This window comes from Ictalurus punctatus, chromosome 3 (genome assembly GCF_001660625.3).
Source record: "Ictalurus punctatus breed USDA103 chromosome 3, Coco_2.0, whole genome shotgun sequence".
Classification (NCBI taxonomy): Eukaryota; Metazoa; Chordata; class Actinopteri; order Siluriformes; family Ictaluridae; genus Ictalurus; species Ictalurus punctatus.
Window position 1 is genome coordinate 1,752,954 of NC_030418.2, and position 144,179 is coordinate 1,897,132.

The following is a 144,179-nucleotide window of genomic DNA, read 5'->3' on the forward strand; positions in this document are numbered from 1 at the left end:
TTCACAGTTTTTATTTGAAAAGAATTGACCAATTTATCTTTTTTATATAGTGAACCTGTAGTACATTTGATCAATATTAAACCTTTTATAAAACAGAGAGGCACATTGTTTCACACCGTTTACGATTCAGAAATAAACACGAGTCTGTTCAGAAAATTCTTCATCGAGTGCGCTCAAAATATTCAAACAATATTAAATCGACGAAGCCATTATCGTAAACAGAATCGAAACATACCCTCTTACTACAGCGACAACGTTTTCGTCTACTCTACAGGTCCCTGTGTACATAGTTACTACATCACTGTGGTTTGCATTGGTTTAATCTTTGGCCTACATTTCTAGTAAACTTTAGTCGAACCCTGTTAACGATTGGACCACACTGAAACGCGTTACGTCTGGAAAGCAGCCGAATGTCTTAATTTTATGCACAAATCAGCTTTTTTTTTTTTTTTTTTTAAATGACTTCTATATTTCTGATTTTTTTTTTTTTTTGGGCATAAAACCGTATCAATAAACTTCAGTTATTGTTGTGTCTTTTTCTCCCTCTAAACCCTAACCTCATGGATACACAAACTAGCCAAAATGAGCGTGGAACAAGTAAACTGATATTTATTAGTAGTGCACATTTGGACACTGAATTTTCAAGAAATACTGAATACCATCACAGGTTTACTTTGCGATCGTGATTTTAAAAATAAAAAAAAGACAGTCTACTAGTGATACCACTTCTCTCTTTTCCAATAGATAGCGATTTTGATGCTCAGTCGATATTGATGCACATTTCTTTAAAAATTACTAAGCTCCAGAATGATGAAGTGAAGTCTGTGGGAAGGAAAAAACTAAACAAATCAAAAATAATTATAAAGCACGAACAATTTTAAACTGATCCTGGGGATCGGCTCAGTGCAAGCTCTAGAAAATATATTTATACCATTTCTAATTTTTCAAATTAGAATTTCAAAACATACAGCCTTCTTTAAGAATTAAAATCAAAATCAATCAGCCCAAAGTGATTTCTTCCTTAACCAATTTTTACACTACCACTATAAACACAAGTTTATTGTTTAAAATCATCGGTTTATTTGAACACACAGACTTTAAGGCAGACTTGAATGAACTTATACATTGGTTTGCGTGCTTAACGAGTAGACACTTGGAGATGGAAACCCTGGAGATGTTTAGTTTATTTTTGCAGTTAAAATTCAACAGTACAGTAGGTTCCATAAGTCCGAGTCCACTACCAAGAACGGTTTATATTTCACTAATCGCGTCCAAACGTGGGATAAAAAAATAACCAGAAATAACTACATTTACATAAAAGTTGGGGTCTCAAAAACAAGTTAAAGTGTCCATGCTTACATGACTAACAGTGGTAGTTTAAAAAAAAAAAAAAAAAAAAGTAATTATTTTCTAACATGGTCTTGTGTAAAAATTTACAAAAACTTAGGGTTAGGATTAGCCGTGGAATTTTCTACCCCTTACAACTACATTCGTATGAAATCCAACTGCATCGCGGTTCCTTGTTCAAATTTATACGACGTTTGCAAGAGTCCTTTTCCGTGAAAGTAGCTTCAGTATAAATTTGGACTAAATTAGTAGAACTTACATCAAGATGGATAGTGGATACTTCATTGGATGTTTTAAGAAGGAAAATCAATCATGATGGGGAGCACCGATATAAGATATATAAATAAAAATCAACAACCTGCCTCGCTCCCCACTTATAAGTTGATAAAACAAAAATTGCAGTTTGTTGCACAGAAAACTCGACGCAAAACTCCTGAAAACTTTCCTGTGTCAGAAAGCATGACGGCTGCAAAGCAGTGACACTGGAGAGTTCAACTCAACTCTTTTATATAGCACTTTTAAAAACCAATAGTTTACCAAAAGTGCTTCACAACCCCAAAGCGAAAAACAGTAAAACGACAAACACACACACTCCAATGACACGTCAAGTACTCGGTGTTCCCACAGTTCAAATGCTAAAGTATAAAAAACGTGTTTGCAGTTCGCACGATTCGGCGTTCATTCCAGCAGACGCGAAATCCTGAAGGGACTGCCGTAGAAATGATAGAGTATCAGAATAAGCGCATTAATACGAACCCGTGGGTTAAATTAGAGCCAGAACTGCTCTCCACACCTAACTAATGTCAACACCTTCCGTCCGATCAGAATCGAGAATTCCACAGCGCTGTAATTAAAAACGTACAGAAATATATAGAAATGGGGAATAAGAGTAAAGTATGTATAGTAATAAATTACAGTTACTTGAATCTGTTCCACTTGGGTTTCATTTCAAACACGATTCCATTATTGTCTTCGTCCAGGACGTTACAGAAAGGAATCTCCAGTGTCAGGGCTTTGTAACACTCGGTATGTTTACGAGGGGTTTATGATTTTTACGGCTTCTCGGTAACGCGGTAAGATTGTTTTATTTTACTAAACTCAAGCAGGACAAAGAGAGAGGGTGGTGACGGAAATACTGTTTATACAGGTGAGAAGTGATGATGGCAACTTACCTGTTTCATGGATGTTTCATAAACTATGGACGGGTTTTTAAAATTTTTTTTTTTTAGGTTTTTACAATTGTGCCATTCATTAAGAAATGAAACATTGTAATTCACTGTGGTAGAAGAGGAATAAAACATTTTTTTTTGCAGTTATTCTGTTATAGGAAAACAATCAAGTTCAGGATGCTTCACGTTCAGCTGCATCACACCATCCCAGCACGACCTGCCGTGCCTTATTCCTTACCTTAATGTGTTGCGTCTCTCTTAACAAGAGGTGAAAGTCTGGCAGAGTTAAACATACAGCATGATTAAGCGTAAACACAAACCCCATCATGTCCTGTTCTACTGCTCTGAGATTTACTGAGATCCAATAAACACTATTAACAACAAACAAACCCTTCTGAAACTACTGTACAGTAAAACAAACAAACAAACAAACAAACAAACAAACAAACACACCAATAACTTAAGTGCATGGAAACTTTCTAATGTGTCTCATCATGAGATTACTGGAGGGAAACCAAACAATTTACAAATTTGCTTCTTTCTAGAAATAAACGACTGAAATAAACAAAGTTATCTGCTATAACAGTAACTCATTTTAAGCTTGAAATTAGTTGAATTAGCCTATATTTACGAGGTTTCTCTAGCTTGTTAGGATATCTTTTTATTCGGCGTTGTTTGTCCTTCCACACGGTTAAACTGCCCGCCATTTTCTTACCTCGGATCCACACCGGATGCGTCTCTCAGCTGCGCTTCCGGTCTGTGATTTAACCCCGTTTTGGAAGCTCCAGCATTCAATTAAGGCGTATAAATGGGTGAATTTGACACTTCTGTTAGTTTCGGAGGAGATATTACCCGAGTAATGTTTTAATAATGAATGAAATGAGAGTAGCCGGAGAGCGAAGAGACGCCGGTGAAACTTTACTGATTAATCATCACTGCTCACCTGTTTCTCGTGACACACCGCATCCGCGCGCGTGCTGAGCAAACAGCTTCCCAGCATTCTGGAGAATGTTAGCGTTTCCTGTGCTCCAACACACCTGAGCCAACCAATCAGCTAATTAAGAGGGGGGAGTGAGGTTCATACAAAAAGAGGGTTTCTTTAGCTTTCTTTTCCCAAATCATTCAGCTTTTAATGACCTCCACAGAAGCCCAGCTGTAAAGTGTTGTGTATTAACACGAAATGGGTTCAAACTTTTAAACCAGAAACTAAGCCTTGGACCATTTGTGTTCCTCCCAGAGTGTATAATGTTTACAGTATTTAAACGCTACACACTATGTATGTACATGTTGACATAACTGTGACCAATGACCTTGAGATCTGTCCTTGAGGACACACCCAACAAAACTGATGATTAACTGTCACTGCATTAAACACAAGTCTATCTATCTATCTATCTATCTGATAGACATAGTTGGAAGTATCGAGTAATTTAACATTATAAATGAAACAACAACTATTATATATATAATTTCCTGTTTTTGTATGTTGATTTATCAGGAGATGGGGGTGGGGGGGATTACTAGCGCTGACACCCCTTGATATTACACACTGTACCGTTTGTTTCAGTCTCTCTTCGTTCATATTGATATACAAATATGAATTAAAATGAACATTCCTTATTTTCTTTCTTTCCTTCGTCCACCCAAGAGTCCAGATTAAACCCAGAGAGTTTTCTAGAACAACTCATATTAAACCCACTATCAAGTCAAAACATGACAAACAAGAAAACATGCTTCTTGAAATTAATAATAATAAGAAGAGAAGAAGAAGAAGAAGAAGAACCATCAGAATATGACATTTTGGTGATGTCTATAACTCTGTTCATTATCTTCTGGCCAATAAAATGCTGGAATGAATGTGAAAGAGTGAGGTAAATGTGTGGACATGATGAGACTGTACGGGTAAGAGCAGTTTCAGTCTCCGCACAGCAGATGGCATCAAAAGACACAGATAAAAAAGCACACTCTGGGTATTCTGTGTTGTTTTGTTTTTGTATTCACCAGACAGTAAATGAGAAAGATTTTGCAAGCTGTAATATAATGTACATTTTTTTCTTCCTCCACTCCAATTGAAGTCTGCTGTCTCTAAAATACCCCCCCCCCCCAAAAAAAAAAAAAATAAAATAAATAAATAAATAAAAATTCAGTTTTCATTCAGTTTCAGTAACAATGCTCTCTGCCTTTCCTTATACCTTTATCGTTCGCACCGCCTTAACGTTACTCCTCTGCCGGGTTTATATAAAGGTATTGTATGCCGCGTGATGATTTGCATAAAACGGCAATAACATTTCAACTGAACTGAACTGACGTGAGACTTTGTAGCATCTTTCACGACTGGGGGTTAAACTGAGTACGCAACTCGAATAAAGCTCAACGTTCCTTTCCGAAGAAATCAATAGCGTACATGCAGGTCATTAAGGTGATTAATTCTCCAACACAGCAGCTCTGACAATACCGGTGTGGTGCTATTTAATAGAGAAAAACGTATAATCGTTAGCACGGTAAGGCTCCGGAATCATCGTAAGCTAGCGCGACAGGACGTCCGGCCAAATTGTGTCCGAGATGTCAGTTACTTTTTTACTATTAATTTCTTGTTTATAGAACTGTTGAATAAAAGTAATATCGCACTAACAAACATGCGGTTATACCGAATATCGGCACGTACGATACTGCTCAACGACAACCGGGCCGAACGTGCTTTGCAATATTAAACATAAATAAAAACGGTTAAAAACTACTACAACATGTGATTTATTTATCTTTTTTTTTTTTTAAATGGGAAATTGCTGTGGTATGAGGAAAATAATCAACCTATGGGTTGTAATAGTAACACCACTCCATAGTTGATCGTTTCCCCTATAACGGCATCTCCGCTCCATCTTCTACCTTATTAGTTCATTTTCCTAATCACATAGAAGACGCGTCCTTTGCTAACAAGCATTTCACTCTAACAAGCTGCAGCTTTTTCTTACAGGAATATTATTTTTCCGCTTTAAAACGTAAATCAGGATAAACAGTTTTAGTGGAACGCCGTCACGGCTGTTGGTTAAATTAGTAATGCGTCCGTGGGCTGTTGTGTGTGTGTGTGTGTTTTTTTTTTTTTTTTTTTTTAGCATCTAAATAGCAGCAGCTCGACGGAGATAAGATGATGAATGAAGGAGATTAAAATGGAAATATAAATAGAAGCAATGAGTGGGCTGGCAAATAAACAAAACAAAACAAAACAAAAAAAAGATGAGAGCCTTCAACAGCACATGGAAGGAGAACAGTACAACAGCGTTCAGGCCATGAATATGGCCAGGAAGAAGAAGAAAAAGAGGAAGAAGAAGAAGAGGCAGAAGAAGAAGAAGAAGAAGACGAAGAAGAAGAAGAAGAAGAAAAGGAAGCAGAGGAAGAGGAAGAAAAGGAAGAAGAAGAAGAGAAGAAGAAGTGGAAGAAGAAGAAGAGAAGAAGAAGACGTGGAAGAAGAAAAGGAAGAAGAAGAGAAGAAGAAGAAGAAGAGGAAGAAGAAGTGGAAGAGGAAGAGGAAGGAGACGAAGAAGAGGAAGAGGAAGAAGAAGAAGTGGAAGAAGAAGCAGAAGAAGAAAAGGAAGAAGAAGAAGCTGAAGAAGAAAAGAAAGAAGCAGAAGAAAAGGAAGAAGAGGAGGAAGAAGAAGAAGCAGAAGAAGAAGAAGAGGAGGAAGAAGCAGAAGAAGAAAAGGAACAAGAAGAGGCAGAAGCAGAAGAAGAAAAGGAAGAAGAGGAAGAGGAAGAAGAAGAGGCAGAAGAAGAAGAGAAGAAGAAAAGGAAGAAGCAGAAGAAGAAGAGGAAGAAGCAGAAGAAAAGGAAGAGGAAGAAGAAGAGGAAGAAGCAGAAGAAGAAAAGGAAGAAGTGGAAGAGGCAGAAGAAAAGGAAGAAGAGGAAGAAGAAGAGGAAGAAGCAGAAGAAGAAAAGGAAGAAGAGGAAAAGGCAGAAGAAGAGGCAGAAGAAGAGGAAGAGGAAGAAGAAGCAGAAGAAGAAAAGGAAGAAAAGGAAGAAGATTATGAAGATAAGAAGAAGAAAAGGAAGAAGAGGAAGAAGAAGAGGAAGAAAAGGAAGTAGAGGAAGAAGAAGAAGAAGAGGAAGAAGAGGAAAAGGAAGAAGAGGAAGAAGAAGAAGCAGAAGAATAAAAGGAAGAAGAGGAAGAAGTGGAAGAAGAAGAAAAGGAAGAAGAGGAAGAAGAAGTGGAAGGAGAAGAAAAGGAAGCAGAGGAGGAAGAAGAAGAAGCAGAAGAAGAAAAGGAAGAAGAGGAAGAAGTGGAAGAAGAAGAAAAGGAAGAAGAGGAAGAGGAAGAAGAAAAGGAAGAAGAAGAAAAGGAAGAAGAGGAAGAGGAAGAAGAAGAAGAAAAGGAAGAAGAGGAAGAGGAAGAAGAGGAAGAAGAAGAAGTGCATGAAAATCCAGTTCACACACTTTACAGCTAAAAGATTCCATTCAGGTTTTTTTCCCTCTTCATGTAATGAAACCTTTTAGCCCTCAGTGTAATTCGTTTCCATGTTCTCATAACCTTTTACGAACAGGTGTGTAAAGCCTCAGCTGATGAACCACACCATGAGGTCGGGTTTATAAGGTCATGTTTATGACTTTTTTTTATTATCATTTATTTAATGTTTCTTTTTCCAAGTGCTCTCTGTTCACAGTCACGCACAGACTTTTCCGACTTTTGTATCACCGTCGCGTGACGGGAACGTTTGGACACACACAGAGACGTGCCCGGGAAACAGCTCGAGCGAATCCTTCTGGAACGAAGCAAACAAATCCAGTATACATCCACATACGCATTATAAACCCACGTTTTATGTGAGGAGACGTTTATTTTGAATTTATGGAAGGAGTCTCCAGTGTCAGCATGTTTTTTCCCCCCAGAGTCAGAACAAACGAAATGCGGTTTCTTGGTGATATGACAAACTGACAGAAAGGGGGGAAAAAAAGCTGCTATAACGTAAGAACACTTACTATTAGATAGTTCCTCTTATCACTTATGTTATAGCGGCTATGAACTGTCGTTCCCGCACTAACTTCTTCGTTCGCTTGAAGTTCATAGGAAGAAAGAAAAAAAATCGCAGGTCGTCATGGTACCGAGAAACCGCAAAGCGTAAACTCGGAAAACCGAAAACGGAATATTTATCAGAGTTATAAAGCACTGACACTGGAGACTCCTTCCTTCATTCACCATTCTGTCACATTGCATCACATTTAAGCGCTATGTTTATATATATATACCTGTATGGACGTTAGATTTGCCGTCTGGAGGCATCCCGGTGAGGCGTAAAGGTCCACGCCGGTACGTAAAGCACACATTCTTTCCCCTCATCTCCACCCTGACGGTACAGGTCACGTTAACAACTTCGTTCCCTGAGGTTTCTGTTTTCTCTCCATGATGTCAAAGCATATAGAGTGTGTGTGTGTGTGTGTACACAAACTATAGGGAAAAAGGACAAGGGCTGACTGCTTTGCATTGACATCACACATTCCCAGGCAACCTGGGAGTCAGTGGTAGTTGTCAAGGCAACAACGTTTCACCTTGAAACGTCTCCTATCGCAGTGTGTGTGTGCGCGCATGAGACCATCATGGCAAGATTCCATGCCCCAATATTAACAGAGATTCACTACATTGCTCTAACTGTACATTCATACTGTATCTCGACCACTGTGGATGTGTCCTAAATGGTCTGTTAGTGTGTGTGTGTGTGCGCGCACCATGTATGGTTTAGCTCATCGCTTTCCAGAGCCGATCAACGTCAAGATGCTTTTAGTGATGTTTACATAGTGAATATTGCGGTTTGGGACACGTCCATGATAAAACAATTGTAAGACAACTGTGTTGCTGTTTATTTGGCCTACGACGTGAACACTGTGTGGTTTGGGACGCGTCCGTAATTAACTAACGGTAAGGCTTTTGGTTGCTATTTAAGTAGCATACATAGTGTATGGTTTAGGACACGCCCATAATGAAATTATGCCAAGATGTTCGCGGTGACGTTTACGCAGATTACGCAGTAAACAGTGTGTTTGGGACGTGTCCATAAATACCCGACGGGAAGACATTTGTGATGGTGTTTATGCTGCACGCAGTGAAAACCGTGATTTGGAACACGTCTATAACGAACCGATGGCGAGACGTTTGTGTTGATGATTAGCGAATAGCGTGCCGTTTGGCCAGCGTCTTACGATGTTGTTCGATTACACTCTCCCCAATGACCGTCTTTCCTATCGGTCTACTACAGCGTGCTGCCGATCATCTCGTTTATGGATTTAATCAGCGGGCAAACTTAGAATCTGTTTCTGAAGAGCAGAAGGGACGACCCACGCACGGCTGAAAAGGTAGATATTTATTGCAGCATTGATCTCGACAGCATGAACAAGACGACGGTAGCTGAACCTGAGGATAGCATGAGTTTCGCAAGCAAAAACATGACACAACCATGGAGGGGAAAGAAAAGAAAAAAACAACAACAAAAAGAGAACAAACGTGTGTATTAGGACCCGACCGATATATCCTATAATGCACCTGTAATGTCCTACAGGCAAACTACATTCATAAACATGAAGCGAGACTGAATGACCGCTAACAGCAGGTAGAAAACGGTGACTCGTTTAATTTGCGAGTTGTAATTATAATCTATTGGACGGCTGTGGCATCGTTAGGACCCACGCTCCTATACATACAGAATACAGTAAGAGTAGAGTATAGTAAGCATTCATGCTACTGAAAGCCTGCATTATTGTAATCCTGACCTGCGAGTTCTCGAAATTACTTTCTACCGATTCCGTGAATATGAATAAACGGTGCGTTCTGGGACTAATCGGATGCTATACATAGCTACATTCCGAGCTAATTTGCATGACATGCAACTCTTTCAAATTCACCCTAGACGGTTCATCCAATTCACATGAAACTTACACAAAAACCTCACTGTTATTCGCGTTTACAAAGAAGTGCTTGGACCCCGACGATCGCTCGTCGCAGCTCTATTTGCTATATTTACGCGGCTGCTCATCGGCGTTTGAGCGAAACGATCGGTGTATGGATAGTACTTGCATTTTCAGCTCCTTAAAGTCTATCAGTCGGGCCCTGGTGTGTATCAAAGCAGGAAGCGAGAAATAATATCAGGCGACGCGTACGAATAGAACATTCTTCATCACAGTGGCTGGATTTGGCTGTAAATGTGCTGCGACTGGTAAAACATGTAAACTTTATCAATCCGTCTTAATCGAGAAGAATTACGCTCTTTGTTTTCCTGCATGAGGATAACATAAGACCAGTACTGAGTTACTGTCTCACACACACACACACACACACACACACACACAAAACAAAACAAAACGAGCTACATGAATGGATTGGTCACATACACTAATTGATGGATAGCAGGGAAATTAAAAGGGGTGTGTGTGTGTGTGTTTTACCCTGTAAAACCATCCTATAAAATCCTCTCAGTCGTCACACAGAGATGAGACACAGACTCGGAAACCTCCCTCACAAACGCTTCACCACGACCAAGCATCGCGTTGTGCGTGAGCCCCGTCCCAAACACGCCACCTTACCAAATTTAGGGCACTAAATATCCTTATAGACCAATAAGTTATACAGGGAATGTGCTCCCTGTACTCCATATTAGTTCACTATGCAGTAGCCATTATTCCTTAACGATGTATGGAAATACCTCAATCCCAAAATATGCGCTAGGTAGGGATTAGAATTAATTCTGCACATACTTGCTATAGGGATAACGTCCCCCTGTTAGGTATTTCGTTCCCTCCAAATGCTTGGCTTTAACCCGTGCTAAACCTTTATTAAGCAAGGGCACTACGTACAGTAGGACGTAGCATGGAGGTGTGATGATAAACAGAACAGTGAGCGATACTCAGATTAAATTAGTACTAGACACACAGTGTGTCGACGCCATGACTTCACAGCCTATGTGATGGACTCCTGATCGGTCAAATGTCCAACATAGAGAGTAAAGTGTTCCCGACTGGACGTTTTAGCGCACTACTTAGGGTCTATACGAGCCAATGTATTCCATACATTCTTAACGTTAGTGTACTGGTAAGGATTAGGTGCTGAATCCCAGTTCCTTATCGGAAATATAGGGTGCGAGAGCCGTTACGTCGAAGCCCAAAGCCCTGCGTACACAGAAAATGTGGGACGGAACTTCCCCTCGGCCCGAATTATAGACGTTTAAAAAATTACAAACCAGTCCATACTGCAGCAACATGCAAATACACGGCTGTCTGTCATCCCGAATATTTCCGAAGCGTAATAGTAAAAACTGGACTTTATATATATATATATATATATATATATATATATATATATATATATTATATATATATTCTATAGCAACCATTTTAGACAATATTTAAGGCAATTTGTATATATAAGCTGTCCTGTATGCTGTTCGTCACAGCAAATTTCTTAACTCGTAACTAAATGTAGTGCTTGAGAACGAGTTCGTGAATCTCAGTCCGTTTCTTCTCCGAAACCTATGGGGTTTTCCTCACGGGAAAAGCGTTTAAAGCCGGACTCCCTCTCCGCCGTTTAATCGCGACGTTTGGGACGCAGAAATGAGCGTTTAAATTTGAATCCTTTTCTGAACAGTTTTGAAAAAAAACCCAAAAAAAAAAACATATACATACACCTTACGACTATAAGTGCTTCGTTTTGTTTTCTTTTGGCTGTTTTTTCCTTGATTTGGTCGGTTACATCGGGAGACGAAGGTGAATAAATCAGTCCCAGCTATGTGCTATGAGTCGATAATTAGAAAACGAATAAATAAAAGAGAAAAATAAGCAAACGTTACTAAAATACATTTTTGGAATAGTCGCGGTAAAAATGCACAAGAACCAAAACCTTTAACAAGAGGGAAAATATAGATAAATATACGAACACATAAAATTAAATACAGATGTGGGTGGAACTCCAATGGATAAAAATGTGCGTGTACACACACACACGCACATATATATATATATATATATACACACACACACACACACACACACATATTCCACTCCTTATACACAGTGAAAATTGTAAAACGATACATTTCCAGCACTGAAGATTAAGTTCATCCTATTTCAGGCAGCTAGGAATCATGCACACTCCTCCTTTATCCCTTCCTCCCTTCCTAGCTGTTGTGTTCACTGTGCAGTACACACTTGGGTCCAGAAGGGGGCTCCAGTTCCTGCTCAGTGAAGAAGAAAGAGAGCGAGTGAGAGAGAGAGAGCGATAATGAGAGACCGGACAGACCTCTCAGTCTTTCTTTTTTCCGGCCCCATCATTCATTCTTTTCAGGCGTTGATGACACGCCAGCTCGATCAGCTCGACCCCGCCCATCACCTTTTGCTGAACCAGGAAGAAGCTCAGCACCGCCAGGAAGTAGATGCGCAATGGCGTCCAGAGCCAGAGTCCCAGAAAGGAAAAGGCGATGAAGGCGTTCCAGTAGCACAGCGACGCGGCTTTGATCAGCGTCACCCTCAGCTCGCTCTTGCAGGGCGGTACGCGGGCGTCGGCTTCGTCGAAGCGCTGAGAGCTGTAAAACGCGCGCAGGCGCTCCTCTTTCTCCGCCCAGCGCTCCTGGCACCAGGCCTGGAGGGCGGCGGTCTCCTCAGGCAGAGAGCACACCGGGTAGCGGCGCACGTGGAAGTGGATCTGGCGTGGGAAGGTGCCGGCCAGCAGGTGGCGCTCTGTCTGAGGGGCGCTGTGCGGGTATGCTACGGTGATGTCGTGCAGCGCGTCCAGATTGTCCCCTGTGTAACACACGCAGAAAGAGGTGAAACTCTTTTACGCACAAGTTTGCGCTAAAATGCCTCTGCATTCCATTCACAATTCCATTAAGTAGTGCGCTGAAATGAAGTTAGTATAGTGTAACATACTAAAACCTAGTATTTAAAAAAATATTATAAATACCCAGTAGCACAGAAAGATGTAGTACTGAAAAAAATGTAGTACTGAGAATTGGCCAATCAAATTGAAGTGAAGAAAATTAGTTAGTAGTTTTGAAGTCCTGAAAAAAAAAAAAATACTAATGCTGAAAATTACGAGTGCACAGAAAATCAGTCAGTTGTTTGGACGTAATGAAAATTGGGTAGTAGTCTTAAACTACTCAAATAGTCAGCAGTACAGAATTATTGCGGGGAAGAAAATCAGTACTGAAAATGGGCCAGATATTGTATAGAAAATTATTCAGTAGTTTGGAAATATTGAAAATTGGCAAGTGGTACATTTGAAGTAATAAAGCTAGTAGTATGACAAGTTCTACTATTTATAAAATATTATAAATAGCCAGTAGTTTGGAGGCATAAAATTCAGTAGCTTTGAAGTATCAAATGTAGTACTGAAAATCACAGTACTGAAAATTGGCCAGGTGGAAAAAGAATCAGCACTTTAAAAGTACTGAAAAACAGGCTAGCTGTGTTAAAGTATTACAACAGGCAGAAGTACTGAAAATTCCTCGGTAGTACTGAAAATTTCTCTGTAGTACTTAAGTACTGAAAATTCCTCGGTAGTACTGAAAATTACTCTGTAGTACTGAAGTACTGAAAATTACTCGGTAGTACTGAAAATTACTCGGTAGTACTGAAGTACTGAAAATTACTCTGTAGTACTGAAAATTACTCGGTAGTACTGAAGTACTGAAAATTACTCTGTAGTACTGAAAATTACTCGGTAGTACTGAAGTACTGAAAATTACTCGGTAGTACTGAAAATTACTCAGTAGTACTTAAAAATTACTCAGTAGTACTGAAGTACTGAAAATTACTCGGTAGTACTGAAAAGGGTTGTAGTCAGAGTCTTTGTGCGTACAAACCCCGTAATTCTGTTCGCCAAAGAAAAAGGTGAACGAGCGCGTCAGCGCTGCATGATTAATCGCTGGAATATTTATTCATAGTTTAGTTTTGCGATTATCGCTCGAGCTTTTGTACCATCGGCATGACGCGCATGACTTAATATCCGCTCACAGCTGATACCATCAAACCCCTTCGCATCGTCTCGCCTGGTGAGTCAGCCTCGTCCCTGAAGACACGCTGCTTAGAATAAACTTCACTGGTGTCCATTTCACCGGCTGCAAGAAACGAGCGTTCAGATATTCTGAGCTGCAGTTTAGCAAAAAAAGAACTATGCTCATCATGGCGTATTTTCTGGCAAAGTGCCTGAGCGTAACACTCTTTAAATAGAGCACATTTATCTCCACCAACACACACACACACACACACACACACACACACACTGCTTACAGAAAGAAGTGAAGCCTGCCAACATCAAAGCATGGCGAATGTGTTTATTGGATGACATGCCTGGACAAACAAACATACACACACACACACACACACACACACACACACACACACACACACGTTACTGGAATAGAATCTCCTGGGTGTGACGTCAGAGAGTTTGACACCTGTTTAATGGCGCATTAGTATTGTTCAGCTCCGATTACTTCACGCAGTTGTACGGCTGCCAGGTTTACCCCATTGCAGTGTGTGTGTGTGTATGTGTGTGTGTGTGTGTGTGTGTGTGTGTGTGTGTGTGTGTGTGTGTGTGAAATGCCTCTGCGCTACAATTAACACTACCTGGAATACTGAAGTGTTCTGAGGACAGCAGAAACAGTTTATCCCAGTTATTAAAGACAGAGAGGACATGGGTCAAACGCCAGCTGTGCTACGGATGGACAAAAAAAAAAACCCCAAACGTTCAGGTCAAAAACAAGAGGACTGACTAGCACTACTGTGTGAATCGTGGTTGGGAAAAATAAAAATAAAAACACAGTTAGTTTGGAAATGTGTAACTGTAGAAATGTACAACGGTGCTAATTTAAATGACCCCCCCCCCCGCCGCCGAAAATGTCTCCTTTTCCGAATACATCGGTCTCAAAACAGCCGCGTTCGTGATACAGCACACAACGCTGAGCGTGCGTATTCCTAGGGCCGACGGGAATCAGGTGGAGGAAACTCGGATAATTAGCAGAGCGCTTAGAGACACTGAAACACTGGAGTCATGGGAAAGAGTGTCGCAACTGCGGGATTTTTTTTTTTTGCGCCATCGTTCCATCCTCTTACACTGGGGATTAGTCAGCGCACTAGGGGTTGGCGTTTTTATTCTTGCAGTTATAAAAAAAACCCATATTTAATGAACACCGACAAAGAAGGACAAAATGAACGACATCGCGATAACCGCGGTATCGATATCGAGATTATATCGTCATCGAGAAAAAACGGCATCCTGAATTACACAATAGTAAAGATCATGGATTTTCCTTAAAAAAAAAAAAACGTAGCACATTAGTTTTACCATAGAACGATCGATGATTCATTTATTGTTTCAAACATGCAGATCCATAAATAGGGACAATAATCCCTTTTCATGGTTTTAGAAATACATACGAAAGTACTGAAAATCAGCCAGCAGAACTGAACTATTGAAACGTAGTGATATTGAGGCGCTAAAGGTTTGCCGGTGGTAGTAAAAATATTTCTCGCCCTGGTGTATTGTAGTGCCGGAAATTCTATAGGAGTACTGAAGTACTTAAAAAAACAACAACAACAACAACAACAGTAGTACTGGAAACTGGCCAAGCATAATGAAGAAGTTCTGAAGTATAGGAAACCGAATCAGGAGTTCTGAAGAACAGAAAATTAGCCGGAAGTATTAAAAGCACTAAAAATAACCAGTATTACAGAAGTACTTCAAATCAAACAGCAGTACTGAGATACTGAAAAACAGTAGCGTTGAAAATCGGCCAGGTGTACTAATCTACAGATCACTGATCAGTACTTTTGAAGTATTTCAATTTGGTTTGTAGTACTGAAGCATTAAAATAGCCAAGGTGTTTCTACTGTGTAGAAAAGCAGTCAGTAGTAGTAAAAATACTGAAAAACTGCAGTACTGAAAATGTATATGGCCACGTATATTGAAGAAGAGAAAAATTACTCAGTAGTTCTGAAGTACTGACAACCGGCTAGGATTAAAGTATTAAACTAGCATCGAGGCATTGAAAAACAGTAGTGCTAAAAGTTAGACTACTGAAGTATAGAAAATTAAATCAGTAGTTTTGAAGTACTGAGAACTACGGGTTAGTATTAGGTATCGGCTAAGGAGATAGCCAGTAGTAGTCAGTAGTACTGAAAACTAGCCAGTCTTTTTAAGTACTGAAAATTACCCAACAGTATTTAAGTCCTGAAACCTAGTCAGTGTGTAGTGCAGAATGAAACATTAGTCAGTAGTACTCGGATGACCCGTCCTGACCTTTGCGGAGCTCTTCCACGATGAAGGTGAAGCCGGTGGTCCGTGGGTGCAGAACGTACTCGTACTTCGGCAGGCCGTTCTTCTCCGCGTACTTGTCACTCCTGGCGCGAGTGTTAGCTGCACAGTAACGTTTAGAGCGCTTAAGCTTTACTTCTCCTACGAACCGAATATCTTTTTACAAACCCTTGAAAACATTAATAACCAAATTCAGATTTTGAATGACGTAAGGCTGAGGTTTTTTTTTCCCCTAGTTCGCTACCATCCTGGGGTCATGTGGGTTTTACTGTGCAACAAACGGCATCGTAACATTCTGGTAATAAACGTGGTGCTAATCCTTTAACTTTATAGTTATTTAACGTGTTTTAATCCATTTGCCGAACGCCACCTGAGACACCACTCTGCCTTACATAGCCATCGGCTGACTGAGGTCACTAGGTTCACGCTCTGACACACACACACACACACACACACACACACACACACACACACACACACTTGACCAGTAATTAGATCAGGCAGTTCTGATCCCCTCTGGGCTCCTACAGAGGGGATTAAGTGCATCATTCCTCCGGGCTACAGAGAGACAAAGAGAGACAGGCACACTAAGGCCACTAAAATGAAGATGTCACTGTTGGACAGGTCTCAAAATCGCTTTTAAAGCCAGGACTAAAAATAGGATCGGTCACACGCCCAGAGTTCACATGCAGCTTTAAAATAAGAAGAACATCGTATATGCTCAGACCTAACTATATGTAATTATAAATAAATAACATAACTATACGGAACTACATACAGCTATAAGGTGTGTGTGTGTGTGTGTGTGTGTGTCTCACCGGTGAGGTCAGTGCCCTCAGGAAAAATCAATAGCTGCAGTGGTTGCCTGATATCACAGAAGTACTTCAGCATATTGGTCAGGTGAATCTGATCCTCCTCCCACTTGCGATGGATGAAGATGAATGAAGCCACCTGCATCGCCCAGCCTACACACACACACACACACACACACACACACACACACACACACACACACACACACACACGGTAATCAGCGTATACAAATGAGTTGACATCTCTCATCAGCCGTGATGTCACTATTCTGAGCCATGCGGTTATGTTAAAATCAATGTTAACCAATATTATGTTCACACACACACACACACACACACACACACACACACACACACACACACACAGCCCACAGGTAGTCAGATTGCTCAGATTAGAAAGGAGTAACGGCACGGTTGTCACATCGTCCATCATCTCGGCATCCTCCGTCAGAGAAGCACAACAACGTGAGGAAGGCTCCTCGGCCGAGACGCCAGGACACAAAATGGACGCCGAACTGATTCGCCTTGCTCACTTTAAAACCACATCACTTACTGACGACTTGCTCAGCCGTATCGCCTGTCGCTTAATAGATTTGCCGTTACACACCCGAGTGAACGTCTGAATATTACTGCGTGTGCATATGACATGCTGCGTTGTTGTTATTCTCTATGCGGCGCCACAAGATGTCTGAAACTTGCGACGAGGAGAAGGAGAAAAAAACCACAACGGACAAAACCGGCGACAGGTAACGGGAGACCCTCGCTTAACTGTAGTGTGTGTGTGGCAGCTCACTAACCGAAACCCGGCACGGCTTTGAGAGCTGCTTTGAGGCAGATCTTCTCCAGACGGAGGTAGCTGTGCCTCAGCAGGCAGCACCAGAGGAACATCCAGTCCAGGCGTGTGCGGTGGTTCATGATGATCACGCTGCGCTCGCCGGGAACAAACCCGTCACCCGTGATGATCACCTTCACCCCGAACACGAGCTCCAACAGAGCCTGGGGAGACCACGATAATATTGCAGAACGTAATGATATGTACGATAACGTATGAATATTATATAAAACCGCACTAATGTCATGCATGAATCGACTCCGGGTCGACCGACTGAGCGGTCTCGCCGGTTAATCGGCACCGATAAGTGTTTGCTGGAACTATCGGTTATCTGCAAAAATACGCGCAAATCGCAGGAGCGGCTGACGAGGGTCCGCTTTCGTCACGCGGTACGAGAGCGGCCTCTAGAGGCGAAATAAAAACCATCGCTGACTAATTTTGTCGTGTTATTTGAAGTGTTTTTTGATTCATTTTGGACGTCTCTGTTGTTATTCGTTATTCGGAGTGTTACTTTTTGGTTCGGTTTGATGTATATCTTTTATTTACTTTAATATTTATTAATATTTATTTCCATTAAAAAAAAAAACATGCAGTACGTTTTCATGGTGCCGTCAGTACTGTGTATTTCTGTAATAAACTTCGGCAATATTTTTCGGTAAATCGGGTGATTACTCGGTTATCTTCGGGTAGGTCCCGCCCGACTCGGTCCTCGCTATCGGAAAAACCCACTATCGACCCCGCCTCTAGAAATCAACACCAATCAGACCGGAGAATTCGAGCGCGCTGTGGTATAACACGGATATTTCCCAGGCTTGACAAATGAACAATATCGTACGTATAATTGTTAACGGGGATGTTTACTTAACGTTGTGTGGAAGGAGTCTCCGGTGTCAGCATTTTTGGAACGATCCGAGGTAAAGCGCTAAGAATTACGACATCTCCGGGACGGACGAGTTTACGCGTTGCGGTTTTTCGGTGACGTGACGAGCCGCTGGTGAGGGAACGGCTGTTCGTAGCTGCTATAACATAAGCGAGAATACGAACCCGCTTGTTTCACGGACGCACATTACCACGAACCGTAGTAGTTTTGGTTGTTTTAAAAATTTTTTTTAAAAGAAATAAATAAATAAATAAAAAACCAACAACAATATAGCGCTCTCACTGTGATACACACTTGGAACAGATATATACCGGTTTCGCTGAGTAACATCGTGTTGAGTAAACACGGGCTTCTCGATTTATGAGTGAAACATTTGAAACGTTTACGTTTCCACATGCGGGCGGGAGGTTATATTTAGGAAACATCAGGAATGGACACATGTTTTTACAGTTAACCCGCTGTACTGCGTCGCGTTCCAGTCTCATGGTAATAATAATAATAATAATAATAATAATAATAATAATAATAATAACCTTCGTGAAGCATGTCATGCGTTGGGTGCGGGGGGATACGGGAATTGAAAAATGTGAGTTTCACAAACAGGAAGTCCAAATCATGAGGAGGTTTTACTGGCTGAAAACAAATGCAATAGTATATGATAGTGCTGGTGAATGTGTGTGTGTACCACGGGCAGGGTGAACCAGGTGGCCACGATGCGGTCCGTAAGCCAGCGGTACCAGGCCGGAGACAAGAACATGACGGGCAGCACCGGACCCAACATGAACACGCTGCCGAAAAAACTGCCCAGGAAGAGCGTGAGGATGAAATACACACCTCTGACGGACACCGTCGCCATGCCTGAGAGAGAGAGAAAGAGAGAGACAGAGAGAGAGACAGACAGGCAGATTAGTCAGTCAGACAGACCTCATCGGAACACACTGACTGGATTATTGACCTCAGGTGGAAAAGTGGAGCAGTCGGGGTGATGGAGCTGGAAAGAACATGAAGCGTGTTGATTTGGAAAATCGATTTCGGGTCAGTCGTTACGTGGAATCCAGGGAGCGATGGTGTTCGTGACCGGAAACTTTTAATAGAGGGATGGCGGGGGGGGGGGGGGGGGGGGGGGGGGGGGGGGTATGGGCGGAATCGATGTCGTAACCATGCACCAATCAACAACATTCAACAACAATTTTTATTTTGTTTGTTTGTTTTGTTTTTCTTTTTAGAACATGAACAATGTTTTGAACATTTTGCTGAAAGCAGCTGGTTTCCAGCTCCATAAGAAACCTGCAGGCCCCCAGGCTGGGCTTCAAAGATCCCTGGACCCCTCTTTTTGACCCGTCGCTTCAGAAGACCCTCGAGTACTGGAACGCGGGTAACGATTCCGACACAGACCTCGTTCCGACTTGCGCTTCCTGATGGACCTGAAGTTTTGTGCTTTTCCCTTTTTCTCCCCCCTCCTTATTCTCATTACACCACCTTCGTTCCTTCAACCCCGGCCTCGGCTTTCTTTTCTCTTCAATCGTGACTCGGTGCGAGACGTGGTTAGTCACTTATCCATTTCCTCCTTTCCCCAACGGAAAACATGAAATCCAAGAGCGAAGGCTACGATGACTCGGCGCAAGCTGATTACATACCCGCACTTGGGACTCGGAGTCCAAACGTGTTCACACACACACACACACACACACCATTCTGAGACCTCTGGGCAGTGGGTGGTGGCTTGTCAAGTGGAAAGATTGTGTTTTTGTTGGGTCTGCATGAAGTCGGTCGGGGGGGGGGTTCTAGTTTCCATTACGAGAAAAGGAAACGAGCGGGTAGATTCACAGCTGACTCGGCATTCTCCCACTTCGGATTCGGGCGCTCCTGGATGTTTGTGTAACGCGCCACGGCTGGGCTGTGACCTACATCTCAGCACGTTCGCTAATCACCACCAGCTTCGCAAAACCGAATGTGGAGGTTTCGAGCGTCTGCGATGTTTTCCCACCTGATAGGGATTCGTGTTCATTCAGCTACAAGAACGTCAGTGAGGTCGAGGTCAGGCATTGACGTTGGGATGACGAGGAGGTCTAGGGGTACAGTCGGTGTTCCAGTTCATCCCAAAGCTGTTCAGTGGTTCAGGCTTGAGGTCAAGACCTCTGTGCAGGACACTTCGTGTTCTTTCACCTTCTTCCGACCTTCTCAAACCGTGAAGCAGACAGTGTTTGGTGCCTCTTAGTTCCGGTGAAGAGAGATTTCTAATACTGCAACACACACAAAGACGTCCCATACAAGTGTGTGCGTCTAACTCTGTTGCAACAGTCTGGGGCTGAACCGCATATGGGGTGTGACGGTCAGGGGTGCACATACTTTCGGCCATGTAGTGTCGTTACTGCATGCTAAATATCACGAGCGTTTTTTGTCATCTTGAGACAAGATCGTCAACGTCGGTGGAAAATCTTCAGAGGGAAATGTTACAGAGGTCAAGCGAGGTCACAGCAATCTGCTGAACAACAGCGGAAAAAAGAACCAGAAGACTTTGTCCTCTTTTTACCATCCATCCATCCCTCCAGCCAACACACACACACACACACACACACACACACACACACACACAGAGTTAATTACTGTCTGTGCTGATGAGGGAGTGCTGTGGGAGGCCTGGAAACTCGGCTTTGTTGATTTCTTTTTTCCATTCAGCTGCATGACAATATCTACAGCGTGAATGAGCTGCCAGGACACACACACACACACACACACACACACACACACACACACACACAGACATCATGTCTGCGATTGTGAAGATTAATGATTACAGCGCTATATCATTCCCCAAGTCACGTACGCACCTTGTGAAGGGTCACAGGTTGGGCAACGGACAAGGATCCGTCGCCAACGCCACCAAAACCCTTTTCATAATCCAAAACAGAAACTCTGATTATTCTAAAACAAATCGGAAAAATAAAAAATAAAAAACCCCGACTTCATGTTCCGCTAGAAATCGCACCGCTCTATTGGATTTTTTTATACGTAAACCGAACGTCCGAGTCGTTAGCGGGAACGGCGTTTAAGCGACTCGTGTGGACGTCGCTTCTGTCCAAAACAGAGCCGGTTTACACCGGCGCTCGTCTTTTTGAACATTATCACTCGTCACGCCGCACGAGGGCGCGATAAAATCTTGCTCGGATTTCGTAACAGCTAAGAAGATCCGCTGACGGTAGATCTACGACTGAACACAAATCGCCACGTTCACGGAAACAAGGACGATTCTCCGTGCGCTCGCAGGTCAAGTTTCTCGCCATCGCCGCTACCGTGTGTGCAGCCGCGACGGCGAGTTTGCCGATGAGATTTCGTGAGATTTCAGGCACTCTGAGATTTCGATCGGAAACCTTCGTCTTCGGTCGCAGCGGTATTAAAATGGCCGCCGGGTGCGCGGGTGGCGTCCGACCGTCGATATGAACTCGCAACCAAAGGACGCCTTTACGATTTCTACCGCGAAGAAACGCCGCCCGTCTGGATAACTTACTCCCGATTGGAGTTAGAGTTTTTTGCCACCATTGATGATGATGATGCAACTGTAGCGGCGTATATAAACGCTTGCCTTTGTTGTCTCCACAACAGACGGCTCCTGAATGAAACAGAACGAACAGACTGTTTGAGACGCCAGCTCAAACCTGCTTATAATTTCGGTTATGAATCACTGCACCACAGCGTATCTAGCGATTTCAGACTTCTTCCTTGTTTCCATTCATGCTCCTGTCACACGCACCAATGAATCCCTTCCCTCTTTTATTTCCATTCTACAAGCCGCAGTCATAAACTTCCGGTCCTTCCCTTCCTCTTCCATCGTGACTCAACACGAGATCAGGTTAGGGATGATTGATCCTGGCATGATTTCCACCGTTACCAATGGAAAATATGAAACCCGGGAACGACTACTCGGAACAAGACAGGTTTATTGCATTAGCGCATTACGGACTGCGTTCCAAGTGTGCAACTGGTTATCGGAACAAGGCTGCGTGGGACGTCGGGCAAGCGGTGCCAGGCGATTCTGTGGAAAAGGGTTCAAAAGTACACCACCGCGAGTTCACCACTAAACAATGTGTTTCTTATGTACTTATGTTTCTTAAAACACTTGGCGGTGTGACGCTCTAGAAAAAGAAATCAACAACGTGGTGTTTTATTCTTCTTCTATGACAGAAATTTTTCCAACTATGAAAAGTTTTTATTCATTAAAAAAAACAATAATAATAAATAAATAAAAAGACCATGCTTTTTATCCATTTATAGTTCCGTTTAACGTCGTGGAACGACCGCGGAACAAGTGACTTCCTGTTATCGCTTTTTCCCTCTTAATCCGAGGAAAAAAGCACAACTTATTGTGGTACTGAGAAAGCTCTGACGCTGGAGACTCCTTCCAGAAATGTTCTCCACATCAACCGGTAGACATTTTTCTTTCCTAAATAACGTGCTTTTTTAAAAATAAACAAATAAATAAATAAAGATTTCCCTGTGTAGGATTAAGGTTTCGAACGATCACGTGAATGACATACAAGAACGTAACACGAGTCCCGGTCATGCGGTTTGTTACCGTAGAAACAACAATGTTTGCACGTATTAGAAGAACTTACTGCGCAACTTACCCACACCAGACATGTTTCTTTTATACGCAAGAGTGAACAAAATCGGTACTTTGTTAGCTTGGATGAAGGAAAACAACGACAACTGTAATGAACAAACGGATAAACAAACGATAAAATAAAATAAAAACAACTGAACCAGATACTAGGCAGCGCTAGATATTAGCTAGCTAGTTAGCTACTAACGAATGGAAGCAAGACAGTTGATAAATTGGCTAAATTCAATTCATCGCATTTATTTCTTACAGGCGTTTTGGCTCTTCTGCTTTTTTTTAAAATGAGTTCTTTTTACCCCAGGTAGATATGAACACTTTGTGATCTTCTGACCTACTTTACTTTACGCATATTGCAGTTTCTATTCTTTTCACACCACGAGGAGACCCCATGTGACTGCCTGAGGTGTAAACCTTTTGTCCAAACGAAACTGAAGTGTGCTCTTCTGCATATCTATTTTCAAAATCATGGAGCCCCCTGGTGGTCTGGAGGCCCTAAGCGACACTTAGCACTGAAAGCAGTGGTCAGTAACCATCTTCTCTGAGATCTACTGTACCTTCTTGCAGGTTTCATCTCCAACCAAAATCTAACACACATGTTAAGCTGATCAAGACCTTCTCAAGGCAATAATCATATGGTCAACTGGGCACGATTACGGTTGGAGCTATAGTCTTCAGGAAGGTAGATCTCCAGGAACGGGGTTGTCGAATACTGACTTAAAGCAAGAAACATCCAACTGCTGTTAGAGAAAATCAAATCAAATCAACACCTTCTGACCAATCAGAATTGAGAATTCATCTGTGATGATATCGTACCGGTCGTACACGTAACTGCGAAACCGCTGGACTCCATCGGGTCGAGGCGATTTTCCACTCAGCTGATCTGTTCATGCAGGAGCTGGCTCATAAGATTTAAAATACATCGGCGTAATGAGAAACAAAACGACGATGGTTTGCGAAATAAAACGCCAGGAGACTTTAGAAACTGTATCCCACAACGCCTTAATCCGCCACGCAGGAAGTAAAAGTCTCAACATCGATAAGAAACGATGGGATCGCCTTTCAAACCGGTCGATAAATAAGAACCTCGTTCATACCACGGCTTTATCGGGATCTCGATTCCGATCGGTCAGAAGGTGTCGACGGATTTTCTATAAACGGCGGCTCGGACGGTAATACGGGTTTAGATTAACGAGCTCGTCTGTGATACGTTATCGTTTCCATGATAACAGCTTGGATATAAGAACAGGACCTCGCATGAAGGACGCGCCACTTAATGTGAAACTAATAATAAACAAAATTGTAAACAAAACAAAATTGTAATTGTTTTTGTTTATTTAACAAAGGAAAACGTATACAGTAAAACATTTTCTGTAAGGAGATTTACATTCGTGGAAGGAGTCTCCAGTGTCGGAGCTTTGTATCAGTAAGGGGGTTTTCCACCATGGGAAAGTCTTCAGCGAAGAAGAGTGTTTTTGTCTTATTAACTTCGAGAGAGAGAGAGAGAGAGAGAGAGAGAGAGAGAGAGAGAGAGAGAGAGAGAGGCTGGTAAGGGACCGTGGATGTTCCACACCAATACATGTAACTATAAACGGATAAAACATATAAGGTGTCATTCTTTCATTTAAAAAAAAAATGGTAACAACTGGCAAATAGAGGCAGCAAATGAGGAATAAAACACTTCAGGATGTGCTGAAGGAAAGTCCATCATTGATGAGTTTCCTATAACAGCGTGCCCCGCCTTTCTTTCTTTTTTCCATTCCTTTCACAAAGGCTGTTCCTATGTTGCGCACTTAACCTCGGGATGAAATAAAAATGCCCCAAAATTCTTAACCGTCTACGATGACGACATTGTTACAGAATCGGTACGTCCGATTACTGACCCGCACCTACATGCAGTACTCATAGAAATGAAAACATTTGCGCATCAAGCATGTCTGATTTATTTATTTATTACCGTACGAGGGTGCACGAAGCATGAAGAGATTTTTCCTAAAGAGCACCTTGTCTTACCAAGTGCACGCTTTCTACCCGTACCGTGCAGGTGATAAAGAGGCACGAGAGTAATAAAAGCACTGACTGCGGCCGATTTGCCTGGAAACCGTGGCATCAGCATACTTTCGCCCTCATCGCCTCTTTGAATAGGGCGTGTGCGTCGTCGTTTATCTTACAGCCCGGCCTTACTAAGCGAGCTAAAGACGTGGCTGTTCATCCTGATGCTTTACTTCAGCACGCCTTACGACTCGAATACATGTCTACCCTAAAGAACTGTGTATGCTGCTACCTGGATGCTGTAGATTTGCACCTAATCATAATCATAAAGACCGCCTTATGCGCATCCCAGGACACTGATACGCATAATTCAACACCACTAAGCACACAGAACAGGACTGGTTCCCTTTTGAGTCTTAAGGTTTCTTCCTCGTTGATCATCCGGGAACAAGTTGGCCGGTCAAGTGAATCAGACGGGCGTCGTTTCGAAAAGAAAATCGGACCTCCCCGAAGTTGGTTCTCCTCTGGTGCGGTTTCTTAAAGTGTCGGTCAAAAAAGTAAAATAATCGGACGTTTGAACTGTACGTTGGTTTTTTTTGGGTCATCTGGACTAAGACACCAATGGAAATCCTGGTCACAACCAAGGGCTAAATATACTATCGGACATGAAGATTTAGTCTCAGATAACAGTACGCCTACATAACATGGGTGGTGAGCGTAACCACGTGGTAGATGTAGCTAATAACCTGCTACTCAGTATGTCCTGTATAAACTCATTATATTATATGTATATATACACTCATATTTAGGTAAAATTTGTATCTATTTATCCATCTCTCTCTCTCTCTCTCTCTACACACACACACACACACACACACACACACACTTGTTTAAAGTGTTCAGTGCATCAGAGAAAGTTTAACATGGACTAAACCTCATAATTAAAACGTCTGAAGCTGACGCATTGGCTATAATTTATTTATTTATTCATTCATTCATTTTTTAAAAATAAAATACCAAATAGAATTCACTTTCGAAATCATTCTCACTTCAAATGACATCAGTGCATTAAACTGTGGGCGTAGAAGCGCACTGGTTTTCATTCTTGTCCCACACGCCACCATACTGCCTACATATGAGCCCCACATTAAGAACAATAACACTGCATTCTCCGCCCTATATAGTGCACTATATTGACTACAACGAGCTATATGGGATTGAGCCTTAAATGTACAGCAGGCTAGTTAGTGCGGTTAACGCAAACCCCTATATTATATATTGTCAGCATGCTTCATTTAGCTTGGGGCTGCGTTCAGTTTATTTTAAATCCTCGAAGGTTGGGATAATCTCAAGAGTTTCATGTATTTTAACTGTTAGCTCACGCTAAGAAGCCAGGAGTCTGCGGTAGCTAAGCAACCCTTGCTAAGTTGACAGGAGCTAGCGAGTTAGCTCAGGTTACTCTACATAACTTCAGTTTTAATGTAGACAAACTGTTTATGTAGTTTAATCGACAAAAATGTCTTTAACTCACCCTCACCTCAGTCTGCGGGTTTTCAAACTTCCGGTTTGATGACGACACGGAAGCGCTCGGTGTTGTTAGCTGGTTAGCTAGGTTGCTAACAGCATAGCACCTAGCACGGATTCCCCGCAACGGTTCTTCACATAAATGTTACGAAAAACATTTAGCACCTGAGATAACGTTATATCTGGACGGTCTAATGCATTAACAATGTTATTGTCTATTAAAATAATAATAATAATAATAATAATAATAATAATAATAATAAACGCATACGTAGCATCAAGCTAGCGAGTCACATATTAGCCAGGTAGCTAGCGTTAAGCAGTGAATCGGATAGAGAACCGAGACAGAGCATCTTCAGCGACCTTTAGTACAGCTAAAAATAATTTTCCGCCTCATGAGGACATGAAGACACGGAGTTTGTTAAGTGTTAAGAGGATGTAAATCTCCAAGATGTCTAGCTTGTGGTGGACGCCGTGGTCTTTATCTTATTAAACATGCCGGTAGTCAGTAGGGGCCGCAGTTTGGTAGCTAGTCAACTGCAAAAATACTGGCACCCCTTCATATTCTTCAAGAAAAACGGCATACTTTATTGTATAGAGTTAATATTAGACACAAAAATGAGAGGGAATGACGAGAAGTCATCATATATATTTTATGGGTGCTAGCAACGTGACTGGGAACATTCATTCAGCCATTCATTCATTCATCGCTTTATTTGTTCAGGGTCAGGATGGATCCTTGGAATACTGTGGATGAGTTGGGAATATGCCCTGGATGGAAGACCAGTCCATCATAAGGCACCACACACACGCACACACTCGGAGCAGGGCAATTTAGAGTTGTCATTCCACCTTCCCGTATGTTTTTTGGGAGATTGGAGGAACCCCACACAGACACAGGGAGAACATGCACAACTCCAGACATACCAAAAACCGAGATCAGGGTCAAACCCTGGACCTGTGAGGTAGCAACGCTACCCGCTGCACCTCCATCGCACCCAGTACCAGGGTATTTCAGCCCTAAACCTGGTTGCCTCTACCACGAGGTTAAGACTTGGCAGTAGATTGACCTTGATCCTCTTTATACCACAGCAGTTTATCAGTCCATCCAGGATTTTGCTGCGATCGCAGAAAAATAACACGGAATCAAGCAAGCTCTGCAATATTTGCGAGGAGCTTGCGGTTTTTCAAAATTACCACTGATTTTCCACAGATTTGGGCCAAGACGTGTCACCACATCGCACATTCAGCCAAAGCCTTCCCGTGCGTCGAACATGAGTACAGCTAAAAGGTCTCATTTACCGACAAACATCGCTGCGAAAGAGTTTCATGGAATTGCAATTTCGCCCATCCAGGTAGTTTTCCACACAAAAAAAGCACCAGAAGTAAGAAATTGTGCTTTTAATCACTTTATAGTTACTTTTAAAGTTGTGGAACATCTGCAAGACAAGTTATGTCCAGTGTTCCATTCTTTCATGAGGAAAGTAGCTAAAACACGCTCAGAAAGTCACTAGAAATCGCTAGATGACAGACTAATTTGCATGTTAATTTATCATGATCACTGCCATGTCAAATGATAAATTAGGATACATGAAGAAGGGATATTTTCAATTAAAATATAATAAACTAGAATAGAGTTGATCAGAATAGAAAATAATAGATCATTTCTGTATTTCTTGAATATTTATTTCATAAGTAATGTATTTCTTCTAGAAACAAGTCATCTTGTTTTTATTACTATCTCAAAGAAGAGAGTTTAAAGTGAAGAACAAAGAAGTGTGAGAGTGGGACAAATATTGGTGATAGGTGATTGGTCATTGGGAAACAGTAGTGATCCGTGATTGGTCATTGGGAACAGTAGTGATCAGTGATTGGTCATTGGGAACAGTAGTGATCAGTGATTGGTCATGGGGAATAGTAGTGATCAATGATCGGTCCTTGGGAAACAGTAGTGATCCGTGATTGGTCCTTGGGAACAGTAGTGATCGGTGAGTGGTCATTGGGAAACAGTAGTGATCGGTGATTGGTCATTGGGAAACATTGCTGATCGGTGATTGGTCATTGGGAACAGTAGTGATCGGTGATTGGTCCTTGGGAAACAGTGGTGATCAGTGATTGGTCATTGGGAACGGTAGTGATCTGTGATTGGTCATTGGGAAACAGTGGTGATTGGTCATTGGGAAACATTGCTGATCGGTGATTGGTCATTGGGATACATTGCTGATCGGTGATTGGTCCTTGGGAACAGTGGTCACTAAGGTGTGTTCAAAAGGTTGCTAGATTTGTCCTTAGGTTCTTTTTTTTTTTTTAAAAATTGAAGTTGCTAAAGGGGTCTAAAAAGTCACCAAATCGAACCACAAAGTCTCTAAGTTGGCATCACTGGTTAGTTCCTCTTATCACTTTATGTTATAGCAGCTATAAACAGTTGTTCCCTCACCAGCCTCTCTTTTTTCTCTCTCTTAAATCGAATAAGACTCAAATGCATCTTGTCACTTTACAAAGAAACCGCAAGCTCATCTGTCCTGAAGACTTTCCCATTGTGAAGAACTTACTGACTGTCACAAAGCGCTGACTCAGGAGACTCCTTCCATAAATGTTAAATAAACATCTCCTTACAGAAAACGTCACCATATCATGATTATACATAGGTTTTGTTTTGTTGTTGTTCTAAATAACCTTGTTAGACTTTGACCAATCAGAATCCTGATGGTGGAAAAAGCAATCGTCAAACATCACAGAGAGCACTGTGAGATCTACTGCTCTTTAGAATAACAAGTGCTCACACACACACACGTGTTTGTTGTGTATTCCCGACTCTGAATGTGGAACGTCGCAAAACCTCCGAACTCGGAAGTAAGACATTTTACGAAGAGTGCTTAAAGAGTGCCGTAACGTTTCTCAGAACTAAAAATATCTCCCTTTGTGTTGTAATGAAAACACAAAGGCTAAACGAGTTCACGCTGTCCTTTGGGTTTTTTAACATCATCCAGAAGATCGTTATCGTGCCACATGTGCTCTGGACTTTAAAGACAGAAGTGGAAAGGGTCAGGGAAGTCTATTAAAATTGCACTTGATGAATGTTGAAAGGGTCAGAAAAGTCTATTAACTAGCCCGTGCAGACACTGAGCAAATATTTTCGTGCGCTGTTCTCCGTCTCACCCAGAGAACACATGGAAGACTGGAAGTGGTTGTATAACCGGGACCTCCATGAGTTATCATAGCACTCCATTTAAGGGCAATGGAAAAATGGACAGCTCGACAAATAAACCCTTTTAATAGGGACCAATCCTACCATCACATTATCTCAGCACCAAAGGATGTATGTGTGTGTGTGTGAAGAGTGTGTCCACGTGTACACGTGTGGCCCCTGCTCTTAGCCAGACTTGAGACTTTTCCATGACCTGGTCGCTTTGGCATCTGCTTTTATCTGAAGGGGATTGAGAAGTTTATCTATAAACCACTCCAGGGTCAAGCGAGAGGTCGAATCAAAGTCTGACAGATTTAATGCCAGCCCGTATCGGTGCAACGTCTCTTCGCTTTTCCTGAACTCCGAAAGTGGAATGCGCCTAAATAATGAAAAACAATCCTCCAAGCTAAAGATGGTTCAACATTCAACACTAACGTTACCATATATGGTGTAATCGCAAGGCGTATGACTAAAATCGGCTTCTCGTCTTACCTATTTTGTATTCTGCTTCGGCACATAACCATCATAAAAGTCTAAATAATGCGTCTTACGTACGCAAACAGCCAGCCTCGATTATGCAAAGTGGATGCGAACAATAACACAAGCACGTTTCCTGCGGTTTCCTCTCTCTCTCACAGACTGCTCAATGATCGACCTAACGGTTTGTTTCGCTCGCGTCTTCAATTCCCAACTCCGTCTCGCCGTCTGGCTCATCCCGTGTGAGCAATCGCTTCATCTCTGTCATTTCCTTTCCTTGCCACAACAGCGACTCCGCTAATGAAGTACGTGCAGAGACCCCGAGAATTCGCGGCGTGCGCTCGCTTATCCTTTTATTCTCGCAAAGAGACTTCCAGCCTGAGGTGAAAAGGTTTCAAAAGAACTCAAAGGCCTAACTTTCCGTCAGTCATGGGACAGGAACTCACAAACGAGGTTCTGGGTTCTTATGGGGTCTAAACGAAAAGAAATCTTGAGAATTCTTTGGATGATTGAAGGCTCTAGGTTTCTATAGTGGTTTCTAAACGCTGTAGGGTTGTACACGGAATCTAGGGACAAAGCGAGGAATCTTTGAAGGTATTATATCATATGGAACCTTGTATTATTTTTTAAACAACCTGCTTTCTCTCAGGTCAGTTGGATGTGTTTTGTGATGCATTCCACATGGAAATATTTTCGTGACATCATTACTTGTACTGTTATAACATATATAACCTAACAGTATAACTATTTTACATCTTTTTACCATGGTATACTGGTATACCGGGGTATCGTCCCACCAGTACGGATGAATTAAGAAATAGTGCTTCTCACGTACCGATTTTGTGTCCTGCAAACATTTCTGTGCGAATTGAATGCAGGTTTGTGCTAATTTTCTTTTTAAGTTGATCAACCTATGGCCGAGTTTTAACCTCCTTGCAGAGGCAACCAGGATTTTGGTTTAAATATCCTGATACTTACGACTACAATACACTTTCAACTGTTCTTGAAGTTTGTAACTTTTTTCTTTTTTAAATCTTTGCCTTGATTGTGTAAATAGAATGTCTGAATGTGAGTGTGTTTGTACTGTAAATGTAGTGTTGGACATTAAGAGTGTGAACACATGCTTGTGAGGATGAGGATGTGGACAATGTTTTACGTGGATGTGTGTTTTAAACCCACACAGAACATGAATGTATGAGGATGTGGACGGTCTTTGTGTGGTTTTAGAGACACATGGACAAGAAGTGTGTGTGTGTGTGTGTGTGTGTGTGTGTGTGTGTGCGCGCAGGAGGGCATATTAAGAAACGGCACAGAGAATGTTTTCTTTTCGACTTCGGACATTCTGTCTTGGGTTTATTTTAAAAGCAGGCTATTGATAGCACTTTAACAAGCCTTCGTCGGAAAGAATTCGGTGTTTTGAACATTCTCGTGACCTTTGACCTCTCTCTTTTTTTGGGGGGGGATGAGAGAAGAGAAGTGTGCCTGCGAAGTGCCATAATCCAAATTTATCTTTGTTCTTAATCTGCATTCCAATCTAAAGTATTCCATTTCTCTTTGGGTCCTGGGGCAAGTTTACGTCTGTGATGTTCGACCCGTTTAATTTGGATTTAATATCCATTCACAGGGTGAAGATATTGAGTTAAAAGACCCATAAACCTCCTCGTTCTTTCTTTCTTTCTTTCTCTCTCTCTCTCGCTGTTTCTCAAGGACTTAGTTTTTCCAGAACATTCTCCAAGCATAAATAATCAGCAGACTTCAGCGACTCCCTATTTATATCAGTGTTGCTGAAGGAAGTATGGAGATTAAAGCATTAGCATATTAAAACACTCACGCGAGCTGCTCTAACATAAGGACCCACCGATTAAATATGTAAGGGATTAAAAAAATAACAACAACAACAACAACAGGACATGCGGTTATAGGAAAATAATCAACGATGGGATAACGTGATGAGGCCCGATGTGAAATGTTACCACCGTGAACCATTCTTTTCCGATGACTGCACATGCCGAAGCGTTTTATTCCTCTTATACCACAGCAATATAATAATACTAACAAATTTACATATTAAAGAGCATGTCGCACTTTTTCATCCGTTTAGAGTTACATTTAATGCTGTGGAACGTCCATGAAACAACTTAGTTCATGCTATCGCTTAGATTAAAGCAACTATAAAGAGAGAAACCATAAAGCGTAAAGTTAAGGCTTTACGTCTGAATATTACAAGGCACCGAGACTGGAGACTCCTTCCATGAATGTTAAATAAACTTCACAGAATCTCCTCGCAGAAAATGTCACCATACAAACTGTTAAGTGATATCAGAGGCTATGCCTTGATTAGCTCTCTAGATCCTACAGCAGGTCGTGAATCGGTATACTGTATACACGAGTTCGGGCACAGTTGCCCGAGAGTTCGTCCGCATCGGCGCTCCTTGGTTTTCGCGGTGCATTGTAGGATGCGAAATTTCCAGTGCGCTGGAAGGAGTTTGCGATCGACACACCCCTTAAAATGGCCGACTCCCCGATCGGTGCCCTGGCTACTGAACTAGGCAGCTGATTGAGACGCGCCCAGAAACTTCACGACATTAAATGTAACTATACACGAATAAGAAGTGTATGACGTGTCGTTCTTTAATAGATATAACTTAAAAAACGTAATCGTTAGGAAATCGGTACGTTATATGTTTATAATTCAACACTTCAGGATGTGGTGTTATCGGAAAATATTCAGCTTTGGAGCGCTAACGTCAACGTCACTGATCGTTTTCCTAGAACAGCACGCCCTGAAATGTTTTCATACACAAATTTCATACATACTGTAAACAGCAGGATATCAGTACTATCGAGTGACATATGAGCACCTAGATACAAAAATACAAAAGGATCGAATCTGGTGTAGAAATATAATCACGACGCTTCTCAGTCCCTCCAGGATTTTGCGATCACAGAAATGAACTCAAAATGAAGGAAACCTGAAAAAGCGATATTCGGAGGAGCGCGCAATTTTCCAAAATTACCGCAGGTTTTCCGCAGGTTTGGGCCGAGACGCGCCATGTGACATCATCACAAAGCGCATTCGGCCAAAGCCCTCTTCGATTCACGTGCGTCGAACACGAGTACAGCTAAACGGTCTCATTTACCAACAAGCATCGCTGAGAAAGAACGTGCGAAAAAATTTCTTGCTGTTCAAATAGTTTCTTTTGAAATAATAATAATTAAAAAAAAGTTGCATCGAAATTTTTTAAATGCTGAAGCAAAATCAAGCATTTTTGCCCATGACAATCACAAAAAAAAACAAACAAACTCTGCTATATCCTGTACGGACTGCGTATTTGACCAAAATCACTATAATTCCACTGAAATGTCAAAACAAATTTATAGCCAGTCGTCTAGCGTTTATGATGCACCTCCAACGAATAATATAAAGAACCAGCCTCGTAATCAGAATGGTAAACAAAACGTCTTACACTGACTTTCACCAGACAACTCTGTCACTTAACGGAAAACTATTTCTAACGTTCAGTTAGAAGTAAGTCCTGCTGGTAAAGGCTGCTGAGGGGGGTAAAAAACCCTAAATACCACACGAGTATCACATTTCAAGTGGTAAATGTGGCTGCTTACAGTTGGGTCACTGATCAATGCCATAACTGGGTCTTATGTGCCTAAACAGCAGTGCTGTGGTCAGACTCTGACACTGATGATGGTTTAGAGGAGCAGTAACACACGCTGTGTATGGAAAAAGATGAGCTTTAATCTGTAACTGAACACCTACATGATGCATTAATAGGGTAGGTGTGTGTAATAAAAAGTACGTGGACAAGCAAAAATAGTGCCTTAATCTGCTGCTTATATACATGACAAAGTCTTTCCACTAATAAATTGAGTCTTGTCATGTACTGTATAGAAAACTGCACGACTGAATGACATGTTAACAAGCTCATGGTAATTTTAGCTGAGAGACAGAGAGAGAGAGAGAGAGAGAGAGAGAGAGAGAGAGAGAGAGAGAGAGAGAGAGAGAGATGATGTCAGGATCAGTGACAAGCCTTCATGATGCAATAAAACCCAATCAATCCAAGGACATTTACAGCACATCATTAAGGGCTGAAATAGATTTTATACACTAAAGATAGAGACAGGAACAAAAGAGATGGACAGATTGAGACAGGGAGAATGACAGACAGAAAGAGAAGAGAGAAGGATTACAACCGAGGAGAGGCAGTGAGACACTATAGACATATCAGAGATAGACAGATAGATAGATAGGAACTAGATAGATAGAGAGAGAGAGAGAGAGAGAGAGAGAGAGAGACAAAGTGAGGAGAGAGAAAGGAAAAAAGTGAAACAGAAAGAAAAAGAGAGACAGATTGTATATGTACGCTGTGTGTGTGTCCAGCACCTTTATAAAGCAGTACTTGTGGTGAGCGGGTGCTGCTCTGTGTGCGAGGACAGCTCAGGGTGTAAGTGTGTGAACACAGATGACAGGTTGGAAAGTGTGAGCAAGAGAGTGAGTGAGTGTGTGTGTGTGTGCGTGTGCGTGTGTGTGTTGAGAGACAAGGATCAGTGGCAGATTGTTTCCAGTGGAAAGAATTCTGGGAATGAGAGAGAAGAGCTATCAGTGACTGAGCACTATGACCCTGAGAATAATTTAAAACACACACACACAATATCCATGTGGCTCTGAAACCACACAGACTGTCCACATCCTCCTCTCTCTCTCACTCTCTCTCTCTCACACACACACAATGTACATATGTACAGAATTAAGATGAAGTCTTTACTTTGCTAGGATCCATTATTGACCGATTTGTGATCTTAACCATAAAACTATTATTAATTTGTGGATGAATTCTGTAAACAACGAAGCACCATTTTTTGGGGATTCGGGTTTTCTTTGAGAGTCACAGATTCCTTTTTCATTCATTTCACCTTGTCTATATGAATGGAAAAGAACTGCTGAATGCACACTACACAGCACTATTTCCTTCACTCTGACACACACACAGTCCAAGTGTTAACATCATGATGAGGCGATTTTGGCCTGCCTTTGGTGAACTCTAATACTGTCCATGCATAAATAACTCAGCTCGGTTGTGCGTGTGTGTAACCAGGAGGTGTCTTTATCGGAGTGGAATGTCCACTCAACGTTTCCAGGAAGTAACCTGAAGACCTCGGGATGGAACTGAGTCACTCTTCAATTGATCCATTTCGCCAACCCGTTACTTAACCAGACACACACACAGACATCATGGGCAAAATGTCAGAATGTCACTGCCCGTGTTTGGCCAGTTTGCAGTCATGCTAGCTTTAAGAAATTTGTTTTTGTAACAAAGAAGTTTTGGAAAATGCTTCTTTGTGAAATTCCTACCACCCTGAAGTTGATTAAGATTTGACCTCATTACTGTTTCACTTCAAATAAAAAGCTCACATTTACTAGTTCTACCTCACACATTCATACAAAAGGCTCACATTTACTAGTTCTACCTCACTCATTCATATAAAAGGCTCACATTTACTAGTTTTACCTCACATTCATAATTTTTACCTCACCCATTCATACAAAAGGCTCACATTTACTAGTTATACCTCACACATTCATATAAAAGGCTCACATTTATAAATTTTACCTCACCCATTCATACAAAAGGCTCACATTTACTAGTTTTACCTCACACATTCATACAAAAGGCTCACATTTACTAGTTCTACCTCATTCATATAAAAGGCTCACATTTACTAGTTTTACCTCACATTCATATAAAAGGCTCACATTTATAATTTTTACCTCACCCATTCATACAAAAGGCTCACATTGACTAGTTTTACCTCACACATTCATATAAAAGGCTCACATTTACAAATTTTACCTCACGCATTCATATAAAAGGTTCACATTTACTAGTTTTACCTCACGCATTCATACAAAAGGCTCACATTTACTAGTTCTACCTCACACATTCATATAAAAGGCTCACATTTATAATTTTTACCTCACCCATTCATACAAAAGGCTCACATTTACTAGTTTTACCTCACACATTCATATAAAAGGCTCACATTTACAAATTTTACCTCACGCATTCATATAAAAGGTTCACATTTACTAGTTTTACCTCACGCATTCATACAAAAGGCTCACATTTACTAGTTCTACCTCACACATTCATGTAAAAGGCTCACATTTACTAGTTCTACCTCACACATTCATATAAAAGGCTCACATTTACTAGTTTTACCTCACACATTCATATAAAAGACTCACATTTACTAGTTTTACCTCACTCATTCACACAAGAGGCTCACATTTACTAGTTTTACCTCACACATTTATACATTACATATAACAGGGTATTAGAATGATATTAATATAAGCCTGTGATCTGAATTGCAACTGACACTAGTGTCCGAGTTACTGTTCTAAAAAAATTAATCAACCTTCTGACCAGTCAGAATTGAGAACGCAACAGCGCTGTGGTTAAAAAAAATACAAATAAAAAATACGGAACATAAGCTAATCTGTTTGAAATCAATTTCTTGCTCCATAGAATCTTGATTCACACCTGCGTCAGTGATGAGTCAGTGATCAGTCTTGTGTGTTTGCTCAGATGCTGGAACAGAATTAAAATTGCAGACTGGTCTTGGGTCCTCAGAGACCGGGTTTACAAAAAAGAAAAGCTGGTTTCTGCAGTTCTTTACCCCTACAAATAATTCTTTTTCGGTTCACTGAGACTGCTAATTTCAGGCTGAATGCACCTGGTACAACACGTGCATGTTACAGTATCACAGAAAAAGCGGCTTGGGAAACGCTGATAAATCTGTTGGAATCATATACGACACCATTGGAGGCTAGTGTCAGTTGCATAGCAAGACACATAGGTCCAAAAATAGAAATAGACATAGGGGTGGAACAGCATGGAACAATTCTTGTGCAAAGCTAGAAAATACAGAAATGAAAAGCATTATTATTATTTTTTATAACAACTGGTAAAGTATGAAAACGTTTGTAAAAAAAAACAAAAAACAAAAAAACAACTTTTCATTTTTAAAGTAATATAGACTCCAAATCTGTTTAACTAGCATCGACCATTTTTAATTACAGTGTCATTTGTGGGGTCGTGTCCATAGGACTAAGGCATCACAAACCAGTGCATTTGCCATGCTAAAGCAAAAACTGGTTTTGTTAACTACTGTAACTACTGCATTTCATCTGGAGCTGACAGTTGACCTCTGGTCAAGGGCTTTATAAGAAACAAAGACATGCAAATGCGAAAACCCTCAGCTTGCATAGAGGAAGTGTGCAAGACTCGAGGTAAGTTTGGGAAGGCAGGAAGGCACAATGCGGTTTGTGCAACTAAATACAGTATGCATTAAAATACCGTGCACAGAACACACACAATGTTTTGCAGGAAGTCAAGCCACATTGCTTTAAAGCTGCTGCAAAAGGAAGTGAAACTGAAAGTTTTTAAGATATATTTGTTTTACATGCTGAACAGAACAAAAAGAAGAAGACAAGAGGCATAAAAATCTCCCCAAATTCTTAAAAGACGATCTCTTAGCGTAATTCTACCCCACACATACATCGAATGTTCTCACATTTTACCTCACGCATCCCGGTCACATTTACTAGTTTTACCTCACACAAAATGCTCATATTTTCTGGTTTTCTCTCACACATACACAATAAAAGTGAACATCTCCTAGTTTTACCTTACACATCCACACAAAAAGCTAACATTTTCTAGTTGGACCTCACACATTCATATAAAATGCTCACATTTCCTAGTGTTACCTCACTCATTCACACAACATGCTCACATTTTCTAGTTGGAGCTCACACAGTCACCATAAAAGCTAACTTCCTAGTTTTACCTCACACATTCACACAAAATGCTCACATTTACTAGTTTGACCTCACTCATTCATATAAAAGGCTCACATTTACTAGTTTTACCTCACTCATTCATATAAAATGCTCATATTTACTAGTTAAACCTCACACATTCACAATTAAAGTGAACCTCTTAGTTTTACCTCACACATTCATATAAAATGCTCACATTTACTAGTTATACCTCACACATTCACACTAAAAGCTAACCTCTCTTAGTTTTACCTCACACATACACACAAAATGCTAACATTTTTAGTTGTACATCACACATTCACACGCTCACCTGTACTAGATTTACCTCACAAATTCATGAGAGCCTAACATTTAGTGGTTTTACCACACACATTCAAACAAAATACAACAGAGTTCTAAAGTATGTTCCAAATGTTTATTTACAACAAGTGGTAAAAGGGGTGGGGGGTGGGGGGGGGGGGTGGGGGGTGGGGGTCAAAACCAAGAGAAAATGGCAGCTATTCTCCCTGAGCTGTACACAAAATACAAAGCAAATCTACAGGCAATTCACACAGAAGACCCTCACACTTAATTAACTCACTTCTTGACCCTCATAACACCCGCATACACACCTAGACTGAGACCAAAGCCTTTATACATAGCCAGGAAGTAGACAACAAACAGACCAAAAAACGAAAATAAAGGCTAGACATTGTGTCAATATACAAAAGGTGCTCTCAGTGCCAAGGTGACCTTCTGTAACCTTCCACTGAGGGAAGAGGATTATTTCAAAAATCACACTTTGGATCCAAATCGGAATTTTTACTCTAAATGAACGACGTCTAAACAGAATTAAAAGAAGAATGTGATTAGCATTAAATCATTCTATGTGATTTGGATTTTTGTTAACTCCCACCGAGCGCCAATCGTTACCTATGTACAGACATACGACTACATGCAGATATTCACAGTGAAAATGACTACTTCTGCGTACAAAACGTATTTACATACAGTATTAAATGGGGGGGGGGTTGGGGACAAACAAAAACAAATAACAGTGACTAGGCAAAACCAGAATTAACAATAACATCCTACACAGTTTATAGCTTCAGTGCTAAATAAGCCACATGGCTCCATTCCGCTGCTCGAACATGAAAGTATTAAATCGCTGCATTTCGGAAAATCATTCTTCAAGCAGTGAAAACCGAACAGTCTGAACGCCAGTGCTCTTTAACCCTGTACAGTCCCCCAACATTATTAACCTCCTAAATCAAGACATTTATGATTATTATCCAAAAAAAATAAAATAAAAATAAAATTAAAAACACTGGCTCTGTACGATCATCTAAAAGTCTGTATGTTCTTCATGAGGGATCTCGCCCTTGTCGGAAAATCAAGTCCAGGAACTAAAGTCCTCCTCAGTCACTGATGAACATATGCATAATTATATATACGGATATTTATGTGCGAGAGAAAGTGTGCGTGCGAGAACAAGGAGGAGTGCGAGAGCGCGTGAGAGACGAGAACGCGTGATGACGGGTGACGACGCTGGCTTGTTTTGTGGCTTAAAAGGAACTCGGCGTGAGATTATTTTATTTTACCAAGTGAACGTGAGAGTGCACGATGTGAGGGTGTTGATAATCACTGGGCCATATTCGTAAAGCTTTAATTTAGCACCAGGTGCGAGATCAGCTTCGAAATCAGGATCGGCATCTCGTCACTTTCCTCCTCTTCACATCCCCTGCTCACTGAAGGACTTTTACATGATGCTTGTGTGTGCATGCGTGCGTGCGTGTGTGTGTGTGTGTGTGTGTGTGTGTGTGTGTGTGTGTGTGTGTGTGCGCGTATGTATCAGTCCTTTCTTTGCGTTTGCTGTCCTTGTTGTACGTTCCCGTCAATCTCCTCCTCCTCCTCCTCATCTTCCTCTTCATCGCCCTGGCTGATCAGGAACTCCTCGGGAGGCCAGCGCAGCTCTCCGCTCTCCACCTCGCCCTCGGTCGCCTCCACCACGATGGACGGAAGGCGGTCTTTCAGCTTGCAGCAGCGCTCAAAGTCCGACGGATCCGGAAAGATCTGAGAGGAGAGCGAGACGGGGGGGAAAAAAGAAAAAAAAAAAAAAAGGCATTTCTCTTTGGTTGGGTTTATTAAAGTGTCACATTTTAAACGGTTCCAGAACCAGACCACTCATAACAAAAAGTTTCCACATTATAGAGGTGGACGTGAAATGGGGCTGGAGCGCTATGACGAATTGACGCCACGTTAATCTTCCAGTGCGAGATCACGTTTCAGACGTTCCAGCACGTCGCAGTATCAGCTTACAGTTTTACTTACCCCACAGGGGGGAGGGGGGGGTTGCTCAGAAGGTGCTGATTCATATTCTACACGACTCCTCGCACAGTACATTTTCCCCCCCTTATGTTTTTCTTATTCAGCATAATTCACCAAAACGTTCTACCGTCACGCTAAACTTCTTGTTCCATGATTTCAGTGACCACGGTATTAATGCTGATAAATTTACAATATACGCATATATGCATCCACACAGCCAACATTTTCCCCCCTGAACTTAACCGTAGCCTCTTTTTAATTCTTTAAAAGTGTGTAAAAATTCCCCCTTTTTCAGATTTATCACCTTTTCAAAGACCCTTTTTAAAAAAAATAATAAAAAAATAAAACAAACAAACAAATAAATAAATAAATAATAGCCTTCTCATCACAGCCCCAAGGTGAAAAATCCCACAGAGATGAAATTCGACGCGTGTTCGAGTTCTGTGCGCATCACGGAGAGATGAAATCGCCCGAGAACCTGGCGTAAAGCCGAAACGACGTCGAGGAAAGGGCATACGTGACTTGTGAGGGTCTCCAGCAGATTCTCACGCACACTCGGCTTTCTTATTTATATCCTTCGTTCTTGGTCACAGGAAGAACAACATGCCCCGAAAGCTTCATTTCGCCTGAGAATTGGAGTCATATTTTTAGCTCGGTCTTTTTCGGTGACGCGGATTGAAGGGACAGGGATGTCACCGTCTGGGAAAGGTGCCCGACGCAAGAGAGGCTGAGGAAGTAAGTGGCTAGGCCATCTCTAATTTCAATATTTGGGAGGGGGAAAAAATAAATAAAAATCAAAGAATGAAATGGAACTTTCTTTTAAATATGAGCTCAAATACAGCCTGAGATGAAAGGGCAAGAGAAAGAGGTGTAAGAGAAAGGTGTAAGACATGGTAATCACACCATTACCATGGATAAAAGAGGTGTAAAATAAATGTGGACGGGGGTGGATAAAAGAAATAAAAAACAGAGAGAAAGGCTGATGAACCACTGATGTCTGGTAACAATAACGCTGCTTCGTCACACCATCCTGACACTCGTCACCTTCCTGTAACCGCACGCCTCGACGTGTTGTGCTCAAAACTCGAACGCACAGCTGTGTTCCTGGGTCGAGGGAGGAAGAAAAGGACAGGAAGGGTGTCCTGGGTAGGCAAAACCGGAGTCTGTCGAGGACGAGACGTCTGTGCGAAACATGACACGATGCCACCAGATTGAATATATTCATAAATTTCACTTGAAGCGCTCGGAGTGCATCAAAGGACGACTGCGTTCCTTCCAGGATCGTCTGTCTCGGAGAAACGAGAGAAAACATGGGCAGCCGGTGTGATTGTCAGGTTTTATATCGGCTGTGACGGCGGCATCAAATCCTGGCATGGTTCAGCACCTCAATTATGCCACAAAAAACAAAAAAACAAAAAGACTGCACACACACACACACACACACAGAGTCTTTAAATAGCTCAAGAGTGTGTATCTCAGTGCAGCAGAACTCATAGCAGAAAGGGAGAACAAAAAAAAAAAAGAAGAAGTAGTGTGTAGTGAAATGAAGAGAGAGACAAAGAAAGAAAGCAGGTCCCTGAGGAGTGCAGCTGGGAAGGGAAGAGAAGAGATCTCTCTCTCTCTCTCTCTCTCTCGTTTTTTCCCCTCCAGCACAGAACGAAAAAGCGCCCTCTAAAACGGCAGTCTGGGTAAAATGCTAATAAGGCTGGTGTTACTAACCGCATTATTGGAGCCCAGACATCACGAAATAGTTCATATGCTTGGTGTAGAGATAAAAGACAACATGTGACGATGGGCGATGAACGCAGATTTTCCAAATAGATGACTATGTAGTGGGTGTGTCTAAAGGTAACGTTATTAACTTCATTGGAAAAAAAAAATAAATAAATGAATCACTACAAAAACCCGAGCGTATGCTAGTGGATGAAATGGACCATTTATTTTAGCATCCCCCCCCAGACGTCTGCAAAGTAAACTTAAGGAAATAATAATAAGAAAGTAATATAATAATAATAATAATAATAATAATAATAATAATAATAAGCAGCTACTCCGTTTGAACTGCCCAATGAGACCGCAGTCCCGCTTCTCGTTTTCCATCGGCTCACAAGAATCGAGAAATTCAAATGCAACCTTCACAACCCGTGTCCCTTTCCCCTTCGGTGAATTAGGCTTTCCGGCTAATTTGTTCTGCTGATTCGGTTGAAAAGAAGAAAGGCGTAGTTTTCAGACAGGTACGCTGGTAAAAAGTCGGCACTTCTGCTTTAACATGGAACAATACGGTGGTTACACTACTATTCGGTACAGAGCGTGTTTTGGTGCCATCCTGTTCCTCTTTTTCAGAAAGGAAACACCCCCCCTCACCCACTCACCCCCCACCCCCCAAAAAAATGCTATTCAAATTTCAGAAATTTGCTTACATTTTGAGAAATGGAAAAAGAATGACAATTCTCCTCTGAGGAGTTTGATCTTATTTTGGAAAGCAGCAACGTTCACTTCTGAAAGGAAGCCCACGGTGGAAAGCCTGGCCTGAGAATCTCAAAATGACTCGGGTGTGAAAGCAATGAGCTATTTCTTGAAGTGGCTGTCGAGGCTGTTCTTTTTTTTTTTTTTTTTTTTCAAGGTTGTTTTGCTGTTCAAAGTTCTTGGCAATGTGAAGCAGTACCGAAACTTTTGGTACCTGAAAAGTGAGGCGGTCTTTGCTTGGGCTGAGCCGTATGTCCTCCATTGGAGTGCTGCTGATCATCACTTCGGTCATCTCACGGCACGGCACGAACACAGAACTGCCAACACACACAGGCCAAAAGTCAGGTCAGAAACGCTAGAACGTGTAACTACCATGCAGGACCCGATGAAAGAGATACTGCTGATTGGTCGATATTAGGTTTCCCATCAAGCCTAGCATTTTATCATAGAATGCGAAGGATGAAATTTGCAAGCTTCGTCTATCTGAAACCATAACGTTTTGTAGAATACTACATCATAGAAGTATCTACGCAGAACCCATGTAGACCGCTAGATCCCTTGACAAAACACTTTTTCTAAGAAGGTGTTTCTTACAAGATCATCCAAAGATTCCACCTCATCCATTCTGCATCTAGCACCGTAAAAGGGTTCTTCCGCTTTGTCCCTCTGGAGGAACCCTTTAACATTATATACAAGTTGCTACTAAATATGAATCCAATTAGAACTCATAAGAAGCAAGAACCCTTAAACCTCCAAAGACCACAAAAAAAAAAAAAAAAACAAACACTTAAAAGCTTCCTCTTGCACCTTTCCCATGCTTAAAAGTTTAAAGCCATATTGTGGTAATCTTCACTACTTAGAAACAAGAGTTGTATCTAGTATCCTAAAGCAGTGGCCACCAACCCTGCTCCTGGAGATCTACCTTCCTGCAGGTTTCACCTCCAACCGAAATCGAACATCTCTTTTAGTTGATCAAGAACTTCTTAAGGCGGTGATTAGATGGTCAGGTGGACACGATGATGGTTGGAACTAAAGTCTTCAGGAAGGTAGATGTACAAGAACAGGATTGGTGACCACTGGCCTAAAGTTCAATAAGATAAGTAGTAAGAACCCATCCCCCCCCCCCCCCCCCCCCCCAAGAACGTAGAAACATCTCACCTCGTCCATGTTGCAATCTAGCGTCTATCCAACCGATGGATTTATTCCTAACACGATGACGTGTCTAAACGAGAAGACTTCTCTTGCACGTTCTACCTCACCCATGTCGTGTAACTGGTCTGATGTATTAAAAAAATAAATAAAAATGAACATTAAACACACACCACATCCGGTAGCACTGAGAACGTTCTACCACAATGAGGTCGAAGGGCCACAACTCCGCACTCAGGTGTGTGTGCATCACACGTACATAAATACAAATATAAACACATGAAATGAGCACGTGCATAGAGCAGCCATTATGAAACTGTTGTGGGTGTGCAGGAGACCGTCACATGGATCTGACACGAAGGACTTACAGAAAGACATTTGGGTCACCACGCTCGCTGGAATTTGCTGATGCTGCACGCCAGACGTGCACGAAATACGCTGCACCTTTTGACACACCCCATTAAAATAAATAAATAAAGTCGCCCTGAAAGCCATTTAATGGTTTCGTGTGAAGGGCGAATATTAAAGCACTGGCAAGAAACGGCATCTATTCCTGTATGAGCTGAGACTGCACTGAAGCTCCTTTCTCACAGACGTTATTTAAAGCCTGCCGGTGTAGTGGTCAGTGTGCAAACCCACAGCAAACACACACACACGATAGATCCAGCTAAATAAACTCCAACAAGAGCGTTTATACAAGCTTGGGCTGAGGCGAGCTTGAAAAAGGAAAAAAATAAATTTACAAAAAAAAAAAAAAAAAAAAGGCCCAGACTTCTTCTCACGGGACTATTCTGGATCAAAAACGCTTAAAAACATCTGTGCGTTGTGCCCCAGTGGATCAGGAGATTAGCGAAGCAAGCTAACCGTCTCTGCTATATATACTCACTAGTAGCGCTGACAAATCAAGCCAGTGGTTAGTCCCTTCCACGCTTTATTTATTTCTCCCCCTCCCCTCATAAAGTCTCTACAGATATTTAACAAGATGACAGGATAAGACAAAACCGCTGTAGGAACTAATTACTCAAAGGAAAGTGGGGAACTGAAGAGACGTCGGACCACGCGCGCCACAGGATCGGGTGTGAGGAACCGTTCGCCCTCACCAATCACGAGCATTCATGTAGCTGGATTTAGATACCTCATGGAGTTGCATTTCTTTGTCATGTTCCAGAACAAACCACACCTTCCTAGACACAAGCGAACATCATCTCCTACCTCAATCACCTCCAAACAACGAAAGCCATCAGGTGTCTCGGCGAGTGCGGAAATCCCTGGACTACGGACGGCGGTCTCAGTCTTACGAGCAAAGCCTGCGCATTTAGGATCGCAAAAACGTGTTACGTTATTAATTGAAGCCTGCGCTATACGTTACCTTGTGCAAGCTGACCTGAAAAGCCCGTTATGCACATCGTCATTTGTGACAAATCGTTGCAAGGAAACAGCAAGGCCGAGACGTTTGCTTGTGCTGTACACCAAAGACATTTGGGTTTGAGATCCAAAGATGGATGTGTGATGAGAGTTAATTATTTCAGCTTTTCATTACTTCAGCTAACCCTAACCCCCCCCCCCCCCCCCCCAAAGTATAGGAACAGATAAGTCTTGCAATAACCGCATCAAGCCGGTGATGCGGCAAATTGTTGGTTTCTTCTTTTTTTGATGCTTTCCAGGCTTTTACCAAATGAATTGGCCTTGCCGTTCCAATAGTTTCGGAGGGGACCGTATGTATCTAGTGTAATAGAAAAAAAAAGTCCTTAATTAACCAAACTTTGTCCGAAAACGTCTCCTTATCACCATATGTTAATATGTAAATACAGACCATGCGGGCAAGACTAGCTTACCAGGAAAATGGTGGGTGGGTGGGGCTTGTAATGTTGGGAAGCGTTTCCTAATTTGCATATTCATACAATATTGACTGTATGAATCAATGGGAGCGTACAGGGATTGAAACTTTTTTTTTGTGGAGTTTATTAAACTATCTAGCATCCTTAAACGCTCTTTGGTTTGTCCTGACAGAACCCTTAAAGGCTCTGCGTAGAACCCTATAAGAGACGGGTTCCATTTCTGAGCATCCCTTTAAGGAGCGGAGTAAAAAACAAACAAACAAACAAACAAACAAAAAAAAAAAAACAAACTCTCTTACAGGAAAATAACCAATAACAGGATGGTGTAATGAAGTGAAGTTACACTCAAACCCCCCCCCCCCCGTTGAATATTTCCTTCTTCCTCTTACACCACAGCGATTTTTATTCATTAAAGAACACGTGTGGGTTTAAAAAAAACAAACAAACAAAAAAAACATTCATAGTTACAATTAATCTTGTAGAAAGTCCACAAAACCTTGTAACTCCTGCCATCCATAAACGTTAAATCAATTTCCTCTTTAATTTTTTTTAAACATTACATCAACTCCTTCTGACCAATCAGAATCCAGAATAGTATTATACAGTAAACATCCTTAATTATCCACTAAAATGTTATATGAAGACACAGAGATGGTTACACGCTGGACATCTTAAAGTCAAACCTGTGTTTTATGACTTCCTCTGCACAGCTGTGGCTTGACTGAAAACAACAGCTGGAAATCCAAATATCTCTCTCTCTCTTTCTCTCACACACACACACACACACACACACATGCAAAAATGAGAGCAATAAAAGTTTCTTACAAAAATAACTTAAAAGCATGAGGAATTAGTATGCAGTGGTGTACATTCCCTCCCCCCCCACAATCATCTGTGGTATTTACTATGAAACATAAATGTTAGTTTATTCCAGCACTCAAAAACAGCTGAACGAGATACAAAGAGAAAGGAGAGAGAGAGAGAGAGAGAGAGAGAGAGAGCGCGAGAGCAAGAGAGAGAGCGCGAGCAGACATAATGAATGTGCACTGATTGCACAGACGTGTTCCTGAAATCTAAACACTCGAACGTTGCCAGCGATATTTCAGCTCCGTGGCCACATAAACATCCTGCTCGGCTAAGAATAACAGAACATCAGCCTAATAAAACACGAAACTGGGCGGGAGAGAACAAAAGGAAGCAGGAAAGCGTGCAACAATTCAAACTCTACAAACATACAAGTGTTAAAACCAAAAACAGAACAAACAAACAAAAAAAAAAAAAAAACACGTCCAGGTCCACGTCGCGCTACCAAACACGCCGTCTTCGTTTCCACGGAGCTGGAAAGGTCTAGAAGCTCCGACTGAAGAGCCCTTCGTAACGCAAACGAGACGTCAAAACGACCGAGCGGACCTTTAGTGCTGAGAAGAGCTGATCTCAGCATCAAAGCGAATTGACATAGCGAGACACATTTCCCCCAACAATCTTTGTATTAATGTGTTTCAATAAGATTGTATGAACACTAAGACTGGGCAACATGTATATACTGTACACGCAATATACTGGATGTAGAACAGCATACTGTGACCATGTTGTATTGTAGAAATATCATGAGGTGATAGAGCCCACTCCTACCAACACTGCTGAGACAGGAAATCTGGGTGGCAGACGGAAACCCTAAAAGCTCCGCATCAACACACACACAGGCTCAAAAATAAAAGACAGCCATGTCGCTGAATACCAGAGCAAAACCCGAGCATTATCCTCACCACGCTCATCTTCCTCCGGTGTAATCAGCTGTCGAGGCATTACTGAAGATTTCGATAATCTCTATGCAGGACATGCAGTGCTACTGTTGCAGATTTGAACCTGGAGCCTTCCTGGCATCTAAATCTCTTCATCCGCTTTAATAGGAAACACGGGAGCACGAGGCCTGGTGGATTAGTCGAACCCGAGCGGCTCAGGATGTTTGGGGGAATAAAACCGTGCTCTTTGTTCTTCTGTGAGTCACTGGTAATTTCCTCCATCGCTCTGCGCGATCTAAGCAAAACAACACCGGGGCTTTCATTATTTGCAATGAAAAAAAATAAATAAATAGAGAAAGAAAAAAAAATAGAAGGAGGACACACAGTAGCGGAGCTAGCGTTTCAAACAAAGGAGATACGATTTGAGGAAAAACAAAAACAAACAAACAAACAAAAAAAAATCATATGATACTTCAGGGTACAAATGCATCATGAGATCAAGACCTTGCAAGTATGAGGTTCACGCTTTTTTTGCAAAAAAAAAAAAACAGAATGATTAATAAACGTGTTAATTTACATCAGGGGCGAGCGCCATGACAAAACTAACTAAAAATCACTTCCATGATGTGCTACACGAAATATAGGCGTAATAATAAAAACCCCTAAGTTTTACTTCACAACAAAAAATTCAAAACTTTAAAAGCTGTAACTTCTAATCAGGTGCTTGCGGTCAGAGTTTACAAATAAAAGGGGTACGCAATACGCATGATCGAAAAGTGTACTGTGACGTCGTTTATCACGATATCGTATTATCGTATATCCCAGACTATACAGTCGTGCAAGTCGTACGTATGACTTTCTGTTTAACGCGACGAAGAAATAGAAATAAAATAGAGAATGGCCGGCTCGATGACCCACAATGCATCAGCTCTGTCCCGCGGTGCTGACACACACTAAACTCACAGGGCTATCAGACTGCGCATACCTCGCATTGTTTCCCATCTGCTCCAGCTGTATATCTTAGCTGTCGTCATGGTTGCCAGAGGGACGGAAGCTGACACGGTCAACGGCGCTTGCCAAGCAAAAATGGACCGTCAGACGCAAGCAAAAGGTCAGGAAAGAATGTAGGCCGCCAAAGCAGTAGACACCAAGCGAGTGAGTTCAAGCAGGATGAATGACCCAAGATAACCTTTACTACTACAGGGTTAACATCAAGTGGGTGCTGAGATCAACCCAAATATTTAACTGGAATTTGGACCCCAGTCACCATGCCGGAATGGACTTTCTTGGCCCTCTAATCGTATTTTCTTGGGCAGAAAGGTAGATAGAGGGATGAATGCTGGTGCGAGACAACAAGAATTGAAGCTGGTGATTGGCGAGTAAAAACAGACCACCAGAAACGCAGCGAAGGATAAGGGAAGAATGGAGGAAAGCTATTCTTCATGCGATCGAGACAGGAGTTCAAGATGGACGCCGACCCAACATTTTTAAAGTAGATTAAAACCTTTAACCACTAGAAGATTGGCATCGAAACTGGGCTTCGGTTAGCCAAACACATCACCCTGACTTTATGCTGGAACGAATATCTTAGAAATCGACCCTCTCGGTCCTCCAGTCATATCTTGGTCGGCTGCAATTCGATTCAGCCTGGGAACTGGACCAAATTGGTTCTCCGTCAAATCTTCTTTTGGCTGAAAAGAAATGGATGCTGATGCTGGACAAAATAATTCGACCAAAAGAACTGCAGTGAAGCATCAAAATAAATTATTTAAAAAAAAAACACAACAATTTTTGTTTTTTAAAAAGCCCCCCCCAGGCCATCCTGTTCTTCCAATCACAGTTTATCCCTCCAAAGCTCTTTGCGATTATTTCCATGCAAACGTTTCCAGTCAGGGACAAGTTTCCAACAAGACTAGGCTAGCTTAATGCTAACCATAGAACGTAAAAATCTGTAAAACGGCAATCAAAAAAAAAAAAGTTGAAAACGACATGGAGTCAACTCGCCAAACATAAACTTTGATTACACACCTACGGAATCACCGAGGCTTCCTCAAACACGACTTGTGTTTCAAGAGGAAACACAAGGCCTTTGTAAGAGAGGAGATCAAGGGGGTTTTGCAAAATAAACCACCAGCTATTGCAAGCTATTGCAGGGGAAAACAGTGAGTGCACACAGAGAAAGAAAGCTCTGAAGCTCTGTTAAGGAGGTCAGGTCGACGCATCCTGTTCACGGTGCTGAAGCAGTTCGAACAGGTTATATCAACATTAAACGATGCTACGCCGACATGGCTGTGGAAGTGCTATTAATGGCGCTCCATTTTCCCTAGAGGTGGTTTGGGGTTTTTTTTTTTTCTTTTCCCCCGCTTAGCTAAAAGATGCACAGAGAAAGATCGGGGGACGGCAAGCGTATTCGACATTGCTTTATCGATTTCCAAGAATCATCTCAACACTTTGGAGATGAATATGCATGACGCTGTAATTCATATATACTAAAATAATAACAACAGCAGCAGCGATCAAATTAGAAACTATCCTTCGTCCAAACACACCTGAGCAAAACGTCACGCAGGAGTCTTCAGAAGTAGATCTGAGAACTCTGGCCTTAAACTATACGTCCGACGTGGAGCTATTTTGGACTCGATCCTACCGAGTTCGGGTATTTTGATGCGTTATTAAGCGCTGGCAGATCGATTCCACACAATGGAACATGACCTTTACTAGGAAAGTAACAAGCGAATGACTCACATTGCCCGCAGTGCAGGATCTGAGTGGAAATACCACCGTGAAACTTTCAGTGCAAGTCACACCGAGCCTATCATCTAGTCTATTGATTACAGCATCCTTTTGAAAAATAAATAAATAAATAAATGATTCAAATATCAGGTCCAAAAATACAGAACATTTCAAAACCAACTGGGGATGCTCAGTAGAAATACAGGAGATCAGTACTTTTCCTTGATGCTGGAATGGTACCATAAAAGGGGACATATTTTATGTCTTTATTATGTTTGGGTAGGATGTAGAGTCAGGCTGAAAAAGGTACACCGGTGGTCTGCGAGATCTAATTTTGTACCCGAACATGTTTCCAGGTCAAAGATACACCTGGTACCACAGCTTTATTTCTGTCGGTGTAGAGCACTGGTTCTGAAAGTCGGGTCCGTGGAACATAGGCAGGTTTTTGTTACAGGGTTGGAAATCACAACCCACCTTCACTGAAGCTGTTAGTTATATTTATGATAGCAGTGACTGGTCTCTGAAATCCAAACCCCAAGAACTCAAAAACAAGCCTGTGAATAATATCAGCTTGTGTTCTGTTGGTGGAAAAGTTCAGGAATAATAAGCGTTTTAAAAAAGCTCTACGGCTCCAACAAATAAAGCAAATGTTCTTAGTGGTGCCGTGGGTAGCACTGCCACTTCATGGCTCAAGAGTTCCTGGTTCAAAACTGATCTCGGGTTACTCGGAGATCCTCACGGTTCTCTCCAGGTTCTCCTTCTGCAAACATGCCAGTACAGTAGGTGGACTTGCTACTCTAAATTGCTTTAAAATGGGAATGAGTGTGTCTGTGTGCGCACACATGAGTGTGTGTGTGGTGCCTGGTGATGGATCAGCCTCATATCCAGGATGTATTCCTGACTCACACCCAATCTCCCTGGCATAGACTCTGGATCTACCACAATTTACCGCTGACCAGGATAAAACCCTCCGACAAGATAAATGAAAGAACTTAACGCAATGGGGGATTTGGGTGCAAAAGTCTGTACACCCTTGCTCTAGTCTAGGCTACATCATTTTGACACCAAACTACTGCAGCACATTGTAGCTATGTTTGTTACAACTCAGCTCATTTATAACCCTGGTACTGGGGTTTAAATCGGGTTCATTTCATTACAATTCCACTCAGGTGTTTGGGTTTAAGTGGGGGGGGGGGACCCCAACATGACATGAAGGCTGAATCCCAATTCACTCCACACTCCCTACAGAAGCGCACTACATTACACAAGAAACAACAGGATAGTGTTGTAGTACTGCACTAGATTATAGGTAGCCAGCTTTTTGGGATTGAACCTTGTAAAGCAAGTTAAACACTGACTTCACCTGGGTTTTTTTTTTCTTTCTTTTTTTTTTAAAATCGGTTTTAATTTTTAAAAACACTTCATTTGGATCAATGTAAAGCAGGAAATGAATGCATTCAGCGTTAAATCAACAACAACAACAACAACAACAACAAACCAATCAAAGTGTACTGTAGCGTTTTTTTTGTTTGTGTGTGTGTGTGTGTGTGTGTGTTTGTTTTTTTTAAGGACGGATGGAGTGACTTACCGGTACACCTGAGGATAGCAGGCAGTCATGTAGAGCTTCACAACATGTATTTGTAGCACTGCAGTGAAATTAAGTCGCAGGACGGAAAATTCAGGATTTTTAAGTTGAGGTGTGTAAAGGACAGCAGTCAGTCAGTCGGCTCCATGTAGCACTGGCACTATCGGATGCACGCGCCAGACTTCACGCCTTTATACAGAAGGCGTGGTAATGCGCGGAAGCCACGCCCACTGGCGCAGAATATTCATGAATGACAGTGTGGGAATAAAGACGGTGACGCGAATGGCACGAGAGCCAATCAGCAGCCGTGTTTTGATGACGGCAGTGGAACAATGGGTTCGAGTCATTGGATGCTTGGCGCACACACACACACACGCGCACACACACACACACACACACACAGTTGTGTGTTATAATATCAAAATGATGCTGTCTACACCCAACACTAATCCCAAGCTTTTCAATGTACACAAATATAATTGCATTTGACTTTTTTTTTTTCCTCCCCCAAATAAATCCTCTTTTCCTTTTAAATCAATCAGTAAATATACACAATAAATATCATCTTTTATTCATGGAGACGAGTGAAATGTCATCACAAGGTCAAATTTGCCAGGCATTCCACTACTATAAGCACATGCGCATGCACAAGTGATGTATCATTAAAATTACACGGCTTTATGCACGTCTGACTATATTATACATTATAATCTTTCAGTTGTCATTATGATGTTGCAGGGAATAAAGCTAATCATCCATCCATCTTCTACCTCTTACTCCTTCTTCAGGGTCACAGGGAACCTGGAGCCTATCCCAGGGAGCATGGGGCACAAGGCGGGGTACACCCTGGACAGTGTGCCCGTCCATCGCAGGGCACAATCACATACACACTCACACCCATTCGTACACTACAGACACTTTGGACACGCCAATCAGCCTACCATGCATGTCTTTGGACTGGGGGAGGAAACCGGAGTACCCGGAGGAAACCCCCGCAGCACGGGGACAACATGCTCCACACACACAGGGCCCCGGCAGGAACCGAACCCCGGACCCTGGAGGTGTGAGGCAAACGTGCTAACCACTAAGCCACCGTGCTCCCTTAAAGCTAATCATGCCTTTAAAAAAAAAAATTCTGTTCATGACATTCATCCGTTTGTTTAATATTTCCTCTAAATAACCAGCTTGAGGATTTATTTATTCATGGATGAGATATGAAGGGCCGCGTTTTTGTTCTCAGGACATTATCAGTCACGCTTGGAATGTTGCTTTGCATTCGTTTCAGTGTTTGTAGTAGAAATAAAGGCGGTGTTACAATACAGGTTGGCCTCAAATTGGCCGGACTCAGTTATTTTTATATTTTCTTTCACACACACACACACACACACACACACGATTCACATCATCGGTTGTATGGAAAGTGTGCACAAAACTGTGCTGAAACCTGACCATACAGGTTTGATGCCCTCATGTCACAGTCATCTTACAGAATTTCCGAGACTACTGCAGAGAAGTTTTATTAATGAACTTTGCTCAAGAGTTTCCATTCATGCATATATACTGTACTTGACAGGTCAACAGCAAACTGGCAACTCAGCATATATACCTCATCTATAAACACTATAAATTTACTACCTGATGAAGTAGATTTTTATCTCATATCTTATTTTATAGCCCCCCCACCTGAATGATCCTTGGCACTGTTCACTTACTACATTACAGTGGAACTTACAGTATATTATATATTCCTTCATAAATTTCTTGTTATCTCCATGTTTATGAGCTTCAGTCTCTAACTGAACAGTTGGAGTAATACACGTAAGCAATAAAGTGTGGGTAAGGGTTAGCATTGCACTTGTATCAGCACCACACACACACACACACACACACACACGTCCTTTTTGAATATTTCACTCCAGATATAGTCCCACTTTTGCTCTTATAATAACCGCTACTCATCCGGGAAGGCTTTCCACTAGATTTTAGGGCGTGGCTGTACAGATTTGCGTTCATTCGGCTACCAGAGCATTAGTGAGGTTGACGTCAGCAGCTGATGTTGAGTAAGGAGGCTCCAATTCCAGTCCATCTCAAGTTGGTCTTCAGGTTTCCGGAGGTCAGTGCTCTCTGCGGGATACTCAAGTTCTTCCGCACCGACCTTCTCAATCCATGTCTTCATGGAGCTCGCTTTGTCCAGTGTCATCCTGGAGCGGGTTTAAACATCTCAGTTCCAGTGAAGGGAAATTGTAATGTTACAGCACACAAAGGCATTCGATACAATTGTGTGCCTCCAACTTTGTTGCAACAGTGCATGCATGTGATGGTCAGGTGGCCGCATACTTTTGGCTACATAGTATAGGATTTTCACTCATACACATACAAGACAGGGGGTGATAATTCTGCATAGCAACAGTCTGAATTGAAACCTAAAGGTGTGCAAACTTTTGAACTGCACATATAATCAAACGTCCATTTCATAAATAATACACTGTTATAAATCTGATCACACTACAATACGCCAAGATTAACGCAATATCACATTAAATATATATGTATCATTTAGGGCTCTGTATGGACAAATATTTTATTTAATCAACACTGCCATCTGCTGGTCACTAAAAATATTACGTACAAGACATGCACGCCCTCTACTGGTAGATTTAGGAGAAAGCACATCACATTCATTTACCCCATTTTTAGGCTTCTATGTGACATTGCAGTGATATATATATATATATATATATATATATATATATATATATATATATATATATATATATATATATATATATATATATATAAATCCTAAATAAACTCAAAGCTGAGACAACTTTATATTATTTATGCTTTGGTTTAAAACATCTGGAAGGAGTCTCCAGTGTCAGCGCTTTGTAACAGTTGTAACTAAGTTTCCAGACGTCTTCGGGACAGAAGACTGCGGGTTCTTTCTAACATGAAAAGCTGTGTTTTATTATTATTATTATTATTATTATTATTATTATTATTATTATTATTATAAATCTGATATAAAAGTTGTGATTGCATAAGTATTTACCCCTGCTGGTGTGAAACTAGTTCCCATTAGAAGTTACATAATGAGTTGAATGGAGTTCATGCATGTGTGTTTAAAGTCACATGACTTCACTTGCTCTTGGAAGAACCCAGAGTTTGATATAATGCAAAACAAAGAACCATACGGGTGTTTTGTGTACATTTACAGTGTTACACGGTACTTTTATTATTATTATTATTGTAACACACTCTTACATTGTCACCTCACACACACACACGCTCATCTTTTCCCATTCCCGGCGTGTATTAGTGTTCCTCTAACCGCCACGGCATTTTGGTTGAGATTTTTTTGGACCCGTAGATCCTCCACAGAAACAATATGATACATGATATATTATGCACAGCATCAGACAAACGAAAAGACAAACATGCAGCAAAGAGATTCAGATAATTATGCAAAACAAGGTTACTTCCTGTGTGTGTGTGTGTGTGTGTGTGTTGGAGTGTGTGAGGGGGTTGATCTGTGCAGGTGTGCAGAGCACTCGGTTTTCTCCCCTTTAGCTATATTAAGAAACGGCACAGAGATTCAAAAAAGATGAGGAACTGAAACGAATCGAAGCGAATCGAATGATTAGGCGCGATGATCATTCGAAATATTTAAAACGGTATTTTGTCAAACAACGTGCATGTAAATAATGAAGCACTGACGTAAAGTGAGAGTCATAATCAGGCATACGGATTAACCGAGTAATTAATTAGCGTTAACGAAAAGATTAATTATAACGGAAGGCTTGAAACCTTTCCGAACAAATTGATTCCACTTCCTGAGTTTGATCCGAATTGATTTTTGCTCTTAACCGACCCAAGCTTGAGTACACTGTTTAGTGCTGTTGGAGAAGACCTCCAGAAGGAAAGCGTAATGAAGAACAGCAGGAACGTTCGATGGCGCCATGTTGAATTATAAATAAACCGATGTTTTGTGTCCTAGTGATATCAGATCGTCCATCGTCTCCTCCGTCCCTGCTTCTTCTCGCTCCATCCGGTTCTCCGCTCTCTGAAGGTGATGTCGGTGTGATGTGTGTGGCTCGGGGCTTTTACCCCGACGGTGTCACCATGTCCTGGTCCGAGAACAGCGGCAGCGTGACGGGTGACGAGGCGCAGACGGGTCCGCCTCGGCGTCAGGCCGACGGCACGTTCTCCCAGACCAGCGTTCTGAAGCTCAGCAAGCAGCGCTGGAGCTCCGGGAGAACCTACACGTGCCGTCTGAGTCACCCGGCGCTTTCCACACCGCTGAGCCAAAGCACCAGCCTGGACGAGTGCGTGTAGAGAGATCTCACAGTGCTGAAATACCAACAAACATGCATTTCAGATTTTCACTTGTTCTTTCGAAGCTTGCTTTAGATCTGTCTCCAGCTGGAAAGCACACAATAATAAAGTTATACTTGAATCTACGGCCTCCTTGTATCAATAATGATATTTAACGATCCCAAGCGAAGACGTTCATTAAACGTCTTGATGAATATACTCTAAAAACACATAGTTGTAGTTACATACAGCTGTACAGTTGTAACGCACGAGTATATAATATTCATAATCTCAGGTTACACGGTGCATTATAAAACGTCTTCGCAAGAATACTATAGAACTGACAGGCTCAAACTTCTCGCTCCTGATTGGTCAGAAGGTGTTGATTCATTTCCTAGAACAGCTGCTCTTACCGTAGTTCCAGCTCGAACGTCTTCAGGACCGAGAAGTTTACAGTTTCTGGTTTCTTAGTAATATTTCAAGAGGAAAAAAAAAAACCAAAGTATGACGTGAAGTTGTTTGCTGTGGTATAGGAGGAACAAAACACCTCGGGACGTGCTTTTAAAGAAAAATAATAATGAACTTCAGGATTCTAACAGTACTAACTCCTCACCCCATCCCGTACCTTTATTCCTCACTTACTACTTAAAAACACAGATACTATCAACGTTATATAATCTGATATTTATGAAACCTTTACCCGGGTCATGTAACCATGACAACACATGCCTTGTAGGTATTACGCCATATAACATGCCATAAGAGCATTTATAATGCAGTTTGTAATGGAAGTCCGTTGATCACAGACGGGATGTACGGTATAATGTGCGGAAGATTATATAGAAGTACAGGGTTTGGTCTAAAATAAAGAACAGTCTGACGTCTGGCCTTCTATTACCGAGTAAAATCATCATCATCATCATCATCATCACATTTGTGTCTTGTTATTAAATGATTATATCGATCAAATACAAAATTGCAGGTTTTAGACGACTCCAGCATTCACATCATGACACCTAATGAACGAGAAGCATCAAAATATCGTGTTAGAGATATTACAGAAACAATGTCTAATCTAATCTGGACCACTTATTGATGATAACTGCTCCGTGTTATTTCACACATTTATTGATATTTACTCCTATATCGCACACCGGATCACGCCTACTATCGAGACTATTAAAATGGATGAACATGCCGACATGGCTAGCAACACACGGACACCAGTTAGCTCAAAATGCTAACTGGTAGCCACTTACTTTCAGCCACTGTTAGCATTGGTATTTTGGTCTGAACTGTTAACAAGACTATTTATGCTAGGTATGAATTACCTAAAAGAACATATGCAGAAAAAAACAAAAAAACAAACTTTAATGGTACACTGATGCGCTTTTGATGATAGTCTTGCTGGATAAAGCTACTTATCGACTGTAATTCCTTTTATGAGTGAATGAACAAAATAATTTTCGGGAAACCTTTACGCTGTCAAACGCTATTCATTTCCCAGAATCCGGTCAGTGAGTCTCAGAGTTTGTGCGTATAGAGATGTACTTTAGCGCACGTTAAGGTTCAGTAAATCGAAGCGCACTGGCGGAAACAGTCAGCAAAGAGAGCGAGAACAGAAAGTGGATGCAAATTCACGGCCTCCAGATGAAACTCTATTAATAGAGTCCTGCTTTCACCAACGGCGTTCTAACAGACAGCAACGTGCACTCCTGAAACGAAGCTGATGCATAAATCTGCCGAGGTCGTGTGTGTAAATACGCCTCGCGGAATCTTATTATTTTTTAAATGAGAAGGATAATGAAAATGACATTTAGTTTGTTTTATTTAGTCCCGCCCTGAAGAAGCTATTTCACATAACAGATGTTTAGATATAATCACCACGACACTGTAATAACTGAATCTACACAAATGAAACAGTTCAAAAGTTTACACACGCTCGATTCTTAATCCCGTGTGTCGTCACCTGGATGATCGACCACGTGAGGTGTTTGTGTTTTGTGAGAGTCGGTCACGAACCCCTTGCTTGTCCTGAGCAGTTAAACCGCCCATTGTTCTTCAGAAAAAAAATCCTCCAGGTCCTGCGTGTTCTTTACTTTTTCAGCATCTTCTGCATCTTTGACCCCCTTTCCAACAGTCACTATATGATGTTGAGATCTGTCTTTTCACACCGAGGGTCTCGTACACGACTAGCCTATTACAAACGGTGCAGACGGTCACCGATGCTCAAGCCAGGAAAGGGGGGGGGGGGGGGGGGGGGGGCTAACTTTTGAACGGGATGATTGGTGTAGACTGTTATTATTTTTTCATGTGGGAAACGTGTAAATATCTCACATAGCTCCTAAATGAAAAAATCCCAGCTCTTTAAACAAAATAATTTACACCGATCGCCCTGTTCAAAAGTTTACACCCCCCTGGCTCGTAATGTAGTGTTTCACCGTCTTGAGCGTCGGTTTATCAACACCTTCTGACCACTGAGGATCGCAAAATTCAACAGCGATGTGGTGTCGCGGCAAACGATTCGCTCTCCAGGCGATGACCTGCAAAAAATAATATTTCCGTCAGTATTAACCACTCCCTCACACCAACCCCCCCACCTCTTTTTCCCCCTTTCTTTCCCTTTCTTTTACATGCATGCAAATTTGGAGAAGCAGTTATGCAGTGAAATTGTGTGTGCGTGTGTGTGTGTGTGAGACCAAGCGTGCTGCCTGTCTTTATAAGTGTCAATCCATAACTCGTCTCGCATAAGTCCCACACTCGTCTCTCTCTCCCTGATCACCATCACCAGCAATCAATCATGAAGATCCTGAGCACCACCGCTCTCGCCGGACTCCTGCTCTCGCTCTCAGGTAAGACTTTTCCAACTTAATGAAGAAGAAATAAAACAAGATTAACTGTAATCCTCACGTCCTACTCCGGTCAACACTTCCTCTAAAAACAGTTTAACATTAAAATCCTAAAGCATGAGAAGTGCTACTGAGCATCTAATTCCATCAACCATGTTCACACTATTATATAGAACAGAGATGAACGCTAACTAAGCGATAAAAATGATCGTACAGCTGTATTGCTATGAAATCTACAGAAGTAGGCAGGACCAATGGGAACTCCCGTTGGAAAGAATTTAAGATCACACGCTTATATATTTGGGATCCTTGTGTTTTCGCAGGGTTTGAGGCCATAGTGCATCTGACCCAGGAGAAGATCTTGAACGCCAATGTAGGACAAGATGTACGGATTCTCTGCAGGAGGGATAGTGGAAGCTGGACCATTTCATGGTACCAGCAGAAAGCTGGAGATACTCCGAAGTACTTACTAGCTGATAGCAACAGAGCCAGTGGCCTGTCCAGCAGATTCACATACACGGACAACGGTAATGATGAGTACCTGAACATCGCCAGAGTGGAAGCTGAGGATGAAGCGGTGTATTACTGCGGCTGCATCATTTGTCAGGACCATCACAGTGCTGCAGTTCAACGAGCCACTCGTACAAAAACCTCCCGAGCCTTTCAGTCATCCTGAAGATCCATTCCATTCACTCCAGGAGCTCCAGTCCTGTCAGGAAATGCTAGGAAACAAGTCTCTTACGCTTTCTCAAGTCCCATGTAGGAAATTCCTCCCGATTTCTCAGTCTGAGTTCCAGTATTGCGAACGTTGACGCGTTCAGTCTAAGCAGAAGCAGCGGGCTGTGCAGACGAGGTTTTTGTACGGCGCCGTCACACGGTGCCACGGCAGCATCGGCGGCGGAACCGAATTAAAGATCGGTGAGTCCTAATCTTTCTGCGATTTTTGGAAAACATGACAGGATTACTGTTCATTTTCACAAGGTGTAGTCGGAGGACTAGCCAAATATAATGTAATAGCCAACGTGACCATTCCGTTCAATCAGATAACTTTATTACACTGGATTGCATGAAATGTATTCATTTTTATTGAATGTATTAGCTTATTATTATGAATGTTTCCATTTGAATAATTCAGTAATAACGGAATACATCCAGTTAAAATATATTTCCCGTGTTGATTTTTAAATAACGAAATTATTGTAACGTTTTGTTGTTGTAAATAACAAAACGATGGTATTTTTTTGTTTGTTTCAATAGATGTGAATGCACTAGCGAACTAGCATATTAGTAATAATAATAATTTAAAAAAAGCAAGTTTGGATGCCAAGTTTGTTACTATTTCTGTCTTCATTTTGAATGAAAAAAAGAAACGTATAGAAACGATTACATTTGTTTTGTTTATTTTACAATCGCTGAGGTGAAATTGAAAAAAAATTTTTTTTGGGGAAAAAAATGAACTCCAGTTTTAAAATAAATCGTTCTCCTCTGCAGCTCGTCCATCGTCTCCTCCGTCCCTGCTTCTTCTCGCTCCATCCGGTTCTCCGCTCTCTGAAGGTGATGTCAGTGTGATGTGTGTGGCTCGGGGCTTTTACCCCGACGGTGTCACCATGTCCTGGTCCGAGAACAGCGGCAGCGTGACGGGTGACGAGGCGCAGACGGGTCCGCCTCGGCGTCAGGCCGACGGCACGTTCTCCCAGACCAGCGTTCTGAAGCTCAGTAAGCAGCGCTGGAGCTCCGGGAGAACCTACACGTGCCGTCTGAGTCACCCGGCGCTTTCCACACCGCTGAGCCAAAGCACCAGCCTGGACGAGTGCGTGTAGAGAGATCTCACAGAGCGCCGTTTCATCTGTTCCGTGTTGCGTATCAATAAAACGCGCCTCAGTGAACAGAACGGTCTTTAATAACGAGCGTTGTGTGTCGTCCATTTCAACAACCGCTTCTGTTATTGCGTAATAAGTCTCGTGGCTCTCAAGTCTGTCGCTTACTGCTCATAAGCTTCAACTCTATTACTACAGTAAATAAAGCATCTAAAATGTTCAAATGAAACCATGTAATCGAGATCTTTTGCAGTGTTTATTCCCTTTTCAGTTTTGCCCCCCCCCGCTCGTGCACCCCTGGGATGTACTGAATTATAAACGGAAGTTTAATTTTCAGTTTTTCTCATGAGATACGGTTTGCATGTGGTTGCTCATCAGTGCATGAATATGTGAAAATATTCAGAACGGACTCCAGCGGAGGTTAATACTGCAAAAACAACTGGAACGCGATGGCGTAAAATGATAGAAATAAAAAAAAAGTTCAAAGATTTTGTCGTTTCGGTCTTATCTAATTCCGTGGAATGTATTCAGAATCTGAACTTGGTTTGTTCGAGATTCAACATTAAATGTAGCCGGAAAGGAATTAAACAGTTCGGAAATGACGACCTTTAATCGAACGCACCGTTAATCGTCTAGTGTCCGGTCTTATCCGGAAAGTTCCGGTGTGGATGCAGGTTTTCATTCCAACCAAGCAATAGTCACACCTGAGTCTACTGAACGCCAAGATCAACTGATTAAACAGCCGGAATCAGGTGTGGCTCCTGCTCGGTTGGGATGAAAACCTGCACCCAACCACACCGGAACTTTCCGGATAAGGCTGGACACCCATGGTCTAGAGGGTCAGATTTCCATTTCCGTGCTCCACTGCATGTTTACAATAAGTTTTCCCATACTCCTCGAGAGATCCCTTTCCATTTCCTTTGAAATACATTAGCTTATCGAGACTAGCATCTAAGAGTTAATAAATAATGATTGTGAAAGTTCAGAGGAACGTTTGTGCTCATGGGAAGAGTCCTCCGTAGTCACCAGGGGGTGCAGTATGCCTACACGCCACCTTTAACAGCTCCTTTCCAGTGGTGGTAATGACTTCCTCCTGAAAGCAAAGAGGAGCCAATATAAACATGAAGTTTACTGTCCAACCACGGTGTGGTATAAATATGTTTATATTGTGACGTGTTTAGCGAATCCGGTGCCGATTTTCTGGTTGGTGCGACATTTTTGTTGTTCTGTTGAGAAGTCATGGGCCGCTGTGTGCCGCTCTGACGTCATAAGAGGACAATGTCGGCCGTAGCAAAGTTTTAAAACGATAAAAATTCAAGCGTATGTATATGTAACTCGAATATGTGACTCGCTCATGGTGGATTTATCCTTTAAGGAATATTAAAGAGAACCTCTCCTATTAGCCCACCTTGTGGAAGTCGATGAGGTCAGCGAGAGTGGCGTGGCGGTTCTGGTCCACTCCTAGAAAACTGTAATAATCCCCCGAGGCGTCAATCAGGAAGTGTTTGAAGCCAGTGGCTGTGCGATATGACAGGATGTAACCCCAAATCCTCTCACTGACTCGCACCAGGAAAGAGCCTTCAGCTTCGTTCATCAGTAATTTCTCAGATTCCTCACGTGTAATTATTCCTGTGAAGGGAAAATGAGAGAAACATAGCCTCAAACCAAAAAATCTGTCAATCTCCCTATAACTAAGCAGCCCCTTTTTCTCTCAGTAAGAGTTTTGTCTCAGTAGTTGTAAAATCTGGCATCAGTTTCTAAGTAACATGTCAACGGAGTGCCTGGATCCCCTTGAGAACCGGGTGACAACTTCCCCAACCTAAATAAATAAATAAATAAATAAATAAATAAATATCCATCCATCCATCCATCCACTTTCTGTACCCCCTATCCTACACAGGATCACGAGGAGCCTGGAGACTATCTTAGGGAACTTGGGGCATGACAACACACCCTGGATTGGGGGGGGGGGGGGGGGGGGGGGGGTTGGGACTGGGGCAGCCCATCGCAGGGCAAAATCGCACACACATTCACACACTACAGACAATTTGGAAATGACAGTCAGCATACAGTGCATGTCTTTGGTCTTGTGGAGGAAACAGGAGTACCCGAAGGAAACCACTGAAGCACGGTGAGAGCATGCAAACTCGACCCACACAGGGCGGAAGAGGGAATCGAACCACCAACCCTGGAAGTGGAAAAATGGGGTAAATTTTTGAAGAAAACATGTAAAAAAATATTAAAATGGGAATGTAAATTTAAAAAAAAAATTGAACATAAAAACCCTGAGAAAAAAAAAATATATATATATATATATAAAAAAAAATATGTATATATTTGCATTTGAATGAATTTTCTAATGTTATACATGGCTATAAAATGAATGTATAGATGTCTAATTAACCCGGATGAAGTAATTTTATGATTTTTTTTTCATTACTCTTTATATCAGCCACAGACATTATTCTACAATAAAAAAAAAGTCACAAAATCCCTAAACTGCGGTAATTCCACGGTAATATTACATTTAAAAAAATATCTTTGTTCCTCCTTCACTGATAAAACCCCCCTCACAAACCACAATCCCTCAAACTGATTCAGATAATCTAACAAAATCCAAATGCTTTATTATAAAAATCTTTCCTGAAGATCTAATCCTAACCAGATCCCAGGCTAAAGCTCCACAAAAATAACTCCACGCTCTGTAATCTCGTCATCTCTTCCTCGGCAAGAGAGCCGAGCGCATCACGGCGAGCGCTCTAGTTACCCTGCTTCCAACGTACAGCACGTGACCCAGACGTGCCGGTGTAACTCGTACCCTCGACCGACCCTTGACTGGTGTATCTCGGTGTGTATGTATCCTTACCTAGAGCGCTCTTAAAGTGAGAAAGGAGAGCGCGTGTTCCGATGGAAATTCACACAGGCGTCAGGCGGCTTTATTGTCTATTAAACAAGAGTCACACTCTACGATCCATCTGCGCTAGACAAAAGAGGCAGGACTTAGCCAGTAATTAGCCTAGCGAAACAGCTGAATTATTTAAGAATCCTCGTCATTTCTCTAACACACACACACCTCTACACAGCCGCTCTCCATCTGTCCGTTAGGAAGTCTCGGTTTACAAAACAGGAGCGGGTGGTTTTCATTTCGCTGCTTTTGTGGATCAGGAGTGATCGTATGAGCAGAAGGTCAAAAGGTTAGCATGTACTTAGCATACCGCTTACAGAATGATGTTTCTGGACAAAATGTACAAGCTACAGGTTTGACACAATGCCGCTCACTATCTGTATACGTGCGTCTATATTCCGATTAAACCCAAAAAGGGGGCGTGACTTCAACCACTCGGCCCCGAGAAACACTTGATTTTGCCACCTTAAACAGAGTTTGCATGTATTTCAGGGTGCCACACATCGAAGTACATCTGTGAGCCAGTTTACCATGAAACCACGTGGCGACGGTGCCGCTCGTCCGTTCATATCCAGCCCTCTTCGGCTTCTGGTCCTCAGAGAACCACAGTATGACCGATTCTCTAGAGCTGGGGCGAGGAGCACGGACCCAGGAGGGGCTACAAGGCAAGAGAAGAGGACGAAATGAACGTATTGTTTCATAACGATTCGTTTAGCGTCGAGACAAGCGTATTTTAGCGGATGTGTCCGTGAACCAATCACTATGCGGTGGGCGGAGCTATAAATGACCACGTTTCCTTAAATTTAATTCAGGGTTATTTGCGCAGCATAAATACTCGCCCCAGTTCTTATAATACGTTAACGTTATATATATGAAGATATATAAGGATATAAACCTAACAATGGGCCTCATTTAGCAAAGCTGGATTGTGAATGTCATCCTCATGCTAGTTCACTAGGGCAGGGACTGAGAGTACCAGAGATAACGTTTTTTGTGAATTTGATATTAAAGAATATAAAAAGTAAAGGACGCGCGCCGACACAAATCCATAAACTAAGACAGAGGAAACTAATCATTTAATCATGGCAAAAGAAATGGCGCCGTATATACAGTAAATGGAGGACCGGGCCGGTCTGTCTGCGCAGAACCGTAAATAAGCGCCGATGGAAGATTTAGCGCTCGCTTATTATTATTATTATTATTATTATTATTAGTATTAACGTTACATATTATTAAATCATTTTTATTGGCATAAAGTTGACTCAAAATAACTATTGTGTCTGTCTATTTATTTATTTATTTATTTATTTATTTATTTATAAGGCTTTACCCTTATTGTTCATTTCATGCTTCCAGCTGTCTGTGCACATGACCTTTTATGGAGTTTCGTGGGTGTCACGACGTGCAATCGAGCCGCGTTTCCAAAACGTGTGCAAAAAAAAAAACAAAAAACGTGTGCATCCATGTTTACGCAAAAACATTTACGAGCAACTTTACTAAAAGACTGATAAACGATTCAAAACGTGTTGTTATTTAACTGCTCTACTGCTACTTGACGTGTTTAACGATCTGACCCGCTTAAAAAACTTTTGCAGTCACACGTTTTTAAAATCCTGATGACGTCATGTTATAAATCTAGGGCTGACTGTACTGTGAGAGGCAGGGCTTGTGCCGTAAAACAGTAGATTATATGGTTTTAGGTAAAGTCACCTATCCATGAGCGGCTGCGACGCGGTGCTGCCGTGTTTGCGGCTCTGTCGGCGGCGGTACAGCGGAGGATCTGCAGGTTGGAGGCCAGGTCGAGGACGTTCTTTGGGGACTTTATCCTGCGATTTGTCTGACGGCTCTATTCCCACTGCACTGTGTCTCCTGCTTATGGGTATTTGCTGCTTGAAATGGCCTTTCTCCATGGCTCGGATGGACTGGCGATTATATTCATCCCTCGCCCAGCGTGCTCTCCTCATCATCTCCTCATCTGCCGCCTTGGAGCGCTGCACTGAACAAGATACGCACGTGACGATAGGATGAAATGGAGAAAGTGCTATACAGACACAGGCTTGTGAAATAGTTTATAATATATTGGTAACATGACAAACTGTGCTGTCTGATTAACAACTACTAGGCTAGGTTTAAACAAAAGAAGAGCAAACAAACGAGGGGGGGGGGGGGTATTTTCTAGAAGATACTCACGTTGTTCTTCCCACTCCTGGTCAGCATGTTCACTTTGTTTTTTTTGCTCCTGCTGTAGCATCATGTACAGCTCCTTCACTCGCTTCTCCTCAGCGCACCGAACCTCCTCCTCTCCCTTCTGCCTCTCTTCGTCCTCACGTTTCTGCGCACGAGACGAAGACGCCTCGTTCTTATTACTAACCCGCACATCAAGCGTTTCCATGATATAATGTGTTTGCATACAAAGGCAAGCTTGTTTTAGAAAGCTAATCACGTATTTATGGTAACCGGGGGGGGGGGGATGATGGAGTTTTGTCGAGTTCACAATGTACATAATCGTGGTGGGGGGCGAGTCAAAACAGATAACTCAACATGGTTTAAGTTCAGGGGCGCACGGTGGCCTAGTCAGCACGTTCGCCTCACACCTCCAGGGTCGGGGGTTCGATTCCCACCGTGGCCCTGTGTGTGCGGAGTTTGCATGTTCTCCCCGTGCTGCGGGGGTTTCCTCCGGGTTCTCCGGTTTCCTCCCCCAGTCCGAAGACATGCATGGTAGGCTGATTGGCGTGTCTAAAGTGTCCGTAGTGTATGAATGTGTATGTGACTGTGCCCTGCGATGGATTGGCACCCCGTCCAGGGTGGATGGATGGATGGTTTAAGTTCCCATGCTGACAGATAACGTTGAGTAACAATACTGTGGTAATTAAGTGATAAGTGATGATCGATAGCTAAACGTATGACGTTTCTCCCTGATCATTCAGGAAATCTCGCACAGCTTGAGAAAGCAGTTCAAAGATGAATGGATATTCAGAACACTGAGGTGAACCTGTCAGACAAACAAGCCCTTTAATATTTTCTTAAGGAGATCTTATTACTGAGCCCTGAATCATCGATGGACATGAAGACCTCACTGGAGATCAATAAAGTAGGCGATGCTGACAAAATGATTACAGGGCCCTCTCTTATCTCTTTATATTTCCTCAGATTAAATTGGCAAAGATAAAGCTAAACTTTGAGGATGCGAGTGAAAAATATCCGTTTAGGCTATTTAGAGTCGATTTAAGTGTGTGTAGTGAGGAATTGATACTGAGGGTACAAGCCATATAAGGCATATTGTTCATTCATTTGCAGTGTTTAATGTGATAAATACTATGAGGACTATATTGGGAATATACTAGACTCCTATTAGATATTTATTTAGTTTAACATAGAAGGTTTTTTTATTTTCATTTTCTTGCTGTTATGTTAAATAGTATTACATTTGACAGAACAGAGAGAGAGAGAGAGAGAGAGAGAGAGAGAGAGAGAGAGAGAGAGAGAGAGAAGCTATTTCCTTCTACGGTCCTCATTTCCTCCGTTAAACACAAGACAAGCGCTTGAGAAATGATTGAGATTTCCCATCTGGAAGATTTTTCTGAACAAACAGAAACCCAACAAAGAACCAGCTTATCGTGAGTGTGCAGAAATGACCGAGGTGAGAAGTAAAAATACCCAAGATGCTCCCAGATGTCACGGATACGGGATTAGTCCTGCTATGATAAAAGCATATATATATAAAAAAAATCTCTACCTTTAGCTCCTCCTGTATGCGTTCTTCTTCCTGTTTGGCCGCCTTCCTGTCCTCCGCTTCCTCTTTCCACTTCCCGGCTACTAGACGTGCCTTCTCTTTAGCGATGGCGTCCCTGAACTTCTGCTTGATCTCGGCTTCTTTCTTTCGCCTTAGAGTAAAAACAGATACAATATTGCGCGAATGTGATAGGCAATGCTATGCAATGCTAAAACAGCCATACGGTGAAATGTATACAGATTACGAATCATTGTTTTTTGTAAGTACTGCGATTTAAGTTGGTGCTCACTTAGCGATGCAGCAAATGCCCCAATATTGATGTTTTGCCTATTTAGAAGCTAGGTCTATTCCCTCCAGATGCTGCTCCGTAGATACTCACCACAGCTCCCGAGCCTCTAGTTGGGCCTGCCTCCGTGCTTTCTCCTCCATCAGGTTTTTGATGATCTGCTCGTAAGATCTATCTCCAGGAGCTTCACCCATGACCCACACCCACACCTCACCATCAATGCCAGAAAGCCAGCGAATGTGCTTTCTCACTCCTGGGGACAACATCACACATGAAAGATGACCTGACGGCAGCATGGCGATTTGTACCTTCACAGCGGTCCAAGACCAGGACATTTACGGGTAATTCTAAAAGACATCAAGCGAGCTAGGGGAAGGATTACAGTATGGTTCAAAAGTCTTGTTCCACTACTTAGAAACTAGGGCTTAACTATTTTCCCCAAACATCTCATTCTTCACTATATACTAAGTCTAACGAAAGTCCGTTCTGGTTCCGGTCAAGGTGGACCCCTAGCCCAGGAATCCTGGATCCTATCCGAGGAACGCTTGACAAGAGGTGGGAATGCACCCTGGATGACACAACTGCAAACACTGAATTGGAGAATCCTACACTGAACCTTTGATGGTTCCACGAGAAGGACAAGCCATAAAACGCTTAAAGGTTCTACGTTGAACTTGTCGCTGGTGACCACCACAGCAAACTGGCTGTGAAATGAAAATCTTCATTTCTGGGAAAATAAATTCTACAATATGTGACACACAACTGAACATAAGCAAACATCTGGCTCACTGTGTTCTCACTTCATCTCCCTCAATCTGGAGCTCTGAGGACTTGAAAGAGCTGACTGTTCTCACCCTGTCTCAGTGATGGAGCAGAGTTCTTCTCTGAGCTTTCTTCTCGAGCCTCCTGCTCCATCCAGCGCCGGACCTGCTCCTGCCGGATCTTGTAGAAGAGGATCTGCTTTTGTTCCTCGTTCAGCTCGGCCAGCAGTTCCGGCTCCACGTACATGTCGCGGAGGATCCTTCGCATCATCCTGACCTTTGACCTCAGGAACCCCACAGCAGGAGTAGACGGAGAGGATTCTATTAAAATCAACATTACAAACACACGGAAAATATTCAAAATACCAACGATTTTTCAAATAGGTCGCTCCTCTAGGGTAGCTCATTCAACAGCTTGGTCCAAAATTCTCATTCTACGAATAAAACACTTGGGAAAATAACCAGTGGCAGGTTGATATGATGAAGCAGGGCAATATGTCTAATTCAATTTTTACTAATTAAAGAACATACTTTTTTTAAATGATCCATTTACAGTTACTTTTATCGTTGTATATCCTTGAAACAAGTTAGTTCCTTTCATCGCTTACATTCTAGCAGCTATAAATGGTCGTTCCCTCACCTTGAGGGCTTGAAGACTTTTCTGCATCTGAAAACTTACCAACCTTCACGACGCACTGACACCGGAGACTCCTTCCATAAATGTTAAACAATATGAGCCAAGCTCAATAATCACTTCGTACATAGCTGCGAAGGGACCTGTGTGGTGTGTGGTCGGTCGATCTGGTAAATTTGCTTGGCGTATAATAGCTAAAACTTTTCTGCTGAAAATTCTATAACAAACGGACATGATGCCGTCGTCCGTCGTTTATAACCTCGCACTTATGCTTGCACGGTTGAAGGAGACCACCGACTGGTTGCATTTCAGTGCCCTACGGAAGCAAAATGCAGGACAATATTCTGTGCGTAGACACGTCTCTACGTACACGTACAGTATATGGTCTAATATTATTTCCAACTCGAAATAATAGTCATAATTAGATAACTGCTTTAACACACCTGAGATATTTTGTTGGAGTCACTCCTTCTCCACGGCACTCATGTTGCAGGTGTGTACGCTTGTTGAATCCCTCGCTGTCTCGTCTCTTAGTTGTCCTGCTGTGTCACCGAGGTTCGGAGAGGAGCCAGGTGTAGCTTAGTGAAACTGCTGACCCACAGCCATGACGCAGTGCCGATAAGTGCTGTTACGATGACCTGAACACGCTTTAGGATGAAACCGAAAAGAAGTCGCCAAATGCAAGCAATCAAACGGGTACAGATATAGACTCTTGCCAAGACAAAGATCTGAGTAACTCGATCAGTGTGTGTGTGTGTGTGTGTGGTGTGTGTGTGTTTGTGCACTGTGAAAGACAGGGGGCAGTGTGTATTCGCTGTGAAACATTTCCCCCTCCAATTTCATGAGCCTGTTTTTATCTGTACGAGAAACACCAGAGTCTCCATCTGAATGCTTTAGGTCGCCAAAGGATCATGTAGGATGATGTGCATTTCCATCAGCTACTATTGAGTTGATTATTCAGCAACAGAGGAATAAGAGGACGTCAAAAAGAGTGTCAGACATCGAAACAGACTGCAGATTGGACTTCCTGACACCAAAGAGCGGGACACAGTAAATTACAATGCGGCAGGAATCGTACGCAAAACAATAACGTTTATTTCCCTAGTCGGAGACGGGGTTCATGAACCTAGTCCCGAGTCAGGTCACGTTTCTGAGACGTTTGCAACATCGCCTTATAAGGACATGTGCAAGAAATAGAGTCATGTACTTTGCATGGTCATAAGACATTATCCAAATGTAGAAAAAGAATAGGAGAACTACGCAAAACTAGGGTGAAAAAAAAAAACTATTTAATGAATGCTATTCATCAAAACAAAGGTCTTGAGCTAATGCAGGACAAAAAAAAAAAAAAAAAAAAAAAATATCAGGGAATGGCTTTGTATGGTAGGAATAAAACTTAGTCAACAACAAGGCAGTGCGATTGATTATTTTCTTATAACAGCACATCCCGAAGTGTTTTATTCGTCCTATCACGCAATTTGTCAATTAAAATGTTTAATTTACTAATAAGCGGTAGCATGCTTAAAAAAAATGTCCACGAAACAAGTTAGTTCCTCTTATTACGGCCCAGTCTAGGTTAGGCCGCACAGAGTAACCAGCTCGGGATTCGGTGGAATTTGACCTTTAAAAATGAGGGAGCCGGGAATAACAACACAACAAGGCTGTTCAAAACAAAAAGTTGTGATATATTGTAAAACACAGAATTATATACATACAATTCTACAAAGAACCAAACCAGGCATAACTTCAGGGTGGGCCAAAAGCCAAAATAATAAACAAAAGGATTCTATTATTACGTAGCTAGCTTACCTAAAAAGAAAATACAAATACTTCCCTAACTCCCTAAGCCAAAAAATAGAGACAAAAGAACCCTCTCCCAAAAGAAATGGCAGCCACACCCCTACCGCCAGTGAACCAAGGGAACGTGTATACACTGACGAAGAGTATATACAACCAGATACAGGAACGACCAAAATCAGTCCACCCCCAGGCAAGAGTCAAATCCCAGAACAGCAGTCAGAATATAGAATTGTGAATTATATAAAGGGCAAACAACACAAACCAAACGATCTCCTAGCAACACAAAACAAACAATCTCCAAGCACAAATCACACGTAACCACCTCCAACATTCCACAACATCCTCACTCTTCTTCCTCTTCAGATATGGCCACCGCTCAGTCATGTCATCCTGGGAGTCGGGAGCAAGGCAGGCTACGGCAGGCTACGGCAGGCTGGAAACTCTGGGCGGGAGTTCGGGCCTGCACACAAAATACGGCACAGCACATAAAAAAACCTTCCCATCCCAAAGCTAGCGCCTTGTAACACTCTCGTCACAGGTTATAGCAGTTATAACATCTGTTCCCTCGGCACTCTGTCTTTTACACTCTTGGATGTATCAAGAGAAAAAGCCCAGGTGTCGTGTTACTGAGAAAATGTAGCAGCGACATCGACAATGCTGACAGTGGAGACCATAAACACTAAACAAAGTTTTTGACGTTTTTCTCTGTTAAATAATAGACCTCTGCGTATTATTAGCAATATTACAAAGAAAAAAAAAGAAACTCTTCTAAATTGCTGTTGCACTTTTTTTTTTTTTTAATTGTGATGCCCTAAGATTATTCAAAGGGATATGGGTGCTTGAAAACAGGTTTCAGATAACAACCCATCCCAAGTCACTATTTCTCAGAATAAATGGTTCTTGGGCACGTCACTGGTGAAATTCGGTACGGCTACGTAACACACTTTCTTACGTTGGGTTCATTGAGGCGGCTGTGGATCGGGTGGTAGAGCGGGTTGTCTACTAATCGTAGGGTTGGTGGTTCGATTCCTGGGCCACATGACTCGACACGCCGAAAAGTGTCCTCGGGCAAGACACCGGACCCCAAGTTAGCGCCTTGCGTGGCAGCTCTGCTACCATTGATGTGTGAGTGAATGGGTGAACGAGAACCAGTGTAAAGCGCTTTGTACAACTTATATATAGAATAAAAGCGCTATATGAGTGTATTTTTTATAAAAAGGACAAGTGCCCTATTTCCTACAGAGGATACGCAAGAATACGCAAACACCTACCTCTATTATACACTAAATAATACACTTGAATATATTAAATATTTCAAGATGGTTTGTTAGATGTTCCTTTGGATATGCTTTTTTTTTTTTATTACATATGAAAACAAACATAATCGTTCATATTTACTACACCTGCCATGAATTTTGAGATTTGGTTGAAATTCATGACCATAGATCTACCATGAGAGGTTTGCCCATCTTATAAAAAGCAAAAGCTTAAAGCAAACCGAAGGATATTGATTTCGACTTTTTGGACTATGGAGCATTCATTTGTTCAGCTCATGGCTTCACAGTGACGGACATTCCTTGGAGAGAACTCTGAATGATTTGTAATCTGTGCCATCAACAATGAAAGCTTCATTTTGTTCTCTGGGGACATGGTTACGACTGGACCAAGTTTAATCCATCTTTAAAGAGGCACCGATCCAGCATTTAAACCAGCACGAATGTCAGGATTGATTTTCATGTCGCAAGTAAAGCCATGGTGTAGAACATTATCAGTGGTTGTCAGTCGCAATATTGCGCTGTAAAATTGCACTGCCACGAGCAAGAGCAATGAGAAAGCAGCAGAAATTGATGTTTAAGTTGGCTGTGAAGACACTGTCGCATGAAACAAGCTAAGGTGCAAAAACGCATTGCTTCACAATGACTGTCTTGTTTCCTTGTCACCTGCTGCCATACCCACCAATTGGTACAGGCGATCAGATGAATCATCTGCTTAAGTGGCGCCACCCAACAGGGAGAGAAAGAAAACTGGCGACAAGTGCTAAGAACCTTGCACAAGAATGTAATTCCACAAAGGAATTAAACAAAAATGCCCATGGGTGTAAGATTTACAATCAAAATAACATGCTGACATATCACAGATTCCTGTCTTTCTTCATCTGTCATTAACGTTCAACTGAATCTGAATGAAAACGCATATCTGACTATCTGTATCTCACTTTCAACTTTACCCCGAGTACTGGCATCACTAACAGCCCATTGTCCCAGTCAAATCTGATAATACCAACAGTCTGTTGTCTCCGTTCAGTCTTGAGGAAACCAAAAGTCCAATTCCCCTGTCCAGTGTTGACAAAATCAAGAGTCTATCCCCTACAGTCTCGACTATATAGATGAGTCCATTCCACATTCAGTCTTTAAAAAAAACATGAGTCAATGAGGTCCTAGTCCAGCCTTTAGAATACCAGGAATATATTTCCCCAGTTCAATAGCATGGAATCATTGCCTTATTCCACTTTCGGTAAAACCAAGAGTCTCTTGTCCAGATTTAATCTTGACAATACCATGTCTTTATCGCCCTGTCCAATCTTGGCAACACCATAAGTCCATTTTTCCCAGTTCAGTCTTGACAGTACCATTAGTCAATTTCTTTAATGCAGTCTTGACAATACCGAGAATTCCTTTCCCCAGTGTGGTTATTACAAAAAATTCATTCCGATCAATCCAGTCTTGACAAACCCGAGTCCAGTGTTCCTGGAGGCAGGGCAATCTATCTCTGCTTTATTATATTGCAACTGCTAGCATTGTTGGCCTATGATGATAGACTGAAAATACTACATTGCTACACTTCAATGCACTTCAGCAAGTTCCATTTCTTCTTTACCAAACTATAGTGTCCATTTTACAGGGCTCGCCCTGAAATCGACATTTTCTCTGCCCTGCTCAACAACTGCATTGGAACTAGTAAATGGGCGTTATACAACACTTACTCAAAGATCCATGGTCACGTTTGCCTTTACGGTCATCCCTACTGCACAGTCTCAGAACTGTAACTTGATGCACATGAACTACAAGAACGTACAGGAAACATTACGAGTAGGCGCAGCGTCTTAGAAAATTTTTCTTATTAATCAGAAGACGACTTTTGAAAAATAGATGACGCGAGACAATTTTCGTGCAGATCGGACAGACGGCCTAGGACGAGTTCGAAGCAGTAGGTTGTGTGCTGAAAAATTCAAAATGGCGGCAAAAATTTTCATGATGGAAAATGACGTCTTAGTGATTAACATAAACGCGAGTGCGAATTTGGACAGTTGGTGGCGCTAGAGGGATTGATTTAGCGACTCCAAATTTGCTGTGTTAACAGATCATAATGTCCCCTATCTGTGTGCCAAATCTCAGAACTTTCCCGCAAGCAGTTCTAACGAAAACTAACGAAACTTACGAAAACAATAGGCTTGATCCCTAATGAATGATGACACTAAGTGAGCATTTCATTCAGTATGTGCCACTGTACTCTCCTGACAAAAGAAACAAATTATTGAAACACCTACGACTGTGCTCAAATGCATAAGTCTGCCTTCGGGTCATGATCAAGTATTTTAGTGCGTAGACAGATCATGACTCCAATTACAACTCATACAGACGAAGCCACTCTGAGGCTACGCTTATAATGGTGAACAGAAACAGGGGAATGTGAATGAGGATCCATGCTGAGCACAGTGTGTTCGCCCAAATGCTGGTGTCATAATTGTGCCCTGGAGTGAAGATGCTCAGAGCGACTGGTATAATTTTTGGAATTGATTTGAATGGAAAATCCAGGTCAGTGCTGAGAGAACAGCCAGATTTAAATACGTGCTGTATTTCTCATCTGTGTGCCCAAAGATTTGACTGAAGCTGCATCAAAAGAACCGACGAACCTACTTAAAGGCCATAAAGGGTGTGTAACATTCTTCTGATTCTTATTCGTAACACTGGGCATAAATTTAAGATTTTGTTTATTTCCCCCAGCAGAAACAGAAACTGAATGGTTCAGTGACCAAACAGGTTTTTTTTTTCTTGTGGGTGTATAAACATCTCCGATCATTGTTTAGAATTGTGGCCTATCCAGTTTTAAACGGTTTCCTTGTTTTTAAGCTCTGTGAATAAAATGTCCAGAGGATAGAATCTAATCTATACCCCACGTCAGTTCTATTGCTTGTCTTTGTTTGTTTTTAAAGAATTTTTCCCCATCCGGTTAGTTTTTATTTATTTATTTATTTATTTATTTATTTATTTTAAATTAGCTTTACAATAGTTTTGCTCGTCTTTTTTTATTTTTTTTTTTGCTTAATTTTTCTTGAAAGCCAAAAACCTACACACATTCGCACACTTATTCACAACTAGGGCAAATTTAGAGATGAAAGCGCTTTTTTTTTTTTTTTTTTTTAAGTCATTCTAGCCATTTATACAAGTATACAGTAGAATGAAATAGCGTTCTCGTTAACATTAGAGTAAGTGACGATAGTGAAAATGGCCGACAAGATGCAGTGCAAAATTACAAAACGTTTCAGTGCACCAATGGACAATCGTGGACAAAATGTTCTAGCTTAGTAAAGCATAGGAAATGGAAGCACTGCCGGGCTTTTTTGATTAGGGAGGGATTAGGATTACGTTGTAGATGTAATAATATAGATGCCTAGAAACGTACTGCTTGTCATATTCTTTACAAGATAGCCATGGATGAGCAGGGGTGAGGGGTGCCAATATTAAGAGACAGATTGTTGAGAGACTTATGCTATGCAGTGTAGATAACGATAACGATAATGAGTCTTTATTGATCACATATACATATGCACAGTGAAATTCATTTCTTCGCATACCCCAGCATGTTAGGAAGCTGGGGTCAGAGCGTAGGGTCAGCCATGATACGCTGCCCCTGGAGAAGAGAGAGTTAAGGGCCTTACTCAAGGGCCCAGCAGTGGCAGCTTGGCAGTGCCTGACCTTCTGAGCAGTAACCCAGAGCCTGGCAGAACCACCAAACCCTACGATTAGTGGACAACCTGCTCTACCACCTGATCCACAGCTGCCCATATTAATAGAATGTAAAGAAGTGAATACATTTTGTTTGTCTAAGCATTCACAATCTTCAGTTTGTTCTCACAACAGGAAATTAAAGATAGGCTTTATTGCTTACTGTGTTGCTATATAGAGGGCCCTCCGCTAATATTGGCACTCTTGGTAAATATGAGCAAAGAAAGCTGGGGGAAATTGTCTTTATTGTTTAAGCTTTTGATCTGTTGTTTAAAAAAAAATCATAAAAATACTCTGCTCTCATGGATTTCAAACAATTGCAAACACAACACAGGTTTATCAAAAATCTCTTTGTTAAATATAGGTGTGCAACAATTATTGGCACCCTTTTAGTCAATACTTTGTGCTAGCTCCCTTTGCCAAGATAACAGCTCGGAGTCTTCTCCTATAACGCCTGATGAGGTTGGAGAATACATGGCGAGGGATCTGAGAGCGTTCCTCCGTACAGAACCTCTCCAGATCCTTCACATTTCGAGGTCCATGCTGGTGGACTCTCCTCTTCAGTTCACCGCACAGGTTTTCTATGGGGTTCAGGTCAGGGGACTGGGATGGTCATGGCAGGACCTTGATTTTATGGTCAGTAAACCATTTTTGTGTTGATTTTGATGTATGTTTTGGATCATTGTCCTGCTGGAAGATCCAACCAAGGCCCATTTGAAGCTTTCTGGCAGAGGCAGTCAGGTTTTCATTTAATATTTGTTTTTGGATTAGAGTAGAGGCTTTTTTCTTGAAACCCTTCCAAACAGCTTGTGGTGATGTCGGTGACTTCAGATTGTAGTTTTGGAGACTTTCTGACCCCAAGACACAACTAACTTTTGCAGTTCTCCAGCTGTGATCCTTGGAGATATTTTTATCCACTCGAACCGTCCTCTTCACAGTGCGTTGAGACGATATAGACACGCGTCCAATTCCAGGTCGATTCATAACATTTCCAGTTGACCGGAACTTCTTAATTATTGCCCTGATGGTGGAAATGGGCATTTTCAATACTTGTGCTATATTCTTATAGACACTTCCCATTGTGTGAAACTCAACAACCTTTTGCCGCACACATCTGATCAGATCAGATTACTTTATTTCTCCCCTATATATGGGGAAATAGGTTTGCAGTACTCTCACAAGGTATTTTACCACAAACACCACAGAGTCACCAACAAACAAGCGCATACACTCACAGCTCGCTATTGGCCAGACCAGTTGAACATGCTACTTATTGTTGTGTATTACACCTGTTTAAAATCTTAATGGCTTGTGGAACAAATGAGTGTGTGAACTTATCACAGTTGAGCAATCCGGTGACGACAGTGGTGAGGAAAGACGTTAAGAGGAAGAAACCTGGCAAGGAACCAGACTCAGAAGGGAACCCTTCCTCATCTGGGTAACACCGGATAGTGTAAAAGTAAAGGAAAGTTCATTATGTTAGATGTTTTCCATAGGGTAGTGACCTTGGAAAGATTAAAAGAAGACCTAAATATGCCAATGAACACTGGTGCTAGCTGTTCAGCAGAGTGCTTTAGGACACTTCCACAAATATTGGCCTGGGGTTTTTCGTGGATTCCTGTCTGGATTACCACAGGGCGGGAGAGATGGAGGCATCACTGTGGTAGCCTCAGCACTATCGTCACTCTCAAAGCGACAAAAAGTGGTGTTGAGTTGGTTTTCCATCTCCAGTCTCTCAGTACCATACATTAAAAATGTAGGGTTTCTCCTGCCTTTGTGTGGAACACTGCTCATGGTTTTAATTCCCTGCCAGATGCCAGTGTGGACTCTATCTTTTATTTGTAGCTGTGCTTGTCAAGTTGTATTTGTCTTTTAACCCGACTCTCCATATCCCTTCTCACTGTTTCGTCCTGATTTCTGTAAGCTTTTCCCTTCTGAATTATAAGATCTTTTAATTTGTTAGACACCCAATGCTTTTTACTTGGATACGCTTTAAAGGTCTTAGAAGGAATCCCAGAGTCTCCACAGAAACGTATGTAATCAGACACTGCTACAACTCGATCCCTTACCTCCGAGCGGTGCCTCTTTTTTTTTCCGGATTTGTCCTAAGACACTTCGGTATAGAGTTTACGACAGCTGAATAGTCCGAAGCTGTGTGATTGCGAAACGACAGTAGGAATTTTTCTGCTGTATTGAATTTCACAGGCTACGCCGCCAGCACCATAGCCGTGGTTGTGTCCTTGAGTAAAATAAGTGTTCAGAATCTCCCTAAACATATCAAACATGCGAAATCCATCGTTGATACATTCAGAACAGCAGGGCAGTCACAGCGCAGCGCCACCTAGCTATATTCTTTGGTCTTACCCATTGTGGAGACTCCTTCCATGAATTTTAAACAAACATTTATTTACACATAACTTTACCCTATCAACAATTATACATCTTGCCCTCCAAGTACCAGTGTAAGTGTTTTTATAGAAACAATGATGTATAAACGACGCATTAACGTATGCAAATGAATCAACATTTTCTGATCAGAATGTTTCGAGAATTAACTGCACTCTGTGGGGCAGGATAATGAATAAGGCTGGAGCTACATGACACTCTGAACCCTATTTTTATTATGTTTGCACTGGTCATGTCCTCTAAAATGTTTTATGGGGTTTGGCAAACACTGTGAGACATTTGACAAGGGTGTGATGTGTGAACAGAGAGAAAGAGTGCAAACAGCAGAGGAATATCAGGCCAGCATTAATGACTCCGGGGCAGATTGGACAGATCTGAGCACATGGATTATAGTACAAGTGTTTAATATGCTTTACAACACAGGTTGGACCGACCTTTGTAGACACAAGTGCAGATAGGAAGGCTTAAAATAACACACTTCTCTTTGTTCAGATTTTATATCCTTAAAAAGGAAATTTGTCCGGAGTATGAAAAAAGAAGAATAAACTACATATGTAATGCAGAGAACCAGTTAAATCAAAGGTTACAGATGGAGCCTAGAGAGTGGGTGTGCGTGCACGTGCGCATGTGTGTGTGTGTGTGTGTGTGTGTGTGTGTGTGTGTGTGTGTGTTCCCCCTTGTGTGTAACCTGATATGGGCTGATAGTGTGAATAGGGAGGAGTCTCTGGTGTCATCTTCCTGCTTCCTGCTTCTTATTCTCCCTCCTACACCAGTGAACACTTTCAGGTAAGCTTCTTTTAAATCAAATTTTAAAAACCCCCAACCTATATTAATGGTTCATAAAACTCTAGACTTGAAATAATAATAATAATAACAACAACAACAACAATAATAATAATAATAATAATAATCTCTGAAACATTCTCAGTGCTGTGTTGAACCAGGTTAAGTTTAATTATTATTCAGAAGACACTACAGTAAGGTCTGCTACGTCCCCTACAGGGCTGTGTTTCAGAGAATGAACAAAGGGAACAGCACTGCAAAAGGAAACCATGTCTGAGGTTTTGAAAAAAAAATTCAGGAAGTAACTGTATTGTTGGGTTTCCTTTTTTAAACTCTAGTTGAAGCTGCAGTCCTTATCGCCTCAACGTGACCCAGCATGAAAAAAAAACCCCACCAACAACAACAACCCAAGAACGTCCATTTATGCCTTAAAAAACAAACTGCAGCCTGAAAGCTAAGGTGTCAGAAGAAATTCGGCATACATATGTAAATAGTTACATTAAAGAGATAGTGTGTGCTCGGCTAATACCTGTTTTTCCGGTGTTTAGAAATGGAGTTGATCCAATCAATTGCTGCGGCTCAAAAGGACTTGTCTATCGAGACCGGATTTGCTTATTGACCTCACGAAGGGAACGGCCCCTTAGGCATTCAACAGCAGATGTGTTAAAAGAACTACAGGAAGAGAAAAGTCAACAGCGGCATTTCGGTTCAGTCGACAGGACTTAATGACATGTGAAGGAAGAACAGCCAGGAGCAGGCTGCAGGAGAGTTACTGAACAAGTGGACTGCGTAGAGGTACAGTGGAAATCTATATGCTCTCTATATATGTTCTACACTATAAAAACGTCAATCTTCACTAAGATTTATACTGAGATGATGAATGAAACGGATTTAAGGAAGTGGCATCATGAGTGAGGTGAAAGCTACTCTCGCAGAAAGGAACACTTACGAGCCTAATTAACATAGCCTAATTAACGAGCCTAATTAACCGGATGTCTTTTTTTATCCGGTTATAGCTATATTAAATACGCACAAGCTCCTGTTGGCACGTGTGCTACACTCGACCGTTAATAAGACAAAAAGCGACAGGGCTACGGTGTCCCGGTACTTCCGAGGTGTGCCATTCTGAGAAATTCTTTCGATCAGCATGCATCAGAGTTTATTTCTAATATTTAGAAGTTAGAGATATCGAATATTGGCCTGTAATAAGAGAGAATATGATCATTAGGCTACTGTCTAAAAATAAGTCACGCATGAAATATATATTATTTTTGTGGAGCGACACACATTTCGGTACATCAGTTCAGTTTTTCTCTCACATTCATGTTCACCCAGTAGATTTTGGAGACGTTTCTGCGGGACCCGACACGTTTTGAGGCATTTTTGACTTTCAGGGAGCTTTCCTTCACTCACACACACACTTTCGGTGACACTTTAGCTCGATTTGTTCGATTAAACGGGCGGATTAACGGTGACCGTTTCAAGCAAAGTCTGACGCGTATAATCTCCATTTTAGAGTTGAGCTGAAATGCATTAGAGATTTGGATCAAATAAAAATAGCGGGACTTACGATGAATTCGAACTATTTATTATTCGTAAATAATAATAATAATAATAATAATAATAATACTAAAAATCAGTAAATGTAACAAAATGTTAACACCAAGGCCGTCATCAAAATAAAATGCTTACGTGTCATATTGATTTGAGGGTTAACTAAAATGAACATAATCAAATGAACAAGGAAAAAAAAAAAAAACATTGTACAGTTCCTCCTTTTCTTGAACGGCAAGCTTAACCGTCCAATCAGTAATCACTAGCCGACTTGATTATCCATCTACATATCCTAAACACGGAAAGGTCACGTTCTTCAACCCCGTGTACCACGCACGTGCATTTAATAACTGAATACAAGCGTTGGAAGATAGTATTCAGTAGTCAGATCCGCTGTGTCTTCTGCTAACAGGATGTGTCGCCACACTTTTTTACGAGCGCAGCAACTGTCAGTTATAATGGAAGCGAAAGAGATACAGAATTCTACTAAAATCAGCCAAATTTCTCTACAATATTACAATATTGATACCAGGACAGGATCCTAACCCAGCACTCACCCAGTTACTTTTCACCTGATCACTGTGATTAATACTCAGGGCCTACGATAGCACCAGTGTCCCCTTGTTGCGCTCGAACATTGTCTAACCCAAAATCATAACCCAATGTGATTGGAATGTTGTGGCTACGGCACCTAATTCCCCCCCCCAAATATTACAGGAAACCAGGTATAATTTATTATCTATTCTATATATAATCTATCTATATATAACCTAATCTATAATTTGTTTTGATAGATAGATAGGGCTTTTTTTTTTGCTTTTTGTACTTTTTAAAATGACTTTAAAAAAAAAAAAAAAACAAACAAACTTTTTATGATTTTCTAAAAGAACTTTTATAAAACTATATAACGGACCGGTATGGAACATGGATGATATAAAATGTTTCTGAACACTTTAACTACTTTGAACGAGAGAACTAGGCTGTAACAACGTGGACTATTTTACATGCAAAACAAGTTGAATTCCATTCGTCTTGCGTTCTACAAACATTCACGTAAGAAAGATACAGATGTGGATCAAGGGTGCGTCTCGTTAGCCATGACAATGTTAAATCTCTGGCCCTCAGACACTCACTGAACACAGCAGACGCAGAGATAAGCGCAAGTGCAGCGGGACAGCAAGACCTTGCGCTTGCAGGACAGTATTTGGAAAGTTGATAAGGTTTGTCCAAAAAGTCACTAGATTTGCCGTTAGATGCTTTTTTTTTTTTTTGCAAAAAATAACTGGACATTTCACACCATAGTTATTCCAAATTTCAACTAATCCATTAAAGATACTGATCACATCACAAATGGTATACATGTCGCCCTGCATGTGTGCCGAAATAATCAATAGTTCCTTGATACTCCTTCGTATAAACCTAAAACTCATGAGTTTTTAATTCCTAAATGGACGACTGACCTATAGAAATGGTTTCGTGAGGTGCATATGTAACTACTCCCCTATACGCTCAGGTAAACGATGTGTTAATATCCTACACACTTTTTGTGTTGTTACTATTTCAACACACGTTCTGTTAAAAAAAAGAGTGACCAACACGACACGTGTTACATTATTGTCCGATCACGCAACGGACTGCGCTGCTGACGTCATCATCCAAGTCTGAACTCGCCTCGAAGTGAATGTCCGTTGACTGTGACCTGAGACGAGGAAACCGAACGACCACAGGTAAGTTAGCGTTTATCACTATTTAGCGTTAATGCTGCTGAAAATGCCTGACCGAGTTTGTGATATTTAGGCAGGGAGCTCTCGAAAATGTATTCATTGTGAAACAGTAACTCAGCGAGCGATAATTATCGTTACAGATCGCTACGGCCTCAAAAGTGAATCTCATGTACTGCATCTTCAGTGTCGGCGTTACGCTACTAGCGTCGTGTGTTTGTACTGGCTGTGAAATATGGACGGAGGTTATTCTATAATTCTCTGAGGCCCTGAGTTAGGGTTAGCTTGCTGGATGCTGTCACCAATCACAGTAGGAATGCTAAAATAGACGCTCACTTGAGCTGATAACATTACTTTAGCATACAGCTCTCGGTAATGTTAGACATTCCCATTCCCTTTTTGAAAGTTAACGATAACGTAGCGTTGCAGCTATTCGCCATGATGTAATACAGAGAGTGGGTTAACGTTAAATACATTTCGCAAGTGTTCTGGACAAGGCAAGCTGTAGTAATTAGCATTAGGAGGATGGGTTAGCGCCGTGATTCTTCCTGTATTCGGTGAACGTTAATGCCGGGTAACAGGTGCAGACAGTCAGTGGCTAACGGAACTTAGCTAGGTCAGTAATACCAAGGCCAAAAGTTCTTCACAAGGTTAACGTGACAAAAAGAGACGTTGGAGGTTACAGTAGGTTGTAATGTTTTCCACTATCTCTGTAATGTTGGTTAAATTAATTAGGTTGTGCAAACTAAATTGGCGGTAAGGTGCTAAAGGGAGGAAAATACATACTCGCAAGTCAGATAGATTGACCAGCGCCGTTTTGTTCATTGGGAGAGCGGACGTCACATTTCCAAAATGACACAATTTGGGATTCTGTAACGCGATTTCCCTGTTAAAGCCAAAAATATGCATTTGTCCATATTTCGTAGCTAACAACTAACCAACACTCTTTTTGTTCTTTTACAGCTTATCAAACGGAAGGGAGCGGGACTCTTGTCTTCCCAGATGGCCGGGAGATTTGTACAAAGATGCGCCGAGTCCAATTCTTACATCTGTGAAATTTTTTTTTTTTACAAATTATTTTAATAAATGTCACCTGAATTTCACACAATTGTTTGTATATTTTGTAAGCATTTTAGCCTACAAACAAACAAACAAACTGCATTTTAAGATGACTGTAGGGTAAAAACAACACTTCTCTGTGGTATTTTTTTAAACACATACTTGTGTGGAAATTTACTAACACCCAGCATTGTGTTGTGACCTAGGGTGTGGGTGTGGTTGTGTTTGCAATCGAGTCTCTAGCATGTTGATGATACCCAGACCAGACAATACCAGAAACGATCCATGATCAGACTATTACTACATATCACTCACTTCTTTTTGTTCGTTTCAGTTTTTGCACAAACACTTAATAAATTATCTATATTTCTACAACCCGGTTCTTGACTGGTCTCCTGTCTTCTGAAAGATTTACAACAATATAAACCTTTACAAGGTTTGAAAACTTATTCAATACCTTTTGACCAATCAGAATTCAGTCTCAACAGTACTGTGGTATAAATGTTTTATAATTATTTTCTGTCTCTCTTTTTCCCCCCAGGGATCTGGGATGATGCTTCCCACATCTAAACTACCACAGCTTGGCCTGGTAGTAACTTGTTGGCTTGGAGGACTTTTAACTTGTTTGTTGTTTTTACAGTATAACTCACCAAAATGCGCACCTCAATACATTCCTCCGTTCAAGCCCGACAATAACAAGAGCGTAAACTTCTCGAAACCCATTTCGACCACATCTGGTCAGCCCAAGGAGGAAAAACCCATCCTGCTGCTGTGGTTCTGGCCTGAAAACTACAGGTGGAACTTTCAAGACTGTAAGACCATATACAACATCGACGGCTGCCATTTGACCGATGACAGAAACCTTTACAACCAAGCGGATGCGGTCCTCATTTTCCACAAAGCTATCAAACACGATCTCTCCAACCTTCCGCCGTCTCCCCGGCCACCTTTTCAAAAATGGATCTGGCTCCATGTAGAATCGCCGACCAACACGCCAAGGATCCCAGGCGTGGAGAACCTTTTTAACCTCACGCTGAGCTACAGACGGGATGCGGACATTTCTGTGAGATATCCACTCACCGTCAGCAAAAAGCCAAACGAGGACTTTGTGATCCCGAAGAAGGACAAACTCCTCTGCTGGTTCGTGTCCAACCTTGCCCCTAGTACGGGGATAGGGACCAGGATGAGCTACTACAACGAGTTAAAGAAGTACATCACCGTGAGAATTTTTGGAAGAATGTCTGGAGCGCGCATGAAAGATGAAGACTACTTCCCCACCATGTCTACCTGTAAGTTCTACCTTTCTTTCGAGAACTCCGTCCACAAGGACTACATCACAGAGAAATTAAACGGTCCTCTTGCAGCCGGGACCGTCCCTGTCGTCTTGGGGCCGCCGAGACAAAATTATGAAGACTTTGCTCCGGGTAACTCCTTCATTCACATTGACGACTTCCCTAACGCTGAAGCGCTGGCTAATTATCTGCTCAAGCTGGACAAAGACGATGAAGCTTACAAACGCTACTTCGATTGGAGAAAACACGTGAGAGCGACTCCGCATCTGACCTATTGGAATCAAGAGTTCATCATATATATCTGCCACGCCTGTGAATACATTGGAAGGCACAGAGAGTACAAAGCTGCACATGACATCTACAAGTGGTGGTTTTCATAAAGAAGACCTTGAACACTATCATTATATATCATTGGCTTAGATTTCTTTGCGAGTTGATAATGATTCCCGAACCCTAGCTCTATTAAGTAATTCCCTATACTTTGTGATCATGTTATCATTCAAGAGTCACTCTACGATGCCACAGGGTGGGCTATTATCAAATAGGTAAAATATTACGGATGTCATCACTGCATTCAATAAGTGAAGTGAATGTTAATTTATTCCTCATTATACGCACTGTGTATTTCTAAGTTATTTAAAACATTGTTTTTATAAAGTTAATGGAAACATTACAACATTTGTGAACAAAACAACAACAACAACGTTAAAACGTTGTACAGTTGCTGTATAAATATGTACAGATTCAATTTAAAAAAAAGTTGGAGTTAAGTGTTTCCATATTACATCACACAATAAAATTATAAACAATTTAAGAAATGAACAAAACGTAACAAGCTACATATAACATATACATATAAGGTTTTCTTTCTTTCTTTTTTTAAAAAAAATATTAATTGTAGTCAGTGAACATTTACTTTTATAATTCAGTACGTTTACATGGACAACAATACTCCACTATTAACCTGATTAAGACGATACTCTGATTAAAAAACTAGCGTGTAAACAGAAATTTTTAATCATCTTAATCCGGTTAAAGTCATACTCGAAGTAAACACAAATGGAATTAAGGCGTGTCGAGTACTCCTATTTTAGTCGCATTATCGACGTGCGTTTACAGACATGTAAACGCCTTAATCACACCATTAACGTCGTGTGAGAGTTTTCACCGCATTTTGCGACACTACACGTACACGCACGTCAGCGCTCAACCGTTTTACGGCAAACAAGAGAGTTCGGGTGCGTCTCAAACTGCATACTTGCGTACTAGTAGGTGAAATACATGCATCTCGGCTACTATATAGAAGGTAAGTACGCGGTTTGAGACGCACCCCACAGCTTCAAGCAGTAGTCTATTAGCACGTTACAGCATGACGGATAATTAACCGCACTGGAAGCGTTCGTAAAAATGAAAAATAGAAACACCAAAAACTATATATACGGTATCATAACGAAGACCAACTGTATGTCGATACGGGGAATTCTGCAGGGACGTCGGGCGTCGTGGCGCGGTGATGTAATGACGTGTGCTGTTAATCTAATTATGTTCTAAAACGGGTAAAACGGGTACATGAAAGGAGAATTCTAAAAGCGACTCATGTAAACACTTTAATCACATTATTATCTTACTCAGAGTAAGGACATTAATTAGATCACGGCTGTCCATGTGAACGTAGTCAGTGTTCATTTTTAATTGCGTACAGTCGCTAACAATTTGGAATTTTTTTTTTCATGTATTAGAACAATAAATGTATAAACACCGTCTATGAATTATACTGGCTTACAACTTACATAGAACAGAATTTTTTTTATTTATTTATTTTTTTTTTTTATAAATATAGCACTCAGTGGTCATTTTTTAAAATATATATTTTAATCATTAATAAATAGTATAGTTGATTAATACTTACGCACAGGTCATTATTATTAGTGAAACATGTCGTACAGTACACCACAGGGCATGATAATGAATAGTTAAAATTTAAGACTATCAACAAATTACATTATTAAAAATGGAAATACTCAGGAATTAGTACCACATACAGAAAAAAATATAAAAAAAACAGCAAACATTACAAGCACCGATGTCACACTGAAAATTATTTATTTATTTGATACGGTTAAACATGAAGGTTCTTCTGCTACGTGGTTTCTATGTAAGATTGTTCTTAGTAGTGTAATATTAATAATAACGAATGACTTCATGATTATGCTGGATTATTTATACCACGATAAAGAGGCTAATCTTGATCGAAAAGCTCAAACCGCACCTGCTAAAGTACTCCTGAAGGACTAAACGTCGACAGTGTCGGGTTGAATAAAACTCAGGAACTCATGAACGTGCAGGACTTTTGCAAGAAAACGAACTAGGACAAACAGGAGAATAATAATAATAAGAAGAATAAGAATAATAATGAAGACAGCAGACTGACGGCTTAGAACGCACATAACATAACTATCATTTCGGTTTTAGCTTCTGTGTGTAGTTTAATATTGAGTGTTTGGTTGGGGAGTGGAAAGTTATTGTTTGTTTGGGTTTTTTTTTTCTCTTTCTTTCTTTCGAAGAATGCTGTGCCTTATTTGTAACTACAAAGAATTTGATGTTCACTGAGTGAATGAAACTCTGAGTCATTGCGTCATTTCCTATCAGAGAAGGAACTCTGGACTACAGTTCCCTGCAGCCACTGGAACTCATTGCATCATAGTCACATGACCACCAGAATCACATTCGAGCAGTTCTGTGTACTGTATATTAGCCAGAGTTTGTACTGCACTCCTTGTCTAATGTTTGACTTTCTTTAGCGTTATCTCCGTTGCTGTATTTATGGTCTTTGTTGTATGTTCATTCCTAGCCGTGGTGTTTTTTGCCACTGGTTCTAAGTTCCAGGTTTGTCTTTGGTTGTGTTCATATTAAACGCTTTCACTTATTTTCTCCACTTGCATCCGCCACAAAATCAATAGCGTGACGATTTGCTTCTGCTTCTGTGTGATGTGTTAGGTCTATTCGCAGCAACCACGCAACAAGCTTCCTTTCTATGATACTTCCTCAATGTTTATAGATACCATACACACACACACACACACACAAAGGAACCGCATTACCTTATTATGTACTAGGTAAACTTCTCCTGTTCGTCGTTTCTTTATAACGTGTCTGAGTTTGCTGCCGCGTTTATTTTCCTTGCTCGAAATGACGGATCGTATTGGAAGAGCTTGTGGAGAAATGTGGTTTGGAGAGACAGAATTACGCTTGAGGGAGTTACACGATGTCTGGCTAGAATCTCAGACACACCATTTTTCTAGAACTTCCCTGAGAGCAGAATCCTGTTCTGGGATTGTTTTTTATTTTTATTTTTTGCGCTAACACCACACACATTCATTAAATAAATGAAGGAGTTCTCTGCCTTCGCCTACCGCTGTTGTAATCGTTTCGACAGCACCGCATGTCATGTCGACCTGAATAATGTCAGATAATGGGTTTGGAAACGGATGCATATGCAGTTAAGAGCTTTATCGAAGAGAGACAGGCAGACATAAAAATCGTAGACATAACCGTGGTAAAAAAAAAAAACAAGCGAGGAGTCAGGCGATCGGCATGCGACATAAACTAGATTAAGATAAGGATTAAGAAGGGCGAGGCTATAAGCAGGGTACAGACACGCACTACTTCGCATTTGAACAAAGACACACGAGAGGTTTAAATAATGAAAGAAATCACGGTGAGAAACAAGAACAGCTAAGACGTTTAGGAAATAAACAATTACATAACATGGCAGCGACGGAACAGAAATAAAAACTAAACGCACATACGAAAAGTAAGCAGTCAGTGTTTCCCATTGGACGGGTCCCAATAACTGGAAGGTCGAACTGTAACTCTTTGGGCAGTTCATACACGCTAAACGCTCCAGCGCTCAGCGCAAGGGGAAGATCCGTGACTAATAATATCTGTACTGGACAATATTCTGATTGGACTAGCTTTACGTAGGAGGTGTGGAAATGTAATGATTACCTCTAGGGTTTTAATCATGTACCGTGTCTGGAAAGATTACCTTCTGTAACATGAGCAGTAGTACAAACCCCAGGTAGTATAGGTTATAATCCCATCTGAATGAGCGTGTTTTTCAAGTTATAACCTGTAGTGAAACAGGATTCAGTACTCTCCAGGAAGTGCTTGCTCATGCGTATCATCTTTCACCAGAAGCAACATTCAATATAATGCAAAAGAAGCGACTTGAGAGCTAGTCCAAATTTCGACTTAATATGTATATTATAGATACTGATCACATCACAAGTGGTATACATGGTGATATTTGCTTTGTTCTACCTGCCCTGCACATGTGCCGAAATAATCAATAGTTTGTTGATACTCCTTCTTATAAACCTAAAATCTCTCTCTTTTTTCCCTTTCCCCCCAGGGATCTGGGATGATGCTTCCCACAGCTAAACTACCACAGCTTGGCCTGGTAGTAATAGGTTGGATTGGAGGACTTTTCACTTGTTTGTTGTTTTTACAGTATAACTCACCAAAATGCGCACCTGAATACGTTCCCCCGTTCCAGCCCGAAATTTACAAGAGCGTAAACTTCTCGAAACACATTTCGACCACATCTGGTGAGACCGGGGAGGAAAAACCCATCCTGCTGCTGTGGTTCTGGCCTGAAAACTACAGGTGGAACTTTCAAGACTGTAAGACCATATACAACATCGACGGCTGCCATTTGACCGATCGCAGAAACCTTTACAACCAAGCGGACGCGGTCCTCATTTTCCACAAAGCTATCAACCACGATCTCTCCAACCTTCCGCCGTCTCCCCGGCCACCGTTTCAAAAATGGATCTGGCTCCATGTAGAATCGCCGACCAACACACCAAGGATCCCAGGCTTGGAGAACCTTTTTAACCTCACGCTGAGCTACAGACGGGATGCGGACATTTCTGTGAGATATCCACTCACCGTCAGCAAAAAGCCAAACGAGGACTTTGTGATCCCGAAGAAGGACAAACTCCTCTGCTGGTTCGTGTCCAACCTTGCCCCTAGTACGGGGATAGGGACCAGGATGAGCTACTACAACGAGTTAAAGAAGTACATCACCGTGAGAATTTTTGGAAGCATGTCTGGAGCGCGCATGAAAGATGAAGAGTACTTCCCCACCATGTCTAGCTGTAAGTTCTACCTTTCTTTCGAGAACTCCGTCCACAAGGACTACATCACAGAGAAATTAAACGGTCCTCTTGCAGCCGGGACCGTCCCTGTCGTCTTGGGGCCGCCGAGACAAAATTATGAAGACTTTGCTCCGGGTAACTCCTTCATTCACGTTGACGACTTCCCTAACGCTGAAGCGCTGGCTAATTATCTGCTCAAGCTGGACAAAGACGATGAAGCTTACAAACGCTACTTCGATTGGAGAAAACACGTGAGAGCGACTCCGCATCTGACCCTTTGGAATCAAGAGTTCATCTCATATATCTGCCACGCCTGTGAATATATTGGAAAGCACAGAGAGTACAAAGCTGCACATGACATCTACAAGTGGTGGTTTTCATAAAGAAGAACTTGAACTTAGATTTATTTGCGAGTTGGTAATGATTCCCGAACCCTAGCTCTATTAAGTGCCTTTCTCTATCACTATTGTAATGTTTACCTGAATAATCTCAGTACTGGACAGTATTCTGATTGGACTAAAGATGTGGAAATGTAACGGGGTTTAGTCATGTACCGTGTCTGGAAAGATGACCTTCTGTAAAATGAGCAGTACAGTAGTCCAGACCCCAGTTTAGGTATAGGTTATAATCCCATCTGAAAGGAAATGTTCAACTTATAACCTGCACTGAAACAGGCTTCAATACTCTCCAGGAAGTACTCAACACAAGAAAACCGAAACCAAGTCACACTTCCGGTGGTTTCAGGTTTTGAGTTCATGAGTTCCTAGCACAGGCGCCAACTTGTGGTAGAAATGAACACACACTGTTCTCTGAAATGCTTTCGTTAGTGAGACGGTACGTCCTCTTTTTCCGCAGACACGTCCCCTTTTTTAGTCCTTAAAAAAGTATCTGAATTTGAGAAACTGTCCGGGATTCGCCTTTTAGCTTCGTTGTGACGTGCTTACGGTCTAATAAAAGTGCAACGTCTACAGCGTGTGTTCGCGTTGCTTTAACCCCTCTCAGTAATTCCCGCCTTCTCACACACCGATTGGTCCGATTATAAAAAGCTTGCAGCACCTTTTGGTCAAATTCCTACCTCTCAACCGTTAGCCTACTCTCAGCGAATGCACAAAGATGAAGCGCTGTTGTGTACGCCATCAAACAGTTGCTCGACAATAGCAGCAAACGAAAGCTGTCCTGAGTCGAATAGTACTATATTTGCACTTCTGGTAATTAATTGAGCCAACCCTGCGTTTCCAGGCAGGTTCATCACATCCTCACTCGTTTTCTACTTAATCCTTTCCATCGCATCAGCGTGTTTTTAGACTCGCATTTATTGAAATGAATAATTTATTAAAAATTAAAAATGAACTTACCTGACTTTCAGTCTTGTCCCTGAGTCGGGTAAAGAACGGAATTTCAGACATTAGTAGGAATTCACAGCAGCGAATCATGTTGTCGTGGGATACCAGTGAATTAGCGATAGATTTTTTTGTTTCGTTACTATTTTTTAAATCATGGCCGTGCTAAGTTAGGTGAACTTCTATGGAATTCAAATAAATAAATAAATAATCGCACTTGACAATACTCACGAGCGTCGTAGGTCTGCAAAATGAGCCAATCAGAAACAAACACCGTGTCCAGTGAAATGCTCCTTACCCTAGAAACCGATAGTACAGTTAAATCACACACACACACACACACACACATATCATAGAAACATGAAATGGAACCCTGACGTTATTTGAAAATGAATTCATATGAATGAACTGTTACACCAGCCAGGGACAGTGCACCACTACGCCACCAACGTGGGGATCCAACCCGGACTTTAAAACATCCTTCTTCGTTTATCATTTCTTTATCCTCTTAACAGACTACACAGATGATACAAAGGACTGCCACTGACATGGAACTCAGCATTTTCATATTCATTTGAATAAGTTCTGAGCTGTTTAAACCTTGACTTTTGCATATCATCTTTGCCTTGTCTGCCTCGTTTCTCCATATTTTGAGGAATAGTCCTCTGTCCTGTTTTTGCTCTGGTTTACCATGGGCCTAGCGTTTGCTTAGCATCTTCAATAGGTTCCTCAGATCTGCATTCTCCACCTACTTAGTGTCAACGTGTTAATGTGATCATTCGGGTAAAATTGGCTTCCCTTCTTATGAGTTTTCGTATTTTAAGTCTAGCTATATTCCAAAGAATGATCGTTCGCCATGTCCGCTGACGGTGATACAAACGGGGAAAGGGTCCCGGTGTGGTTATAGGAAATATAAAGCGCTCGACCAATCAAATTAGCGGACCGGGACTAACTGTTGTATAATGGCCTCTAATGGATTTCATAGTTTTAAAAGTTTATTTACAGCCTAAAACGTTACGTTTTGAATGATACATTGTGCTTAAATCAGTGTTCTTGTGGAGCCAATATATCGAATATCATGGAAAAGTTCACCCCCCCCCCCCCCCATAATTTCATTCAATTAAGTGAGGAAAAACCCTGGAATATGAAAACACTACCATTTTTTACATATCGTGATGCGTACTGTCTGTGATACAGCCTGGTGTGAAGGTGTGTTAATGTTAGCCATGTTAGCTCTCGACGAAGCTGCCTCAATTTATCAAGATCAGTCCATACGGAATCTCTCCAGATCCTTCACATCTCGAGGTCCACGCTGGTCGACTCTCCTCTTCGGTTCACCACACAGGTTTTCTATGGGGTTCAGGTCAGGGGACTTGATGGTGGTGTGGTACGATAAGGACTTTGGACTTTCGGCGTAAACCTGACTGGTTCATGGAAAGCTGTTTGAGTTGCATGCAAGCTCACTTACCGTGAGAAGCTTACGGTGTAATCTGCAGGCGAATAACGTTACGATCGGCTTCTTTTCCAGAAATAGAATGATAAATCAAGGTAGCCCAGTCTAGCGCTCTCCCGGGTTAACAATCATTCCAGCAGTATTATTTTTGGTCTGTCATTTTCAGATACATAAAATAATCACAATCATTAACAAGTGGCTGCGGTATAAGAGGAATTAAACACTTTTTGGGTGGACTGTGATGGGGAACTTCAGGGTGGCAACAGTAAATATTCTCCAGGATGGGCCATATCACACCACCTGGCCAGAGATTATTTTCCTCACTCTCTCTCTCTCTATATATACATATATTAAAATAATACGTCCAGGAATGACATTATTCTGTTAAAATTGGATGTGACATCAAAGAATTAGAACATGACAAGTCGTTTAATTATTTAAGTAAAGCATTTAACATGTTGTAGTGTGGCAAACAGCAGTACCCTTTAGAAATATGGGTATGATTAACAATAAAACAATTACCAGTAATAATAACAACAACAACAATACCCTTATAACAGTGTGAAGTAATTTTTTTTTTCCTAATAGACATTGGCTTCTGGGTCTGAAGTCCATAAATCTGCTTTATGACACTTTCGAAAGGAAAACGAAAGCGGAGGAGATGGCGGGCATGAAAGCAGATGATCTACAGGTTTAAAATAAAGCATGTTAACATATAGAGTGATTAGGCTAATCAAAAATTTGATATGTAAAACAATCAAATTGCAGCAATTTGAAAAGAGAAAACAAAACAATGGCGTCGGTTAAACGACTACGATCGAATGATATTACCTTATTTCTAGACCATTAAAGACTGCTAACATGTTCATTAAGACAGAGCAGAGGAACATTTGCTAATTAACCATCAGTCCTCAAAGAAGGGCGAATGTAAACACATTTAGAAACGTCTCTGTTACAGTTGTCCACTGATTACTGGTGAAGATCTGTTGTATAGACTTGAATTTGGTAACGGTCTCTTCACAAGGCACATATCTGGTAGCGTTTGTGATCTGCTGTATATTTTGTATGTATTATATTCGTATAGTCTTGCTGCAGGTCTTTTGCAGTCAGTTACTCGAGGGTTTTTCACAACCTCCGAAATCTCAGAAATCTGCTTGCAGCCATCGATGGCTTCCTTTGTCTGCTCCGTCCAGGTATTTCATGTGTTCCAGCACAAGAACACCTTGTGCATGAGCTGCTCATAAGGAATGGGGTAAGATTCCTCAGGAACTTTGCCAGAAGCTCTGCACGACGTTTACAGCAGGTCATAACAGCCAAAGTGTGCTCTACTAAGTACTAAAGATGCCTGAAACTGGAGAAATCATTATAAGTTGCATTTTCAGTTGAACTTGCAGAAACCGCTCGAAGCGTTCGTCGTGTTGAATTATTTCAGTCGCTTTTGTTCGATTTGTCCGTCGCGAACTGCTGAAAGCTTGTCCATTTTTGACGATAAACCTGATTCGCTATGGGGGGGTCGAGTCAGGAAGGCTCGGCTGAAAGACCCTTCATCTCAGGAAAAACCTCTGAATGGTCTGGCTATTTTTTATCATAATAATAATAAAAAAAATAGCTAGCTAAATAAACATTGGCACGTTATCCGTGGGCATCAAAAATGATAAATGAGCCTAAAATGCAAGACTTATTCAGAATTGTTGTTGTTACACAAGGCAAGACAATAAATACATTTGACTCGACACAAACCATTTCCAGTTAAATCAAATGAAATCAAAATCAACCGACTTCTGAATGCAAACAAATGACATTTCATGGTTCATACCTCAGGCGCTGTTACTTTCCTATCTTCAGAACCGCCTGTTTAAAACAATAACCGGAACGTGAATTTCTGGAAAGGGCCGCCGTTCGGCTTTTTAAAATGAAAAATCCTATACAAGTTATTAAAAAAAAGAAAGAAAGAAGGGCTTACCTGTCTCTCAGTCTCATCCCTGTATCATATACAGAACATCATTAGATAAACGACAATTTTCCGACAAATCTGTCTGAATTCTAAACTCCAACTAATGTTGAGTTTTTGTCAACATTAACCAGTGAAATTATCCATTACTTTTCATTTCTTGCGCAAAATTGCACAATCACTGTAATATCCCTTATTCGTCTCTTTTTAATGTGAATGATGTATTAGGAATCGTTATGGAGTTGCGACGGTCGTGGCATGTTGCGTTTATTATAACCGATGGCTTTGGACAGTACTCACAGGCGTTGTAGGTTTGCAAAGCGAGCCAAGCAGAAATAAACACCGTCTCCAGAGATAAAACAATCACTCGTAGATCTCCGATAGTCCGTGCTCCGTTCCCTAGAATCCAGTACTGCGGTTAGATCTCACATTCGACTGTATAACAAGTACAAACATGAATGAACTGGAAAGCCGATGTCGTTTAAAATTTGTAGGGATTCAAGCTTGTGAGAATCGTTGTTGGATTTCATATGAACGAAGAGGGATTTGTTCCTATAGGGCTACGTGATACCTATATTAGCATAAACCAACATTAAACATCAGCTGTTTTTTTTTTTCCGCCGAAATGTTCTTTTTTCTTTTTAATGTATGTAGAATTTATCATGAAATCCTACTGTTCAATACCTGCTTTCAGGATCAGTTCTGTGGTGAGAGCGATTGCATTTACAGTACTGAGGCCTACAGCTCCAAACATGTAGACCATAGTTTGAAAATAACCTGCAATTCAGAACACGCTTATGAGTTATGACCATTTTGCCGATTCAAAAACAGACAGAACATGCCAAAATAATGATATCATTACAAAATAGGATAACGCCGGCCCAAATTTACCCAAAGACACTTAAAATTCAACGTAGAAGCAAATACTCACATCTGTAAACCCGGTTGGAGATGAAAAAAAAAAAGACACCGGCCGTGAGTGAGAAGAAGCAAGGGTCCAGATTTTATTTCCACCTCACGAGATCCACACGGATGAGAATTCTCAGAAGTGATCGGACACCTGGAGCTCAGGCGCCAGTATTTTGTTCACCGCAGGGGAGCCCACAGCCCCCGAAGGAGACGCTTCCAGGTGTACTACTGATCTAGGAATTGTTAAGGGGAGTAACGGCCTAGAGCTCTCACATGCAGTCACTTGGAAAAAGCGCTGATCAATAATAATAACATGTGGAGTGGAATTACAGTTATAGGTTACAGTTGGGACATCTTATATATATATATATATATACATATATATCTATATATATGTATTCTATATCCATCATACTATAAATAATGGTTACTGGGTGGGTTGGTTGTATTGCAAAACTTATCGCTTTTGTTATCACAGCTTGTTGTAATAATGCTAGACTAAGTGGGCATGTCCTTTCATCCTTTTTCTGAGGATCGAAGATATTGTTTACAGGACAATAGTACTGGAAACTGGAGACAGGCAACTGGGAACACACAACTGCAAAACCCATCATTAAATGTTCAATTTATGCATCAGATCTAGGCCTTAAAACGGGGAATATTTATCGTGATTTACTATACCCTGATTTTAATAAAGCAGTAAGCTATTAAAAACAATTCTGAGGAGTTCAGTTTTTAACGTGTTACGACTTCTGATGTTTACAGATCACTCAAGTTCGATATAAACACATCACAAGGCCCTGATTGTGTGGAGTCTGTATTTCTAAACGACTTAGCAGTTGATATTATTTCATCTCTTTCAATTTATCATTTTAATCTTTCATTAGACAATGGGGTTATACCAGAAATTTGTTATTATTTATTTATTTATTTATTTATTACATTAAATCAGGGACATCCAACTATATTAGATCATTACAATCCAATAACACGGCCTCCTCGCCTAGGTCCCTTGTAGAAAGCTTTTTCAGTAAACCGTTCACATGTTATCAGTCTGCAAGAAGTCTAAGGTCATACAAACATATCAGCACAACTGTTGTTTTGAAAGTCTTAAAACAATGTCACGGTACCCTCTGCACTTCCTTGTCTGTTGATTTAGAAGAGGCTCTCAACACAGTGAATCAGGAAATATTGCTGCAGAGATTAAATAATGTTGGTCTATCAAATCATTTAAATAAATTTACTAAAGTAATCTCCACTGCTCTAATCAATCGAATAACACCTCTCTTAAAGGGGTTTTCCCCTCTCATGTATAGTTATCTCTGTAAAATAGTTCTAGTCCGTTTACTTTTAAAAGTACAAACCCAATTGACAAAGATACATTCTTATCCCTTCCTGTTTTTCATTTACCAGAAAGATATTGAGAGAGGAAACCAAAATTCCTTTAGTCTGAAAATTTGTGGTGCACACTACCCGAACATATTAATATTCCATCTGTGCTAACGAGTGATAATCCCAATAAGATAGAACTAAAATAGAGTAAATGAGGTTGAGATCTAGATATGCATTTACAGTCCTCTAGCCACTTTTATCCCACTAATTTACATTCAAAACAACCTAGTGAATTTGGTTCTATGTGTACAGCACTAGTCTTTAGTCTAAATGGTATACATGCATGTACATGCATTTTGTTTCTTATTAATTTATAACTGTATCAAAATACTGTACTCAAAATATCACTCAGATCCTTCATACATGACATTTAACTGTTGCTCACTTTGGAGGAATGTGAATATGTATTTAACTTAGTCTAAAATAAAATTTATCATCTGTGAACTTTGTTTCAATTTACCACCAAGTTGTTACCTCGGCTGAATGCACAATTGTAAGAAGCATAAGATTCGTCCTATAATTTTATCCATTTCATTTAAACTGTATTTGACCATATTAAGGTAGTGTTAAATCTACTCATGTCACAAACCACATTTCCCATCCTTCACTGCGGTCCACAAACATGGCTGGCTGCCATGGACTGCAATTCCCAGATCACACACACCTGCATCCAGTTCACAGCTCTCAGTTTTTATCAGTTCTCAGCTGCTGTATAACGTATTATCAATTCAATTCACTTCACAGGTTCTCGAGTTAGTGACCACTGCTTTGTATTATTTAAATATTGTAACTCGTATACTTTGTATGACATATCCATAGCACACCGTATAGCACATATGTATATATATATATACACACCCACACATACACATACATATACACACCCACACATATATATTTGCATAACTACTCTATTCTATTTACCAATCTACGGTTCAGGAAAAAACACTTCAAACTACACTATTGTAAAGGGACCGTAATTAAACTACCTCCCAAACTCATATCAGCACAACATGTCGGCAAAAGTAAGTAATCAAATCATCACCTTATTCTAATGTTACGGACTCAGATATCACATCTGTAACAGGCGTACAACACATTATAAAGAATTTAAAATGTGCAGACTACTACTGCCATATGATCTTACTAATTACTTATCATTGGACATATACACAGCATTTAAAGAGAAAACATGCAGAAATTATTCAGCATTATACAACATGAATACCACACGCCAGAAGAATTCGCATTTACGCTGCTTAAGATATTGTATAGACACATACCCGTATAACAATCACCGATACACAATTAGTTATGGTTACTCCAGCTCTTGTTAGCGAGTCAGTTCATGAAGGTAGACTGCTCTCTAAAACCAGATGTTTAGGCTCAACATTATCTCAACAGGGAGGATGTGACCTAGCCTGATACGGACCACATTGTGATCAGCCAGAGACTGTTACCTCGGGTCGGTTTTACTTTTCAGGGTTTTTTTTATTAATATCACTCAAGCTGATCAATTTTATCATTAGTCAGGCAAAGATGTCTGTGCAGAAGAAACTAAGTGGCACAATGCACACCACATAAACTATTATTAAAGTTCTCTCCGGACTGATAACATCAAGACATGCTGATTGATTTTAATTTTTACAGGAATATATCCACGTATATATATATATATATATATATATATATACATTGAATCACTTTGACTTTAATGTAGAGCGTGAGATAAGTAAAGGATTGGAAAAAGGGGAAAAAACAGAAATCTCTCGCACGCGCTCTCTCCCTCTCTCGCGCGCTCGGTGGTTTAGATAACCGTCACCATGGAACTCAAAACACTTTCATTCAGTTTCCAAACAGGGAAACACACGGAATTCAAATTAAAATGAAAAGAATGATTTGGAACTCCGGCGCGCATGATTCTGACCAGCCACAATCTATATATAAACTTCCAACTAGTTTTTCCACATTATTTAAAAGGAATTTAAATGTTATGTACTTAATTACCATAATTGTAAACACAATTTTTTATATATATAATTTACTAACTTCAAGTTGTATAACAATAGTTACCAAAATACTACAAATATAAATGAAATGAAATATAAATATAAATGGAATATAAATGAAAGGTCCAAATGGACTTTCTCCTCCACATTTCGAGCGTCGGACTCACTCATTTCTTAACAGTGACTTCTGGGGCCTGAAAATGCACACTTTTTTTCCCGCCTTCAGTCTTCCTTTTTCCCTGGATCACACAATCTGGGAATATGTTTTTATATATTACAGGTCTAGTAATTCTTCTGTACACAATGGGCAGTCGGACAGATGTCTAAAATATGTGCCATTGGCGTGCATGCTCCCCAAAATTTTTAACACACTTATACAGCAGTTATTGATACCAAATTAATTATAACACACACAGTCTCGCCGACTCACCGAAAGTATGTACCGGATTCAAAACATTCGAAGACCGCAAGATATCTCACAATGCTCTGCATTACCAAGCTCACTCTGAAGAACACACACACACCGAATTGTCTTACCTTTTCTCCCCCTTTTTTTTTTTTTTTTTTTTGTCCTTCCACACAGACGCACAGATAAGAACACAGGAACACACATATACACCCCTCCTTTCTATCAACAACGCCGGAAAGTTCCCATACACACATTGTATTCCACATTATTACACTTATTTATGTTACTACATGAAGTTTTCAACGTATTAAGCACCTCCATACCAGCTCCGTATGCATGGAGCTTATAGTCATACAAATTAAATCCAACTTTCTCCAAAAAAAAAATTTTCCTTTTCTCTGAATCTTATCCAACACACATACCTCTTTATGTATGGAGCTCTTGTTCAGAGCACTAATAAATACTTTTTCCCTGTCTCCAAAACTTACACGCTCTCACACCACACTCATATTGTAAGCACATATATTTTAAGCACACACATTTGTTAGTACATATTCCATTCATACACCGGGCATGCTGTATTGCACGACCCGGACCTGGGCCCAGGATTTATTCCCCTCTCTATCCAGCCCTGGAATCTAATCTATCTATCTTTTATCTAATCCTTTTCCAGCGGTATTAGGGGTCCCCACCAATGCAGCCACCACTAGACTGCTAGTCAAGTCTAGTAGCCGGTATCTGGGGTCTGAGGCCTCATTTTCCACCTGCTTTCTATCCCAGCCCTGGAGTATTTCTCTATTTCTCTTTTTTTCTACCTTTTTTCCCTTCCTCCAGCGGTATTGCAGGACTTTCACTCACACAACACATATACCATTTCTTTATTACAATTATAAAAAGTACATTCTACAATCTACACTTCTCTTACCTCTTCTCACTCACTCCAGGTTCTTTTGGAGACCCACTTAGTCTTTCTTCCCACCCCGGGGCTTCTCAATCGTAACAACAGACCACTAAAACAGAGCTTTGACATAACAGGCGTCTGCAATGCCTTTTCCTATACGGCCTGTCTGTTGCTTAGAGAGCGAAGTCCCACGGGAGAGATTCCAGACATATAGATCTTAGCCCAGTCCCTTCGTGGTCGCCAAATGTTGGCTCGAATTTAGCCTATTACCCAAAAACATTTAAAATTCAACTTAGAAGCCAATACTCACATCTACCTCTGAGACCAGTTGGAGATAGAAAAAATACACCAGCCGTGAGTGAGAAGAAGCAAGGGTCCAGCTTTATTGTTTCATTCCACCACACGAGATCCACACCGATGAGAATTCTCAGAAGTGATCTGATACCCTGAGCTTAAGCTCCAGTATTTATACTGTATTTACACACTAGATAACCCATAGGTTTCCAGAAAAGGCCTATTTCACTTACCCATAGAATTGAAACCAGGGGTTTTAATTTACACATAAAATCAGAACCCAGGCATTTCCAAAAACCCAGGAAACCAAAACCCAGAGTTTCTAGTTACCTAGGTTGTCAAAAACCAGGATTCTCATTTACCTAGGGGGTCAAAAACCAGGATTCTCAATTCCCTAGGTAAAAAAAATGACGTAGACAAGACGACTAAACAACCGGGAGGGACCTTGGTCTTATCGTTATCTCGGGGGGGGGGGGGCAGTTTGACCCAGCCACCCTTATAACTGGCTTTCTTCATGGTTCTCTAAAAATTAAGGCTTTCCTTGCGAGACGAGAATCTTCACCACCTGAATCATGAGTAAGTTATATTTTCCTTTTTTCCCTGTATTTCTCGTTTATAATTTATTTTCATATTTGCACTATATTTCTTATTTTATATATATTTATACTACTTGAAAAGCGGTTTACTGTACTTCCAACTTCTTAATATCATTACAGTTCTACTGTCCTGCATATCCTACTATTCTGTTTTTTATAGAGTTTCTCTATTACTATAAGATTTTATTAAAGTTATTCATGTGTGTGTATGAGGAAGAGAGTGTGTGTGTATGTATGTTGTGTCTACTTGCCCGTACGAGTGTGTGTGTGTGTGTGTGTGTGTGTGTGTTTTTAGCACTCCTCAGCTCGTACACTTCTTTTTGACTTTTTTGACTATTACTGCTCTTAAATTGCTCGTAATTCCAATCAGTCAATGTCCACCTAATCCCGCTTCTATGTGTCTAGGTGCCGGTGCCCGTCGTCAGTCCCCTCTCTCTCCGTTACTGGACCTGGATCTGGATCTGGACCTCCCTTATGTTTATTTTATGACATTTTTTATCCACAACAATTTATACTGCATTTACACAGTAGATAACCAATATATTTTAGAAAGACTATGATATCAATACCAGTAGGGTTAAAAAAGAGCTCATCGACGTTACCATGATGTTTAAAAAAAGGCTTATCAAATTGACCATGATGTTTTGAAAGAGGACTTTCTGACGACCATTAGGATTGAAAGTGGGAGAGAGAGAAAACAATTTAGAGAGACCTTGGTCTCACTATTATCTCGCGGAGGGGCGACTCGACTCAGCTACCCTTATAAATGGTTCTCTCTTAAAATTAATGCCCTCGTCTACACCACGCCTGACGCTTCCTCGCGAGACAAGAATCTTCACCATCTGAATTATGAGTACGTTTCTTTTCCATTTTTCTGTATTTCTGGTTTATAATTTACTTTCATATTTGCTCTATATCTCTATTTTATATATGGTTATACCGCTTGCAAATGGTTTACCGCACTCCCTACTTCATAATATCATTATATTACCCTTCATATCCTACTACTCCTTATATTATCCTTATAATAATCTTAATACTCCTTTTTATTATTCTTATAATGTTATAATGTTATGTGTGTGTGTGTGAGAGAGAGAGAGGGAGAGACAGAGAGTGTGTGTGTTTTGTCTGCACGCCCGTCCTTGACTGTGTAAGAGTGTGTGTGTTAGCTATGTGTGTGCGTTCCCTTAACACTCTTTCTCTGTGACTAATAAACCATAGTGTGTTAATCTTAAAATGTGAATCCAATTCGTCAATATCCGCCTAATACCGCTTCCGTGTGTCTAGGTGCCCGTCATTTTTCCTTCCTTCCTTCATTGGAGGGGCTGGATTTGGATCTGAACACTCTCTATCAGATCGCGCATCTCATAGCTATCGCTGCGTTACTTGCCGTTCTTCGCACCCCCTGTGGAAATGGAAATGCGGGGTTCCCCCCACCTCTCAGATACAGAATCCACCCCGCGAATGTGTGTATTGACGCCTCTACACAGACAGACCCTCTGCCTGACCCTCCCTCCAGCTTTCAGTCTGAGGATGATATCGCCTTCTCTGATCTGGGCCCTGACCATTCTTCCCTCTTCTCACCTGTCAGTCCACCGTACTCTCAGTATTCTCCTTATTTCACCCTTGCTGGCTATGCCATGTCCCCAGGACGCACCCCATTTTCTTCCCCCTACCGCTCTCCTCAGGATTACACACCCACCAGTCCTGTGAATTTTCAATAAACTTACATATTACTCATATTACTAGGTCTCCCCCGTGTTTATTTCATGTCATTTTTATCCACAACAGTAATAATTCTGATCTGCCCAGGACATTTCAGTACCATGCCACCAGTGGACACCCTCCCTCAAACTCCTAGAGGCACTTTCTTGTCATTTCCTGGAATTAAAACGCATAGCTTGTTAGGATCATTGCGAAGTCTTGCCGATTGTTCTGAGCTGCTGTCTAGTCCTTGCTTTTTCATGTTTGACCCTTGCCTCTCTGATTAACCGTTGGACTTGTACCCTGGTTTTAGTAATACTGCGATTATCATGTTTGACCCTTGCTTCGTTCTCTGATCACTCTCTGGATTTTCACCTTGGCTTAAGTGCTTATTCGCTATGAGTCTTGGACATGTCCATTCATTTTTTAAATCGGTGTTGGGTAAGTTACGCCAAAAAAAAAAAAAAAAAGAAGTCATCCATCACCGACGAATAATTACCACTTTAAAATTGTAATCTGATTACAGCACGTAAAATGTCATCAAAGTAATCATTCACGTTACTTTCAAAACCTCTCAAACCTACAAAAAAGTGAAACTCGTAGTTCTTTCAGTAGTTTTAGCGCGCGTCAATGTATGACATGATCAGAAAAAGTTGGCTTTAACGTTAAAACTTGCCTCGGGTGTCGTCACTGTTCGTAGGACTACCGGGCTGATAAAATATCAAACTTTTCTAACTGGGCTAGTTTGGGGTCGCTAGCCAAGGGGAGGAACAGCTAAGCTATCACTGTATGGGTTTAGCTGCTACAGTGCCATACGGAGTACATTATCATTCCTTATTCCCTGCTCATATCATGTCCACGTAAACTGGAGCTCATATAGACATTTAGACGCCTTGTTTTCCTGCTCAGCCTCACAGGATGTTACTCTTTCAGTTTCAACCCCCTTTACTGGTTTTACTGGGGTAAAACCTGATTTATTTTAAAAATGCATTTTACTTAATATAGCTGTCTTAACAAATTTGTAACGCAAGTAACAATTTTTTTGACATCAGTAACTGTAATCAAATGACATTAATTTATAATGTAATGCATTCAATTTCTGCGTTGTATTACCGCATTACACTATTAACGTTACTGCATTACATTATCAGAAAAGTCATTAGATTACAGTAACGCGTCGAAACCCAACCCTGATGCCGGTAAACCTCCTGCAAATGGACGATCACAGTAGAGAACACTATAAAATTCCATACGGTAAGTAAAACATATAACGATCAGACTCACCAGGTAAACGTTTCGGATGTTTGAACAAACACGCCGCCGCCAAAACGTGGATCAGTGGCGTGAGAGCCAGATATCCAGCACGCTCTGTAACAGCATTCAAATGTATTACTCAGTTTTTCTCATTTTCATTTGTTCAGTCTTTAAACTGTGGGTTTCCAATGCATAATTAATGTTTGTTTTTTTTTTTTAAACGGATTTTAAGATCCTTTTTTTTTTTTTTTTTTTTTTTGTGAGATCTGGTTGTTTTAGTGTTAACCCCCCCCCATATTTTTCTGCTTTGTGTAACGAGACGTTTGAAAACCGGACTTTCCAGCATCATATTTTACCAATCTCATCGCTCGACATATCTAACTATTTATTTATTTATTTATTTATCGATTCATCGTTGCCGACGGGTGGAAAGACAAGGCAGCTAATTGGTAATAGTTAGCATATTATACCAGCTCAGGGGATAAATACTACTGGTAATTATATAGGTATGAACTACTAAATAGTTAACGTGAGTTCAGTTCAACTGTGTAAAGAAGTATCCTGTACGAAGAACAATTACTAATTCATTTCCGCACACCATCGAGAAAAACCACATGCATTTCACGTGAAATAAGGTGCATTGAAATGCTAAAACTGATGCTGAAGCTGATGTTAATTTATTTATTTATTTTTTTTCCAGCTGTATATCTGTTGTAACACGAAGCAGAAAGTAAAATCACCTTACTCTGTAAAACCTCCCGACTTTTTCTATATCCGTCTATTTACGATTTACAAGTGACGAATTGGGATTATTTTGTACCTTTGTGTTCCGTCATGATGTATATACAACTAAAGTACACTATGCCATGCACGGTGATTAGAAACGCAACAATGACCCCGCAGAATAAATCTGTAAAAAAAAAAAAAAAGTTATTAAAAACAAAAATTATTATTATTATCTACAAATGACAGTGAGGCTGATTAAATGCAAGCCCTGAAAACCATTCGAATGACTACAACAACTCGAATTTTCTTTTGTTTAAATACGCCATGTTTCATAAGATCTAAACAACGGTAAATCTAAGTGTGCGTGGATTGAAAAAGACACGAGATGTGACGAAATGTTCTCATACTTACATCCTTTTTTCCTCCAGTGTGAGCTGCGTTCTTGTCTCGGTCTTTGGTAGCAACGCAATAAACAAATCAATACCAACCATACAAATATAAACATTACACCTTCAAACAGAATCATCCATCCTGAAATTAAAGGGGGTAAAAAACAAACAAACAAAAAAAAAAACGATTATTAAATGCTAACCAAATAATAAACCGAGACCAGCAAACTCTATGCACATTCAACAATTTACTTCTAATGAAATAAATGTGTAAAAACGCATATTTCTTATTAAATACGACTAACAAGCGTTTAATAGGTTGGTGAAGGTACTTACCTCTTTTAACAAATTCTTGGAATGTATAAGCGAAAAGAATAAAAATGCTAATTACACCCAGGCTGTATATTGTCACAATGATAGATGACAGAGCAATTTCCACACCTGTAAAATAAATATATCATACGTGTGTAGAATTCCGACAGATTTTCAGTTTATAATGAATCCCCGTCCCGGTTATGATACCTACGTACCAAAAGGTTTTCCTTCGAAAACGTGCCGTTGTAGAGAGAGCACCATCATCATCACCACGGCCGGAGGGGCTAATACACAAATGAGCTCACTGATGGCTAAACGCCCCGAGAGGTAAATACGGTCACGGGTCAGATTGAAAAGAAATGTACACAGGGGTTTAGATTTGTTAATGGGTAAAATGTATAGATGATAACTGATATAAGCATACCGCAAGCATACAGACAGAGATGGCGACTTAAGGACATCAATATTTATGTAATGATTATGTGAAGAGTACGAATAAGATGCTGTGTTATTCGCTAAACGTATGGAACTGAACTCTGGATATGGCCATGAGGTTGTATGCTCAGTACTCACAGACGTAAGGGTCTCTATTTTTACTGAGTAGAAGTCCAAACAGAACCCCATTGAATATTTCTAGACACACAGTCAGATGGACCCGGAGACCATAGACAGCTGTAGAACAATGAGGGGATTAAATAAATAATTTAAAAAAAATCAATATTTGTTGATTTCCCAAATAAACAAAATGTTGCCAAACCCAGCATAACTGTGAGACAGATAAAGCTTCCAGATGTCTCTGAACAATACTGCTCTCACACACACACACACACACATATATATATGTATGCTATTTAGGTCATTGTCTTTCTGCATGATCCTCCCAATTAGATTGGATGCATCGAGGGTCCCTTTCCAAAACCTTCACACTAACTGTCCCTTGGTGGTGGAATGAACTTCCAACCTCAATCTGGACCACAGAATCTGACACTATCTTTAAAAAACAGCTAAAGACCCACCTCTTCCATGAGCACTTAACTACCCCCTAAAACGCCAACCCCCACATTATCCTTAAAAAAAAAACCCCAAAAAACCTTACTCTGGCACTTACACCTCGACTCTGTGCAGTCTGCTTTTCTATAACTCAATTAAAAAGATCTTGTATAGTAGCATTATTTGTATTGTTCTCCGCTTGATAGATTGCCTTTGCTTGTATTTCCTCATTTGCAGGTCTCTTTAGATAAAAGCGTCTGCTAAATGAATAAATGTAATTGCATGCATTTCTCTGTAAATTGGCAGACAGGACGTTCTTGTAGACTTCTGATCCTGTAGCCTGTTCCAGAAAGAGCCATGTAAGTGTCCCAAGCCAGGACACTGCTTCCACCACTTCACTGGTGAGCTTCTGTGTTTTGTATCATGAGGAGATGCATTCTTTCTCAACACTTTGGCCTATCCATCACTTTTTGGTACAGGTTAATCTTGGTTCCAGAACTTTCGTGACTTATCCCTGTATTCTTTTTGAGAATTCCAATCTGGATTTCTGATTCTTACTGCTCATGAGTGGTTTGCATTATGTGGTATGGCCTCCACATTTCTGCACTTGAAGTCTTCTTCCAAAACCAGGTGGAATACTGTGTTATGGTCTTGAACTTTTTGGCCATAATACCAAAAGTTATGTTTGGCAAAAAAAAACAACACAGCACATCACCAAAAGAACACCGTCCTCACGGGGAAGCACGGTGGTGGCAGCATCATATTTTGGGGCTGTTTTTCTTCAGCTGGCACTGGGGCTTTAATCAGGGTGGAGGGAATAACGAATAGCTCCAAATACCAGCCAATGTCCAGACCTAAATCCAATAAAAAAAATCTGTGGGGTGACCTAAAGAGGGCTGTCCACCGGAGATACCCAGCCAATCTGACATTCTGTCATGGTTATGCCGAGATCGGACTGGACTACGATTCCCATCAACCACTGCACCTCACATGATCACGTCACGTGACCGTTTGCACCTGATTCACGTTTCGGTTAATACTTGTGTAATATTGACTTTTTTGAGGAGCAGTATTAAGTCCAGCAACATTGCCTGAGAGTTGTAACTACAATTGTAAATTCACTCATATCGACGAGCATGACATACGTAACTACGATATATCTTCCTGAAATCGATTGGCCGAACCACTCACTGTGTATCACCGCCAAATATATACCATTACAGAATAGCATAATTCTCCTTACCTAATACAACAGCACTGATGAAAGTCACCACTGCAAAGACTATCAGTACTGTTACAGAGTGTCCTGCGGGTCTCTGTATCCCGGCAATTTTCTCAAAAAATACTAAACAAGAAATGGAAAAAGATGTTCAGTGTAATGCGGTTTGTATTAATTATGGTTTAAACTTTGAGTATATAACCATTTGTCTATGTCTTATGTATAAGAGTTAACCGCTATAACCCAACAAACACATATTTGCAGGCATGTGTGCAATGCTCTGTTCCAGCTGTGCTACGTTGCTAAGATGTTGGGTTCCACCGTTCCCGTGCTAGCTTTGTTAATCTCAGTTTGTGGCATCCATGAGTTAGATACAAACTGTTCTGCATCGGTCAATGCGGTTTTCCTCAGTGCTCTGAGTTTTTTACTCGGATGTCTGATGAGCCGCAAGCTGGTGAATAGGTGCCATGTACGGCAGGGGCTGTTGATGGGGTGTTTCAGAGTTTTAAAAACAAATGGTGGGAATACTGATTGACTATATCAGACTACATCAGATCAGATTCTGATGATAAAAGCAAATGAGGTTTAAATCTCAATACCGCTGTTGACCCAGCCTTTAGGGACCAAGGACTGGCCAATTTCCAATTCTATCAACTGTTCCAAGAAGTTCACTTCCCCTGGACAGGGGCAATCAATGTCATAGGCCCCATGGTCCAACCACTTCTACTCCATGTACTACTCTAGGTTTGAGAGCATTCCAAGGTACCATACACTTACTTCGGTGTAAACTTACCTGAACATACAGCCATTGTTATAGTTGAATGGTAAAATGGAACAGCCAAAGCCTTCACTGCTTTTTGTAAGGACTCTGTGAAATAAAACCATTTATTGACATTAAATACACACAGACTAAGTCAAGAATCAATCAGAAAGAGTTCTACCGAAGGCAAAGAACTAAAAAAAAAATATTCATGATGTTCTTCACTATGACAGGGGAAAAAAAGTTCTACAGTGCGTAATCTAAAAATGAAGGAGTTTTTTTTTTTTTTTATTTCTCCCCAAACCATTTGGTAATTTGTCGAGATATGGAGATGTCTTCAGCAGCATGACAGGCCTCAAGATACTGACAGCTGAACAAGCAATGACCTCAGAGGCAAACCCTATAAGGAGGAATTAGACCAAACCACAGTCTTAGAACATGGAAGGTGTCATTACCTGTTAAATACAGAAGGAAAATGACCCTGAATTTACCTTCTGTTGACCACAAGCAGAAAGCAACAAACATGCAGATGTTCGGACAGAGGATCAGAAAAACATCTGTTTTCATGCCTGTTGTGCTAGTATCTGAGAAAGAGGGGGGGAGGGAAGGTTAATATTTATATTTCTATTATTATATGATATATTGATAATCAGTGTCTGATGAATTACCTTTCTTTCTGAGCAGGTTCAAAACACGAGCACAAAATCCCACTGCAAGTGACAGTGCAATAGCAGACAGGACCAATATTGATACATGGGGTGCGGTGAAACCTGTGAATAAGTCATGGATGGTAAACAATTATTGTAGATCTTAATTATCATTTGTTCTTCAACAATATTGCCTTTTTTTTTTTGCTTCAATATTTCAGAATTAGGCATAAAATTACATGGGTCATTAACAGGGCTGGAGAATTAACTCAGGAACTTAAGTTCCAAAGATACTGTGTGCCAATGGTCATGCAGGGAAAGTTCGATTTCACCCCTCCTAACTGCCAGGGGGTGGTGTTTTAACACCTGGACACCTTCTTGTGTGCATGTACACACACAAATGTGGAGAACTGACTAGTCATTTAGCAAGGTGTCTGTCTAAGCAGAGGTTTGGGCCAGCAGGTGAGGTCCAGGTCATCACCATGGACAAAAGCATGACACTATTGTGATTTGGAACTCAACAAATGCCAGTCCAGGAGGTCTGTGCTGCAGCTACCTGGGAATCGCCACACACCCATCCAAATCTTAAGGTGGATATAAAAAGTCTACACAGCCACGTTAAAATTGCAGGTTATTGTGATAAATCATGTCACATCTTTTTTTTTTCTTCTTCTTCCAGCTTTAATATGATAGCAACTGGCAGAATTCCAGTGAAAAACAAATAGAAACGAATTCATGTTCGGAAGTAATTATCATACACCTGGCATCGACGAAGTGATTCTGATTAACTGTCACACCACCCGCCAGCAGAGGGAGCCGAGCCGAGCCGAGCACACAACTCATCCTCACTACGCTCTGTTTTTTTCCACAGTTCCTTATACTCCTTTGTGTTCTTTGGGTTTTAGTTCCTGGCCTACCTAGTTTATCTGTTCCTCCACTTGTTCAGTGTGTACCTTGATTTATTGATGTTATTTATGTTTCCATTCATTCAGTGCGTTTTTTCGTGTTGGTGTTTTTACCACACGGGCCCCTTTCAGTTTCCTGTTCGAGAAACTTCTTTTGTCGCACTGAACTTCTCCTTGAATTTGTCCTCCAAACCTCATGGCGGCATGTGACGTTAACCCCGAATAAAGATCAACTGTTTCTGTAGGACTTTCTTGAAAAGTCTCCATGGTGTCATCCGGTTCCTAACGACCTACTGGGATTGACGGAGGCTAAACTGAACACTAGATTATTTCTGCAATCATGTTCTATAAACCACAGATAACCTTCAGGTTCTCAGTGAGGTTCCAAAGGAGATGCCGGCCATTACCGAGGTCATTTTACAGTATAGTGCTATATGTTCACGATGTGACTTTTATAGTCTCGACATGTGAGGACATGTCCACAATAAAGTACAGTATGCTGGCACTGAAACACCATTCCCATTCATAACTCATCACTTATACACGTAGAAGAATGTGATCTATATCCTGACTTTTGCACGACCTGGTTTACTATAATCACCTGTGTGCAGTTTTAATTCACACCAAAGGAGATGTGGTTCATTCAAATATTCATGTGCCCCAAAATGCATACCATCAACTGCATATATTTGAATATCCAAAATAAAAGGTATGCTAATCCTGTTCCTTAGAAACGAATCTGTAACCTTTAGATTTGGCGATAGTAATGTGTTACTGACTCGCCGTCTTTCTATTTAAAGCTCCGTCAGGGAAAAATATTCAGAGCACATTATCCGGAATCACGATGAGCTTTATTGTCAAGTGTGCTCACACAGACAAGGAAGTTGGTTTGACTGCTATGGACAGCTATGCAAGGGGTAATGCACTGTACAGAATGTTGGGGGTATATCCAGGTAAGAGAATAAATAGAAGTGAACTTACAATTGTACGTAAGGGGAAACTCACCGGGGAAAAAATCGCAGGGAGCTAGGAGGGTCCTTGGTGGCAGTTAACGGTTTCAAGATCTGAATGGTTTTACTCTGGTGTATCTTACTGATCTCCTCAAGTAGTACAGAATTCATTCTGAGGCTCACTCCAGCTCAGCAGGTGGAACATGCTTTTCTTATATTCTTATATATATATATTTTTTAAATCCAGACTGAAAATTACTTGCTTAACGTGACCTATTCACACTTCCTTTCATATTCTGTAGAAATTCTGACACATGTAGAATCAATTCAGTAATGATTTTAGACAGGTATATTACCTACACCAGCCAGAACCACAGTGGTACGTGCTGACGTGTTCATAGCATGGACCTCACATATGAATTCTCCTTTATCTTCCATCTGTACATCCATCAGCTTTAGGGAAAAGTTCCCTTTGGAGATTTCAGAAGAAAAGAGCTCAACTCTATCCCAGTAACTCTCATGTGAGGACTCGGGGATGGTAACATTATTTTGATAAAGCAGGACAAGGACATTTCGGTCTCCGTCTGTCCTTTTCCAGCTCACTTCTTCTATCTTACTGGCTGGTACTCGTCCATCTAGAGAACAGTTCAGGATGGCCTCTTCACCCTTGTAGGCAAAGACAGCTTGGTCTGCTCCCATCACCTGAAGATGCTCACGGCCGTGGACATGGAGACCTGGATTAAGACCAAACCATGCATGGATCCGCCCATGTACAGAAGCATAACGGAATTGTTCAGAATGTCTTTTGGTGTGCAACAACTAAATAACTGAACATAGAAATCATTCAAGATAAACCATTTCATTAAATATGATCCAGTGCTATAGTTTCAAATTTTCTGTTGGAATGTCGCAAATTATTTTCCCCTGAAAGATTATTCTACCATGTAAATTGAGTACAATTAGTACTAGATTACATGAATATTGTATCATTACGCATATTTAAGAAAAAAGCCTTACCTTCATGTCCCACAGCAAAAGCAAACACTAAAAACACAAAGAAATGCATTTAGCTTGTTGTCTCTTTCATCAGTTTCACTTCAACTGACAGAACTTACCTGGATTTTTTAATTATGTTATGCAATGAGGGACATGTGTAAACTTGAAAGGTTTAAACGTGCCAAGTATCAAAACCAACATCTATCAATACTGATCGTCCTTTGAAACTATGTATAATTTGATGTATGAAGCATTTGGCGGACAAGCTTATCCCTTATCCACAGTGGCTTACATTTATCTCAATTTACACAAATGAGCAGTTGAAGGATAAGGGCCCAGCAGCACTGGGATTTGAACTCACAACCTTCTGACCACGTGTCCAACATTTTAACCACTAAGCCACCACCTCCAAATGTACATGACGGGAATGACTGGCTCGAGCCGACGGGAAGGATACGATGACTGAAATACGCACTCTTTACAACCGTGGTGAGCAGAAATGCATCTCAAAACAAACAAACAAACAAACAAACAAACAAACAAACAAAAAGTAAGTAAAAGCAGGTAGACATGAAGGAAAGCAAATGGAGCGTTAATGGACTTGGGACACCAGATCAGGAATGAATCAGCTGCCTGTATGCCTCACACTATAGGCCGTATTGTATATTATTATGAAGCATGTAAGGCTCTCTCCCAATGTAACAAGCTTTAGAAGTTCAGTCTGATCTCAAGCAACATGCGTGAACTTGCATATTTTTAATGTGAGTTTGGTGTGATCTCATATAGTCGCCTGCTTCTGTGTGTGTGATTTTTTTTTTTTTTTTTGCTTAACTGGTTCGGAACCTATGGTAGTAGTAAAACTTGCCCTTAGTATATAATATGACTGGCGCCATATTCGAAGTAAGGCTGTAAGTTTGCTAACCGAACTGAACTCAAGCGAACTCCGAACTGCAATCTGCTCACACTTCTTCCTCCTCCCTCTCGTATGCAATTGATTAAAGCCTGAAGATAAACTGTGCAGAACAGACCGTGCTCTCCCATGAGGAAATCATTTATTTAAAGACCTGCGCCTCAGCGCTATCCCATGGGCAGTAGCAGCGGGTACAGAACAGTCTTACCTCCTGGCGGTGTGAAATTTGACTTGTCATTGTTGTGACAGAACGGCTGAGATCCAGACACCACATGATATCATTATAAAGTCTGTTGGAAGACGTGGCGGCCCCGATAATGAATTCTTCATAGATCATGGGATCCAGAGTGATCTTTTGTGACTACTACAATACAAAAGTAAATACAAAACACAAAGAGCAAAACTTTTTTTGTTATTATATATAAATACATGGAGCCATTTCTGAATATAACCATATCTAGAGTGCATGGTCCCCTGAGTCGATGTCTCATTCCAATCCCCACACCACAAGACGTCTCTATCGCTAAAATATATGGTCACTTCTGGGTCACTTTCACCACGTGGTTTTATTCATCACGTTATTCTCACGATGTCACGTGTTTACTCGAGTTAACATGCAGTGTCTGTATATAACACGATGGAATGCACTATTTTAAATATGTACTAATACATAATCTCTTGAGGAAGAGACAAAAAAACAAAACGGACATGTGAAATGTGTCTAAATTCATCTATGTAACATCACACAATGCTCACCGTCTCATAAACCATCAAAAGGAAGAAACAGATAGAGAGAAATGATCAGACTTGCTGTCTTTTCTTATTAGGCTTCCTGATTGTTAAGAGGCTTAAGGGAGTTTGGCACACACACAGAGTCAGTCGGTGGTATTTAAACATCGATGGGGTAGATCAGATAAACTGCAGGTGTGTAGGGATTAAAACGGTGTTAAGTCCGCAAATCCACATGACACGTTTCACACCCGAGTCCCTTTTCAGTTAGGTTCGGGTGTCTATGGTACATCTCTCTCTCGAGGATTTTTCACATGTTTAGAAGGCATTCTTCTCAACATGACTTTCGAAAAAGCTGTGTATTCTTCAATAAACCTCTAGAAAACTTGAGCTTTTACACTGCACAGGGTGAAACCCTCATAGTAAAATAAAACTGGATGCACTCTATTGCAGAAAAACAAACAAAACAGGTAGCTCTCCAATCCACTAGAGAATACATACATACTCAGCTGACCACGTAGAGAAGTACACACCGCCCCCTGCTCGAATACCTTCTGGTGTGAGCTGCTGATGTGATGGTATGTGACGGCCTGCATCCTCGAGCCTGAACTCGGGTCACTACATAGGTGTGGAGGCATCTGTTGGTAATACCAGAAACGCCAATCAGCTCTCTGCTCGTGTTTTCCATTCATGGTTGCAGATTACGTCGATTTCAAGGGCAAATATGTGGCCATATGGTGCTTTTCTTCCATCCTGGAGCATTTTTGCATCAGAGCTTTTCTTGCAAAATCAGTTTTCCCACCAACTTTCTGTTAATTAATCCAAACTGATCGATAACAAAAAAAAAATCGCACCTCGAACACTCATTAGTACCAGTGCAGCATTACACCTCTACGTCTACATTTATACATTTAGCAGATGCTTTTACCCAAAGCGATAAAAAAAACAAAAAGATCTCCTACCTTCTAGACACATGCTCCTGTCTTCCAGCCAGCACCTCCCTTCTGAGAACCAATATCACTTCGATTTTATGCTTTCATTTCACAAAACATTGCCCTGGCAATCGAAACTCTCCATAATGTAATCTCCTAGTTCACTGAACACTAAATATTGATGTACGAACCGTTGACTCGGTGGGTCAGATCAAATATCTTAGAGCAGGTATGGCAGAAAAAAAAACAAAAAACAAAAAAACAACCAAAAACAGTTTAAGTTCCGGTCTTTAAATACCGCACCATGTAAAACATAAACACTCCATTTTCTCAATATCTAAATTTCACGCTTTTATTTACCGCATCCCGAACTGTAATGAATGGAACGTTCAATTACTAGACAACACTGTGTTTCGTTTCACCTTGAGAGTTTACTCGGTGTTTTTCATTACCTTCTTGCTTGGGACAGACAAATTCAATCTATAGGTAACAATCTACAGGAAAAAACAACAACAATAACAACAACAACAAAAAACGCAGCTTGTCCAAGCGTAGAGACTCTCGTCCTAAAGATTTAGTGCATGGTGGAAAACTAAGTTCAAAAAGATAAATAAACATCACTGCATGAACAATTATTTGACTTTCTTTGTTAAATAGCAACACATAAAATATATTTTTAAATATATTACATCCACCATACAAGTACCTGCGAATGAACTGCTGCCATGGAAACGATAATGGACGGTATTAGAACGAGCGCGTTAATACGAGCCTGTGATTCTGTTCGAGAGAATTCATCAACACCTTCTGACCGATCAGAATCGGGAAATGAACAGCGCTGTGGTATGAACACTATAAACATCTTCTGAGTTTGATTCAAAAGACTGACCAGTACCTGACTTGTGACAATGGAAACCAAAAACAGGAAACATCACCATATAAGGAAAATGGAAATTAACGTCAGAAAACAGAGAAAACAAAGAGGTCAGATTTGTAATATATGCATACGGATACGAATCTTGCGATATATCATTGCCATTTCTAAGCTAACACCCATTTACAGGCTTATTTCGAGGTTTCTTTTACGGAGCTTTTACAAGATGCCAAATTGACTCAGCTCTTGTCAGACCGCAAGCAAAATCGATGCGTAACCATTACTGCACTCCAGACACTTCTTCCCATGCTGCTCTTACTCTTCGGCTGAACCATAAAAAGAATGGTTTACTATGAATCGGTCAGTAGATTCAGTCTGATGTGTTCCAAACAAGTATGAATCCAGGTACAAATAAGAGGTGCAATATTTATTTATTTATTTATCCAAAGGAAACGTGCCGGAAATTGTACTGGAGCGTGATGGGAGGAAAGTTTTAAATTTTATGCAGGTGAGCCTTCAGATATGAAGCTTGACTAAACGTGACCATGAACAGTGCATTTTCCGCTAAAACATTCATTTACGCATCCTTAGTAACAGCCTGGTCATGGTTGCGATGATTTGAATTAGGCTACTACAGTAGTTTGTTTACTTCTTTGAAATGGAACGAAAGACTTTTATTGGGAAAGAAATGACTTGGGCAGGTACAAAGTGTGAGCAGGACTGCAAAACGGTATTATACTTTGCTATTGTAATAAAAAAAATAAAACCAAACAAAATCCATCCATCCATCTTCTATACCGCTTACTCCTTTTCAGGGTCACGGGGAACCTGGAGCCTATCCCAGGGAGCATCGGGCACAAGGCGGGGTAAACCCTGGACAGGGTGCCAATCCATCACAGGGCACAATCACATACACACTCACACACCCATTCATACACTACGGACACTTTGGACACGCCAATCAGCCTACCATGCGTGTCTTTGGACTGGGGGAGGAAACCGGAGTACCCGGAGGAAACCCCCGCAGCACGGGGAGAACATGCAAACTCCGCACACACAGGGCCACGGTGAGAATCGAACCTGGAGGTGTGAGGCGAACGTGCTAACCACTAAGCCACCGTGCGCCCACCAAACAAAATACCCCCCAAAAAAACAAAAAAAACCCCCACCCTTCTTTGAGCTTAAATCCGAATACGATATGAATATTTAAAGCACTAAACAGATATAGACTTAGACTTCTGTTATTTTACGTTCTACATTAAACCCAAATAAAACGCATTTGCCTGCACTTATTAATTCGTATCTCTTAATTTAGTCCATTCTTTCTAAGCAGGAGTCCATGCTGTGCGCACGTACCTGTGCAAGTTAAAAACCCCACCTGTTTTAACAACAACAACGACGACGACGACGACAAATCAATAAAATAAAACAATATACTCGATACACAATAAATCTCAGCCAAGGACGCGACGTCTTTGCAGAGCCGTTCTCTATTGCGATCTGCTTCTCGGAGCCACGTAAGATTAATCCACAATTCATCATAAACGTTTAAGGTTGCAAAAGCGTTCTCCAGCGATTAAGAGCTCGCGGTATGCTATTAAAGCCCCACCAAGGTTTAAAAAATAAAAACACATTAAATCTCAAACAGACGAAAACGATCATTACGTCTCGAAAGTGGTAAAAAGTTACATGGACTCCTTTACGATGCCAATTAAATTGTGATGTTATTATAATACCTCATAGTTCTTATTGTTTTTTTTTTTTTTTCACACCAGGCCAAGGAAATGAGTATTATCTCCCCAAATCATTTCAAATATCGATCCCCAGGGTGCATTAGAGAGCCACCGGGGATATTAAGCAGCATTTATGTGTATTGCACGAGAGTGCGCCTAAATAAAGCATGCTCCGGAGAAAGGCTTCGCCCGTAAAGCTCCTATTGAGATGCCCTCAAGCTAAACTACCCAATCGATACTGAAGCAAAGGGAAGTTAGTGGACAAATCAATACTTCTCCGAGGGAGAAATATGTTTCTGCCAAATCCGTCAGGGGTCTGATAAAAGTGCTGTCGCGCAACTGTGGCAAGCGAACAGCCTCATGAAGAGGTCTGAAATAACACGGGTAGGTATGTAAAGCCAGCCGACAGTTCCAATGAGCCCTACGAACCAAGCATCGTGTCTTCCTTAAACCGTCAGGAAAATACTTCTCAACTGCATGCATTTCAGCCTAATCCAAAGCGCTGATGAATTCTCGATTCTGATTATTCAGAAGGTGTCGAGTTGTTCATTTTCTTTAACGGGAGCTCTCAGAGCGGTGCAGCAGGTGGTTGCAAACCCTGGGTTTATACTAATGCACTCGTTTTTAACACGTTAGCATTTGTAGACTAACAGCCGGTCGTAGGGTGTAATTGTTAATACGGACACGTTTGTGATAAAGAGGCGTTTATTTAGCATTTATGGAAAGAGTCGAAAGTTGTTTTCCCATGAGGAAGTCTTCAGGACAGAGAAGGTGCTGTGTGGTTTCTCAATAACACGACAAGCTTGTCTTATTGACTTTAGGAGGCTGGTTAGGGAAGGACTCTTTACTGTTGCCTTAGCTCAAGTGATAACTTGCCTTGGGTTGGAGGAAAGTCAAATAACCAGTCTGCCGACTGTTCATGTTCAACGGAGCGTTACAAACTTCAAGTTTCCCCAAACACCCTTGAGTGACAGCCATTACTGTTGGGATTACTTCATAGATTACTGGGGACAAAGATGATGTATTAAACGGCTTGAAGTGGAATGACTCAAAAACAGCAGGTGGATCATCAGCTACACGATCTTCCAGAAGTTGTTCCAGTGGGAAAGTGTAGATTAAATTAGATAGTGTCACGTTGGAGCGGTCACCTGTGTGAAGGAGGCCATAAGAGCCCAGTATGTTCAATACATTCGCTCCTTCAGTGCTGCGATACAGGCTACAGCGTGGACATTATGAATATTCAAGCGTCGGCCAGTTTTATCGAGGTCGATCGTTTTAGGATTTGCAAATCTATATTCGATACATGTTCCTCCACGTTTTGTGTTTGTTCTGTCAGAATGTACACGATCCAGTACAGCCAAAAAGATTAAAATAGTACGTACATTCTTAATATAAATTTTCGCACACAAGTTTCGTCTTCCTGTTCAGAGCGGCATTCGTAAAATACGTTTGAAAAATAAAACACAACTATTTGTAAATTAAGTAAGCCATTACCTAGCTCGAAAGCTAGGTATACTGTATACACCCTTTATCAGCCTTGGATAATTTTTCTTGTGTGTCATTCCTCTAGAAGAGTTCCCCTATTTCCACTGATGAAATGCAGGAATTAAAAAACATTTTTTTCAAGCTCCCATGGCAGGTAAACATGTAATAATGCAATCATCATTATTATATTTTTAAACAAGTGGAGCCAGATGCTCTGGGCTGGGTTGAATTGGAGGCTTGCCATGTCATGTTATTACGTCAAGCATCGGATTATATGGCCAAAGAAGAATAAACTCAGTTGGCTTTGGTGTAGCTGGACAAACAAGTCAACCTTGATCATGGACGTCCTTTTAGCGGTGTTCCACTTTCTTTATGACTCTCACGGTATGAAAGAGAGCACGTGCTACAAAGTTAGGCCTGTCCATTAATCCGTCAGCCATTTAACCGTTTGGAAAAATCGTGTCTTTCGTACGGTTCAGTAGTTTAGGAAGTGTTTGGGGTAGAAACTTACATTCATATACTTTTACCTTTTATAGATTTTGTATTAAGGGACATTTATCTGCGAAAGTGTGCGTCTCTAAAAAATTTTTTTTGTTGTTGTTCCGTTTGTGGTGTTTATTTTTTTAAATTTTTTTATTAAACCATGGCAAGACTGTGCGAAATTAGTCAAGTTCAATGTTGTAATTACAACATTTTTCTATGAACTGTGCCTTTCCAAGTTGGGGGTGTGTCAATAACAATAAATTAAGGTGGCTACCAATATGAATGTAACACCTACAGAAGATGGTACGATTTTACTGGTAGTTATGCATAACAAAATAAACCTCTTGTCTTTGGCGAGTTTTCTCACAACCTTTCTCACAGTGCCCCCCCACCACCACCACCCCACTCGCAAACTTCTGAGGAGGACACGAATGCAGCAATAGCAATCTGTGCTGAAATAAATGCTATATGTCTATTTGAGATATTGACATTTTATTGCCTGCTAAACCTAGGAATCAAAACTCTTGTATTAAAGGAAGAAATGAAAACCTGACTCATTTGCTGTGAGAGCAGAGGTTTGATTAATGCCCCAGGAGATCCCAAACCCAATAAGACTTCGGCTGCTTTTTATGTTATTAAAAAGAGGCTTAAATCAATATTACAGCAATACTACAGTAAGACTCACCGCATGTCCGGGATAGTCGCGTGATGACGGACAGCTGGAGGAACTTGAACACGTAGTTATTGCAAGCTTGTGTATTCAGATATGTTCAACCGGTGGTGCTGGATTGTATCCGATCTCAATTGTAGATAACCTGGAAAAGTCTAAATACACCCTGGTTAATATTTAATCCACATCCTGGATCTGTGATGAGCAGTTCCTCTGGCTGCGTGTTGATTTTCCTTCAGTTGGTGTTCAGGGCAAAGATGAGTAACCCCTTTCTCAGGTTAACAGCAGGAAAATGCTACTTTTCAGTAGCGCTTCAATTTAATGACTTTGATGGCAGGGGGTGGACAAAAAAAAAAAAAAAAGAGAGAGAGAGATTCTACTTGGAACCCTTAGAAAACTATTGCACATGTCAGCAAACCCAATCCTGTCTGAGAACATTAATGTGTCTTTTTTTGCTGCTCAAGAAATCCTTGACCTCATATTTTCTGAAAGTTTCCGTCACGTTGTCCTGCATAAAAAACTTTAACGTTTCCCGAAAGGGATAAAACCAAATAAGCCTCTAGTGAGCTCTCTCAAAGGACTCTATGGGGTTTCTATATATCTTAGACTCTCATTCTGTCTCACTCTCCAACTCACCTCCATGGGTTCCTTAAAGGTTCTCTGGAGAGGTAAATGTTTGTACCCTTCCTCAAGGGTTCTACTCGTAACCTTCACAAAAAACGTAAATATGTCCGATCGTGTCAGAAACCATAAACGCACTTTTCCTGCTCAAAAGACCATCATTTCTGAAGATGTTTCGATGGGGCAAGAGGCCAGTAACATAAAGGAGATGTCTGAATAAAAAGGTAATGACGAGAACAATTCCGAGCGTCAGCGATTATCCTTAAATGGCAACGGACCTGCAGAAGGTCATAACTTGTGCCATGATCATCACATAGCATTCACGGGACGCGATAGAGGATTCGATGAGGATGACCCCAGGGTCTACCAGATGGACAATTTTCAGGGCGTAGGAAATTGCCTTAATCTTGATTCTTTATATAAATCCGCTGTTGAAAAAATACTGGACATAATGGTAATGGGGGGTGGGGAAGGGTGGAAGAAAGTGGATGACATGAACAAGAAAGGAATGGAACTGGAAGAACAAATGCAGAAAAGGTCAAGGATCAGCAGGTTTGACAACTAGGATGAAACCCATGGACAAACTCTTAACAGTCAAACTGGCAGGACGTCTGGACCAAGTGGAATGATCAGCAGGTTTCTGTAGGTCTGAAACCATACTCGACAAGCTGGATCAATTCTGAGGTATTTTATAATTATGCTCATCAAGCAGGGGATTCAAATATGGCATGCGACTCTCGCTGTCTGGGAATATTTGAATAGCCTGAGAGTGAAATCCTAGAAAGGAATCATTTAGTGCTTGACTCGTCTGGAGGTCTGCATTGTGCAGCCTTCATCATCTGGAATGAGCGAAACATTCTCTGTGTCACAATAGAATAGTGTGTCCAGGTCCGAAGTGATATCCTAATCGCTCTCCCAACCTTACCTCTCAAGATCACGAGCGGGCTCCCTGCAGACCACGGTAACAACCTCAGCAAAATCATGAATATATGCATTCTTATGGGGCCACCTGGTGGCCCTAAGCACATGCTCATTTGGTTTCTGGTTCTGGATTGTCCAAGTCTATTTATTTCTAGCGTCCTCATCGGAGGCATTTTGAAAAATGATCGGTCAAGTAAGTAATCCACCTAGATTATAGTTATTACACTGTTGTATATATAGGCTCACCCAAAACTGGACAGTTGAAGATTAGGAAAAACAAAAAAACCCCCACCTGGTCTATTTCCAGGCTTCAGCTGTCCAGTTAAGGCGAGTCTGTGCCCGTGATAGCCTCCGATGATTGACTGGCGTGAAACCTGACGTGGTCTTCTCCTGTTGTAGCCCACCCACCTCAATGCTTTTCTGCTCACCACGGTTGTAAAGAGTGATTATTTGACTCACTATCGACTTCCTGTCAGCTCAGACCGGTCAAACTCTCCGCTCACGGGATCTTTTTGGTTTATTTCGCGCCATTTTGGACTCTAGAGACGTGTGTGTGTGTGAAAATACCAGGAGATCGGCAGTTTATGAAATACTCAAACCAGCCCATCTGGTTCCAATATCCATGCCGCAATCAAAGTCACAAACATCACACGTTTTCTTCATTCTGATGATTGACGTGAACCTTAACTAACAGTTTTTCTTTTTACATTGTACTGCTGCAGCACGATTGGCTGATTAGATACCTGCATGAATATACAGGTGTGTGTATGTGGACAGTGTGTGTATAATACCACCGATTACTAGTCAGTTATGCAAAGATAATGAATTTGCTGCGGAATTCATACGGCATATTCAAAGTGACTAAAGACCCATTAGGCTCATCAAGTGCTTGTGAAGTCCGTACATCCAGAAGTACGCCAGCTAAATAAGACGACACTAACGCACGACCAAATAAATAATGTGTGGACTTTAGAAGAGGGCCAGCAACAAAGCAACATCCATCATCGTTTTTCCCAATTATGTGATGATACACATATTTGACAGGCGATAATGACTGTTTTGAGATTTTTTTTTCAATCTTAATTACTGCCGAAAGGCAATGAAGAGGCTCATATAGTGAACCAGATCATTTCTCACACCTCTGATACATCATTTGCATTCTTCAGTTCTCGAGTTGAGCAATTAATTCCAGTTAATTAATTGAAACGAGGCCAAATGATCGCACTTTAAACACAGCTATCACTTTCCATTGAAATGCAAAGTTGTAAATAATAATAAGCACTTTACCGAAAGCAAACCCCACCACCCCACCCCACCCCCCAACCGATCTGTAATAATTCCCTCTAAAAGGATTTCATTCTTTCCCTCCTCATTACGGTCGTCTCCGTCTTCGCCATCAATCGTTGCCCGGTCTATTTGGGAGGAAAATAAACCGCTAAATAACCGATCGAATAAAGTCAATTAGCGTACTTTTAATCAACTAACCCAAAGGTTAGAAATTTTACAGACGTCATAAATCATTCATTAATGTGGAATCACTGACCTTTCGATACGATTAATTGGTAACGGATTTTAAGAAGGCCGGCTGGATGACGTGGAAGCAGGTAAACCGACGCCACTGAATAATTCTGTGTGGAGAGAAAAGAAAGTTGATGTTGTAACATATAAATGATGTAAAAATCCAGAATTAAATAAGGTCGTTCTAGTTTATAGGAGCTGACATGATTATAGCGATGTAGCATTCGTACATATGAATAGAAATTAAAGATCAAAAAAAAAAAAAAAAAAAAAAAGCTAAACCTAGATTTAAAACAAAAAGCTCTATTATCAACTGTAAAACGTAAATATGTGCCTAATAAATAAATTAGAGAGGTAAAGATTTTGGGCTCTTCCTATTAATAGATTGGCTTGAAATTGATCTAATAAAAAAAAAATAAATAAATAAAAATAAAAATAAAAAATTCAAACACGTCTCAAGTCGCTCGATGTATATACTCCTTGGTTTTATAGGGTTTCTGATGAGATCGTTAAAATACAGACGCTGAAATATAGGATGTTCAAAAAAAGGAATACAGCAGCTACACTGGCAAGATGGAGGAAACCATGGGCGTAACCACGCATTCTTTTGAGGGGGTCGTTTCCCCCCCACCCCCCACCCAACGTTGAGGAAATACCAATCTGCCCCCCCCCCCCCCCCAATATACAGAACAAAATATTTTCTATATGTCCCCCTTTAATGAACCCTGCCAACGGATCTGTCTTTTCTTCATCTATTCAATTTCTATTCCTTTTTAATATATTTCCGTTTGTTAAGGAAGATCGGTGTGCCCCCCCCCCCCCCCCGCAATTGTACACTTGGTTGCGCCCGTACTCAACGCAAGTTCGTTGATGTGTTTTAGCCGCTCAGTCTGTAAGAAATGGAGACAGCAGCCAAGTGTAGAAAAGTTCAGCAGAGCATACAAGCTTTTTTTTCAGACAGTAAGTAACTAGATACCTAAATAGTAGGTGACCTTAGCTTAGTATAGAAGGCATCACACCATGGCTTGGTTTGTTCTTAAGAACGTCAATTAACTTTTGATATTTGCACACCCACGAAGCACGCTAGGCTAACGTCAGGTCCAGTCTTTGACCATTAACGGTACATTCACCTGCACATCCTCCCGCTGAGTTCGTTGGACCACCTCAATGTCCATACCATGGTTACGCCCTTGGAAGAAACAGATACCAGTGTTGCTCCGCCCACATCCTCACCGTTTGTTCTCTTTTCTAGCCACAAGCTTCTGAATCTTGAAGGTTCTGTGTACACGCAATTCCGTGCGGCGGTTTCGGAACGGCGTGATAAAATGGACGATTTGGAGCAAGACGTGAAAAGAAGAAGAAGAAGAAGAAGAAAAAAACATTCACAGTGTCACATTTTTAAAGGACTGAGAATTCGTGAGACGGTAGTGAATGAGATACTCACATGTTTGCTGTGGTTGGACTTGATCCTGTGAAAGTGGGTAGACCTGTAATGCTGACTCTTAGGAGATTTCACAGCGAAAAACAAATAAGAAATTATGAAATGAAATAAAAAAATGCTGCAACCCAGAACACACGGCATGTTTGATTCACTTCCTGTAGATGAGTCGATTCAGAGTCGAATCGCTTGCTTGCTGTGCTAGAGTTCGTTTGGAAGCTCTGTAAAGCTTCTTTGTGACAATGTTAACTGTTAAAAGCACTAAACAAATGAAATGAAGTTGAATAATAATAATAATAATAATAATAATAATAATAATAATAAAAACACTGTATCTCTACTACAGCAGTGTTTCAGGTCTCTAGACTCTAGACAGTCCAGAGAAACTGGGATCGAACTAAAATGTGGACGACGTGACCCGACCCTGAGGGACTGTACTAGCAAACGTTGCGCTACAGAACATAATGTCTCGATCACGCTATAAAATACGTTCCTTCATGGACTCTCCGAAACATTTATGAGCGCTGCCTAATAATGCTTCGCTCCAAAGGTGCCTTTTAGTCTTGAAAGACTTACAGCCTTTATTCCCTTTTAGAAAATAACAGCTACAATAAAGTCACTGACTAAAAAATCAAACATAATATTCCTGTGCCAGGGATTTTAACGGCTTCAAAATCCCATTGGGGATGAAGCCTGGTGTGTTAGCCATTCTTAGCCAATCACCTTCCTGTAGGCTTGTACCTCTCAGTAGTCTAGAACAGTGGTTTTCAAAGTGGGGGCTGGGCAGGGGGCGCCTGGGAGCCTCAACAATTTAGTGTGCCCTCCCACTAGTATGTTTTCTTTTTCTCACTCTCAGACAACCACACACACACACACACACACACACACACACACACACACACACACACTCAATTTCTAATGTGATGTCAAAATGTAAGATGTAATTATTAATTAAAAAAAGGGGAATATATTCATAAGTCTGTATTTTTAATGTGTTTTAAAGACATCTTGCAAAAGGGGGGCCTCGGTCAAATGTTAATACCATCTGGGGGGCCTTGCCCTGGAAAAGTTCGGGAACCCCTGGTCTAGAAATGACCGACGTGTATTTCTGGCTGTTTTATGTGATCTAAAGGAAAACTTGGTGTTCTACGTTGGTTTTGGAAATCCACCATCCCACAGTTTCTGCGCGTAGTCCTTGCTTTTTTAAACGCTCTCCGTCTCAAACCTGCATTCAGCTATACGCTTCGAAAGGAAATTCACTCCATTTGCATACCGATGGCCGATTTGGACGAATGAAAGAAACGAAAGGAATCACATGTGAAAAGAAAATCACACAAGGAAAGAAAAACACCTTCGAAAAACGGATATGTAAAATATACATATGTAAACAACAACAACAACAAGAAAACATTCATTACCTGTGGGGGAACAATGTAAAAATCATATGTAAAAATTAATAAAAATGTACAAACTGTGAAAATCTGTGAAAATGTGACTACAAAACATAACGTGGGAAAACAAATACACATGCGCACTATACGCAAAAATATTGGGGGCGCGCGGGGGGGGGGGGGGGGGGGGATCACGAAAAACTAAATGTCATATTTTAAAATCACGTGAAAAGAGATATATATCATGTAAAAATGATATGTAAAAAATTAAAAAGCCACATACACGTGAAAATAAATCAATTCTATTACAAACAAATATATATATATATATATATCGTATGTGAACATAAACACGTCATTTATATAAAAATGTGTGAAGCATAACGTCTAAAAACGTGATGTGACTTAGCGTGAAGGAGATGATATATCTATTGCTGATTACAGCACGGGTCTCGTTGTGAATTTGCACCACAGTCTTTTTTTGGGGGGGGGTTTAGTGTTACTGTGTAAAATATCTTCCACACTAGGCATGTAATCCTACGAGAAGTGTGTGGAATGTCCATTAAAACCTCATGTCCTCCTGATTAGACGTGGCGTTTCTGCATCACCTGCTCTCCGAATCGAGTGTAATGTTTTGTGAGTTGTGGATTCTGTCCTCACGCCGATCCATAACGATGACCCCGCTTCAGTGGTTAAATATACATTTATAAAAATGACAAGCTTTAGAGCGTTTATGACCGCTACTGGCCGAACCGCTAACCCGGGGAATGTTTCAGAAGTCACGAGAACGTCTTATCGGGTCTTAAAGACTTCCTTGTTGGAAAAGCTTCTCAGCTTTTCATCTGGCCCTTTCAAAACGCTGAAACTGGAGACTCCGTCTGTAAATGTTAAACAAACATGTCCTTACAGGAAATGTCACAGTATCAACGATGACATTTTTGAAAAAATAATATAGAAGATTGGGTGCATTGATGATTTGATTTGAGGTATGTTTCATCAGGCCAAAATGCTCAGCTATTAAACAAAAAACTGTTATACGTCATATCCGTGATTTGTTTATTTGCCGTAGAGTAAAAAATCCGGGTGAACATCCTCTACATGTGGTGATTCCATCATTTTTGTCAGGGGAAGCATATACACACACACATAAAAGATAAAGAAACATGAACCCACATCTGCACTGAGGCTTCAGAAAATTATAAGAGAGCGCCCTCTAATGGAGGAAATGCGACACAGCATGAGCTGAAGAAGCTGTTTTAACTAAAGACTAGGATAAAACCCAAAGTTGGTAGCACTGTTTTAATTTGTTTTGGGCTTTCTTTTTTTTTTTCCCCCTCTCAGGAGCAAATCTTTACTCAGCTCAGGATTCAGCTTTGACCTTTCTTACTCTAAACACCGAAAGACTGGGACGAAGGAGAAGCACAAGCGGTGCTTCTCGAATAGAAATGAGATGTGCTCATTTCTCCGGCGCTTCCTTCCTTGACTCAGCACGGTCGTCTGATTGTGAAAAAAGAAAAGGCACTCATCACGTGCACAAACACACGATTCACGCGTGAAATTTAACGCATTGGTTCCCCCATGTGCCTTTATTTGTAACATCATGTATTCGTTTTCGCACACAAGCCATGCGATTCAGTTTTTTTTAAAGAAAATAAATCAGTACCCCCCCCCCCCCCCTCCCCCAGATATGATCACTTTAAAAATATTTTTCTTTTTTTTAACAACATGATTCACACGTTTACGCTGCTTCGGGGAATAACCTGGTGAAATGGACCTTCACGTGTGATCACGTTATCATGTTATCATGTGATCATCATGGGTTGCCCACGTGAGCAACCCATGATGATCACATGATCCCTTCTTGAAGGGATGGCTCGTTCATTTACTTGACATGTAACATTTATGGGACGTTTGTTTATTTGTTTATTTTCAACACCCCTGCGAATCGGGAAGCCATTTTGTACCTTGATGCGCCGTGGCATTGTGATATTTCTTTACCTTTTATTCTTTCATTCATCTTCAGTAAGCGGTTTATCCTGGCCAGGCTGGTGGTGGAGCTGGAGCTGATCCAAGGAACACTGAGCAGAAGGGAAGAAACACCCCTGGGTATCTCTCTCTCACACACACACACACACACACACACTCCTAGAAGCTGTTTAGAAAACCAAATCCACCTGATATGTGTTTGGGATGTGGGAGGAAACTGGAGAGCCCAGAGGAACCCTACATGGCCACATGGAGAATGAGCATGTCTGAATTCCAGTTTGGATTTATTCGGTATAATATTCCCTCTGATAATGAGCTTTTGAACCACGCGTCATGTTTTATTTGCTTCTTATACATTTCCGGTATTTCTCCTTGCTTGGCTTGCTTCCTTCCATTTCCTTGCTTCTATCATTTGTTCCTTCTTTCTTCCCTTCCTCTTCACTTCTTCCTTCCATCTTCCTCCGCCTTAAATTTTCCTCATCGTCTCCTTCCTTTTCCTCCATTCCTTATTTCCCGTGTTACCTCCTTTTTCCTAATATCTTTCCTAATATCTAGTCCCTTCCCTCTTCTCTGCCTTTCTTCATTCCTTCCTTCATTTTCCTCTTTCATCGTTTTTCCTCCCTTGTTTCCGTTCTTTATTGCCCTGCCTCGTTTCATTTTTCCTTTCATCCCGCCTCCCATCGTTCCCATCGCATGCCATCTATCCTTCCCTTCTCCCGTCATCCCTTCCCTCCTTACATTACTCCTTCGTCTCTTCATCATTCCTTCCCTCCTCCCATCACTCCCTCGCTCCTTCCCATCCCACCATTCGTTCCTTCCTTCCTTCCCTCCTCCCATCATTCCTTCCTTTCCCCTCCTCCTGTCATTCCTTCGCTCCATACATTATTCCTTCATTTCTTCCCTTCTCACATCATTCCTTACCTTCTGCCCATCATCCTTTCCCTCCTTACATTATTCTTTCATTTCCCCCTCCTCCCGTCATTCCTTCCTTCCCTTCTCGCATCATTCCTTCCTTCCTACCTCCCATCCTTCCTTCTCTTCCTCCCCATCATTCCTTCCTTCCCTTCCTCCCCATCATTCTTTCCTTCCTCCCCTCCTCCCATCCCTCCTCCCTCCATCAATTTCAGTTTCCCTCCTTTCTTTCGCTCCTTCTTTTCTTTTCCTTTCCGCGTTCCTTCCTTCTGAGGTCCCCTGGAGTACCAGAAAGTCACTTCTCTGTAAGGATTCACATATCGTACGACCGATTTTGATAACTCGGGCCATCTACAGGCACTGTTGAGTCTTGCTGAACCCGGGCTAACCGCCGCGATCCAAGCTGAAAACAGACACCGAAGGCGGCACAGCTCACAGATACACACCTCCTTCTTCCGGCCCAGTCAGGTATAGTAGTAGCGTTTTTACCATACTGTCCACTTTTCATTTACTTTCCTTTATGTAAGCGTCTGAAAGCATTTCATTATAGAACCGCTGTGCGGTGTTAAGACCTCAGTAAATTCGGTCACCACTTCCTCTCCTCTCTTTATCTTCACCACTGTGTAATGTGCAGAAAGTACACCGACTCATCCCAAGTGCGAGAGTGAAATAACTAGAACCCAGGAGACAGGGAAATATTTTCACCAAAAGACTTCATTGTTATTTTTTACCCCCCACATTTGGTTGTAAATTCAAACAGAACGCATTCGTCCCAATCCGAACGTACCACACAGACATCTTTGTTATTATTATTTTTTTTGTTTTGTTGCCACCACTCCCTCCCGTTTTACCCTCCCCCAAGAAAGCAGCAGATAATTCACCAGAAACAAACAGAAAAAAAAACAAAACAAAACAAACAAACAAACAAAAAAACACAGAAGCTCCTCGTTAAGGGGTGGGGGTGGGGGAACTCCATTTCTCTGCCCAAAGTCTGAGCTCCAGATGGATGAGGTGAAGTGTGTGAAAGCACTCGAGCTGTTCCTATCTGTACCAAAACCCCATCTGACAAGTGAGGAGAACAAAAAAAAAAAAAAAAAAAAGGAGAGAAACACCAAAAGTACAAAAAAATAAGTTGGACAGGATACACTTCCATAAACCGAGTGAAGTCTTGAAGTCTTGGGGCAGTGTCCAACGGTTAGATTCCCACTGCCTCAAGTCCGGTACGGTATTTCAGTCCAGTTCCTTTGTAAATCGTGTCCATGTTTGAAAAGTGGTGCACCAGTTCTCCAAGGCAGGATGAGATGTTCCTTGGCAAGGAAGCTTGGGAACGCTAAACTCAAGTCGTTTCAGCTGCAGCCCACGCGAATACACGTCGTTTTGAAAACGTTTGGGAGAATGCATGAAGTAAAAATGGACCGAGACCGCACGATGTGATGGTGGTGGTGGTGGTGGTGGTGCTGGTAGAAAACGCAAAAAAAACAAAAAAAAAAAACAAATCAAAATCAAAAATTCATTCCCATTTTCCTTGTCTTTTTTGTGTGCACGTGGTCACCACCATTTTCATTCAGATATATTTATAGCCATTTATATATAGATATCTATATATATATTTTATACAATTAAAAACACCATAGAGATGACAGACTATTTGGTTTCTTTTTTTTTTTTTTTTCCTAAGTAGAAGTTTCTCATTTTAATAAATGCATATAAATAATTTATCTTTTTTTTTTTTTTTTTTTTTTTTTTTTTTTTTGAGTTTATAGACGGTCACTCTTTCAAAAAAAAACCAAAAAAAAACAACCCCCAAAAAACAAAAAAAAAACAAAACAAACCAATTACTATCTCAAGCCATCAGTGTGTTGATTTTCACTATTCCATTGGCTTCCATTCATTGATTTTGGCAGAACACTCTGCAGCCTTGTTCTCAAGACACGACGTGTGACGAAGAACCTCTCATTGTCTAGGTTGGGTAGAGTCCTTGTGCATGTCTCTGGGGTTCAATAACTGAGTTTCTGTTGGTCCACTAGGAGCTGTGCCTCCATGCCCAGTTCCATTTGCGAGAAGAATACAAACCGTCTCTTTCGCCGCATGAGGACTGAGGAACATGGAGTCGTCCTGCTTCATGCTGGTGTTGGCTTTGAGCTTTTCCCGAGCCTCCTCTGGTACACGTGCCCCTTCCTTCCACTTTTCGCCCACTCTGTCACAGAGAGGATTTCCTAACAGGTTGTCCGCTCTACCCCCTGTACCCCCTTGACGCGGTAAACTCTGGTTCATTCCATCCGCAGAAGTCGTCTGCATACACGAGGTCTCGTCTTGATGCGAATGGACAGAGGGGATGATCGGGATCCGATATGGAGCAAGGGATCTCTTTCCTGGCGAGCTGGAGCACGGGTTCCTCTGGGACGCCCACGGTTGAGAGGGTTGAGAGGCTTGCATACTTTGGAAAGTATCCCAGTGCAGGCTGCCATCGGGCTTCATCATATTCCTGCTGAAAGACACAAAGAAAATCAAAAGAATGGAACAGAAAAGGGGTGTCCGTAATAGATTTCGGTGTGGGAAGACAGAACAACGCACATCCATCAATCACAAAACGGTCACGTTCTTTTGAAAAGCGTGAGTCATTCACGCGTGTAAATGAAAGAATTGCAATCCGAGGGACTAAATTGCTACCTTCAATGTTGCATCAACAAAGGTAAACACCCTCTCGAATGTGACACGCTGAGTGATGAGGCTTTTCCGGAACGAACAAACGCGCCAGAGACCACTTGGCATCTAGTGCTTAATTATGACATTTGTTCGGTACCCATAAGACGCCCTTCATTTGCATTCTTTCAGAGCTGAATGACAAAACATGACTCGGATCTTGTTGTCTCTCCTTGAGATGTTTTCACAAATTGATCCGCAGGGATTTTGTATGCGCGACATTTTCACGGTTGATGGAAGTAGAAGAGGTTCGAGGCGAACAGACCCCATGCAACACTCACTACGTTTACACGGACGACAATAATCCGTGATTAACCCGATACTCTGATTAAGATACTAGCATGTAAACGGCGATTATCGATGACCTTAATCCGATTAACGTCACACTCGAAGCGAACACAGATGGAATTAAGACGTGTGGAGTATTCCTGTTTTAGTCGCATGTGCGTTACAGACGTGTACACACCTTAATCACGCTATTAACGCCGTGTGAGAGTTTTCACCGCATTCCGCGACAGGACACGTACACACACGGCAGTGTGAACTTGAACTTTATTAACAGAAATATAAGCAACCTTGGTGTTTTATGATAGACAGCTGATGGGGTGGGTGCGAGTGGAGTACATATAAATATGATATTTTGCCGAGAAAATGAGAAAATAAAACGATGCCCATTTCTATCAAATACTAATCCGTCCAAACGTCACATAACTATGAATGTATATTTCACAGTCTATTGCTAATGAGTCTCCTTTTTGTCAATAAAACCCGAAGGACTCTTTCAGGGTGAGTAGAACGAGCTGCCTTTTAGACAAGATAAGGGATTAAACGTCACCCTGGGTGAAATATAGTGGAGTTTCCTCTCGTTACCTGTAATCTCCTACTCAGCGTGTCCCTCCAGATATCCCCTCTTTCTCTCACCCGCTGAGAAAAGAATGAGGAAGGGTTTGATGTAGAGATGGACTTGGATGGTGCTTGTCTGTCAAACTCTCGGGAGTTACATTCCAGTTCTGTAACTACAACCTTACCTATTAATTTCTTAGTTTTGTGACGCAGGCAGCTAGTGAGGATTAGCATAGAGGGTATGTGTAATCCTTTGGAATGGCATTCTCTAATATTAATATTAGCTAGTATTTGGTATTTAGAACAAATGCCCGAAAACTCTAATAATATATGTGATTGTATATGTGAATATACAGTATGTTTACCAAGTTCAGTTGCACGATTAACACCCTGTACGATTTAGTTACGCGCTTAAGTAAGTATTTAGCATATTAAAACGCAGCGTTTACTTTAGTTTCGATTACTTTCGATTTTTTTCCCCCCTGGTAAGTATCAAGCGAATATACAATAATAATCCATCGAGTCGAGAAGTTGTGATTATCCAAGTTAAACAAATAAATGCAAAGAGTTCTCGATAGACCACTCGTAATAATAATAATATTATTATTAATACAGAAACCGATTGCGTTCCAGATTCAATCTTTTTAATGTCAATTGCAAAAAAAAAAAAAAAAGCTTTTCTGACAGACTTGGAACGTGACTGGCCATATTTTTCTCTCTCTCTTTTATTGGCCATATGCAAAACATCTCTCTCTCTCGCTCACTCACGCTCTCTTTCTTTTCTTTCTTCTCCGTCCCAGCTTGTCTCCATGGAAACAGGCTTTTTCTTCAGCCCAGTGATATTTTCGTGCAGGTTTGACGATTTTGCCGAGGCCAGAACTAGAAATAGGTCAACACTTACAAACTGCCTGGGCGATCGGCGATCTGGTGGTCAGACAGTTGTGGCATCACCGGTAGACAGCGGAGTTCATACGACCAAGAGTAAACTACCGAGAAGTGTTTTCTTTTCATTTCAACCACGATGGAAATCTAACGTAAGTTTGCTGTACACGGTAGTACACGGCGAAGAGACGCACGCGGAGTCGTAAACACCCAAACACATTTATCCGGTAGTGCTTTAGAGCGCTAATAAAAACAGACCCTATGGCACAATGTACCCATGCTGATACATGTTCTACCAGTTCATTACAAAGTATAGCAGAAGAACATAAAGAACAACCTGCCTGCTGTTTTTATACACCACAGGATACCTATTACGAAGAAGTTATGAATGTTTCAGGTTAGAATGCGGGGAAAAGTTGTAGTTTTACTTGCGACTTAATCTGTTGAAAATCTAACGAAATTTCTCTCTTTCCTTCTTCTTAGAAGTTTGGTGTGAGATTTGACCATTCTGGTTCAGGCCAGGTCTATTCGTCATACACCATTCCAGCAGAACCTGCACCTCCATCACAAATTCCACCGATATCCGACACTCTAACTCCGGCCTAAATTCAACTTTCACCTGTATACTAAACTTCAGTCTCATTACAAACTTCATCACCTTCGTCACAACCTCCACCTGTAATCTAAATACCAGTGTCAACATTAACTCCACCTCCAGCGTAAACTCCACCTCCAGCAGAACCTCCACCTCCAGCAGAACCTCCACCTCCAGCAGAACCTCCACCTCCAGCCTAAACTCCACCTCCAGCAGAACCTCCACCTCCAGCATGACTTCATCTAACCTCCACCTCCAGCCTAAACTCCACCTCCAGCATGACTTCATCTAAACTCCACCTCCAGCATGACTTCATCTAACCTCCACCTCCAGCCTAAACTCCACCTCCAGCATGACTTCATCTAACCTCCACCTCCAGCCTAAACTCCACCTCCAGCATGACTTCATCTAAACTCCACCTCCAGCATGACTTCATCTAAACTCCACCTCCAGCATGACTTCATCTAACCTCCACCTCCAGCCTAAACTCCACCTCCAGCATGACTTCATCTAAACTCCACCTCCAGCATGACTTCATCTAACCTCCACCTCCAGCAGAACCTCCACCTCCAGCATGACTTCATCTAAACTCCACCTCCAGCATGACTTCATCTAACCTCCACCTCCAGCCTAAACTCCACCTCCAGCATGACTTCATCTAACCTCCACCTCCAGCATGACTTCATCTAACCTCCACCTCCAGCAGAACCTCCACCTCCAGCATGACTTCATCTAAACTCCACCTCCAGCATGACTTCATCTAACCTCCACCTCCAGCCTAATCTCCACCTCCAGCATGACTTCATCTAACCTCCACCTCCAGCCTAATCTCCACCTCCAGCATGACTTCATCTAAACTCCACCTCCAGCCTAAACTCCACCTCCAGCATGACTTCATCTAAATTCCAACTCCAGCCTAAATTTAACTTTCAGAAAATGTGCCCACCCTCAAAAACTCCTCCTTCAATTTAAGCTCCACCTCTAGCCTGACCTCAGTTTCCTCACCCTCAAAAAAAAAACAACTCAACTCCATATCCAGACTCAATTCTACCTCCAGTCGACTGCTCCCAATCTCCACCCTAACCCTGCCCTAGTCTGACCCCCATCTTAACTATCTTAACAGTAACAGAGTAATTGAACGACTCGCCATGTCTCCATGACAGTCGAGCTTATTCTTCATAAAACGGCTCACACTCACACTCTTTCCGGCTCTGCATCCCTCTCAGATCCTTCCGCTTCCTGCAGGTGCTGGTAGGCGGGTCCAGAATCCTTCGAGCCTGCAATAGGATTGAGTCGTCCTCCGGTTATGGGCGGAGTCCTGCGTGCTGATAAGCGAAGGGCCGACCGGTTCTTCTGATCGGCGTTGCATGAGACCGAGCTGTGAACGGGACGGAGGATACTTATACAGACCTATAACTCACTCCTTTCTTTTAAAAGACATTTGCATTTTATTTAAAATGTTCTTTAGTACATCGCAGAAACTGTTAGTTCTTTAATAAATGATGTATATATAGCCACCATCTGCTGCATACCGCTTCCACTAACGTTATTATACATCATTATGGCTCTATACACACATCAGGGCCGCGTTTTACCCTCAACGAGCCTGTCTCTCTTTCCCTCTTGGTGATTTTATGAGGTTGTTAATGGTATGTAGACACACTCGACTTAGAAAGTGCTAAAAAGAAAAAAAAAAAAAAAACCCTTTTATATAAAAACTCCATTGACAAAAACAGACCATATTATAAATAGATGCATTTTCTTAATAGTTAATGCATTTGTATAAAAAAAAGTTGCAAGAAGTGTTCTGGTTCAAGCCTGATTCATACCGTATGCAGAAAACAAGCAATAAAATCTTTTGTTCGTATGTACTCTGTAATCCTCGTAGAGAAAGATAAGAAGATACAACACTTCAGGAAGATGATCGACAACGGAGCGATGTGATGAAGCGTACTTACTGTTATTGTCCTGAAGTTGATACAGTTTTATTCCTCTTTAGACCACAGAAACTTGCCACATCGTACTTTTTTTTTTTATCCATTTAAAGTTACATTTAACATTGTGGAACGTCTGCAGAACGTCAGAAGTTCCGGTGGGGCAAAACTTAAAGTTAAGTCTTTAGTAGTGCTGACACTGGAGACTCATTCCAAAAATGTTAAAAGGACGGTCTGCCATACGAGTTCCTGTGCAAGTTCTTGTAAGAAACTTTTGATTTGCAGCTGCACTGTTGTCTGAACTGCTATTACAGAAACTTCATCGGCAGCTTCTAACCACACATAATCAAGAATTCAACAGCGCTGTGCTAGAAAATAAAACCCAGAGCATTCATATGAACACTTCCACTCCTCAGCATTGCTCCAGGCTTCCGATACTAAGCGAAACACCAAACTTTTACATTTTAATCTGTTGAATAATGAACCAAAGTGTCGCTTGTCTGGTTATTGTCTGAAAGCAGGAGAGTACAGCAAAAAGTGAAGTGTAATAATTGACTGGCAACCTTAGCTGTTAGTCATTACGATAACAATAAACACAGGGCACATGGAATATAACGCTACATTTTAGCACCCCTGTGGTTTCTGTGTGGGGGAAAAAGAGAGGAAAGTTTTACTTTTACTTTTTACAATGTAACAACCAAACTGTTAAAAAATAAATTAGCCAGACAGGGCCATGAGCCTCTCAATCTCTGGACCTACATAAAATATTCCAGAATAATAGACCTAGCAACACCCGCACAACCAAGTGAAACACTACAGCAATCATCTAAGATTCCAGAGTGACCACCTGGAACACCAAAGCAACCCTCTAAGATTCCAGAGTGACCACCTGGAACACCACACCATCTAAGATTCCAGAGTGACCACCTGGAACACCACACCAACTATCTAAGATTCCAGAGTGACCATCTGGAACACCACAGCAACCATCTAAGATTCCAGAGTGACCACCTGGAACACCACACCAACTATCTAAGATTCCAAAGTGACCACCTGGAACACCCTCACAACCACCTGGAACACCACAGCAATCATCTAAGATTCCAGAGTCACCACCTTGGATTTGACTTGCCAGAGATTTCTAAGAGCTACACTCCAGCTCAGAGTTAAAAAAAAACACAAAAGGTAAAACTGGTAATAAGGGCTTGGATCAGATTTGTGGACCTGAGGCATGAAATCTAAAAAAAAAGAACGACAACAAAAAAAAAAACAACCTGTAAATTGATAGAACCTTCATAGAACTGCTCAATTTCAATAACGCAAACTATTAAACGAAGCTGGCCAAGGCACAGCTCTACAGAGAACAAGGTCAATCTAACCCCATAAACGTAGCAGCGGGAGCTTTGTGTGGAAGAACGTAATCAAATGTACGATTTTAATTCGGTAACAGTCCGCTAAACGAGGTGGCATGCGGTCGGAGTCCGATTTATTTCGATTTGACTCGATCTCCCACTCCTCGGCCGCGCGTCGCAACAGAAGCTCATATTTAACATGTTTATCACCAATTACAATTACTATCACTCTTTTTAGTGTTCAATAAAACTCCAATTACAACCGGCTACGCTGCCGTGGAGTTAATATCATTTTGCTGGGTGTAATTTCAACACATTACGGTGAGTTTGCGTCGTGCCCGTCTTCATGGCATGTCATTACAATCGCCATTATCATCATGAGGGTGTCTACAAGGCCATAGGCATGCCAGTGGAAAACAAGCCTAGCCACTTTCACCGAGGTTAAAGCAATATTTCAGATGGAAGTGCCAGTAATGTCCACTTAATGCTCGCTGCTCGCAGCCCGGTATGGCCATGATGTTAATTTCTGAGCATTTACTTAGACATTTACATATGTTAAATGCCTAATAGTCTCAGCTTGAGAATATTAGCTTGGCCATTTTGAAATTCTGTCCCACCAACAAGTGATCTTCTTAACGTATGATTGATTTATTATTTTTTTATTAAAGAAATGGTCACCATCCTATATTTCTAGATTATTAAGTTTGGTATTCACTCCATTCTGACAAATCTGATTTTAGGCACAGGGCTAGCATGATCGATAGTTCGCTATTATATTTAGCAAGTTACAGTAGCTAATAAATCTCAGTTTTTGATACCAAGTCAATTTTAAAGCCCGCAATCGTTCAATCAATCAATAAAACGGAGTAAAATAGGTCACCGACACACTCTGGAGATATATTTTCTGGTCCTAACCCAGTCTTCTGACTTAAAATTCGGAAATTAAATGTAACGTTTTTCTTTTTATTGAATGATTTTAGGCACTTAGCGCCCATGCAAATTTAGCGCTACCAAGCACTTACTTTATTTATCAAGCTAAACTAACGGCTTTGCTTTGACACCAAGTCAGTCTTTTGTTTTGACTAGCATGATAGATGCTGGCAAGCGACGACTGTTCAGCAAATCAAGCTAATTGATGTCATTTTTGAAAGTAAAAGTCAGTCTTAGAACCAGTATAATGACCAACAAACAGCACCAAATCAGTAAAAATATGCTAGCCAACATACTACTTCAGAAAGGCTGCAAATCAATATCCGGTATATCTTTTATTTTGCTAACGAGTCAGCTTATTTCTAAGCACTGCGCTAGCATGCTAGTAAGCTTCTATTAGCTATTAGCTAATGGATATCTGCAGTTGTGAAACTACCCCTGGGACAAAAACTGGAATGAAATGTAATGACACTCTATATTTTCGATAAGCCTAGAGCTAACATGCTACATAGGAAGTAACACACTAGCTAGCTGTCTAAACTAGCCAGTTTACACTGTTCTATCAAGCATAGGAATGCCATCTCCTGAAAATTCTTTAAAATGTTCTTGCACTTTTAAATATTAATTGTAGTTCTTAGGGTCCCCCCCCCCAGTAGTGTTTGCTTAAATGCCCAGCAGTTTGAACTTTATGGAAAATAAACAAACCTAATGGGAAGCGGGAGATGAATGTCTCCTTAACAGTACCTGTGATGTCGGGTTGTTGTCAAACCCCTCATATAGGAAGAAGTCATCGCAGAGCTCTGGGAAAAAGTGGATTCATGGACGCTGCCTCCATGTAGCGGAGATCTTGTGCTTTTGCAATACTGCTGAGAGGAAAGAAAGAAAAAAAAATCAAACAAACAAAAAAACCAACACCCTAATATTTTACAGTGCATTTAGACAGATGCACTCAGCTTCATAGAAGGATTCTTCAAGCAACTAAATGAGAATTTATTTATTTCTATATATATATATATATATATATATATATATATATATATATATATATATATATATATATATATATATATATATCTGCATAAATATGACCTAAAACATTTTCACAAGTTCTAAAAGTAGACAAAGAGAACCCAGTTAAACAAATGAGGCAAAAATATTACACTTGGTCATTTATTTATCAAGGAAAATGATTCAATATTACATGTCTGTGAGTGGCAAAAGTATGCGGACGTCTAGGATTAGCAGTTTAATTTGAAGGTGAAATTAGAGTCAGGTGTTTTCAATCGACGGGATGACAGTCAAGTGCGAGCGTGCGCCCCGTTTGATTTAAACAACAGGGATCTATCAGAGTCCGGTCTTCACAACACATGTTTGTTGAAGTGCATCGTGGCACGAACGGAGGAGATTTCGGAGGACCTCAGAAAAAGAGTTGTTGATCCTCATCAAGCTGGAAAAGGTTACAAAACCATCTCTGAAGTGTTTGGACTCCACCGATTCACAGTCTGAGATCACTCCGAGAGCGAGACGTGTAACAGTCCACGAGGTCGCTAAGAAACCCGGTATATAACTCGTTTGTTTAATTGGGATCTCTTGGTGTACTTTTATGGACTTGTGTGAAAATCTGATGACGTTTTAAAGGGTTCACAAACTTTCAAGCACCACTGTACGTTTTAGAGCTCCTGTCTAATCTCACGAGTGGATAATGAGTCAAATTGCCCCCCTCCCCCCCAAAAAAAAACAACAACAACAACAAAAACTCCGTCATATATATATATAACGATGTCATAATTTCAACTCCTAGATTGCCACTTTTGTGTGTTCTTGAATAATAAAAGCCTAGCAACGCAACGGAACAGCGTGTACTACTAAATACCGTTTAAATATCACACTTTCGAAAACCTCCCTCGTAAAAGTAAAAAAAAAAGACAGAAAGAACGTATCTATACGCTGTAGAAAACAGAAAATAATGTAACTGTCACTGTGGCACTTAATCTCCACCAGGCAACAGAGATGAGAGGAGAGCTGAGTGAGAGGAAGAGAGCAAGCGTACTAGCGGAGTACCGATGCGTGAACGAGGGCTATGGCAGGGCGTTAGCGTCATTGTAATTGGATAACCTGGCCCGTCGCGGGCTCATCTCGCTCGCCTCTTAGCCGTCACGCGGCTGAAATACTGTACGTAGCGCACAGATAAGATTCCGCTAATAGGTCCTGAAATATGTGGAGCGCCGCAGGACTCTGAAGGGGTCTGCGTTTTACTGCGACAAAACGGAGCACCGATGCGTTCCGTCAGAGCAAACGAGTCAAGACGTTACGGCAACATAATCACGCGGGAGAGTTACTCGTATTCCGAGTCGAGTTAAGCGGAATTCTTTGCGTGATGAGTGAACCGCGAAAGAGAATTTCTGAGAAAACGACATTTAGTTCGTTTTTTGACGATTTGTTTGGATTCGTCACGGCGTTTGGCGAGTCTCCTGACGGTTCGTCTGTTCGCCAGAGCCTTCTCCGAGTCACTGGGCTTGAGTGACATTTAAATTACAGGCGTGTTTGTTATACGCTAGTAAGCTCTTATAGGATGGGCATGTCTGTAGAAGCTAACGGGAAGGCGATAAAAGGGAACAAAGTACTCTGTCGGAAACGGACGCGTTCCCGGAGCTGCTCTCGGGGGCATGGCGACGACGAGGCGATCTGAAACAATCTGGTGATGGGAACCGACACAGATAGAGTCACAAACACGGTCGGAGATGGAAAATATATTACTCGGAGATATACTCCTATTCGATCTGTTGCGGGTGAGGGGGGTCAGGGGGGTAGATGTGAAGTCATTAACCTTTTGAGAATGAGACGTGTACACTATATGACCAAAAGTTTGTGGACACGTGACCACCACGATTATATATGTGCTTGTTGAACATCCCATTCCAAATTGAGGCACCCATTTCTGTTATAATAAGCCCTCCTCTTCTGGGAAGGCTTTCCACTCGATTTTGGGGCGTGGCTGTAGGGATTCATTCAGCTACAAGATCCCAACTGATGTTGAGATGTTGAGGAGGCCTTGGGCTGTGTTCCAATTCATACCAATTTTCAGCATTTGGCCATGTTGCTTTTACCAAATTTTACCTTCTCTACCAATCAGTACACAGCTCATGGAAAACCGCCAAAAAATAAAAAATAAAAAAGATTTTTCAGGGATTTTCTGTACATTTGATGTCTTTATTGTCGGTACTCACTGACACTCGCAGCAATTCCGAAATGAGTACCATACTTACTAAGTGTTCATCAGTCTCTGTTTGTATTGATTGACGCTGTGTTCTGCTAGCACTACTAGAAGTTGGTACCGGAGGATTTTTTATGAGTTTAATTAAATAAGCATGATATCTGGAACCGGTATCGATGTATCCATACCGTCAAAAGCTTTTTATTCTACAGCGAGTGTATATTTTTGAGAGGAATTGACTGTCTGGGTTGAACTGCTCCGCTTCTTCCTCTCTCATGTTTACCGAGCTGTTCGGTTTATATTGTAAGGGGGGAAGGGGAACAGATAAAACAAGACAGAACACTTACATTGTGCAGCTGGAGGCCAGGTTGAGCTTTGCACGCTTGGCTGACGCCGTAGTTTTTCAGGCCTCGGCTCTCTTTCAGATGCGCCTGGAGCTTTTCCCTGCGTCTCCTGCAGTGGGCAGCACAAACGCCATTTGCGTTATGAAGCATCACGAAAAACACAGGAGCGCGCTTAACATCCGGACGCACAAATATATACAGACATAAAGTCACGCTTCGAAAACGATGGCGCTCTATGGCTTTCTCGTCGTGCATCAAATTCATCGCGGAACAGCGACGGCACTCCTTTAAGGTTTTTAGCATCATCAGGATGCTCAGTCAGTCATGTTATTATATTAGATGCTTTATTGAAATCGCACGGCTGTTCTTCTCGCCGTTCTGCTCCATAAGCCGTGATTGACAGCCGCACTTTATTCCTGTTATGTTTGCCCAGCAGCAGTGGCAGACACTGACTGCCTCTAGCTTAGCGCTGTGCTCTCGGCTAGAAAATAGTTTTTAAAAAAAAGAGAGAGAGAGAGAGACATTGAAATGAGGATTTGAAAAAGTCCATGCCGAGATCAAAATGCCAGGCTGAGAAGCTAGAATATTTAGCTGCAAGCTCAGTCGACCTTGAAGTTGCGAGAACGGCGCAAAAAATAAAACCTCTTATATAGTCTTTTATCTATAATATTATTACAAAACTTCTTATACAGCAAAGACAGACTGAGCTATCTGGAGTTAGCCTGGATTTCACACTGCTGCATAATAAGTCTCGCTGCTGCTAACCTTGATGCTTGTTGCTTACACACACTCACACACACGCTCACACACACATGGCCGAATGACGTTCAAGTCATGTCGGAAAGATCGTGTTGATGAGTCGGTCGGACGCACAGTGACGGCACCACAAAGTCGTAATTACGAGTGGGATTTCCTTTGAGCTCAGGGTGTGTCGGTAAGAAAACACGGCGGAATCAAAGGCTGCGACGTCTGGGGTTGACGGTAAATGTGTCGAAATCGAACGTTTGCTCGTCTCCGAAGCCGATTTCAGTTAGTACGCGTTCGGTACGTGCAGCATGCTATAAACGTGACACGGGCAAACTGGTTAACATCGTACAATTACGATATATGATGGAACGACAGTGGCTTCATGAATGAATTTAAAACATTTAAGATAAAGCAAAGCACACCTGATGTGCCTTCTTTGTTCTTTATTTATTATAGAAGGAGAGTTACTTTATTTTTTGCATTTTTAATTGGGGAAGGTACGCCGCCATCTCGCGCCGAATAAACTGGCTTGAACGCAACCGACGTCGTAATTACGACTTCCCGACTACGGCTTCCCCGGAGGACTTGAACACATGTGTTAGTGTGACTGTATTGAGATTATATTTAGTCTCCTGTCCCGATTTATTCATCCTCTGCTTGGTTTTTAATCCGGTAAGCTATGATTTTTGCCAAATAAGTGCTTTTCCGCAGGTCCATTGCTAATTAATTGAGCTTTTTTCCTGAAAAGAATTGATCGACTGTGAGCATGGCTTAGACTGATGTACTGAAAGTTCAGTATTTAGTGTGCTTGAGATTTCTGTCCTGATTTCTTTGGATAAAGCAGGCTGGCTGCTTGTGAAGCGTGATTTGTTTTGCTCAGTATTGTGCTTCGCTCTTGCTCGATCGCTAATTAGTTTCCTCCAGGCTTGGGGGTTCGGATTCCGCCTCCTTCCCGTGTGCGGAGTTTACGTGTTCTCGTCGTGCTTCGGGGGTTCCCTCCGGTTTCCTCCCCCAGTCCAAAAGACACGCTCTGTTGGCTGATTGGCATTTCCAAATTGTCCGTAGGGTGTGAATGTGTGTGCGATTGTGCCCTGTGATGGGTTGGGACCCCGTCCAAGGTGTCTCTACTTCATGCCCCAGGTTCCCTGGGATAAGCTCCAGGTTCCCCCGCGACCCTGTGTAGGATAAGCGGTATGGAAAATGGATGGATGGATGGATGAATGGACTTCAACTTACTTCTTATAAGTGAGCAGTAGAGTAGTAGTGAGCATTACAAACTCCAAACACAAAGACTTAGAAATCACGAATGCAGCTGCCTTTATGTGAGCACCCGCCATCCATTTGCTGTAATTGCGTATAGTAAATGCTTATTCACTACATCAGAATCATAACCACAGCCTTCAGAACATTTGGGCATGCAAAACACCGAAGTAATTAATCTGATGTATGTGCCAGGAAGTCAAAAGTAACCCAATTTTAGTGGGGGACAAAAAAAAAAAAAAAAAAAAAAAAAGAAACACACACACACACCTGGCATCCCTGAGCTACTTTTTTATTCCAGCCCCGTCCTTCCTGCTAATCATTATCTTTCTGGCTTCCTCGAGACTGTTCAAACGCCCCTCTCTTTTAGCGGCTACGCTTTGAGAAACGGCCCGATCTCTTGTGAATTCCACGCCATACTCACTTGTTCCGGCAGTACAGAGCCATGCAGAGTGTGCCCAGAAAGCTGATTCCCATGGCGATGCACGTGATTGACAGCACTTGTCTCTTGTAAACGTCTTCGCTCTCTGTTGCGGATATAAAAGCAGAAAACAAGAGACGCGTCAATTTCGGACGAAAGCGATCCGTGCACATTGAAATGTGGAGAAAGGATGTGTCCTAAACGTGTTTACATGCGTGTGAGGTTTTTTGTTGTTGTTGTTACAAAATAGCACACCGTGATCGTCGTTGCTTATCTCTGAGAGAGATCGGGAGTGGAAAGCCGAGAGTAATGGATGCGTCTCTTACTGGGTATAGGTGCCACTGGAGAAGACTTAAAGC

General features: G+C 41.3%; 9 protein-coding genes across 26 annotated transcripts in view; 4 read left to right on the top strand and 5 right to left on the bottom strand.

Moving 5' to 3' along the window:
• Positions 1 to 2,663, top strand: part of slc30a10 (solute carrier family 30 member 10) — a 9,729-nt gene extending 7,066 nt beyond the window's left edge. The window contains exon 4 of the mRNA XM_017464018.3: positions 1 to 2,663. This exon is cut by the window's left edge and continues 3,247 nt beyond it. The gene's annotated coding sequence lies outside the window, so the exon portion shown is untranslated.
• Positions 2,664 to 8,848: 6,185 nt separating this feature from the next.
• lclat1 (lysocardiolipin acyltransferase 1) lies at positions 8,849 to 26,973 on the bottom strand. Of its 2 annotated transcripts, none has more exons than XM_017464021.3 (6): positions 26,470 to 26,973; positions 19,011 to 19,183; positions 17,411 to 17,609; positions 16,620 to 16,766; positions 15,787 to 15,903; positions 8,849 to 12,287 (listed from the first exon to the last, which is right to left on the bottom strand). In XM_017464021.3, exons 2-6 carry the CDS (start codon positions 19,179 to 19,181, stop codon positions 11,791 to 11,793), a joined length of 1,131 nt encoding a protein of 376 aa, XP_017319510.1. In that variant the 5' UTR covers positions 19,182 to 19,183; positions 26,470 to 26,973; the 3' UTR covers positions 8,849 to 11,790. The 2 variants fall into 2 exon arrangements, with proteins under 2 accessions (XP_017319510.1, XP_017319509.1); XM_017464020.3 differs by having other exon boundaries at positions 26,464 to 26,973.
• Positions 26,974 to 38,382: 11,409 nt separating this feature from the next.
• Positions 38,383 to 51,978, bottom strand: lbh (LBH regulator of WNT signaling pathway). Of its 3 annotated transcripts, none has more exons than XM_017463563.2 (3): positions 51,805 to 51,978; positions 42,969 to 43,071; positions 38,383 to 40,033 (listed from the first exon to the last, which is right to left on the bottom strand). In XM_017463563.2, the coding sequence occupies exons 1-3, from the start codon at positions 51,831 to 51,833 to the stop codon at positions 39,812 to 39,814; spliced, it is 354 nt and encodes a 117-aa protein (XP_017319052.1). In that variant the 5' UTR covers positions 51,834 to 51,978; the 3' UTR covers positions 38,383 to 39,811. The 3 variants fall into 3 exon arrangements, with proteins under 3 accessions (XP_017319052.1, XP_017319053.1, XP_053535344.1); XM_017463564.3 differs by lacking the exon at positions 51,805 to 51,978 and adding an exon at positions 47,508 to 47,774; XM_053679369.1 differs by lacking the exon at positions 51,805 to 51,978 and adding an exon at positions 43,913 to 44,586.
• A 6,856-nt stretch (positions 51,979 to 58,834) lies between these two features.
• LOC108263098 (immunoglobulin lambda-1 light chain) lies at positions 58,835 to 61,283 on the top strand. Its single transcript, XM_053679388.1, has 4 exons — positions 58,835 to 58,967; positions 59,288 to 59,572; positions 59,844 to 59,882; positions 60,456 to 61,283. The coding sequence occupies exons 1-4, from the start codon at positions 58,916 to 58,918 to the stop codon at positions 60,782 to 60,784; spliced, it is 705 nt and encodes a 234-aa protein (XP_053535363.1). The 5' UTR covers positions 58,835 to 58,915; the 3' UTR covers positions 60,785 to 61,283.
• sh2d4ba (SH2 domain containing 4Ba) lies at positions 60,754 to 92,180 on the bottom strand. Of its 6 annotated transcripts, none has more exons than XM_053679382.1 (11): positions 91,455 to 92,180; positions 91,239 to 91,257; positions 69,544 to 71,360; positions 68,560 to 68,787; positions 67,799 to 67,958; positions 67,423 to 67,570; positions 65,877 to 66,018; positions 65,397 to 65,682; positions 64,217 to 64,344; positions 62,190 to 62,410; positions 60,754 to 61,874 (listed from the first exon to the last, which is right to left on the bottom strand). In XM_053679382.1, the coding sequence occupies exons 4-11, from the start codon at positions 68,735 to 68,737 to the stop codon at positions 61,782 to 61,784; spliced, it is 1,356 nt and encodes a 451-aa protein (XP_053535357.1). In that variant the 5' UTR covers positions 68,738 to 68,787; positions 69,544 to 71,360; positions 91,239 to 91,257; positions 91,455 to 92,180; the 3' UTR covers positions 60,754 to 61,781. The 6 variants fall into 6 exon arrangements, with proteins under 6 accessions (XP_053535357.1, XP_053535358.1, XP_053535359.1 ...); XM_053679383.1 differs by lacking the exons at positions 91,239 to 91,257; positions 91,455 to 92,180 and adding an exon at positions 79,625 to 79,763 and having other exon boundaries at positions 69,544 to 69,747; positions 71,223 to 71,360; XM_053679384.1 differs by lacking the exons at positions 91,239 to 91,257; positions 91,455 to 92,180 and adding an exon at positions 79,625 to 79,714 and having other exon boundaries at positions 69,544 to 69,747.
• Positions 79,751 to 87,656, top strand: LOC108263097 (4-galactosyl-N-acetylglucosaminide 3-alpha-L-fucosyltransferase 9). Of its 2 annotated transcripts, XM_017463560.2 has the most exons (3): positions 79,755 to 79,890; positions 83,764 to 83,865; positions 83,971 to 87,656. In XM_017463560.2, exon 3 carries the CDS (start codon positions 83,980 to 83,982, stop codon positions 85,099 to 85,101), a length of 1,122 nt encoding a protein of 373 aa, XP_017319049.1. In that variant the 5' UTR covers positions 79,755 to 79,890; positions 83,764 to 83,865; positions 83,971 to 83,979; the 3' UTR covers positions 85,102 to 87,656. The 2 variants fall into 2 exon arrangements, with proteins under 2 accessions (XP_017319048.1, XP_017319049.1); XM_017463559.3 differs by lacking the exon at positions 83,764 to 83,865 and having other exon boundaries at positions 79,751 to 79,890.
• LOC124625984 (4-galactosyl-N-acetylglucosaminide 3-alpha-L-fucosyltransferase 9) lies at positions 79,774 to 91,841 on the top strand. The gene is made up of 2 exons (XM_017463561.3): positions 79,774 to 79,890; positions 89,136 to 91,841. Exon 2 carries the CDS (start codon positions 89,145 to 89,147, stop codon positions 90,264 to 90,266), a length of 1,122 nt encoding a protein of 373 aa, XP_017319050.1. The 5' UTR covers positions 79,774 to 79,890; positions 89,136 to 89,144; the 3' UTR covers positions 90,267 to 91,841.
• Positions 92,181 to 93,086: 906 nt separating the features above from the next.
• Positions 93,087 to 120,084, bottom strand: LOC108263096 (uncharacterized). Of its 8 annotated transcripts, XM_053679378.1 has the most exons (20): positions 119,824 to 120,084; positions 114,133 to 114,269; positions 113,111 to 113,266; positions 112,014 to 112,040; positions 111,353 to 111,730; positions 109,163 to 109,264; positions 108,986 to 109,078; positions 108,799 to 108,894; positions 108,528 to 108,602; positions 107,759 to 107,860; positions 106,099 to 106,197; positions 105,741 to 105,836; positions 105,547 to 105,651; positions 105,233 to 105,352; positions 104,916 to 105,005; positions 104,126 to 104,209; positions 95,312 to 95,404; positions 94,928 to 95,026; positions 94,640 to 94,658; positions 93,087 to 94,527 (listed from the first exon to the last, which is right to left on the bottom strand). In XM_053679378.1, the coding sequence occupies exons 5-20, from the start codon at positions 111,693 to 111,695 to the stop codon at positions 94,518 to 94,520; spliced, it is 1,626 nt and encodes a 541-aa protein (XP_053535353.1). In that variant the 5' UTR covers positions 111,696 to 111,730; positions 112,014 to 112,040; positions 113,111 to 113,266; positions 114,133 to 114,269; positions 119,824 to 120,084; the 3' UTR covers positions 93,087 to 94,517. The 8 variants fall into 8 exon arrangements, 7 of the variants coding, with proteins under 7 accessions (XP_053535353.1, XP_053535347.1, XP_053535354.1 ...); XM_053679372.1 differs by lacking the exons at positions 113,111 to 113,266; positions 114,133 to 114,269; XM_053679379.1 differs by lacking the exons at positions 114,133 to 114,269; positions 119,824 to 120,084 and having other exon boundaries at positions 113,111 to 113,280.
• Positions 120,085 to 130,358: 10,274 nt separating this feature from the next.
• Positions 130,359 to 144,179, bottom strand: part of LOC108262175 (pro-neuregulin-3, membrane-bound isoform) — a 308,202-nt gene continuing 294,381 nt past the window's right edge. The window contains exons 5-9 of one of the 2 annotated variants that reach the window (XM_017462794.3): positions 143,824 to 143,926; positions 141,396 to 141,501; positions 138,579 to 138,700; positions 134,817 to 134,996; positions 130,359 to 131,080 (exon numbers count right to left, since the gene is read on the bottom strand). In XM_017462794.3, the coding sequence (XP_017318283.1) occupies positions 130,549 to 131,080; positions 134,817 to 134,996; positions 138,579 to 138,700; positions 141,396 to 141,501; positions 143,824 to 143,926 (1,043 nt within the window). In that variant the 3' untranslated portion in view covers positions 130,359 to 130,548. The remainder of the gene's footprint in view (positions 131,081 to 134,816; positions 134,997 to 138,578; positions 138,701 to 141,395; positions 141,502 to 143,823; positions 143,927 to 144,179) is intronic. The other variant, XM_053679389.1, reaches the window with a different exon arrangement.

Bases quoted from the DNA above. Each gene is read 5' to 3' on its own strand.
- LOC108263096 (XM_047154433.2), bottom strand. From the start codon at position 112,062: ATGCATTTCTTTGTGTTTTTAGTGTTTGCTTTTGCTGTGGGACATGAA. The intron at 105,837-106,098 runs GTGAGTACTGAG...CGGGGCGTTTAG, and splicing joins AAATAGAGACCCTTACGTCT to CCATCAGTGAGCTCATTTGT. The intron at 105,353-105,546 runs GTAAGTACCTTC...CTTTAATTTCAG, and splicing joins CCAAGAATTTGTTAAAAGAG to GATGGATGATTCTGTTTGAA.
- sh2d4ba (XM_053679382.1), bottom strand. From the start codon at position 68,737: ATGATGCGAAGGATCCTCCGCGACATGTACGTGGAGCCGGAACTGCTG. The intron at 66,019-67,422 runs GTAGAGATTTTT...TCTCGTGCGCAG, and splicing joins GCATACAGGAGGAGCTAAAG to AAACGTGAGGACGAAGAGAG. The intron at 61,875-62,189 runs GTGGGCTAATAG...CTTTGCTTTCAG, and splicing joins ACCTCATCGACTTCCACAAG to GAGGAAGTCATTACCACCAC.
- lclat1 (XM_017464021.3), bottom strand. From the start codon at position 19,181: ATGGCGACGGTGTCCGTCAGAGGTGTGTATTTCATCCTCACGCTCTTC. The intron at 16,767-17,410 runs GTTAGTGAGCTG...GTGTGTGTGTAG, and splicing joins CAAAGCCGTGCCGGGTTTCG to GCTGGGCGATGCAGGTGGCT. The intron at 15,904-16,619 runs GTGAGACACACA...GTTACTGTGCAG, and splicing joins TGAGGGCACTGACCTCACCG to CTAACACTCGCGCCAGGAGT.
- LOC124625984 (XM_017463561.3), top strand. From the start codon at position 89,145: ATGATGCTTCCCACAGCTAAACTACCACAGCTTGGCCTGGTAGTAATA.
- LOC108263097 (XM_017463559.3), top strand. From the start codon at position 83,980: ATGATGCTTCCCACATCTAAACTACCACAGCTTGGCCTGGTAGTAACT.
- LOC108263098 (XM_053679388.1), top strand. From the start codon at position 58,916: ATGAAGATCCTGAGCACCACCGCTCTCGCCGGACTCCTGCTCTCGCTC. The intron at 58,968-59,287 runs GTAAGACTTTTC...GTGTTTTCGCAG, and splicing joins ACTCCTGCTCTCGCTCTCAG to GGTTTGAGGCCATAGTGCAT. The intron at 59,883-60,455 runs GTGAGTCCTAAT...TCTCCTCTGCAG, and splicing joins CGGAACCGAATTAAAGATCG to CTCGTCCATCGTCTCCTCCG.
- lbh (XM_017463563.2), bottom strand. From the start codon at position 51,833: ATGACTGCCTGCTATCCTCAGGTGTACCG. The intron at 43,072-51,804 runs GTAAGTCACTCC...GTGTGTTGGCAG, and splicing joins TGCTATCCTCAGGTGTACCG to TTCTGTGTTCGTGCCGTGCC. The intron at 40,034-42,968 runs GTACCAAAAGTT...CTCTCCTCTCAG, and splicing joins AAGACCGCCTCACTTTTCAG to ATCTTTCCGGATCCGTCGGA.